We start from the raw sequence: 107,143 nt of genomic DNA, 5'->3' as shown, positions 1-107,143 counted from the left end.
GAATCTTTAAGGAGATCTTTCTTGGTGCTCAGCAGAAATTTATTCCGATGGTCAAAAAGGACAGTAGGAGGAGCGGTAATAAGCCGTGGATAACGAAGGAGGTGAAGGAAAGTGTTCAATTAAAAGCGGAGGCTTTTAAAGTAGCTAAGAGTCGTGGGCGAGAAGAGGATTGGGAGAGGTTTAAATGTCAACAAAGATTGACAAAGAAGTTGATAAAGAAGGGTAGGAGAAACTATGAAGCTGGGCTAGCGCTTAATATAAAAAAGGATAGCAAGAGTTTTTATAAATATATAAAAAGGAAGAGGCTGGCTAGGGTGAACGTTGGTCCCTTAGAGGATGAGAAGGGGGACTTAGTGGTAGGGGATGGGGATATGGCTGAGGTCCTGAATAACTTTTTTGTTTCTGTCTTCACGGAGGAGGACGTGAATAATTTGCCGGGTGTTAGAGATGGAAAGGTGGTAGGACTGGAGAGTCTTAATGACATTACTGTTACTAGAGAGGTGGTGCGCAACAGACTGGAGGGGCTGATTGTGGACAAGTCCCCAGGATCGGATGGAATGCATCCGAGGGTTCTGAAAGAAATGGCAGAGGTGATAGTGGATGCCTTGGTGGTTATTTTCCAAACGTCGCTGGATTCCGGGGAAGTGCCGGAAGATTGGAAAGCGGCTAATGTTACGCCGTTGTTTAAGAAGGGTGCCAGGCAAAAGGCCGGTTAGTTTAACGTCTGTTGTAGGTAAAATGTTAGAATCCGTCATCAAGGAGGAAATAGCGAGGCATCGTGAGAGGAATTGCTTGATAGAGCAGACGCAGCACGGTTTCATTAAAGGGAAGTCGTGTCTGACAAATTTACTGGAGTTCTATGAGGATGTGTCTAGGGTGGTGGATAGAAGAGAGCCGGTGGATGTGGTCTTTCTTGATTTTCAGAAGGCGTTTGACAAGGTACCTCACAAGAGGTTATTGCAGAAGGTCAGGGGACATGGAGTTGGGGGTAGGGTGTTAGCGTGGATAGAGGACTGGTTGTCAAATAGGAGGCAGAGAGTGGGGGTCAATGGGTGCTGTTCGGATTGGCGGATGGTGACTAGTGGAGTGCCCCAGGGGTCGGTGCTGGGGCCTCAGCTATTTACCATTTATATAGATGATCTGGAGGAGGGAACCGAGTGTAGGGTGTCGAAATTTGCGGATGACACCAAGATTGGTGGAACGGCAAATTGTGCGGAGGGTTTGGAGAGTCTGCAGAAGGATCTAGATAGGCTGGGCGAATGGGCCAGGAAATGGCAAATGGAATTTAATGTTGGCAAGTGCGAGGTGGTCCACTTTGGTAGGAATAATGGTAGGAAGGACTATTACTTACGTGGCGAAAAACTGCAGCAGGCGACGGTGCAGAGGGACCTCGGGGTCCTTGTGCATGAGTCGCAAAAACCCAGCTTGCAGGTGCAGCAGGTGGTCAGGAAGGCGAATGGGATGCTGGCCTTCATAGTGAAGGGGATTGAATATAAAAGTAGGGAGGTCTTGCTGCAGCTGTATAGGGCATTGGTGAGGCCGCAGCTGGAGTACTGTGTGCAGTTTTGGGTGCCGTACTTATGCAAGGATATTTTGGCCTTGGAGGGAGTGCAGAGGAGGTTTACTAGGCTGATACCGGAATTGAGGGGGTTGAGCTGTGAGGAGAGGCTGAATAAACTAGGCTTGTACTCGTTAGAGTTTAGAAGAATGAGGGGAGATCTCATTGAGACGTATAAGATGATGAATGGGATGGATAGGATAGAGGTGAAGAGACTCTTCCCGCGCAGAAAGGATAGTAGGACTAGGGGGCACAGCCTCAAGATAAAGGGTGCCTCAAGATAAACGGTTTAGAACGGAGTTGAGGAGGAACTTCTTCACTCAAAGGGTGGTGAATCTCTGGAATTCTCTGCCCGTTGAAGTGGTGGAGGCTACCTCGCTAAATATTTTTAAGATGTGGGTTGATGGGTTTTTGATAAGAGAGGGGATTAAGGGTTATGGGGAGAGGGCGGGAATGTGGAACTGAGCCACGACAGATCAGCCATGATCTTATTGAATGGCGGGGCAGGCTCGAAGGGCTATATGGCCTGCTCCTGCTCCTATTTCTTATGTTCTTATGTTCTTGGTGGATTAGATGAAGAGGGATGCGAGAGGTGATGGCCTAGTGATATTATTGCTATTAATCCTCAAACTCATTCTGGAGACCTGGGTTCGAATCCCGCCACAGCAGGTGGTGGAATTTGAATTCAGTAAAAAATATCTGGAATCAAGAATCAAATGATGACCATGAAACCATTGTCGGAAAAAACCATTCTGCTCACCGATGCCATTTAGGGAAGGAAATCTGCTGTCCTTACCTGGTCTGGCCTACATGTGACTCCAGAGCCACAACAATGTGGTTGACTCTCAACAGCCCTTGGGCAACTAGGGATGGGCAATAAATGCTGGCCAGCCAACGATGTACGTGTCCCATGAATGAATTAACAAAAGAATGGAGCATCAAATGGCACAGTAATTACACACTGCAGTCGTGCACTCAAGACTGAGTAGCTGTTATTACCATCAAAGTGTGATCATCCACTTAGATACTAATGCTTTTCTTTGTTTGGTGGAACATTTAGATTTGCAGCTTATTAGTCAATCAGTTCCTACATTACTTTCAATTCTCCTTGCCAAAAAACACCAAGATAGTGGTGACTGAAATCGCTTGGAAGGCCAGTATATTGTACTGAGTGCAACGGACCAGACCAGGCTTGTCCAACCTGTTGCCCCAGGCCACTGAAAGGCTCACTAGGCCTTCCAATCCGGCCTGTAGACCTCATGTTTAAAATCCAGGAAGTAAATTTGAAGATAAAAGCAAATCACTGCAGATGCTGGAATCCGAAACAAAAACAGAAAATGCTGGAAAATGTCTATAGGTCTGACAGCACTGCTGGAGATCTCCCCACAGATGCTATCAGGCCTGCTGAATAAATTTTACAAGTTGCTGCTCCTCCAATCACAGGCCATTTCTCTCTTGTCTTGGCTGTTGATTGGATCTCTAGTGAGCAAAAGGTGAGAGAGAACCACTCTCTGATTGGAGGAGCTGCTTCTTAAAGTCTAAGATCTGCGACAGCCGTGGTGTTTCTGATAGGAGGGAGGGGGTTTCTGAGAGCAGGGATAGAGCAATTACTAGGGCGGGAAAGAGTGACTACCATGTTGGGGAGGGCAAATACTGAGTGAGGAGAGAAAGTGACTACTGAGCAGGGAGAGTGACTACCAAGTGAGGGGGAGCCTGCTGCTGGTGGAGTGGGAGCAGGAGACTGGCTGTGGATGGGTTAAGTGAAAGTATGTGTGAGTGAGTGAGTGAGTGAGTGAATGAATGAGTGTGAGTGAGTGAGATCGAGTATGTGTGACTGAGTGTGTGTGTAAGAAAGAAGAGTGTTTGTGTGAGAGTGTATGAGAGAGTGTGCGTGTGAGTGAGTGAGACCAAGCAAGTGTGAGAGTGAGTGTGTGCGTGAGAGAGAGAAGAGTGTGTGTGTGACAGAATGAGTGTAGGAGAGAACATGCATGTGGGAGAGATGAGTGTGCATGTCAGAGATAAGTGCGTGTGTGAGAAAGTGATGAATGTGTGTTTGTGAGAGAGAGATGTCTGTGTGTGTGTGTGTGTGTGTGTGTGAGTGAGAGAGATGTGTGTGAGAAATAAGTGTGCATCAGATCAGTGTGTGTGTGAGTCTGTGTGTGTGAGAGAGAGCGGGATTTTCCAGCTGTGTTTGCCCCAAGGCTGGAAAATCCTGCCCAACGTCAATGGACTTTTGCATGGTCCGCCCCCGCCCGCCACAAGGCATGGTAGCGCAGTGGTTAGCACTGCTGCCTCACAGCGCCAGGGACCCAGGTTTGATTCCCAGCTTGGGTCACTGTCAGGAGTTTGCACTTCTCCCTGTGTCTGCATGGGTTTCCTCCCACAATCTGAAAGACATACTGGTTAGGTGCATTGGCCGTGTTAAATACTCCCTCAGTGTACCCGAACAAGCACTGGAATGTGGCAACAAGGGGAATTTCACTTAATTCCGTGGTGGGCAGGATGGAAAAACTCAGCCGTGTGTGTGTGTGTGTGTGTGTGTGATTATATCTTACTTACAGCCTCACCCTCCCCCCACACACCAGCACGCTTACATCAATTCACACATTGGGTGTGAGTGAGGGTGAATGAGTCAGCACCTGAGACTGGGAATGAGACAGACAAACACAATTTAACCCCCTCACACTCAAATGGTCATCTTTACTCATTACTCATTCTTTAAAATGATCAATTTATTGCATTGACAATGTTCTATTTTTGTGCAGTATGCTGTTTCTTTTTCTCAACATTTTACCATTGCGCCAAACCTTATCTTTCCAAAATTTGCGCATCAGCCCCTTGAGTGAGAAAAAAGTTGAAATGTGGCCCCTGGCACAAAATGGTTAAACAAGCTTGGTGCAAGGGTAACGTGGAAGCTTCCAGAATTAGTTAGCTGTTTTCAGCTGGGGGACGTCAGAGAGTTGACAAACGTAAAGAAGGTAAAACTGCTAGGTTTCCACTGATGGGTCGATTGGAAACCAAGGGCACATGTTTAACATGATTGGAAAAAGAAACAGAGGCAAAGAGGAGAATTATTTTCTGTGCAGCGAGTTGTTATGACTTGGAATACATTAGCTGAAAGGGTGATGGATACGGATCCAATCAACCTTCTAGAGAGAATTGGATGACTGTTTGGAAATTAAAGATTTTTATAGCATAGGAAAAGAGAAAAGTGGGAGCAATTGAGTTGTTCTTTCAAAGAGATGAAACTATCTCCTACCTCGTGTTAAGTTAATCTTTCTCTGCACCCTAGCTATGGCTGTAACACTACATTCTGCACCCCTTCCTTTCCTTTTCTATGAATGGTATACTTTGTATAGCATGTAAGAAACAATACTTTTCCCTGTATGTTAATACACGTGACAATAATAAATCAAATCAAGAATAGCCAAACAGACTCCTGGGCTGTAAGATTTTAGTGTTCTACAAACAGTTGGGAGGTCCCAATGAGTTCGATGGCCTTTGACAAGCAAGGGCGAAATCAAAAAGGAATTCTGCTCGTAATCGATGTCTGGGGTACTCTGTTGACTTTTTAAAAAATCTATTAATTCCGCGATGCAGGTTGCCTCTGGCAACATTGGCACTTATCCTCCATTCCTAATTGTGCTTCAGAATGTGATGGTGAACAGCCTTTCAGTTCATGATTTGAGCGTACACCCACAGTGCTGATATGTAGGGAGTTCCAGAGTTAACAAAAGGGACAACATTAAAAGTTCTAAGTCAGGATGGTGAGTGCCTTGGCGGGAACTTGCAGGTAGCATGGTGGCCCCATGCATCTACTCTTGGTGGTAGAGGTAGTGGGTTTGGAATATGCTGATGAAGAAACATAGGCAAATTATTGCAGGGCATCTTGTAAATGGTACACACTACAACCACAACTGGTGGTGGAGGGAGTGAATGATTAAGGTGGTGGATGTGATTAAAAAAAAATTGAAAGTTTCTCTATTAGATTCACAAGTAGGCTTACGTTAATGCTGCAACAATAGAGTGGCTCAGCTGCAGTGACGGAATTGGTCACTACTGTCAAATTGTGAGCAGAATTTTCAGAATTAATAAAAGGGTTTCTTTTTTTTCAGCTTTGTAGTTAGCATCAACCAGGCAGGGGAAAACCACAAGGCAGAGCTGCGTTTTTGTATTAAATACGCGTTAACACAGCACAGTGGATGTAAAGGATATTGTGGATAAGAATAAACCGTTTCCACTAGTTGAAAGCTCTAGAACCAGGGGCCATAATCTAAAAATTAGGGTCAAGCTGTTGAGGAGAGATGTTAGAAAACTCTTCCACACAGAGAGTGGGGGAGATTTGGAACTCTCTTCCTCAAACAGCAGTGGAATTTTGATTTGATTCGATTCATTACTGTCACATGCATTAACATACAATGAAAAGTATTATTTCTTGTGCACTGTACAGACAAAACATACCGATCATAGAGAAGGAAAGGAGAGAGTGCAGAATGTAGTGTTACAGCTGTAGCTAGGATGTAGAGAAAGATCAACTTAATGCAAGATAAGCCCTTTCAAAAGCTGCAGGGAAGAAGCTGTTCTTGAGTTGGTTGGCATGTGACCTCTGACTTTTGTATCATTTTCCTGAAGGAAGAAGGTGGAAGAGAGAATGTGGTGCATGGAGTTCTTGAATATGCTAGCTGCTTTTACAAGGCAGTGGGAAGTGTAGACAGAGTCAATGAATGGGAGGCTGGATACTGGTTCAATTGTTAAGTTTAAGTGTAAGATAATTCTTTATGGAGCATGGGTATCAAGAGATATGAGCCAAGGACAGGTAGATGGAGTTAGGCCACAGATCGACCATGATCTTATTGATTGGCAGAGCAGGCTTGTGGGGCTGAATGGACTACTCCTGTTCCTATGTTCCTATCGTGTATGCACTCTACCAAGAGCTCTCTTTGCTTGTTCTTCTTGAACCTTAGTGAGATAACTGTGTAGCTGGACAGACCATTTCAGAAAGCAATTATGAGTCAACGACATTGCGGTGGAGACACATGTAGGCCAGACCAAGGGCGGTAGATTTCTTGCTCTAAAGTGAACCAGTCCGGTTTTTACAACAATTCCAGAGCTTCACAGTAGTCAATCCTGAGTTTATTATCCCAGATTTATGAAATTCAAATTCACAAACTGCCGTGCTGGGATTTGAACTCACAGGGCAGGATTTTCTGGCTGTGCTCGCCCCAAAACCGGAAAATCCTGCCTGAGGTGAATGTGACCTTTTCATGGTCCTGTCCCGCCCACTACGATTCCCAAGGCCAACAGGGTGGGAAAATTCCACTGAGACTGTCCAAATTGTTTTGAGCTGAGTATCCGCAGCCCAATGAGATTTGGAATTCCAAAGGCTCTTTGAGTGAATCTTCTCATCTCAACTGTTCCCTGATCCCGAGACTATATCCCCCATTCGAGATGCTCCGTCCAGGGGAAATGTTGACCCTATGTCAATACTCAGAATCTGATTTGTTGAGGTTCACCTCTCATTGTCCTCAACTCCCATTCAAATCAATCTCCCTCCATGGGATTTGATGAGGAATGGTCTGTAGAAACTGAATCAATGCTTCAGGTGTCTGCTTCCTCAGATGTTTTCTGACTTGCTGAGTATTTCCAGCTTTATTCAGTTTGTACATCACATTGATACTAATCTTGAATTGTGACTGTAGCTTTAAATAAGAACATAGGGTCGTCTTGAGGTGGATGTTAATCTCACTCCTGACATTAAACAATGCTGAGTGAGTGTATAGAGTGAGGAGTGTATTGGAATTGAGGAGTTTTTTTCTTAATTCATTCATGGGGACATGGACGTCGCTGGCTGGGCCATTATTCATTGCTCATTCCTAATTTTGTTTTTGTTTATTCATTCCAATCAAAGTCCAATTCAAAGTCTCAGCTAGTGAGACATTCCCGATCCAAACTGACAAGACAGGCTTCCCACTTCCTGTCCTGGGCTCGATCTACATGATTCAAGCTGATTGGAGCAAGCATTGCACCTCCTCCAAGGTTTGATCTTATTTGCATCTTAGCCAAAAGGCCAAGATGCTGCTTTTAAAAATTGCTTCAAATGAAGCCTCGGTGTAACCTCATGACTTTAACCAAGTGCAGAATGCCAAAACTACACTTGATCTTAGCCAAAAGGCAGGGAAGCGATTCCTAGTTTTTTTAATCCAATTCAATCAAATCAAGTCCAATTCAGAGTCTCAACAAGTTGGGACATTCCCGATCCAAGCTGACAAGACAGGGCTCTCACCTCCTGTCCTGGGCTTGATCTACATGATCCAAGCTGCTTGGAGCGGGCATTGCACCTTCTCCAAGGCTTGATCTCATTTGCATCTTAGCCAAAAGGCCGAGATGCTGCTTTTAAAAATTGCTTCAAACGAAGCCTCGGTGTAACCTCATGACTTCAACCAAATGCAGGATGCCAAAACTACATGTGATCTTGGCCAAAAGGCAGAGAAATTATTCCTAATTGCCCTTCAACTGAGTGGCTTGCTAAGCCATTTCAGAGGACAGTTGAGAGTCAACCACATCGCTGTGGCTGTAGTGTCACATGTAGACACAGTAAGACAGTGGGCCAGACTGGATAAGGATGACTATGAATCCAGAAACTCAGTACGTTAGTGAACCAGATGGATTTTTCCGACAATCGGCAATAGTTTTGTGGTCATCAGTATATTCTTAATTCCAGAATTGTTTATTAAATTCAAATCAGTGATGGCACAGTAGTTTACACTGCTGCCTCACAGCACCAGGGACCCAGGTTTGATTCCAGGCTTGGGTCAATGTCTGTGTGGAGTTTGCACATTCTTCCTCTGAATGCTCCGGTTTCTTCCCACAAGTCAAAGATGTGCAAGTTAGGTGAATTAGCCATGCCAAATTCTCCCTCAGTGTACCCGAACAGGAACCAGAGTGTGGCAACTGGAGGATTTTCACAGTAACTTCATTACAATGTGAATGTAAGCCAACTTGTGACTAAAAAATAAACTTTAACTTTAAATTCCACCTTCTGCTTTGACAGGATTCAAATCTGGATCCCCAGAACATTAGCTGAGTTTCTGGATTCACAGTCTAGCGAAAACACCACTAGACCATCACTTTTCCCCTCCCCCCACATAGGTTTACAGGGAGTGAGTTTATAAAGTGAGGAGTTTGAGGGAGTAAGTTTATAGAGTGAAGAATTTGAGGGAGTGAGTTTACAGAGAATATAGAGAGTGAGGAGTTTATAGGGTGAGTTTATAGAGTGAGGAGTTTATAGAGAGTGAGGAGTTTATAGAGAGTGGCGTATATAGAGAGTCAGAAGTTTATAAGGAGAGAGGAGTTTATAGGGGTGAGTTATAAAGAGAGAGTTTATAGAATGAGGAGTTTGAGGGAGTTAGTTTATAAAAAATGACGAGTTTATAGAGACAGTATATAGTGAGTGAGGGGTTTATAAAGAGAGTATATAGAGAGTGAGGAGTTTATAGGGATGAGTTTATAGAGAGTGAGGGTGTTTACAGAGTGAGGAGTTTATAGGGATGAGTTTATAGAGAGTGAGGGTGTTTACAGAGAGTGAGGAGTTTATAGGGATGAGTTTATAGAGAGTGAGGGCATTTACAGAGAGTGAGGAGTTTATAGGGATGAGTTTACAGAGAGTGAGAGTGTTTACTGAGAGTGAGGAGTTTATAGGGATGAGTTTATAGAGAGTGAGGGCATTTACAGAGAGTGAGGAGTTTATAGGGATGAGTTTATAGAAAGTGAGGGTGTTTACAGAGTGAGGAGTTTATAGGGATGAGTTTATAGAGAGTGAGGGTGTTTACAGAGAGTGAGGAGTTTATAGGGATGAGTTTATAGAGAGTGAGGGTATTTACAGAGAGTGAGGAGTTTATAGGGATGAGTTTACAGAGAGTGAGAGTGTTTACTGAGAGTGAGGAGTTTATAGGGATGAGTTTATAGAGAGTGAGGGCATTTATAGAGAGTGAGGAGTTTATAGGGATGAGTTTACAGAGAGTGAGGGTGTTTACAGAGATGAGGAGTTTATAGAGAGTGAGGATGTTTACAGAGAGTGAGGAGTTTACAGGGATGAGTTTATAGAGAGTGAGGGTATTTACAGAGAGTGAGGAGTTTATAGGGATGAGTTTACAGAGAGTGAGAGTGTTTACTGAGAGTGAGGAGTTTATAGGGATGAGTTTATAGAGAGTGAGGGCATTTATAGAGAGTGAGGAGTTTATAGGGATGAGTTTACAGAGAGTGAGAGTGTTTACAGAGATGAGGAGTTTATAGGGATGAGTTTACAGAGAGTGAGGGTGTTTACAGAGATGAGGAGTTTATAGGGATGAGTTTATAGAGAGTGAGGGTGTTTACAGAGATGAGGAGTTTATAGAGAGTGAGGGTGTTTTTGCAGCCCTTGGCAGACAGTCGGCCGACATTAAGGAATCGTTGCCTTTAAGAGGCCGGCACCTTGCCTTTAAGTGAAGATGGCGGCGGTGGCGGAGGGCGGCCCGGAACCCGGAGCGGCTGGAGGAGCCTGCAGCCGGCCCCGGGGCTAGGCCAGGCCCAGGAGCAGCCCGGCCCGGGGGGGGGCAAGGCCAGGCCCAGGAACAGGTCAGCCCGGCCCGGCCTGGGGGCTCCGGCCTCGGCAGCATGTTCAGCAAATACTTCCTGATGGGGCTCCGCAGCTTCGTGTGGCTGGCGGTGAAGGTGTGGAGTGTGTGTGTGCAGGCGGCCCGGAGACAAGTCAGAGCGGTGAGTGAGAGGGGGGAGAAAGAGTGAGGCTGGGGGAGGAGGGAGAGGGGTGAGGCTGGGGGAGGAGGGAGAGGGGTGAGGCTGGGGGAGGAGGGAGAGGGGTGAGGCTGGGGGAGGAGGGAGAGGGGTGAGGCTGGGGGAGGAGGGAGAGGGGTGAGGCTGGGGGAGGGAGGGAGAGGGGTGAGACAGGGGGAGGCTGGGGGAGGGAGGGAGAGGGGTGAGGCTGGGGGAGGGAGGGAGAGGGGTGAGACAGGGGGAGGCTGGGGGAGGAGGGAGAGGGGTGAGGCTGGGGGAGGAGGGAGAGGGGTGAGGCTGGGGGAGGGAGGAATGAGAGAAGGGGAATGGGAAAGAGTGGGAGAGAGGGAGATGGAGAGTGCAATTCCTGTATTTGCCAGAACTGTCCTGTAAAATCCAGTCAGTTTGAAGTTTAAGGCAGTGTTTTGCTTTGACCAGCAGTGGAGAGATACGCTTTTAGTTTTTAAGGCTACCAGAGATCAGTGTAACTTGATGTGTTTTGCAGCGTGAGTTAACTCAGCCCATCTTGCCTTATCCATCCAGAATGACCCTGAAGTCTCTTCATTGTATTACTGAACTATCAGAGGGACTTTTCTTCCAGAGTCCATTTATTGTGTTGACTTCTCTTAAAGGTGAATTCCCTGGTGTCGCTCTAAAACTTCCCCTTTGTTGCTTTATCCCTGAAATCAATGTTCAGTCACTTTCCAAATTCAACTGTTTCAAATGCTTGTAAGACCATTCCTGGAATGTCTCCCTTCTGGAATGTCTCCTTTAGACTTAGACATAGACATAGAACCCTACTTCAGAAGGAGACCATTCAGCCCACTGAGTCTGCAGCAACCACAATCCTACCCAGACCCTATCCCCATAACGCCATGCATTTAGCCTAACTAATTACCTGGACACTAAGGGGCAACTTAGCATAGCCAATCCATCTAACCTGCATGTCTTTGGACTGTGGGAGAACACCGGAGCACCCGGAGGAAACCCATACAGACATGGGGAGAATGTGAAAATGCACAAACAGTGACTGAGAACAGAATTGAATCTTGGTCCCTGGTGCTAAGAGGCAGCAGTGCTAACCACTATACCACTGTGCTGCCTTAATTTATCTAATGTAGCTTTATAATTTGAACTTCTAAGACTGGGGATAGCTTGTAGCTCTTCTTAGTACTACCTCCATGTTTGAATGTTCTTGTGACCAGAATCAAGGCTGGTGCTTGGAGTCTAGTTTGGGCAAGACACTTTCTTTTAGCAATATCATTCTGCAGTCTATTGATGGGGCTTGTTTAAATCTGATTCTACTGAAACTTTTAAGTCTTTTCTGTAACTTGATTATTTGCGCACCATTATGGAGGCAGTACATATGTTGCATTAAGATGACAGTGGTTAGCCTTGCTACCTCATAGCACCAGGGACCTGAGTTCAATTCTGGCCTTGCGTGACTGTCCGCGTGGGTTTCCGCCGGGTGCTTTGGTTTCCTCCCATAGTCCAGGTGTGCCGGTTAGGTGAATTGGCCATGCTAAATCATCCCTTAGTGTTCCAAGTTTGAAGGATTAACAAGGTTAATATGTAGGGCTACTAGGATAGGGTTTGGGTGGAGAGTTGGTGCAGACCTGATGGACCGAATGGCCTCCATCAACTCTATAGGGATTCTATGACTTGCTGTATTAAATATGTATTATCCAAACTAATTGGATAGCTGGTCAGCTCATTCTGACAGTTGACAATGGTGTCATGGTCATCAGTCGATTCTTAATTCCAGATTTTTTTTATTATTGAGTTCAAGTTGTACCATCTGCCGTGGCGGGATTCAAACTCAGGTCCCCAGAACGTTAGCTGAGTTTTCGGATTAATAGTCTAGTGATGATATCATTAGACCATCGCCTCCCCTTAATTTGAAAACACCAATCCCCTGGGATATTCTGCTCAGAATTTCCTGACCTCTCATAGAATTAATTCCAAGATACAATGCACAAACAAATCTCCATAACGTTTTTGGTCCAAGAAATCCATGCCTGTGTTCATCCTCTCCCATCGTTGCTAATCTCAGCATAACCCCCTCATTCCTTTTCCCCCACATCTTCATTCAGCTTCCCCTGACATATATCTGTACTATTTGCTTCGATGTGTTGTAGCAAGTTCCACATTCTCACCACTCTCACGATAAAGATGTTTCTCAATTTCCTATCAGGTTTCTTGGTGACTCTTTTGTAGTGATAGTCTCTCCTTTTGCTCTTCTGTGTAAGTGTAAATATACTCTCCTTGCCGAGAAAAGCCTTTCATAAGTTTAAAGATTTCTATTGGGCTAATCCTCTGCTTTCTCCAAGATGTTTATGTTTCCTTGCATGTCTGCTACTGGCTTTCACCACAGAATCCCTGTAATGCAGAAAGAGGCCGTTTGGTCCGTCACGTCTACACCAACTCTGAGAGAGTATCTTACCCAGGCTATCTCCCCCTCTATATCTCTGTAATCCCACACATTTACCATGGCTAATCCATCTAACTGATACATCTTGGGACACTAAGAGACAATTTAGCACACCCGGTCCACCAAACCTGCACATCTTTGAAATGCGGAAGGAAACCAGAACAAACGCACCCAGATGTGGAGAAAACGTGCAAATTCTACACAAACACATCTTTATTTTTGTACCTTTGCCAGTGCCTCCAACACCCTTTTCAAATAAGGTGACCAGAACTGTACTCAGTATTGTCCTAATGTGGAGATGCTGGCGTTGGACTGGGGTAAAAACCTGGTGTTGTCAGACTTCTTACTCAGTATTGTCCCACAGCCCTGAAGTCACTAGTACCCCTTTTCTGTTCTGTAGCCATTTGGTTTATGCATATCTAAGATTTCCTGTGACTCCCATATTTTTGAGCTTAACTAATAGACATTTTTGTGGAGTTTTGGCCAAGGGCTTCTGGGTACAAGATTTAAGGGTGGCATAGCGGTTAACACTGCTGCCTCAAGCACCAGGGACCTGTGTTCAATTCTGGCCTTGGGTGATGTCTGTGGCGTTTGTCTGTTACCCACGCAGACACAGGGGTTGGGGGGGGGGGGGGGGGGCGGTGGTGGGTTCCTCTGGCTGCACCAGTTTTCTCCCACACTCCAAAGATGTGCAGGTTAAGTGGATTAGCCATGCTGAATTGTGTCCCAAAAAATCTGTAGCTTAGATGGATTAGTTATGGTAAATGTGTAAGGTAATGGGGGTGGGGGAGAGGGTCTGGATAAGATACCCTCAGAGTCGGTGCAGACTTGATGGGCCAATTGGCCACCTTCTACACTAGGGATTCTATGATTCTATGTCCTAGATATTACCACTTGGGATGTAACTTCCTCAAGGAGATTATTCAGACAGAAGCTTCCATTTGTGAGAACCTTTCAAGTTTCCACCTGACTTTTATTGTTTTACATGGGTATGTAATGAGACTAACCCAACTGTGACAAAGTAAAAAGTGGCTGAAGTTAAGCATATGTGAAAAAATATTGCTAACATCTAAAGCATGAAATATTCATGTCTCTTTGATCTGAGACCAGCCAGCAGTGAAGTTGTGATTGGAGTTTTTCATTTGTGATTAACAATAGGAGTTGGTTGAGGTGACAATCTTGAGTATCAACACTAAATTATATTTGGGTAGCACGGTGGTTAGCACTGCTGCCTCACAGCATCAGGACCCTGGTTCGATTCCCGATTTGGGTCATTCTGTGCGGAGTATGCACACTCTCTCCCCGTGTCTATGTGTGTTTCCTCAGGGTGCTCTGGTTTCTTCCCACACTCCGAAAGACGTCTTGGTTAGTTGCAGTGGCCATGCTAAATTCTCCCTCAGTGTATCCGAGTAGGTGCCAAAGTGTGGCGACAAGGGGAATTTCACAGTAGCTTCATTGCAGTGTTAATGTAAGACTACTTGTGACTAGTAAACTTAAACTTTCTGGTTTTCCTATAGTATGTCCACTCCAGAGTGAAAATATGCTCAGTGCCAACATAATTTGCAGAATGAAGTGTTATGGGTGATATAGTTGTGTATATGTGAATATTTGCCTTATGTGGGGTGGGAGGCTGAAAGCTTCGAGTGTGGAGTAGTATGGGGTTAAATTGGTTCTCCTGGACATTGCAGTAATAATGAGGTGGGGATGGGGAAATTGCAAAATAAACAAGTGGAAATGCATATTGCCCATAGGGGGTGTCCTCATGACATCACTTAGGAACTTGAAATAGGCAATGTAGCTCCAGGAGCCAGATCCATCAAGAGTTTGGAACATGCCTTCAGATTCCAAAGTCTTCTATCGTGCTTGGAGTTAACAAAAAAAGACAGACTTAGAGAGGAGATAGATTTGGAACTCTTGATGGGTCACTTGGTTACTGGAGTACACACTGTGGTCATGTGGATCAGAGAGCTACAATTCCCTGCTAGTATTGAACTATCTGATTAAGTTGACTGGGAGTGGCAGTGGGTAGCATGAAGTGGGACCGTGAGTCAGTTGCTGAAAGAATAGAGGAAAAATGGATAAGAAGAGTTAACATTTTAAACTGTGAACCATTTTTAAAAAGTGTTGCATAACAAGCTGGCTGACAAGTGAATTTCTGCAGGGGAATGAGGAGGAGCAGGCACATACTGTCATATAACTGATCTGTTTTTAAAAGGGGAAATCAAAAATTAATTTGACTTTTCCAGCAATTAATCAGTAACAAAGAGATAATGCTTTGGATGAAAGCTGCAGTATAATTTTATGATTAGGCTGTAACATCTGGATTAAAAGCAAAATCTTTAACACCAAAATTATGCAGGGTGGACAATGTAAAATTTTGACAATTCTTTTCCTTTTTTTCCATTTGAATTGCTGGATATCGCTGAGGGGTTTTTTAAGCAAAAATGACTGAACCAGAATACGCTATATTTGTCCCCTGGATCAAACAACACTAAGAATTCAGGGTGTAGTAAATAATAAAAGACTGACACAGTTTCTTAAGGGAACGATTGTTCCTGTGATGATTTTTTTTTTTGTGTGTGCCCCCCCCCCCCCCCAATCCCCTCTAGAGAAAAGGGAAAGAAAGCTTGGCTCTTTGTGGAATGATTCCTGAACCAACTGCTGTAACAGCCACTCACTCTAATTGCTGTGTTTTGAGCTAAATTTAGCTTGCACTACCATCATGCCTTTAAAATGCTGCAAGGCACACTCATTTCCCAGAGCTGCCTTTTCATGCAGGTAGCTCCAAGATGAGGGGTGCTAGCTGGGAAATTGAATGCTTTCCGTTTGAGATACTCAGGTTAGGAAAACACTCGAGGTTTTGCAATAAAATCCTATGGGCATTTCCATGGAACTAGCAGCACAGAAACAAGTTGCTCACTTCAACTAGTCGGTGTTGTTGATGCTCCCTGTGGCGAGTCCTAATCCTGTGTGGCTCCCCAGTTTCCCTGCCCTGCTCCTCCAACCATCTAACCCATACTTTGATTTTTGACACGTTGTCTGTCTCGCTAGCTAATTGTTGAGTGCTTTCCAAATGGAAAATCAAGCTTCTCCCTCCTTGGTGATGTTCCAAGGGACTTGGCTGTCCTCGTACAAGAATATAGAAAGTACACCTGCAGATGAAACAAGCAATTAGGCAAACTATGTTTGCCTTTATTGTAAGGGGAATTAGAGTGCACCAATAGACAAGGTGCTGCAATTATACAGGGCTTTGTTGAGACAACATCTGGAGTTGTTTTGCTCTCCTTTATTGAAGGAAGGAGATACTTGCATTGGAAGCCATACTGTGATGGCTCACTGGATTGGTGCATGGGATCAGAGGCTTGTCCTATGAGTTCAGTAAATTGAGGCCATATTGAGTTTGAGAGATGATTTCATTGCAACATGCAGTATTCTGAAGGGGCTTGACAGGTTAGACACTGAAAGGTTGTTTCTCTTGACTTGAATCTAGACCAAGGTGGCTCAGGATAAGAAGCCGATCGTTTAAGACTTGAAATCAGGAGAAATGTGTTCAGAGGGTTATGAATCTTGGAATTCTCTATCCCAGAGATTGGCAGATGCTCTATCATTGAATATATTTCAGGCCGAGAGAGAGAGATTTTGTCTGGGGGAGGAGAAAGGCAATGAGAAAAGTTCTGCTCCTGTTTCTTATGGTCTTATAATTCAAAGGATGTTGAATGGAAGCGCGGACTCAGAGCAGGATTTTACGACCTCACTCGGGCAAGATTATAAAACCCAGCCGAGATCAATGGAGAATTCTGTTCTGTGAGTCTGACCTACCCCCATTCCAGGGTAGGCAAGGCAGTAAAATTCCAGCCAAAGGGTTTACTGCTTGTGTTATGCTCCTGACTGCCCCCCTGCTGGAAGGTGTACGTGAAGATTGGAGAGAGTAGTCCCGTGCTGACACCCGGGACCTAACAGCCAGGTATTGGGTTGCAGCAGAGTATTACAAAGGAAGAATAGTAGCTCAGATGAAATGCTAGAAGGTGCCTTCCAGCTCTGCGTATGTATCCCAGTGGGAGACAGCACTTTCAAGAGGCTGACAATATTAGAAGAGCAGCAAAAGTGAAATAGAAGAATCGTGTTATGGCTAATGTTTAAAAATAATCCTACATTCTGCTTAGCTGCTCTTTAGAGGCTCCTCAAAGTCTTTTGCAAGGCTCTCTCAGGAGTGTGTAGCATTGGTTGAACTGTTCATGGAATCATAGAATCTCTACAGTGCAGAAGGAGGCCATTTGACTCATCAAGCCTATACCAACTCTCCAACAGAGCATCTTACTCAGGCCCTATCCCCGTAACCCCGCATATTTACTCCATTAATCCCACCTAATCGACACATTTTGGCACACCGAGAGAGAATTTAGCATGGCCAATCAACTTAACCTGCACATCTGTGGGAGGAAACCGACGTAGACGTGGGGAAGGCATGCAGACTCCGCACAGACAGTAACCCAAGCCGGGATTCAAACCCTTAACTGGTGCTGTGAGGCAGCAACGCTAAGCACTGTGCTGCCATAAGATGTGCAGTCAGAAGGTACCGTGGAACTTCATTTTATCTTCTAAAAGCTATGCAAAGTGCTACAGTATAGCATTTAGTGATAAACGTCAGTCTCCCTGACCTGCCTGACTCCACAGCATGTGTAACATTTACAGCTCTATTCCTTGCTGACCTACAAGATGATCTGGGGTATCGGATGTGCAATCCCACACTTGTCCTGCAGTGCGGGAGCTGTGAGATTGGAATCAGGGCATGGTGGTTTAGATCTATCTCTGTTCAGGTTCAACTCGTATCTGGAAGCAGATTCTGAATGATTGTGGAGCCGTTCGGATTTGGAAAGTGAAGTGTAACTGGGTCATTTGACTAGAATCCATCAACAAAAAGTAAATATTGTTTGAATTTAAAGTGGTGGTTGTAGTAATGGGCAGGGCAACAGCTGCAAAGCAGCAACCAACCACTTTGGTTATTTATTTTGTTTATCAGTGTCACAATTAGGCTTACATTAATACTGCAGTAAGGTTACTATGCACTCCAGTGCCTGTTTTGGGTACACTGAGGGGGAATTTAGCATGACCAATGCGCCTAAGCAGCACGTCTGTCAGTCTGTGGGGAGGGAAGTGGAGCACCTGGAGGAAACCCACACAGACACAGGGAGAATGCACGGACAGTGACCCAAACTGGGAATCAAACCTGGGTCCCTGGCGCTGTGAGGCAACAGTGCTTGCATTAAAGGGATTGAACGTAAACTACACGTGGAGTGCTGTTGAGAAAGTGTGATGCATTGAGAAGTGGTTTTCAAGTTTGATGCTGAGTCTCACGGACCATGATTGGTCTCCAGTCTGTTGAGTTCTGCTGATCGAGACATGGTTACTAGAATTGACCTTGGCCACCAAAGCTGTGGATGGAGTTGGGGTAGGGGGGTCAGGGGATGGCGGGGGGGGGTGGTGATAAGGGGGGGATGGCAGTGGTTGTGAAGTTCCCATTATGATCACTATTCAGCAACCTTTGTGTGTTTGAAGAAGGGCTTGAATGCAATTTTATAAGTTTCTACGAGATTCCCCTCTCATTCTTCTAATACAATCCTAACTGACTTAATGGCATTGACCTTAATGAGGCTGCCTCCAATCCCAGTCTGTCTCCTGAAGTGGGCACTTTTCCTTCCTGTTGGGAAATGTTGTTGCATTGAGGTCTTCCACAAACTTTCTCGCTGGGATTTCCTCGTGGATTTAGCTATCTTGAACATTGAAGTGGGTGTGTGCAAGGATAAGAGCCAGCACAAGTGTGTAATTGTAAGACCAAAGGGGTGCTGCTTCACCTAGCATCCACAACACCTTATCTTTGCTCCGGAGGGAACCTTGCCTAACATTTCATTTGTTGTTTTATAGATCATCCAATACCAGACGGTCCGCTATGACATTCTGCCCCTATCTCCTCTTTCCCGCGTCAGAATAAGTAAGTACTAATCCTGTGATCTAAAAATGATGCCTTTTATACAATGTAATCCTTTTTAGTGCTTGCATAGATTGTGAAGTCCAGTGACAATTTTTAAATTCTCTGCATTTTCAGAGGTTCCTGCATTTTGACAGGAGAATCACAAGCTGACCATGGGTTTGTCAATTCATTTATAGGCAAAAGAGAGAGTGCTGCTTCTACTGTCAGCTGGAAACGTTGCCCTTATATTACTTATCTATCGACAGCCTGCAGAGGAAGATTGTACACAAGCATTCCGCATTTAATCATTTGGTAATGCAGAAAAAGTATTGTTGAAGAGAAGAGACATTTTTTGTTTAAGCTTTCTGTCTTGCACTCACCAGGACAATTCACAAGAATACCAAATGTAAAAGGAACAACAATTTATACTGTGTGAGAAAAGAGTGCCGATTGGTTGGCAAGTGGACTCTCCACTCGATCGCTAGTTAACAAGCCCTACTCAGGCAACTTGTGTGATAGCCCCCAGTCTAGTAGCACAGTTGTTAGCACTGCTATCTCAGTGCCAGGAACCTGGGTTCGATTCCTGGCTTGGATCACTGTCTGTCAATGTGGAGTTTGCACATTCTCCCCGTGTCTGCATGGGTTTCCTCCAGGTGCTCTGGTTTCCTCCCACAGCCTGGTTAAATGCTTTGGATGTGCTGAATTCTCCAGTGTACCCAAACAGGTGTTAGAATGTGGTGACTAGAGGATTTTCATAGTAGCTTCATTGCAGTGCTAACGTAAGTCTACTTGTGACACTAATAAATTGCTGACAGGCCTTCAGAAGGAGAATCTGGTTAATCACACTAGCTGTTTGGCGGGGCTGTGCAGTCTCATATATACCTCTACAGGTCAATTTAACATTAAATGATCAAATTATGTTTTGCTGAAATCTGGGTGCATATCTGAAACTCTAGTTAGACACAGTATTTGTATTTTTCAACACTTTTTTTCACATTGCTTCAGCTCTCCCTTACCCAGAAATAATGAGTCTATATTGCCCTTGCCACAGAGAATAAGGTCATCCAACTTAGTACAAGCCTGGGGGCCTTGCTGTTGTGCACATATCACAGCAGATGAGGTTTTTTTTTGCAGAGCTATCAGGTTAACCCTGGGTGCTGAGAAATGCCTTTTGAAATTGTCAAACTGCTCAACCTTCTGACTATTGATGATTGAAAAAAAAATTGCAGTGTTCCTCCACCGATCGGCAAATATAAAAACTGCATTAGTGCACTGACTCAGTTGGCGAGGAATGTGGTGAACATGTACGGTTTTGTCTAACTTTCCATCCTGGGTTGTCAATTACAGTACTATAATCCATTATCCTCTCCAGTCCTGTGATTGTGATAGGAGGATTTTAGCTGAAACTGAATTACGTTTTTTTAAAAATAGGCTACTGCAAAATGTGTTTTTAATTTGCTAATCCTTTAGTAGGCAGATATTATGGTTTCCTTGGGCTGGCCAGCTTTTATAAATCACACTGAACAAAAGTTATTGCCTGTGTTTAGAATAGCTTTGTTCCTATAAGTCAACTACAAAAATATGTTTTTTAAAAGAACTTTTCAATCGTTTAGTTTTAATTTGTGTTCACCCTATTGACATTTTTCAAAGCGTGTCTCAGATCAGTTAAGTTGTAAATCTTTGTGGTTTATTCTCCACGGCTCCGAAGGAACTTTCCTTTCAGCCAGCAGCCTACCCTTTTTAGGTCCTGCTTATAACTTTCAATTGGCTAAGATTGCTGCAGTTGAAATTTGATATTTTTGTGTTACAACGTTAAGTGTTGGTCAGTAAAGGAAGATATTAGTTGCTTAGTAGTACAGGACTTGAATATTTCTGAAAACGAAATGTTGGCAATGCTTTTCATCTTGCGCACATCAGGACAAATGCAAAAATGCCAAATTTCAAATGATCACAACAAGAGGAAGGGTTGCTGATTGATTGGCAGGCTGACTCTGCCTGAGGTGTCACAATGGGAAAAGCAAGGGGTGATTCAAACAAAATGCAATGCGTGAACATATTCCTTTTGTTTACAAAGAATGGGTCTCTGTATAATAATGATGTCGCTTCTGCATGCGAACACATCAAATGGGAGCAAAAGCAGACCATTCGGTTCCACCTGGCTGATCTTTGTTTTGAGTTCCACATTCCCCATCTACCCATCCTTTGATAACCTTTGATTCCCTTGCCTTATAGGGATTAACCTATCTCCACCTTAAAAACACTCAGTGACCCTGCTTCCTTCACCTATTGGGGCAGAGTTCCAAAGTTACACAGTTCTCCTGAGAGAACAATTTCTCTTCATCTCTGTCCTATAAGGGTAACCCCTAATTTTTTCCCCCAGTACCCCTAATCCTGGACTCACCCACAAGAGGGAACACCCTTTTCACATGTACCTTCTCAATATCAATCAGGATCTTACTACTTTAACCAAGTCGCCTCTTGCTCTTCTAAACTCTATTGGAAACAAGCCCAGCCTTTCCTCTAAAGACAACCCACTCGTTCCGGGTGTAAATCTGGGAAACCTCCTCCAAACCGTATCCAGTGCATTTATATCCTTCCTTAACTAAGGAGACCAAAACTGCACAGAGTATTTGGAATGCGGTCTCGCCAATGCCCTTTATAACTGTCGCAGAACATTCTTATTGTGTTCAGTTCCTCTTGTTATAAAATGATAGCATTTCCGTTAACCAATCTGGTTACATGCTGCATCTGCAAACTAACTTTTTGAGACTCTCATACTATAGATCAGCCAGCTAATGTAAATAAGCCACATTACAAGCTTGACTGATTATCTTAAATTGGTTGTTAATGTGGCTATTATTGCACTTGGATGTTCAGCAAGTGCTGCCCAATTGCAGAATCACCATTTAACAGTAGATGTTTTGTCTTGAGTTTTACAAGTATGGGCTGGTTGCTTTCTCCATGACAACTCCCAGCCAATCAGCGTTGACTTGCCACCCAGTCGACACCCTTTTCTCCTGCGGTATATGAAATTTGGCACTCTTGTGTTTGTCCTGTTGAGAGCAAGATGAAAAACTTCAACAACGTCTCTCTCTCTCTCTCTCTTCAGAAAATATTAGTCTGTCCCAAAGGGAGAGTGTAGGCCTGGTGAATTAGGCTCTTGTCTGGTGCATTGATCAATAAATGTTTAGGGGTTAAATGACAAGTGATAGAGCTTCACAATGGCCTTTGATTAGGTTGAAGTTTAGAACAGTAAATAGGAGAAACTCTGGCTGCAAAGGAACTGAATTTTATTAGCTCAAATGCAATGCAGTGCATTCGAGGTGAGAAGCAGGGTTCGCGACGGATGCAAAACTCCACTCCCCTTAATCACTCGTGATGTGTTTTTAAGACTTGGTTTTGGGTTGGATCCTTTGCTGCAGAGCTGAGGGTAAGTGTGCTGCCTTCTGCTGGGAGAATGTATTCCAGGCTGCTGTGGAGTTTGGCAGTTTTACGTTAGGGAAGAGGAGCAGATGTTTGAGAAGAGATTTATATTCTTCGTGAATGCATAAAATTAATACTCTTAAAATTGATTATTTTGATTAAGTGGTGGATGGTGCAAAATCCACTACTAAAGGTTATATGCCACGACATTTCTAGACTGCTTTTTGTTATGCATTTTTTAGATGTTGCTGGTTTTGATTTGTTGAAGGATGGGTTGTCTCTGATCTGTTTGAAGTTCGGACGTGTCGTTACCCTTGGGTTTGCGATTTTATTGGTTAAAGGAACACCGTGATGCTGCATTAACATCAGCCCAAGCGTTAATAAACTTGCATCATCAAAACCATTTTTTTCTTTTCAGATCAAATGAAAAGGAAAATCCTAGTTTTAGATTTAGATGAAACGTTAATCCACTCGCATCACGATGGCGTATTAAAACCAACAGTGAGGCCAGGCACGCCACCAGACTTCATGCTAAAGGTGAGGCAAGTTACTACGAACCTGGGCAAAATTACATTGGCCTTTGCTTGAGTTCTGATTTGAAGAAGATGCAGCAATTGTGTGTGAATAATTCTCTGCCACAATCCTGCAATCCTAATATTCAGATATGTGTAATCTGATTTTAAATGTACATTTAGTGCTACACCTCTTTGGATGGTTTTCAGTAGAATATGGTATCCAGAATGCCACTTGTTTGAGGCTGTTATCGATGCAGCATAATTCAGAGTTGTCTTGGAGTGAATGATTTAATGGTGTGCCTACGTGATATTTGACATGATCCCTCTGTGCTGAGAAGGCTGCCTGTTAACCTTTTAGAAAGTCCAGGATTAGTTCCCCTTTCCCCACCCTTGTGGTGTCATTTGACACAAGCAGCCCTGTCTGTTGCTCCTGACAGCCAGATCAGGCGACAGTTCACGATTGGTTGGGACTTTGATGTGAATCAAGCAGAGTGGTGCAATTTTTTGGTGTCGCCTGCCCTAGATGGCAAGATGAGAGTTTGCAGTCCATATCTCTGGGGGTGTGGAATGGTGAAGGCATGCAGGTATCTCACACACACATGCACGTGCACAAATTTTGGTTTTGCATTGGGTTTAGTTCCCAAGCTGAAATGTTTCTTGGCCCTTTTTAGTTAGGGAACTCCTATGTAAAGTGCTTCATGTGAGTCTCCCTTTATTTTTAAATGTTGCAGGGCTACTTCCAGCAACAGTGAGACTGTAGCTAGGCTGGAATGGGCTATCAATGTAATGTGAGGTGTATTCAGAGCATCAGCAATGACAAACACTGTATATGCAGATAAAAGCAAATTACTGTGAATGCTGGAATCTGAAGCCAAAAGAGAAAATGCTGGAAAATCTCAGCAGGTCTGGCAGCATCTGTAAGGAGAGAAAAGAGTTGACGTTTCGAGTCCAGATGACCCTTTGTCAAAGCATATGCAGAATTAAACATGCATTCAAAAGTTGTTGCTGTCACTTTAAATTGCTTGGCTGGAAGTCTGTGCAAGAAACCATGCTTTAAAAACTGTACGGCTGGCTTGCTCGGGCTGCCCTGAAATATGGCTAACAGATCCGTTAAGCTATAAAAATGGTTGATGACACCAAGTAGAAGCAAAATACTGTGGATGCTGGAAATCTGATATGAAAATGGGGAATTGCTGGGGAGGGAGGACATGGGAAGGGGGTGGAGGCGGCCGAAAAGTAAATGTTCAACAACGCATTTGGATTTAAGTGTTTAAATAACAACAAATGTTTCCCGTCGCCATCCCAGTAGAAAGTCATTTTTCTCCCGGGAAAGTGCAATGAACTGAAATGATATTGTTGTTCCTTGGATTGGAATGATGGGTAATGGTGGGCATCTGATTTCAATTCACACAACGTGAAAAATATCCAAGCAGTAAAATTTAGATTCTGTACTTTCAGATTTGCGTTGCCGCAAGAAAATACTTTGAACCTCCAAGTTGACCCAACAATTTATATTTGCATGGCATCTTTAATCTAGGAAAGCCTTGTGTGGAATGTCAAGAGTGTGCAGAAAATGGCATGGAGCCAATGGATAGACTATGAGGGGTAGTCAGAAGCTTAGTCTGAGTTGGGTTTTATGCAGCAACTTGGAGTTGGACATGCAGAAGGAGGTTCAAGGAGGGAATTTCAGCACATAGGGAGGGACTAAAAGTGTAGTTGCTAATGGGAACTGAAAGTATACATAGCATCAAGAGACCGAGGATCAGAGTTTGAAGCAGGTGGTGTAGTGTTGGATGAAGTTACACAAATGATGTAGGGATTTAAATGCAATCAGGAAAATTTAAAAATTTGATGCATTGGGGAACAAGGGTCTGTTTGGTCAATAAGACTGAGTGCATTTTGGATGAGCTGCAGTCTAAAGAGATGGAAGTTAGTGACAAGAGTTGTTGGGGGGGGGAGTGTTTTGGGGATGAAAAACAAGACTTTGGTCTTAATATTTAGTAGGACGACGTTATCACTTGTCCAAAACAGCATGTTGGTCAAGTGGTCTGGTGATCCAGATGCAGTAAAGTGAGGTAGCCATCACCTGTTTGTATGAGCAGCAAACCACATTGGTTTTGGATGGTGCTGTTGAGAGGTGCCACATATTTGTAGAAGAGGAGGGAACCATGAATAGATCTTGGGTGAGGAATTCCTGAAGTGACAATGTAGGAATGGGCCAGAGAGGCCATTGCTAGAGATGATTTCGGTGTGGCTTAATGGATAAAAGTTTAACAAAGCATGGGGTGCTCCACACAACTGGGCAATAGAAGGAAAGCATTATAGAAGTAGTCAATTGATTAGCAAGCGCTCAGGATATCGTGAGAGAGGTGATTATATATTTTTTTAAAAATGCAATTTCTTTCTCTCCTGCACAATGATTGCAGTGCTGTTGGTTAACAGAGCTGTTATAAGTGGTCAGAGCAGTTGAGGTGAGAAGCTTCTTTCACATCAAACTGTGAGGTTGTGTGAACTTCCTTTTTAATCAGCCTCATGATAAACGGTGCTGCAAAATAGAAATGAATAGGTTTTTTGTTTTAAACTTGGGCAGGGACTCCTTTTATGGTGAGTGATGTTTTGTTGTGTGCTCTATGCAGGGAGGCACAGTGCTTAGCACTGGTGCATTAAGCGCCAGGGACCTGGGTTCAATTCCAACCTTGGGTCATTATCTGCATGGGGTTTGTATGTTCCCCCAGTGTCTGGGTGAGCTTCCTCCAGGTGCTCCAGTTTCCCCTCACACTCCAAAGATGTGCAGGTTGGGTGAATTGGCTGTGCTAAACTGTCCCTTAGTGTCCCAAGATGCCTAGGTTAGCAGGGTGTATGCATGGGGATGGATGCTGTGTCGGAGGATCAGTGCAGACTCAATGACCAAATGGCCTCCTGCACTGTAGGGATCATGTGCTTTATGGTTAGAATGTTAATCAAGGAAACATTTTCTCTCTCTTCAGGTACTTGTCGACAGGCATCCGATCAGATTTTTTGTACATAAAAGGCCTCATGTGGACTTCTTTCTAGAAGTGGTAAGTTAGCTACGAACGCAATGAATCTTAAAGTACAGTACTAAGCAACTTTAGAACAAAAATGCTCCAGTACCCATAGTGCACAGACCACAAATTCATTTAGTTCCCTGGATTTACTTAGATTGCTTCTGACAAAGGGAAGAGAGATGAAAAGTCTTCCTTTTCTTCCCCCACTGTGCCGTTCAATCTTTCTCTCTACTCCAAGCAACTGACATGCTGGGAGATAATTCTGTGGGTACTATGACACGTTAAGCAATGCTGGGATACTGGTCCACAGTACAGGCTCGTACAGAGATTTGGTTCTATGGGATTCAAAGCTTTGGGTGCGGTGCTTCATCCATCTGTCATTCATCAAGTGCGTCTGCAGGGGGCATCAGAGTCCAGTTTGAAACTACTTTAGTCTTTGTGCTGTATTGTTTCTCTTAGGGAAACTTTGAGACCCTGCTTGCAATTGCTATCCAATGATTTAAGTATGCCTCCTGTTCCTACCTTTAACAGCACCAGGGCCAGTTCTGGTAACTCCACTGCTTTCTTGATTGAGATCAACTCAGTCCAAACTCTGCTGAACTTGGGTCGTTTGTGGTTAATATGGCTCTGCACAATTTTGTGATGAGGTGAACTGCTGAGGGTTGGCCCATCAAGCAGTGAGATTATTAGTAATTTACAGCGTCTTTGTTCTGCAGCTTTACAGTTGCAAAACCAGAAATGATGTAGTGTGGGCTCTCCATCTGCCCTTATGTTTACAACTTACTGGCCTGATGAAGCTTCCTTGATGTTCCTTGGGATATTTTGCATTGATGCTGTGTAAATCCAGGTTGTTGTGATTTGATCTGATTGATTATTGTCACAGCAAAAAGTATTGGTTCTTGCATGCTACACAGACAAAGCATACCATTCATAGAGTACATAGGGGAGAAGGAAAGGTGAGGATGCAGGATATAGTGTTACAGTCAGCTAAGGTGTAGAGAAGGATCAACTTAATATATAGTAGGTCCATTCAAAGGTCTGATAACAGCAGGGAAGAAGCTGTTTTTGAGTTGATCGGTATGTGATCTGCCTTTCGTATCTCTTTCCTGATGGAAGAGTGTATGTCCGGGGTGTGGGGTCCTTGATAATGCTGGCTGCTTTTCCAAGACAGCAGAAGCATTGGATGTGGTCTTGATTATAATCTGAGTTGAGTTTGCAGCCAGAGAGTATAAACGCAGTGACTAGCTACACACGAAGACTGTAACTAGTGATCTGGTGTGTAGTGCACAGCTAAGTTGCTGTGCATCACAATGCTTTTCCTATAGTCCTCGTAGTTACACTTCCACTTCTTGATCAGCTAGTTGATTTTTGACGTGGAAGGTTTTTGGCTGCTAGCAGCGATGGAAGCAATGCCAAAGTAGGTTCAGGGTCTAAATCTACATCACTGTCAACATTTGTTGCCATTAAATAAGTAAATGAGGGTTTATTTTTTAATTTAAACTGCTAAATAAATTGTGCATTAATAAGCAGCTGCGGCTGTGTACTTTTGCCAGGCCAGCCAGTGGTACGAGTTAGTGATTTTCACCGCTAGTATGGAGATCTATGGTGCAGCTGTAGCAGACAAACTAGACAACAACAAGAAAATATTAAATCGACGATACTACAGACAGGTACGGAACAGCAGATGCTCCATAACCAGCGCAGAATGTAATGAGATGTCTGAAACAATGTCTCGTGAGTGAAGTTTGATATAATTTCTCTTCTCTCTGCTCTTGCGTGTTTTCTCTCGTTCTCTTTCATCTTGTCCTGTTCATGTTCTCTTCCTGTGTGTGCTCTCTCTTTACATTAGCCTTGGGTATTCTGCTTTTACACAAACTGGGGTTCATTTGTCCTTTCTTTTTATTTATATATACATACATATATTTTAAAGTTTATTGTAACTCTTATTTTGATAAATCCATTGAGAGGAACAAAATCATATTAAAATAAGTGTTGAGATTTTGCTTGTACGGTGCTAATGTTACAACAGTAATACAGACCATGATTAAGTGGTCTAATATTGTGGCTAGAAGAGTAGTTTGGAGGCTGAGAATCTGCAATGGATAACCACGACCTTACCCCCAAAAGCATGTCCGCCATCTACAATGCACAGGTCAAGAGTGTGATTAAAATATTATCTACATGAATGCAGCTCCAACAACACTCAGCTTGACATCATCCAAGACAAAGCAGCCCGATTGATTGGCACCCCTCTGCCACTTTAAATGTTCACTCCCTCCTCCACTGACACAATAGCAGCAATGTGCACCATTTACAAGATGCACTGCAGCAACTCGCCAAGACTCCTGCGATGGCACCTTCGAAACCCATTACCTCTACCACTTGCAAGGACAAAAGGGCAGCAGATGCACCACCAAGCCAATCGCCATTCCTTCACTGTCTGGTCAAAATCTGGGAATTTACTTCCTGACATCACTGTGGGTGTATCTACACCACATGGTCTGCAATGGTCCAAGAACACAGCTCGCCACCACCTTCTGGAGGGTAATTAGACGTGGGCAGTTAATATTGGCTTAGTCAACAACAGCCATATCTTGTGAAAGAATGAAAAATGTATATTAATTGTTGTAAGAAAACTTCTTGCTTGTGCTTTTATAAGCCATCTGTAATGCAAAGGGAGCAATGATAATGGAGGGATGGAATTTCTTCTATTGTATCACATATTTTCCCTGAAAGCCTTTGTAGCTTCTTCATGTTTAATAATAGCCCCAGGGTTCCACTGCTGCTAGAATCTGCCTACAGAACAATCCCATGTTCACAAGATGCTTTTAAGATACACGATGAATTCCCATGCATGTGGAGGTAAAGGCATAGATTCAATTCCATTGAATCTGTATGGAAAAGTGTCCATTTCCTATTTAATACTGGCTGTTAAAATGTGTGTTCTTGCGGAGTCATGGCTGCAAGGAGGAGAATGAAAATACTACCTGATCCCTTTCCCTTACTACTCCTCACTCCGTCCACCAAGCAGTAACTAACAGACCTGGGGTTTGCCTGGTTTAAATTTTATTTGAATCTGGGAGGCACAGCAGTGTAGCCATTTCCATTGAAGGAAGTATCCCATGGGTTAGAGTGGGGACACATTAACCTAAACCCTCTTGTCCATCCATGAACTGGAAGCCCGTTTGATTGCTGGGACAGGATCACCATTCTGTGTTGCTTACCAATGTACTGATGTGAATGGTGCTTGATTGGCTGGAGCTTGAAATGATGCCAATGAAACCCTAGCCCAGCAAGGTCCTCAATGTCTTCATGAGTGGCACAGTGGTTAGCACTGTTGCCCCTCAGCATCAGGGACCCAGGTTTGATTCCAGCCTTGGGTGTCTGTGTGGAGTTTGCATGTTCTCACTGTGTCTGTGTGGGTTTCCTCCCGCATACTAAAGGTGTTCAAGTTAGGTTGATTGGTCGTACTAAATTGACCCTTAGTGTCAGAAAGACTAGCGGGGTAAATGTGTGGGGTTACGGAGTTAGGGTCTGGGTGGGATTGTTGTCAATGCAGACTCGATGGACCAAATTGTTTCCTTCCGCACTGTAGGGATTCTACAAAAATCTTCTGAGAGGACCAGAGGGTGGGTATGGGTGGAAAAGCTGGGGATGAAAGGAGAATAGTAGAGTGTGAATTTTTACTCTGTTAATTTATGCTGAATGCAGTTTTGTGGTTTACTGTTGTTTTATTTTTTCCTCAGCACTGTACACTTGAATTGGGCAGCTATGTAAAAGATCTTGCAGCCATTCACAGTGATCTCTCCAGTATTGTAATATTAGATAATTCGCCCAGTGCATACAGGGGGCACCCAGGTAAGAACATAAGAAATAAGAGCAGGAATACACCATATGGCTCCTCATGCTTGATCAGCCATTCTATATGATCATGACCGATGTTCCATCTCAACTTACTTTCCCATTCACTCCCCATATCCCCTATTTACCTAAATTTAAACATACTCCATGATTGGTAACTTGGTTATAGTAAACTTTTTTCTTTTTGTGACTAATCCAGACTTATAGAAGAAGACCAGTTGACCTGTTGAGTCCATGCTAGCTAGCCTTCTGTAAGGCAAGCTAGTCAATCCAATTCGCCCTCTGTATCCCTGCAAGTTTGTTTCTCTCAGCTGTCCATCCAATTTCCTTTTGAAGTTGTTGATCAACTCCACTTCTACCAGCCTCGTAGTAAGAAGTTTCTCAACGCCAGGTTAAAATCCAACAAGTTTATTTAGAATCATGAGCTTTCAGAGTGCTGCTCCTCTCATTGGGTGAGTCACTGCACTCACCTGAGGAAGGAGCAGCGCTCCGAAAGCTCATGATTCCAAATAAACCTGTTGGATTTTAACCTGGCGTGGTGAAACTTCTTACTGTGCCCACCTCAGTCAAATGACGGCATCTCCACATCATGGCCACCTTCCTGGCTGGCAAGTTCCAGGTCACCACCATTTGCTGCATTTCTTTTTAAAAGAAATCTTCCTTGCATCCTCTCTCTCCATCTCTGGTCCAAAACCTTAAATCAGTTCTTGTACAATCCGTTAACAGGGAACAGCTTTTTTGACTTCCTCATCCGGCATATCTCTGTTACATCACTCCTTGATCTTCTATGCTCCAAGGAGAATGACCACAGCTTTCCCTTCTTATCCTTGTAACTCTAATCCCTCATCCTTGGAACCGGGTTGTTCAGTCTCCTCTGCACCCCTTCAAGGACACTCGCATCCTTTCCATCAGTTGCATTTCAGCTAAATACAATGATATATTTCAATGGGAAATTTATGGCTGCATTGTTATGTAATTTTTCTTTTGCATTATTTAAACTTTAAAAATTGCCCAGCAGTAAATTATGATCTGTATGCACAAGCTTTGGTTGAAACAGGACATGTAACACTGGAGGGGAAGTCTTGCTGAACATCTAATGTATGTTTTAATGTGCTTTTCCTGCCTACAGTTGTCCAGTGACAGCACGAAGAATATACTCTTGCTACACAAGTAGTCATTCACCCTTTCTCTTTGATACTCGAAGGCTATGTATTTTGCTGCCATTGTTAACTCTCTGCCAATGTGCCTGCACTCTGTACAGTTGATTGTAGATGTTTATTCTCTGGTCCAACACCAGAATGATACCTGGAGAACAGGTTGCCTAAATTTGACATGTGATCTAAATTAATAGAACTATAGAATCCTGACGGTGCATAAGGAGGCCATCAAGTCTTCTCCAACTCTGAGAGCATCTCAACCGAGGTGCACCCCATCTTCATAACCCTGTGTGTTTACCCGCTGATCCCCCTAACCTAGGCATTTTGGGACGCCAAGAGTCAGTGCGCCTAAACCTTCATCTTTGGACTGTGGGAGGAAACCCACACAACACAATGAGAATATGCAAACTCCACACAGCCATCAAAGGCTGGAATTGAACCCATGTGCTGTGAGGCAGCAGTGCCAACCACTGTGCCATGTGTTGCTCCAGATGCTGGAAATCTGAAACAAAAGCAGAAAATGCTGGGAAAATCCAGCCTGTCTGGCAGCATCTGTGGAAAGAGAAACTGAATTAACATTTGACTGTTCCGCTGAAGAGAAGTCATGCAGACTCAAAGTTTTACCTCTGTTTCTCTCTGCATAATGGTTAACACTGCTGCCTCAGCACCAGGGACTAGGTTTAATTCCTGGCTTGGGTCACTGTCTGTGTGGAGTCTGCACGTTCTCCCCGTGGGTTTCCCCCAGTGCTTCAGTTTCCTCCCACAATCCAAAGACGTGCTGATTTGGTGCATTGGCCGTGCTAAATTCTCCCTCAGTGTATCCGAACAGGTATCAAAGTGTGGCGACTAGAGGATTTTCACAGTAACTTCATTGCAGTGTTAACGTAAGCCTATTTATGACTAATAAATAACTTTAACAGATGCTGATCTTTTCCAGCACAATATAGGAGATTGAAGGGGTGAAGTAATTGGGTGTATTTCAAGGATTTGATGGGTTAAATGGAGAAAAATGGTTTCCATTATTGGAAGAATCAAGAGCGCAGGACACAATCTTAAAACGAGAGCTAAAGCATTGAAAACAGGGGGTGCTTTTTCCAGAAGTGTAGTAGGAATTTGGAACTTCCTTTGCGAAACACAAATAATATGAATGCTTGGTGAAATAGAACTTTCAAAATAGAGATAATTACAGACATGAAGCAAAGGCAAGAGACTGGCATTGAGGTGCAGACCATCTGTCGTCCCTAATTTGGATTTTAGTCTGGATTAAAACATAAATGGAGGGTGTGTTTACATCAGCAAACCTAAAATGAATTATTTATGAAACAAATTGGCCACTGGTGTCTACCATGACACAGTTGGTTATTTAACAGTCCCATTAATTGAATCTTATTCTCTCAATGGAAACAATATTTTCTGAGCAGTCTGTTCCTTTTGAACAGCAAAGGGAATCCTTTTGCAGTGTAAGGGGGGAGGCATTGATCTGCGAGGACAGATATTAATCCTCTCAATCCCTATATCCTAGATAGGGAAGGGAGACAAGGGAGTTCTTTGAAGTCTGTGACTTGACTATGAATTATTTTTTTTGAGACCAGTCCACAATTAAACTGGTTAAACTCAGATATTTCGCACTGGATTTCTTTTTGAGGTGCAGCCAAAAACGTGCAAGGCATCTGCCGATCAGTAAACCTGCTTCATTGATTGCAGTTGACCTCTACCTTACTTCAACTTTGTTTTGTACTGGTGGCACAGTGGTAAGCACTGCCGCCTCACAATGCCAGGACCCAGGTTCGTTTCCCAGCTTAGGTAAATTCCTGTGTGGAGTTTACACGTTCTTCTAGTGTCTGCGTGCTCTAGTTTCCTCCCACACTCCAGGAATGTGCAAGTCGGGTGGATTGGCAGTGGTAAATGTGTGGGTTACTGGGATAAGGGGGAGAGAAGGGCCTGGGTGGAATGCTCTTCTAGCAAGTCAGTGCAGATTCAATGGGCTGAATGGTCTCTTTCTGTGCTGTAGGGATTCTGTGGTACAAATTAGGCTTTGCTCACTTGTAATGGACCGGATTAAACAGAGAGCACTTTGACAGCAGAACTGTAGTTTTTTTTAAATTGGATAGTTACAATGTCTCTTTCGTTTTATAAAGAGCGCAATGTCAGACTTGATATAAATGATGATTGCTTATTTTAAAATAACTTTGGGTTGTAGGATTGGAGATCATAAATGTAAACAGGAGAAGCAATATTTAGATCCCATAGTGTAAAGATAGAGGGGACATTGGATGACTTTTTGTTGTGTGGGTTCCTTGGAAAGTTGTGTTAAAATTGTTTGCTTTTTGCCTCCCCACACAGATAATGCTATTCCGATAAAATCTTGGTTCAGCGATCCTGGGGATACAGCTTTATTAAACCTGTTACCTATGCTTGATGCATTAAGGTAAGTTGACTGAATTACTGTATTTAGCATGCTATGTGAATTTCTCATGCTGGTCAAACTTCATGGATGTTGCCTTTTAAGGATTATTTAACCAGTATGGCTTGCAAAGAGCATGTCTGATGAATTCTTGCCCTACCTGATTGGAAATATTGTGTGTCCACCTCAGTGTTCTTCCTTGAGTTATCCAAAAGTGTGTATCTTGCCCCAGTGGTTTAGTGGACATACTATACACTATCTGCTAACAGCTCACATTAACACTGTTCCTCTCTCCACAGAAGACCCTGAGTATTTTCCGGTATTGTTTTTTTTTCCACTTTCCAGCATTGTTTAGGATTTTTTTATTTATTGATGGGATGTGGGCATCACTGGCTGGCCAGCATTTATTGTAAAAAGTCTGACAACACCAGGTTTTAGTCTACATCATCAGCATTTATTGCCCATCACTAGTTACCCTTGAAGGTGGTGATGAGCTGCCTTCTTGAATCGCTGCAATCCACGTGCTGTGGGTTGATCCACAATGCTGTTAGGAAGAGAATTCCAGGATTTTGACCCAACAATTGCGAAGGAATGGTGATATATTTCCAAGTCAGGATGGTGAGTGGCTTGGAAGGGAACTTGCAGATGGTCTTGTTTCTGCTCAACACCGATCTCCTGCAATGATTCATCCACCTCCTGTGTTGAGGTTTAAAGTTTATTTATTAGTGTCGCAAGTAGGCTTACAACACTGCAATGAAGTTACTGTGGAAATCCCCTAGTTGCCACACTCCGGCACCTATTCAGGTACACTGAGGGAGAATTTAGCATGGCTAATGCACCCTAACCAGCACATCTTTGAGACTGTGGGAGGAACTGAAACATCTGGAGGAAACTCGTGCAGTCTCCGCACAGGCAGTGACTTGAGCCAGGAATCAAACCTGGGCCTCTGGCGCTAAGAAGTAGCAGTGCTAACCACTGTGCTGCCCCACAGGTTCTTGCTGCTGAATGTTAACCAGTGACCCAAACTGTAACCTTCTTCCACTGTGGTCAGATAACCTCATGGAACCTATTCAGACTTTCTCATGAAATAAGAGAAGAATAGCAAACGACAAGCAAAGCTGTCATCTATGGAAAAGCATCCCAGCAAGTGTTTGCCTTGTCTGATGAAGAAAGGAGAAAACAATGGGCAGGGTTAGCCAGAGGTGGAAGGTGCAGTTAGTAAACAAGGATAGAAAATGTCAGTTGTGCTCTAAATTGATTTTTCTTTTTCTTTAGGTTTACGTCGGATGTTCGGTCTGTCCTCAGTCGGAATCTCCACCAACATAGACTATGGTGACATTTGCATTAGGTTTTTCTGGTGTACCCTTGTTGACAGCTCATGCTATCTCCTCCTGAGCTTTGAACATTGTAAATTCTGCACTCCAAGGAGGGGCTTCTGAGTATGCATGAAGTGACATAAGCTCAGTGGATAGTCAAGACCTGTTTACTTCTGCGTGGACAGAAATGTATGTGAATGTTACACACGTTCAAATCAGTGCTGGAATGGTGCATCGTCCAATGCATTTTAATATATCTTTTTGTTTATAAAATGGTATTTTTGAGCTAAACTTCGCTCAGTTGTCTGAGTTGGGAGTTTTTCTTTTGAAGTGTTCTGCCTTTTAATGTTTGATTATGGGAAAAAAAAGACAGTCTCATGAGAATTAATTTATGGGTCGAAAGGTGACCAGGCTGCTTCCCATTGAAAGGGAGGTGAGCTTTTTTTTATCTGCTCCGTCCTTCCATATGATGCCAAGTTTTCACCCAGCTGTTTGACCAGGAGAAGCAATCCCAAGTCTGAGCCTGTCAATGGTGCTAAACCACAAATCTAGAACAAGGCTTTGTTTAGGCCTAGATTTTTATAAAGCTCCTCCCTAATGTGAATAGTTCTGTCAATTCAGCTTTTATCAAACAGTATTAATAATTGCATATCAAATGAAGAATAAAATCTGATTTCTAGTACAATAATGGATGATTTGTATCATGACTTCATTTGTGACCTGAAGTGTTGCAATTTGACTATAATTGCAACCATCGTCTTGCCTGAAATCAGCTTCTCCTCATCAGTGACTGGTAATTTCAGTTGAAATCCTGACCATCTCCACTAGGATTTCCACAATTACCTTGCATTTTATTTGATCCTCTCTCTCTCTCTCTCTCTCTCTCTGTCTCTCTGTCTCTCTCTGTCTCTCTCTCTCTCTCTCTCTCTCTCTGTCTCTCTCTCTCTCTCTCTCTGTCCCTCTTTCTTCACCCGCAATGCTCCCCTTTCTAGAAAGATATGGTCCCTGGAAGAGCAGGGAGTTTTAATTAAGTCGGGCAGCATGGTCGGTGCAGGCTTGGAAGGGCCTGTTCCTGTGCTGTAATTTTCTTTGTTCTAGACCTGTCTGTTGACTCTAAGTAAAAGGATCTATGTGCCATGGTACTGAACCATGCAGTTGAGAAAAGTCTCTCACAATGCTAGAATTAGTCTTACCTCTCTGGTCTGAGGAGGGAAAAGTGAGCGGCGTTTCTGCTCTTGACCCCTGTGACTGTGGGTTGCTGCTGAAAATTGTGTATTATATAAGATGGGGTGAATTTATAAAAGAGAAGTAAGCAGGGATGTGTCCGCTGCTGACACTGGGCTGGATTTTCCAGTGCTCCCCGCTGGCGGGATCTTCCAGACCTGCTGAAGGTGAACCTTCCTTCCTGCCCCAGTCTCGGCAGGTTTCCCTATGGCGGGATGGGGGAGCCATACAAAACGCCGCAGACGTTGGTAAGGCCAAAATATCCCACTTGTGGCCAATAACGAACCACCGCCACTTCTGGAAATAGCTGCGGAAAATCCTGCCCTGTGCCTCCGCTCATACGTAGGCTGAGATCTTCCAGTCCTGTCATTTTTGCTGGCCCACTGCATCCTCCAGAGTGGGTCTCACTACGACAGGGCTGGAGCAATGAAGTATGACCAGAGATGGGGTCTTTATTTAAATACAAATTTCCTGGGAGAATTGCTTTGCTAACGTCCATTCAAAATGAGATACTTGTGCGGCAGTCACTTTGTGCTACGTGAGTGTAATGGCATTGTTGATGTTCTCTCTGTAGGTCAAGTTTGACCTAGGACCTAGCAGTATGTTCTCCTGTTGTCCTGGTTTATGTCCTTTCCCAGCTAGCAGCAAAACAGATCGAACTAGTAATTCACCTCATTGCATCTGTGGGCCTTGGTAAAGTTGCTCCCCATTCATCTGCATAACAGTGACTTTCCAAGAGCTGTTGGGTGGGAAGCACTTTGGGCTGTCTGGATAGATGTGAGAGAGCAGAGTGTAAGTGCAAGGGCTCTGTACATTTCTTTGAACTGTGCCAGGATTTTGGAGAACTCCGCACTGTTGCATCCGAATAGTTTACCACATTCGCTTCTCAGCCTTTTGGCTAAGATCAAGTGTAGTATCCATATGCTGCTCTTGGTTGAAGTCATTAGGTTACTTTTCAGCTTCATTTGAAGCAATTTTTAAAAGCAGCATCTTGGCCTTTTGGCTAAGATGTAAATGAGATCAAGCCTTGGAGGAGGAGCTATGCTTACTCCAATCAGCTTGGATCATGTAGATCAAGTCCAAGACAGGAGGTGAGACCCCTGTCTTGTCAGCTTGGATTGGGAATGTCTCAACTTGTTGAGACTCTGAATTGGACTTGATTGGATTGAATTGGAATAAAAAAAACTAGGTGAAATGGGAATGGATATACGTTGCATGGAACTTTGAGTCAATTAGAGGACACCAAACAGCCAAAGATTAAAATAGCTAACATTTGCTTTGCAATCTGGCCATTTATAAATTGTGATATTTTACAGCTGCTTGGAGTTTAAGATTCCTGTGCTGCTGATGCACCCCACTTTGATGGTGTTAGACAAGATGATGCCAAGCAATTCGTTGTGTTCTGTTCTGGTAGTTTGGCCTCCACAAAGCTGAGATTACAAGGTCAATATGGAACTGTTGCTATGCAAAGGCTGATTTAAAGGGGTTTGTCTCTTCATTGGTCATTAGTTAGTGCTGCTGCTGCTTATGTGCCTTGATCTAATGGGGTAAGATTTTTTTGCCTGCAATGTCATGGAAGTGAGGTACTTGCAACAGGGGAGACTGCTGTCCAGGGCTTTTCTTGCACATTTTAATTTAAGGGGCATCGGTATAATGCAGATGAGAGGAGAGCTGGGTAATTAACTTAGTGATGTAAGTTCTTGACATCTAGATCCAGCGATTAGGTTGGTTATAGTTTTCTGATCCTTCCTTGGGTTAGTACCTTGGCTAAACTGTTCCCTTGAAGGCTTTGGTTCCATAGCCATCATTACGTGGAGTGGCTGTCAGAGCACCAACACAGTGAATCTGTGTTCATCAGCCTCATATGTATTTAACAGCATCATGATGGCTAATTTCATACAGACCTGGTTTTTTAGCCTGAGAATGGGGAGAACTTTACACTTCTTCCCCTCGCCAAAAAAAGGCATAATCAATAACATTTATGACTCAAATTTCTTGCACATGAAGTTTTTCGATGGAGGTTTGCCATATTAATTAGGATATTTAAATGAAGAGTGAGACTTTTTAGGGGAAATACATGTAAAGGAAGCAGATTTTCTGCCATGATATAGCTAAAAGTTATTATATTGTCTGCACTTTGTAGCCTCAATCTTAAATCTCCTGAAACACTCCAGGGCCTAGTGAAAACAGGCTTTGGATTAAGGGGTGAGGTGGGTATGTATTGATGCTGTTTACTGGAGCAGTGAGTGTTAACTCTCTGACTGGAGCTGGTGACTATCGGCATTGTTGACTGGAGCCGGTGATTGTCGGTGCTTTCTCAGTGCACCAGTTTGAGCGTAACTGATCTATAAATGACTTGGGGTGACTGAAAATTCTTGTCACCGTGTGTATTTGAATATTTATAATTTGAAGAGTAGAGCTGTAATGCTAAAGCTGTATATTCAAGCATCGCAGAACATCTTGCCCGGTTTACCGACAGCTGTTTTGGTTTACTTACTGAGCACTGTTTAACTATTTACATAATGGTGTAGGCCGGTAGTCCAAAACTATGTCAGAGGATGGCCGAGAGGAACTTCGTGGGATTGCCATCTCCCAGTATGGTGACCATTGGAAAAACCTGTCCAAATCAAGATTTTCACTTCCATCCATCTCTGTACTTCACCAATATGGAAGTCGTCGCTTGATTCTTGTTCTTTTTGTGATTGGATTTCTGTAGCTAGCCAGGCTGTTTTGTAGAGTGGACTTGCTCCAGTGTGAGCCACTGGCAACCCTGAAAAGATTCCATGAAATGTTGTGTAAGCAATTTTGGTTGCAAGTTGAAATTCATTTAAACGTGATGGCAATTCTTAGTGATCTTCCTAGTCTGCACCAATCTGAGTAATGTTCTTCTGGGTGATTTAGTAAGTGCATTGCTCATGGTGGTGTTTATACAAACTAGAAAGGCAACTAATTTGATTCTTAATTTACTTCTGGTTAACAGGTCTTCATTTGGACTGCTGAGATTAGCCTCCACAGTGCAGTTAGAGGGCGGGGGAGGTAAAGCAGGATCTTGACTGTTATCCAGTGACCATTCCGGACAAGTGCCGGATGTTGTGTGAGAATAGGAATACGGTTGGCACTGTTGCTCCTCTTGGCTTAGGTTGCAATTTGGCTGCTGGCACCTGTAAAGTCTAGCCCCAAAATGAATTGGCACCTTTGAGAGGGTGAGTGGTGGTGGATGGGGAGGGTGCAAATGCCAATGTCTTGCTAAGTATTGATGCCAACCAATCCAAAAATAGGGTATCATTAAAATTTGCTAGTTTCCGTTTCTCTTTGGGAAAATGGATGGACTCCTGGCAGGTGTACCACTGTGTATTTAAAAACACAAATTTAATTCAATTTAGTAACATAATTTGATCACCAGTCTGAACCTGTAGCTCTGCAGTTTCCATTGTCAGTCAATTAATGTTTTTATTGGGTTTATAGTTTTGATTCTTTTTTTTAACAGCTGCTTGCAGGATAAAGTTGTGAATGCAATTTAAACTTACTATTTTCTCAGTCTGACTTGTAGATTTGGATATATTGCAGTGACGTATGTACTAAGAAAAACAAAGAACAAATCCATTGACACAGATCCTTCCTGTTTCCTGGAACTTCCCGCTTGTATCAAGTGTTCAGTTGACGCGTGCACTAGGTTATCCCTGCTTGGAAAGCGAGTCCGAATATTTGCCCTTGTGTAAAGTGGTTTTTCCTAACTTGCGTGTTGGTACACAAGTTCTATTCCCTGCCTTAATATAAAGTTTTTCTATGCCCTCAACCCAAGGAATCCTGTGCTCTTTTCCTCTGCAATGAATCATTGAATCCTTACAGTGTAGAAGAGACCATTTGGCCCATCGAGTCTACACCAACGTTCTGGCAGAAACTTTTACCCAGGCCCCTGTAACCTTACATGTTTACTATGGCTAATCCATCCAACTTGCACATCTTGGGACATTTGGTCAGTTTAGTGTGGAAGAAAACCGGAGGAAAGCCACGCTGACACGGGCAGAGTGAGCAAACTCCAGTCACCCAAGGCCAGAATTGAACCTGGCTCCCTAGTGCTGAGAGGCAGCAGTGCTAACCAATGTACCACTGTGTTGAGTATTGGTGTAGCTTAAGTTTGTATCCTATTGACTAATGGAAAAGCAAAAGAAAGGATGATAGAATTAATAGCGTAATGTGAACCAGGATGTCAGGAAGATCAATAAGAATCTCCTTGTTGAGTGGCTGTTCACCAGTTGGCTGTAGACAGTTGTACACCATGCTGTCACAATTCACTAATTGCCTGTAAATTCCTTACTGTAGTCCATTTGAGCACTCAAGAAGTAAAATTGAACGTACTGGAAATGGACAATAGGTTGGGCAATTGGCCTTTGAAAATGAAAGTGGGTTGAGTCTTTAGGTTGGACCCTTTATCAAAAGAGGGTGACACAGTGGTTAGCACCACTGCCTCACGGATCAAGGGACCTGGGTTCGATTCCCAGCTTGAGTCACTGTCTGAGAAGTTTGCATGTCCCTGTGTGTCTACGTGGGTTTCTTCCGGGTGCTCCAGTTTCCTCCCACAGTTCAAAGATGTCCAGGTTAGGTGGATTGGCCATGCTAAATGGTCCTTTAGTGTCCTGGGATACGTTGGTTAGCGGGAATGACGAGGCGCATGTGTGGGGTTATGGGGTTAGGGCCTGGGCGGGATTGTTGTTGATGTTGACTCAATGGACTGAATGGACTCCTCCTGTGCTGTAGTGTTTCTATGATTCTATGAAATGAAGGGTGTTGGCCTGGATTGCAAACAGTTTGAGCTGCTGTGAAGTCCAAAACATTTTTGCTGCTTTTACTTCAGACCTTCTGTTATTACCTTTGTGTCTCTGGTGAGTCAGGATGGTCTTGTTTCCTTTGAAAACACTGAAATGAATTGGTCGCTGATGCACAAGTTCGACCCATCACAACTTGTCCAAAATTCGACCACTGTCATCCTGTGTCTCCCAACTCTCCTGTCCTTCAAATCTTCATTGCTGCCCCAAATCTTCACTGCTTCCCCATTCTCCTAATGTGATTTCAAAACCTTTATCTTCATTTGAACATCAAAAGGAATTTATTCCTTCCTGCCCCTTCAACGGGATACTGCTTGCATGTTTTCTGATAGGCCCCCTTTACATCATGCTCTCCTTCCGCCTGCTCCAGCTGCCTCTTTGCAATGTTCTTCCTAATGCTCTGTGCTTCGACACCCTCTCTGGCTTCTTTGCAGCCTTCCTCTTCTAACTTTTTCCCCTCCACTCTGCTTCGAATCCAGACTCCCTTTGACTTTCCGTACAGTTTTGGAAAGTTTTATATTGAATGCTGCTACAAAAGTGCAAGTTGCAGATGATTGCTCATACTGGAACGGTTTTGTTTCTGGTGAGGTTTAATGTGTGTGCAGCAGAATTGCCACACTGCAGCAGACTCGAAAACCGCACAGTGTGGGAATTCTGTCCAGTTATAACTTGACTAAACAACATTGCACTGTTCAACTTGCGCAAATTTGACAATCTTGATAGATCAGAGTAACGAGGTGCAAGTTTGTCACTAATAATTTAACATTAATGGGTGTATCAGCTAACATGCACTTTTCTTCCTGTATGGTATCAGTACCAATATGTTCAATCCTAATGGATAACCCACACATGTAAAAACCTCAGTTGTGGTCTGAAGTCCCCTCTCTTCGCATGAGGAGGAAGCTCTCCTGTAGTTCACACACTGTTTATATTGCGAATGACTTGAAGTTGGAGACATTTTTGTACCAATTTACATGCAGAGATTAGAGTGAAATATTTTTGTATGTTTAAAAATGACCTAATCATGTTGGTAGCTATTAAAGGTCATTGGCAGGACATTAATTCCCTTGTTATAACCTGATGACAGGGTGAGGCAGTGTGTGTTTTTTAATGATGTATTTTGAAATTTATTTACAAATGTCAAAACCCAAACATATTTGGACCTTCTGAAGAAGAATAAACTTGGAGGAAAAAAAATAACATTTTCCTGTCTTTGATTATCCTGCAGTGTGGTTTCATTGATCAATAAGGGAAGGCCAGTAGTGTATTGGTTTTGCCACTGAACTAGTAATCCAGAGACCCAGGATAATGCTCTGGGGACCTGGGTTCGAATCCCAATGTGGAAGATAATAAAATTTGAATTCAATAAAGATCTGGAATTAAGAAGTTGAATGATGACCGTGAAACTGGTTATCTGGTTCACTAATTGCCTTTAGGGAAGGAAATCTGGTGGTCTACATGTAATTCCAGATCCACAGCAGTATGGTCGACTCTTACATGTCTTCTGAAATGCCCTAGCAAGTTCAAGGGGTGGATGGTAAATGCTGACCCAACCAGTGGCAACCACATCCCACGAATGAATTTTAACACAATAATTTAGCAGATAACCAACGAGTTGGGTTGATTGGCCATGGTAAGTTGCCCCACAGGGGAACTGGCAGGGTAATTGTGTGGTGTCGAGGGGATAGAGCCTGGGTTGGATTGTGTGGTCGGTGCAGACTTGATGATGGGCCGAAAGGCCACCTCCTGCATTGTAGTTATTCTATGATTCTTTGATAACAGGTCTTTGTAATATGATTTGCAATTGGGTGAAACTTTGCTGGAGCCAGGCAGAGGCCACAGATTTATTCCAAATTGAGCGGGAAGTAATTCTCCTCTTTCCTCTGGATCTTTTGTCATAAAGCTATGGTCATTGGCCCTCCGAATAGGGCAAATGATTCTTTATTTCTAATGGTCACTTCTTAACTTGATCCTAACCAGTCCTAACTTATCAAACTGCTCTTTGTAGTGGCCATCCTGGTAACAATCTCTGTAGCTTTGTTCAAGGCATTTTGTTTCTTAAAATGCAGTGCTCAGAATTGTCCACAGTATTCAGCTGAGGCTCATAGTGATTTATTAAGTTCAAGCATGATCTGTTTGCTTTTATATTCTCTGCTTGTTTATGAACACAAATAACTCATTTGCTGTTTTAATCATCTGATCAATTTCTTATTCCACCTTGAAGATATTGTGTATGTGAATACTCAGGTTTTCCAGCTCATCCATTGTTTCAAAATCGTACCACTTAGTGTACTATCTTTCCGTATTAATCCTCCCGGTCCACTTGCCAATGATGTTTTTTTAAGTGTGATGGAACTAATCCCATAAATAATTTTAAGAGTTAGTGATTTCAAGAACTTAACAGGATTTTGGACACAAGGTAGAGAGAGTGATGTGAGACTAAGCATGACCCCTCTCTTAAGGAGTCAGAATAAGCATGATAGGCCACATGGCTGTGTCTGGTGTTCCTGGGATGTGCCGAGTTGACCTGCACAACAGCACCACAGTTCCCTGAACTCCTTCTGTACTGCAGCGATTCTATTTGGTCCATTCAGTCTGCACTGACCACAATCCCACCCAGGCCCTATTCCTATAACCCCACATATCTACCCTGCTAATCCCCTGACACGAGGGTCAATTTTGCATGGCCCATCAACCTAACCTGTGCATCTTTGGACAGTGGCAGGAAACAGCAGCACACGAAGGAAACCCATGCAGATATGGGGAGAACTCCACACAGACAATGACCTGAGGCAGGAATTGAACCTACGTCCTTGGTGCTGTGAGACAGCAGTGCTAACCACTGTGCCCCTTGGGTAAGGGAAGGGAAGGCTTATCGCCATCCATTGAGCTCTGCTGCCAATTGTGAGAGAATGCTGGGCAAATTTATGATGTTGTTCACCACTCCTGCTTTTGGACGCAACAGCGCCATGTCCCTTTGGCCGAGGACTGAAGAAGGTTGGGCTGGGATTGTGCCATGTGGCAGAAGCCAAAAGCTGTGGGTAATCGTATTGCCTTTTCCACCCTAGACAAATTGAGATCAATGCTGAGTAACTGAGTTAGCATCTGGTGTTTTTTTGTGTGAGAGAGAGTTCCGCACTTCTATCGCCCTCTTTTGTGGAAATCCCCTAACTTCCCTCCAAGATGATCTGTCCCTATTTTTAGACGCCCACCCACCAACTAATAGAGAATGTTTTCTTCTACCTATCCTATCAAATTCACTCAAAATCCTAAAAGCTTCAATCTTGTCACCCCTTAATCCTTTATGTCCCATGAAATTCAAACATGTTTATGTTAGCTCTCCTCAAAATTTAACCGTTGAAGTTCTAACATTCTGGTGAATCTGCTGCACTCCTACTGAGGGCAATATATGAGACCATGGACAAATTTGAAAACAAGGTTTAAAATTGAGGCACTATCAGACTGAAAACCAGGCCAGCGGGAACTGTAACCGGAGAGTGTGTCAGACACATTAAAACCTTCAGGTCTGACATCCCCTTCCAAGGGACAATTTCACAGCAGTTTGAGCCTTCACTGAATATAATACTGACCGGACTGGAGGAAGTATATTGCAGTTCTGTGGTTGGTTGGGATTGCAGAGAAGTGAAGTCCATCTCTCAGCTCTGTGCAATTACATCAGTGAAACTAGTTCAACGTTACTGCAGGGTTGTACATCCACAACAATCTATGTAATGGGGGCCTATTGATCTTCAGACACTGAGCTACAGGAATGCCAATTAAAAGTCAAAGCACCTTCATTAAAAATGTTTCTACAAGTACTACAAGAGGCCTTTTATTGAAATCCTTTATGACCAGTTGCTAAAATTGCCAATAGGAGTTTTCATGAGAGGAACCTGCACTAGCATTGAAAATATCCAAATAACCACAGTTCTGTTGAAATTATTGATGGTATTTAAAGTAAAATTAAATTATTCATTAGTCACAAGTAGGCTTACATTAACACTGTAATTAAGTTACTGTGAAAATCCCCTAGTTGCCACACTCCGGCATCTGTTTGGGTACACTGAGGGAGAATTTAACACACCTAACCTGTACATCTTTGGACTGTGGGAGGAAATCAGCACAGACACAGGGACAATATGCAAACTCCACACAGACAGTGACCCAAGCCAGGAATCGAACCCAGTCCCTGGTGCTGCGAGGCAGCAGTGCTAAGTACTGTGCCATATTGGTTTTTGGCAAGTGAGAGTGCTAAGTGTCACAGGATCAAGGCTAGTAATTGAAGTTAGATCAGCCATGGACATGTTGAAAGAACTAAATGGCCTACTCCTATCCCTGTGAACACCATTTTAGCATTTGCTTGTTTAACTAAGGTTCTGTCCAACAAGTGTGATATTTTGGAAATTTCCACCAAAGCTCTTGTTCTCTGAAGTTGCAATAACAAGGATGACCTCGCCTCTTTCTTTTGCAATGTGCTCGTAGGGGGTTGGTTAAAGATGTTGATTGAATTCTAGGTTGGCAATTCTCAAAGCTCAGTTTGCGCCTGTCATGGACTGTAAATTATGAAACCTTTGCCGATGAGACCTGCTGTGTTTTTGTCTGCTCTTCCCCCCACCTCCCCCTCTTGTGTACACTGCCTCTTGCTGAAATTGTTCACAAACCTCCCTGTTTACTCTCCTCTGCTAACATCTCAGCAGCCCGGTGCTTTTGGAGTTTGTTTGCCTGTTAGAAGTACCATCGTTTGCCCGGTGACGCCTGGCTCCAACAGGAGGTGAAATGTCAAGCTGTTCCCTGCATCGTAAACCACTGGGATCAAGAGGATGACATTTTGCCCAAAGCCTTTTTTTCTTTGTCTCCTGGAGCCAATTGTACGAAGCGCCGTAACGATGATGGAATTACAGCAGCGCATTCCCTTTCTCAGAACATGAGAAAGCTCCCAACAGACTGAAAGGAGTCAGGTGAGGATCTCCATGAAATAAGTATTTTACGCATTGTTCCAGACCCTTAATTTGCTATCACAATATTATGTTTTTAAAAAACATTTAGCACTTTGGACTTCATTGCGGGATTAACATCACAGTGGTGTTGGAGAGGTTAATTATGGGGGCCACAACCCTACAGGTTTTCTCTTTGACACTTGGACTTTCTGCTATAACTCTGCTGATTCTCTCCAATCTCACAGACTGCTGGAGGGTAAGGAACTGCTTTTAATGATTTTGTTTCATACCACAGTTAAATACAACAATAGCAGTCAAAGCTTTTGAATAACTAAATCCTCATTATAAAGGACCATCTGTTTCTTTTTTTTTAAATTTAATAAGCTTAAAGAATGCCCTATGTTGTTCCTTTTGGTTCCACTCATCATCCGAGTTTTAATTTGAACAGTGGCTGCTGGGAATATTCTTGCTCGAAGGAATTCCAGAGACTGGCAATGTGAGGTAGGCAACGACAAAAGTAAAAGCTAGTCATTAGCCTAATGATACTGCAGGAGAAGGAGCTATAGACATTAATCCAATTGAACTGTACTGTTTGAGTCTGGAGTGGTTGCGAATTCCAGCTCTTCCCATGATGTCACACTAAAAAGGTCTTTCAAGCCATCCCAGCTCATTCATTCAGGAAGAACCTATAACATGCTACAGCGACACAGTGGTTAGCACTGCTGCCTCTCAGCGCCAAGGACCTGGGTTTGATTCTGGCCTTGGGTGACTGTCCGTGTGGAGCCTACGCGTTCTCCCCATGTCTGCGGACCTTGTCAAAGGCCTTGCTAAAGTCCATGTAGACAACATTAACTGCACTGCCCTCATCCACCTTCTTGGTTACCTCTTCAAAAATCTCAATTTGTAAGACGTGACTTTCCACTCACAAAGCCGTGCTGACTGTCCCTAATCAGTCCTTGTAGCTCTAAATGCCTGCAGATCCTGTCTCTCAAAATACCTTCCAACAATTTACCCATCACAGATGTGAGGCTCACTGGCCTGTAGTTCCCAGGCTTTTCCCTGCAGCCCTTTTTAAACAAAGGCACAACATTTGCCACTCTCCAATTTTCAGGCACCTCACCCATGACTATCGATGATTCAAATATCTCAGCTAGGGGACCCGCAATTTCCTCCCTAGCCTCCCACAATGTCCTGGGATACACTTCATCAGGCCCTATTGATTTATCTACCTTGATGCGCTTTAAGACTTTCCAGCATTACCTCCTCTGTAATACGCACATTCCTCAAGACATCACTATTTATTTCCCCAAGTTCCCTAACATCCATGCTTTTCTCAATAGTAAATACTGATGAGAAATATTCATTTAGGATCTCACCCGTCTCTTGTGGGTCCGGACACAGATGACCTTGTTGATCCTTAAGAGGCCCTACTCTCTCCCTTGTTACTCTTTTGCCCTTTATGTATTTGTAGAAGCTCTTTGGATTCTCCTTTGCCTTATCTGACAAAACAATCTCGTGTCCCCTTTTTGCCCTCCTGATTACTCTCTTAACACTACTCCTACACCCGCTATACTCTCCAAGGGATTCACTTGATCCGAGCTGCCTATGCACGTCATGTGCCTCTTTCTTCTTCTTGACCAGGGTCTCAACACCCCAAGTCATCCAGGGTTCCCGACTTCTGCCAGCCTTGCCCTTCACTCTAAGAGGAAAGTGCTTACCCTGAACCCTGGTTAACACACTTTTGAAAGCCTGACACTTGCATTAGCATTGACACCTCCCGTGGAGGGACTGGGAGAGTTCATCTCAACTCAACCCAGCCTGACACGTTTCAGAAAGCACTGCATTTTGTTTTCCTGTTTCAAAATTATTTTTGCCAAGTAGCGAAGGGTCACATGATCAGCCTGGCTGGGGGAGCTGCCACTTGTCCATTGAAGCAGTTATGTGTAAGAACAGCAGGTGTGGGAACCTGGGCACTTTCATCCTCACTGAACTGTGAAATGGAACTAAGGAGCCAGAAAAGTGACACAATCCAGCCCGGTGCCTGAGGGGCAGGGGGGAAAGCTCACTGAATCGCTGTTTACATATACAGTCCGTGGTAAATCTGGGAAGGAGCCACTGTGCAAGTGTTTGGATATATCCACTTACATTGTGGGTTAATCATATTCCTATTTTTTCCCCCATCAAATTTGAATGTGACCTGATTTTAAGCTTTTATTTGTGACTTTGAGGGAATTATTAATGCTGAATAATTCTGTCAGAGCATCCAGTACTCTGAATTTGGGTGTGACGTTGTTGGATGTAAAGTGTGTGCCTCCAGTTTCACTCCAGAAGCAAATTTCCGCCTGTGTTACTCTGAATTTTTTCTCTGCTTCCGAGTCCAGTTGGCCTTCCTGATGGAGTTGGTGCCGAGTAGGGAGCGTTTACTGTAACCAGCCTGAGCACACTAGGAACTAGACCAGCTAACCTCGTGATTGTAACCTTTTGCTGGGCAACCAGCGGCCCGGGGGTCACATGCGGCCCACCTGGGCTCTGACTGTGGCCCCATGAAATATTCTGTTGACCATTGCCCACTTGGTGTTACCACATTTCACTGATCTCTGTGTGTAGTTCTTTCCCACATGCAGTGTTACGCATGCAGACCAGAGCCACTTTGACCCCACTGTCAAAAATTAATAATCACCAAAATAAAAATAGAAACTTTCATCACAGGTCACTTCCTACAGGCTTGGGTGATGTCAGGAGCCTGTGTCTGACTCCGCCCTGCTGCAGTCTGACTCCGCCCTGCTGCAGTCTGACTCCGCCCTGCTGCAGTCTGACTCCGCCCTGCTGCAGTCTGACTCCGCCCTGCTGCAGTCTGACTCCGCCCTGCTGCAGTCTGACTCCGCCCTGCTGCAGTCTGACTCCGCCCTGCTGCAGTCTGACTCCGCCCTGCTGCAGTCTGACTCCGCCCTGCTGCAGTCTGACTCCGCCCTGCTGCAGTCTGACTCCGCCCTGCTGCAGTCTGACTCCGCCCTGCTGCAGTCTGACTCCGCCCTGCTGCAGTCTGACTCCGCCCTGCTGCAGTCTGACTCCGCCCTGCTGCAGTCTGACTCCGCCCTGCTGCAGTCTGACTCCGCCCTGCTGCAGTCTGACTCCGCCCTGCTGCAGTCTGACTCCGCCCCTTTTCCCACACACTGACAGCAGCCCTTGCTTCTCATGAGCACCAAATATTTCCTGTTTGTTAATATTGCTATTTTAAGTAATGACTTCTCAAAGCTATTGGAAAATAAATATTAGAATGCGTTACAAACTCTCCTGATACAGAATAATAATTTCTATAGAATAGAAGGAACAAGGATTTGTAGATGATAGACATTTCACTCTCTCGAAAGCTATTGCTTTTGAAGTGTTGGAAATTGCGAAGTTAAGTTGCCAATATACCAAATTAATAACTGGGTCGCATGGGATTTACAAAATAAAGTAACTAAACTCCTGAGTTCATGTTCTATTTGTCTGCAGAGCGATGCAAAGGATCCCCACTCCTCTGTTGGTTTAAGTTTTCGCTGTCGAGGGCTGTGGGGTGAATGTGTCTATGATATTGTGGCAGCTTACTGGACCTGCGATTTGCCAAACTCATTTCTGGGGCATCTTCCAAGTAAGTCACCTGCCACTTCTCACCTTATCTGTGCCCTGTACTATAGAACTTTACCCCTTTCCTCTGTCATGGAGAGTAGGGCAGGTTCGGGGGAGGGTGGGGGGGGGCATTGGGATGGCCTCCTTTTGCTCCTAATTCTTGTGTTCTTCTGTATCACATTTGGAAGGGAGCATCAGGCTGCATTCGTTTATGGGACACAAGGTGAACCACTCCCTCTACGATATAGTGTCAGTCAATCTTTCAATGCTCAAAGTAAGATGCTTTAGGGAACTGCATTGCTTTCTGTCACTTAATAACATGAGGTGGAGATGCCGGCGTTGGACTGAGATGGGCACAGTAAGAAGTCTCATAAAACTAAGTTAAAGTCCAATGGGTTTATTTGGAATCATGAGCTTTTAGAGCTCTGCTGTTTCATCAGGTAACTCACCTGATGAAGGAGCAGCACTCCAAAAGCTCGTGATTCCAAATAAACCTGCTGGATTTTAACCTGCTGCTGTGAGACTTCTTACTATGCTTAATTACGGATATTTTTGCCAGTTGGTAGAGTCACAGCGTCATAGATGTTTACAGAATTAAAACAGGCCTTTTGGCCCAACTTGTCAATGCCACCTTTTTTTTTAAAACCCCAAAGCTAGTCCCAATTGCCTGCCTTTGGCTCATATCCCTCTAAACCCATCTTACTCATATAACTGTCTAAACGCTTTTTAAAAGACAAAATTGTACTCGCCTCTACTACTACCTCTGGCAGCTCGTTCCAGACACTCACCACTCTGTGATAAAATTGCCCCTCTGGACCCTTTTGCATCTATCCTTTCTCACCTTTAACCTATGCCCTCTAGTTTTAGGCTCTGCTACCTTTGGGAAAAGATATGACTATCTAGCTGATCTGTGCCCCTCATTATTTTGTAGACCTCTATAAGATCACCCCTCAGCCTCCTACGCTGCCGGGAAAAATGTCCCAGTCTATCCAGCCTCTCCTTATAACTCAAACCATTAAGTCCTGGTAGCAGCCTAGTAAATTCCTTCTGAACTTTTTCCTTTGAAACAAAATGGGCAAAAATGCAACCACTCAGAGACTAACCATTCTAATGACCATTCAAATAGTTCTTCAGAAAGTGATCAGCACTCTGAACTGTGGAGTTTCACCATTGGCTAAAAACCAAACAAATAAATATTTAAGAGAAAAAAAAATCATCGCCCAACGTGGGCTCAAAACCATGATCCTGGGATTAAATGTTCCATTATTGTTCCAACTGAGCTCCCTGCATAAAACCTTTCCAATGTGATCATTTGTTCAAATAAATTGTATTTATTTTTGATTTATTGGTAAGATATTGTTTTGTTGTTAAGGTTGAACCTCTCCCCATCTTGGTGGAAGAATTTGCCCTGACCAAACTGTTCCTGACACCTTCCTAGCCGGTAGCAGGAGTTACACTATTGTTTCTCCTCCCTGTAACCAATAATCCCAACTCTTTAAAGTGCTATCATAGCTTGCTATTTCCTTGACGCATCATATGCATTGTTAAAGCTTCTGTAATCCCTACAATCTCTTGGCCTTGCCTTTCCAAATTTATCTTTCCCTTTACCTGTACTCCTCACCATGGGAGAACTTGCCTGTGGAATTGGTAATTGTGTAGACCTGTAGCTATGGAGACACCTCTACCCCAGCAACCAGAGCAATAGTGGAAGCATCTATTACTCTAAATAGTCTACCCCTTTGATTTGATTTTATTTATTATTGTTACATGTATTGGGATACACTGAAAAGTATTGTTTCTTGCGCACTATACAGACAAAACATGTCATTCATAAAGAAGGAAACAAGAGAGTGCAGAATGTAGTGTTAGAGTCATAGCTAGGGTATAGAGAAATAGCAACTTAATATAAGGTAGATCCATTCACAGCTCTGATGACAGCAGGGAAGAAGCTATTCCTGAGTCGGTTGGTACGTGACCTCAGACTTCTGTATCTTTTTTCCGAAGGAAGAATGAGAAAGAGAATGTCCAGGGTGCATGGGGCCCATGATTATGCTGGCTGCTCTTCTGAGGCAGAGGGAAGTATAGACAGAGTCAATGGATGAGAGGCTAGTTTGATGGATTGAGCTTCATAGACAACTGTTTTTAGTTTCTTGTGATCTTGGTCAGAGCAGGAGTCATCCCAAGCTGTGATACAACCAGAAAGGATGCTTTCGATGGTGCATCTGCAAAGGTTGGCGAGAGTTGTAGTGGACATGCTGAACTTCATCTCCTATGCTCCTGTTTATCTGTCTCATGTTCTTGTACTTATCCAGCCATTGGACCTTGTGTCTTAATAAAAATTCCATTTCTCTCTTGAGGCTATTTTCTAAATGGGAAGAGAATTCAGAAATCAGAAGCACTAAGCAGCTTGGGAGTCCTGATTTGGGATTCTCTTAACTTAAAGGTTGACTTGGTAGTTAGGAAGGCAAATGTAATGTTAGCATTCATTTTGAGAGGACTAGAATACAAAAGCAAGGATGCACTGCTGAGACTGTATAAGGCTCTGGTCAGACCATATTTGGAGTTTTGTGAGCAATTTTGGGCCCCTTATCTAAGGAAGGATGTGCTGGTCCAGAGGAGGTTCAAGAGAATGATCCCAGGAATGAAAGGCTTGATGTATGAGGAGTATTTGAGGATTCTAGGCCTGTACTCAATGGAGTTTAGAAGAGAAGGGAGATCTCATTGAAACGTCCAGAAAACTGGAAGGCCTGGATAGAGTGGACGTGGGGAAGATGCTTTCATTAGTAGGAGAGACTAGGATCTGAGGGCACAGCCCCAGAGTAAACGGATGACCCTTTAGAACCAAAATGAAGAGGAATTTTTTCAGCCAGAAGGTGGTGAATCTGTGAAATTCATTGCGACAGAAGGCTGTGGAGGCCAGGTCATTGAGTGTATATAAGATAGAGACAGGTAGGTTCTTGATTGGTAAGCAGATCAAAGGTTATGATGAAAAGACAGGAGAATGGAGTTGAGAATCATATCAGCCATGATTGAATGGTGGAGCTCTGGTTTCTGGATGCTCTGGTTTCCTCCCACAGTCTGAAAGACGTGCTGGTTAGGCTCACTGGCTGTGCTGAATTCTCTCTCGGTGTACCCGAGCAGGCGCTGGAGTATGGCGACTAGGGGATTTTCACAGTATCTTCATTGCAGTGTTAATGTTAGCCTATTTGTGACACTAATAAATAAACTTTAATGATACAGTTATCACTCTTCCCTTTCTGTCTCACAGAGGAATGTTCCGGAATGTCATGACGTGCATGCACAGACTGGGCGCGATCCTCCGGCTGTTTAAGCCGGTGGGATTTTCTGGTCACACCGACAGCTCCCCCTGATGCAGGTTCCCCATTGGTGAGCGGTAGAATCAATTGGAAATTCCACTGAGAGCGGTAGCACCAGAAAACCCCACCGCCGGCCAATGGCACATCATTGAGAAAAACACCGTGGGGAGGCCAGTATATGGGAGATGAAGGCTTAAGGCAGGAAGATAAGAGCTCGTTGTCTTGTGAACCAGTCCCCGGCTGAATATGGGAGACTCCGTGAGTCCCCGTGTTGGGGGCCACCAGGCAAACTGGCTGAGTAATGGGGTTATTGAGTTCTGCATTTGCAACAAGCTGATTGCCTTATGTTTGGCTCCACTAGTTGATCTGGTGATTACCCGGGCACTCGTAATTGTTGCCAGTGTCACCTGCATTGTGGCCGCACTTGTCCTCATTGGTGGAATGAAATGTACCAAGTTTGTAAGTGACAGTGGGACAGAGAAAGACAAATTGAACATCTGCGCTGGAACCATCTTCTTCCTGGGAGGTAAATTTAATTGAGTGCAAAGTGGCTGACTTTTAAATGATGAAATAACAAATAGTGGCCTACTCGGTACAAAGGAGGTCTCGTGACGCAGTGGTTCGCATCCCTGCCTCTGAGCCAGAAACTCCGGGGTTCGAGCCCTACCCCAGGACATGATGTCCAAGGAAGGTGCATTCATAATGCGGTCAAACAAGTTGAGTGTCAACCTGAAAAATCCTTTTAACACACCAATGGCTGGCAGTGAGAGCAGGACAGACTCCTGCTCAGCCATCCTTGATGTGGAGTGGGTGGGCAGCACGGTGGCACAGTGGTTAGCACTGCTGCCTCACAGCGCCAGGGACCTGGGTTCGATTTCTGGCTTGGGTTACTGCCTGTGTGGAGTTTATACATTCTCCCTGTGTCTGTGTGGGTTTCCTCCAGATGCTCCGGTTTCCTCCCACAATCCAAAAGATGTGCTGGTTATGTGCATTGGCCATGCTAAATTCTCTCTGTGTACTGAACGGGCGCTGGACTGCGGCGACTAGGGGATTTTTACAGTAGCTTCATTGCAATGTTAATGTAAGCTGACTTGCATTAGTCAGCTAACGTACTATAAATAAATAAACTTAAACTTGAAGTTTAGTCCCTCAAGCTACAAGCCCCTGGCAACAGACAAGCGATTTGTTCCGGGAATTACTAGCTATGGAAAGCCTGCTTTAGTGCGTCACTAGGTGTGGGAAGAGAATTGGAATTGGAACTCATTATAAAACTAGCCTCGAAAGAATATCTGTGCTGTTTGAGTGGGTAAACTTGCCAACATTCTGGTATAGTTAGAGACAAAGAAACAATCACAGGAAGGGAGTCAATGGGTTGCAAATTGCTTATTAAAACAACTTGAAATTGACAGATCACATAAAAGATTATTTTAATGAGGTATTGGGAAAAATATCAAAAAGCTTGCCAGCAATGTGGCAGGTAGCTGACTGCATCAAAGACAGATCAAACCAAACTCAGTCAGAAAAACATTACACCATGACCTGGGAACTGCAAACAATGCTATAGTCCACTTCTGAATAAGTGCACTTGCCTATTTTAATAGAAGTGGCCACGTTTACACAGGGGCAGCACGGCGACACAGTGGTTAGCGTTGCTGCCTCACAGCGCCAGGGACCCGGGTTCAATTCCTGACTTGGGTCACTGTCTGTGTGGAGTTTGTACATTTTCCCCCTGTCAGTGGAGGTTTCCTCTGGGTGCTCCGGTTCCCTCCCACAGTCCAAAGATATGCAAGTTAGGTGAATTGGCCATGCTAAATTGACTCTGAGTGTCAGGGGGATTAGCAGGGTAAATATATCGGGTTACAGGGATAGGGCCTGGGTGGGATCGTTGTCGGTGCAGGCTCGATGGGCCACATGGCCTTCTGCACTGTAGCGATTCTATGATTCTAGAATGAATATTAAGTAATTATTGTGGGAGATTGTGAAGGATCTGGAGAGACCCTTTTCAAGATGTGTTTGTAATGCTCCAGAAAGCAGCATTTTTTGATCTGAGAAAGGCTGGAAAGTATTTTTGACAGTAGTTAGACAATATGCTGCTTTATTCCATATCTAACCCATGTTGTACCTTCCCTGGGGAATAAGACAGAGCAATGTTTCTAATTAGTGCTGTAAATGCAGGAGGGGTCAGCGAGGGTTCAGCGGAGAGGCAGGAAGGCCTTGAGATTGGGAGGGTGAAGGCTATGGAGAGAGGTGGTGAGCAAGGTGTAGTGGGTTGAGAGGAGTGGGTTGTTGGAGCTTTGGGAAAGAGAGCTTTGGGCCAAGGGGTGGCAAGGAGGTGGAAGGAGGAGAGTAAGGACTCAGGAGAGGGGCAATAGGTTACAGGCTGTGGAGGGAGGGGAGAGGATAAGAGTGCAGGAGAGGGGCAGTGAGCGAGGGGGGGGGAAAGGGCTCAGAAGAGGTGGTGAAGGCTCCAGAGGGGCAGCGAGCGAGGAGTGGCAAGGGCTTGGAAAGGGTGGTGAAGGCTCCAGAAGGGTAGCGATGGATAGCAAAGATTCGAGAGGGAGGTTCAAGCAAGAGTTGGGAGGGCTCAGTTGGAATAGCGGATGCAGGCATAAACCAGCACTGGCATCCCAGATGGGCACATACTGATGGGGCAGAAACTGTGGAGGAATCCTGGTGGATCCAGTGCAGACCATGTGCTTAATTACTCCTGGTTTCTGACCACTCAGCATCAGGAGTTAGACTATCAAGAACACAAGAGAACACTCAAAGAAGTGATGCCAAAATGTCTTCGTGAAGATGTAGACATGGAAATGAGAAGGGAAACTGTCTAAAATGAACACAGAAAGACTTCCATTTCTAGAAGCACCCCTCACTACCTCAGGACGTCCAAAAATGCTTTACAACCACTGAAGGAGGTTTGAAATGTAGTCAGTGCTGTAGTGAGAAATTGCTGGAGGTGCAGAATAGGTCCAAAAGCCAGAATGTCCCAGGAATGTGTTCTGACAAACAAGCTAACCCACCTCCCCAGATGCTGACTAACCTACACCAGGGACACCCTGTGTTCAATCACTGGTGGGCACTCGCTGCTCAGATTGGCAGCTGAATGGTTGAGCGTGTTGGAGAATATTTGATGCCCCGTAGAACCATGTGGCTGGGGGGTCGGGGTGGGGGGGGGTGAATGCCTTCAGCAGGTGAAGGAATTGAATTGAATGGGACAACTTGATTGGCAATATTGCCTGGAGGCCACAGGGGCCTTGGCCACCAGTCGGAGAGGTGGCGAGACCCCCATGTCACCCCCCTTTTGAATGGGCCCACTGAATTAGGTGCCAATTAGGCACCTAACTGGGCAGCAGTGTACCCTCCCCAGGATCAAGGACGCCAAGCTCACCATGGGCGGCGGGGGGAGGGAAAGGTATTAAACATTGTCCAGGTTGCCGCGAAGCCTGATACATAAAGAATATTTCTTTTGTTTCTTTTTAATGTATAGCTTTCATTTTCCTTTTTGAACAGGAGTGGCCGGTGGCATTGGTCTGATTTGGTATGCAGCCGAGACTGTCATTAAGTACAAGTTTGAGGTAAGTTTTGAAAAGAGTTAGGCTAGGAGCCATTCGGTACTTGAAAGCGTAGGGTGGCTATTATCAACACCCTAAGTGTGTCGGTGCAAAGGATTTCTTTCAAAGTGCTATCATTCATGTACAAAGGTGTGAATGTGTAAATTTGGGCTTGGGGAACAGGAAAGCTATTTACAGAAAGGGGTGTTTGACCAGCCTTGCATCCAGGTAGAAGGTAAAGATGCTAAGCATGCTCGGACTTGCAGGATGCAGTTATCTCCTTACCTGCAGCAAAATATTCAGTGATAAGCATTCGGGTTTACTACACCCTCGGGGGGGTAAATTCCCAATGTGGAGATGCTGGCTTTGGACTGGGGTAAACACAGTAAGAAGTCTCACAACACCAGGTTAACGTCCAACCAGTTTATTTGATAGTAAACTCACAAGCTTTCGGGGTTTGCCCCTTTCGTGAGGTGAGTGGAGAGTTCTGGCCTCAAACAGAACATATAAATTCCCAGCAGCAGATGAGATTAGAGTGGGAGAGAGATTGAACTGTGGCCCAAAAACCCCGAAAGCTGGTCCACTTTGTTCAGGATGGGTGAATTTAACCCTTCGTACCAGGTCAACTTGTATACAGGGGAAGATTGACCTGCACCGTCCCAATAACAGGCCTTGGCTGCCATTCCGGCCTGCATTTACACAGGGCTACTGTGAATTATTCTATTTCCTGACGTCTCCTTGCAGTTCCCTCCAAGCCTTTTTTCTTTATTCTTTCATGGGATGTGGGTGTGGCTGGCTGGGCCAGCGCTTATTGTCCATCCCTAATTTCCTTTGAGCTGAGTGTGATGCTAAGCCATTTCAGAGGGTATTTAAGAGTCAACCACATTGCTGTGAGTCTGGAGTCCAATGTAGGCCAGACCGGGTAAGGATGGTGGATTTTATTCCTTTCTGGGGCATTGGTGAACCAGATGGGATTTTGCAACAAAAGATATTGGTTTTATGGGACTCGCTTCATATTCTAGATTTATTAATGGAATCTAAGTGGGATTTGAACTCTCAACCCTCAGTGTCATCTTGGGCCTCACTAGCCCAGTGATATTATAACTACACCACAATCTCCTCATGAATGGGCAGTCTTATTCTATAAGTTAATTCCCACTAGCAACTAGAGGAAAATGGCCCACTCTCGTTTTGGGGTATTTAGGAGTACTCAGCTACTGCAGGGGGAGGGGAAAGATGGTTTGGTCAAGATCAGTTGCTGGGCTAGCTCAGGATAACTGGCATCCTGCACGGTGGCGCAGTGGTTAGCACTGCTGCCTCACAGTACCAAGGACCCTGGTACAATTCCCGGCTCGGGTCACTGTCTGTGTGGAGTTTGCACATTCTCTCCATGTCTGCTTGGGTTTCCTCCAGGTGCTCAGGTTTCCTCCTACAGTCCAAAGCTGTTCCGGTTAGGTGGACTGGCCATGCTAAATTGCCCTTTAGTGTCCAAAGATGTGTAAATTGGGGGGATTAGCAGGATAAATGGCTAGGGTTTCTGGAATTGGGCCTGGGTGGGGTGATCTGTCAGAAGTTGGTGCAAACTCGATGGGCTGAATGGCCTCCTTCTGCAATGTAGGGATTCAGTGGTAAATTCTGAGTGTTTCTGTTTGCTGATTTTTGTTCTGTACCCTCAAAACTTGCTGAAAGTCTGTGAGTATGACCAAAGGAAGTGAGGCGATGGAGGAGTTGTTGCCGACACTTTCTCTTCCCACCTTCCACAGGTTAGCTTCAGAGTCCCTGGAATTACGTACGAGCTGGCCTATTCCTATTGGCTGGCCTCCACTGGAGTGCTGTGCATGTGCCTGGCTGGAGCGTTACTCGTGTCAACACACTGCGCCAAAATTAACAGGGCCAGCGAGAGCAAGAAGAGGAACCCAGCCTTACTGTTCCTGACAGACCAGTACAGGCACGCCTTGCCAGCATCCTGCCCTGACATCGGAAAGACGTACGTTTAAGAAGAGGTTCAGCAAGCCGGAAGGTCACATCATCTCACTGCCTGCCCCACAATGTGGAATGTTTGCTAAATCCGACAACTGGTTAAGGAATAGTTCAGCGTTGCTTATTTAACAATCTATTATCGCATTGCAGTTTTGACTCTCCAGTCTGACAACAGACCAATTTTAGTAAATGTAATAAAGATAATAAAAACTGGTTTGACTAACCAAGCATCTGCCTGAGTACAGTGTTGTAACCTGGAAGAATATATAGGATTAAATAACTATTAATCATTCTACGTGTCGTTTGTCTTCTCATTTTTTTTCAGTCCTGGATAAAAACACAATTTAAATGCGTGCAGTGTTGCTCCTGGGCAGCCATGTTGAAATACGAGCCAGTCCTGAAAGGTATAATATCAGCACACTGATTCTCTGACCTTTGACTTCAACGCAGCATTCGGCTCAGAGTGGCAGCTGGTAGCCCGAGTAATATTCAAGTCGGCGGGGATTAGGGGAAATTATCCACCGATTGGAGGCATACCTGGCATGTTACAGCCATTGCTAGGATATAGAGAAAGATCAACTTAATGCAAGGTAAGTCAAAAGTCTGACAGCAGCAGGGAAGAAGCTGTTCTTGGGTCAGTTGATATGTAATCTTAAACTTTTGTACCTTTTGCCCGATGGAAGAAGGTGGAAGAGAGCATGTTCGGGGTGTGTGGGGTGCTTGGTTAGGAAGTTCAGGATCCAGTCACGGAGGGAGGTGCCGGGACCCAGGCCAAGGAGTTTGGAGATGAGTTTCATGGGAATCATAGTATTGAAGATTGAGCTGTAGTCAATAAATAGGAGTCTGACATAGGTGTCCTTGTTATCTAGGTGTTACAGGGTTGGGTGTAGGGTCAGGGAAATGGCATCTGCTGTGGACTTGTTGCGGCGGTAGGCAAACTGTCGCAGATCCAGGTAGTCCGGCAGGCTGGAATTGATTCGTGCTGTGACTAACCTTTCAAAGCACTTCATAATGATAGATGTCAGAGCCATCAGCCGATAGTTATTAAGGCACGCTGCTTGGCTTTTCTTAAGTACCAGGAAGATGGTCATCTTCTTGAAGCAGAAAGGGACCTCAGATTGTTGTAAAGAGGTTGAAGATGTCTGTGAATACTCCAGCTGATCCGCACAGGATCTGAGTTCTCCTCCGGGTACCCCAACTGGGCCAGTCGCTTTCCGTGGGTTGACCTTTGAGAAAGCTGCTCTGACATCTGCGATGGTGACCCCAGGTATAGGTTCATCCAGGGTGGAGGGTATGCTCTCGCTGACCTCTATCTGAGAAGTCATAGAATGCATTGAGCTCATCAGGGAGGAGCACGTTGGAGCCGAAGGTTTTACCTGCCTTCATCTAGTAGCCTGTTACGTCTTGCAGACCTTGTCATAAGCTAACTGAAATCAGCCAATTCCCAAATACCTCAGGAAGAATCAGCAGAATTTGAAACAGAAATTAGCTGAAGTATTTCATCACAACAGCTCTGTTATCACAGATAAACTAATGATTATTATCAAATCACAAGATTATTTAAGGAACTGAAAGAATTCTTATTCCGAGGGACCATCTTCAGTTGAGCAATTGGTTTTTAAAGTTTATTGTGGGACATGGGTGTCGCTGGCTAGGCCAGCATTTATTGTCCATCCCTGGTTGCTCTTGAGAAGGTGATGCTGAGCTGCCTTCTTGAGCGATTGATACAACTGAGAGGCTTGCGAGGCCATTCAGAGGGTAGGTGAGAGCATTGCTGTGGCTCTGGAGTCACATGTAGGCCAGACAAAGTAAGGATGACAGATTTCCTTCCCTAACGGACATTAGTAAACCAGATGGATTTTTCTGACAATCGACAATAGTTTCATGGTCATCAGTAGACTCTTAATTCCAGATTTTTTTTCTTGCATTCAAATTCCACTATCTGCTGTGATGGGATTCGAACTCTGGTCTCCAGAACATTAGCTGAGTTCCTGGATTAATGGTCTAGTGATAATACCACTAGGCCATTGCCTCCCCTAATTGGAACAGTCTGTTCAATCCAAATTAATTGATATGTGTGAAGAATAATATATTGTTCTTCACACGTATATTGTGAAGAATATAAGTAAGTTGAATAGATACACTTTGAAAAAGAGACCAAGTTATATTGTGGTTACCAATCAATCACTGAAAAAGCCTCACGCTCACAATGCTGGTTAGTGATCAACACAAAGCTTGCTGGTGGCCTGGTGGGTAAGTGCATGGTCTGTTTTCACTCAAAGATCTCAGGTTCACACTCGGCACTGAGCAATGTGTCTCAGCATGGGAAGGACTCAAGGTGACATAAGCTCCGCAAGGAGAGGAAATGTCAGCCAGTGAGCCCAATCTTAGTAGCCATCTTCTGACCCCTGCTGAAGAGTGTATATAGGTAGGCACTACTCAAAAAAAAAAAAGTGGGTGTCACAGTTGCAAGGACAATTATCTTCACAGTCTAAGTTTATCATTGACGTCCTTGTGGAACCATACACAAGGACGTGTGAACCTCATGGTCCGGTGAGGAAAGAGCAGGGTAAGTGGAATGGGTGGTATGGTGGCAAACTGGTTAGCTTTGCTGCCAGGGACCCAGGTTCAATTCCTGCCTTGGGTGATTGCCTGGGTGCAATTTGCACGTTGTTCATGTGGGTTTCCTTTGGGTACTCCGGTTTCCTCCCACAGTCTGAAGATGTGTAGATTAGGTGGATTGGCCATGCTAAATTGCTCCTTAGTGTCCAAAGATGTGTAGGTTAGGTGGATTAGCCACGGTAAATGGACAGGGTTATGGGGACAGAGCAGAAGGGAAGGCCTGAGTGAGATGCTCTTTTGAAGAGTCAGTACAGACTCGATAGGCCAAGTGGCCTCTTTCTGCACCAGAGAATACTATGGAATGTATCATTCCTTATTCTAAAACTTCAGTAAAAGCACATTTCAATAACACATCTTATTTTGGCCATCATACCCTCAAGATGGACATTGATGGATGAGAAGAAATGTGAAGCAAAACAAGGCACATAAATCCTGAACTTTAATCACAATATTTAAAATCTATCTTGGCTGTTACATGTACATCTTTGAAAAATATTGAAATAATCACATTCAAAATCTATCTGTACAGAAGATGTGAAGTACACAAACTCAAAATAATATTTAATTTTCCAATCCACAGGTAATTTACCGTTTTAGTGCGATCTGATGCTTGAAGTAGCTTATTTCTCCTTACCAAATTCACAGGGGCATGGGTGAACCAGTTTGTTGTACAGCTAAAAGGAGGTACTTTCTTGTCTAAATTGTGTGTTAAGAGGGATGGTCAAAATATTTTGTCCCATAGCCTTTGGTTGATGGACATTATTCAATGTTCTTTTGGTTACTTTTCATCAGAGTCCTAATCCCACTCTTCCTGGAAGGCTTTTCTCAAGGAACCTGCAAAAACTTTGTACCCAGGCTATTGGGATTAAGATCTGTACTTTTGACTTATTGGACTCTTGACTTCAACTGTTCAACGTGGGGCGCCTATTGCTTTCCAACTAAGGAAAAAAGTATCTTTGCAGGCCCATCGGTTGTATTAAAAGTGCTAGCTACATCATCAAAACAGAGCTCTACCACTTTGTTACTGCTAGTCTCTGAAAATCCTTTCTTTCAATCACTATTACTGGCAGTGAATGGGGAAGGCGATGGCCTAATGATACTAGCACTAAACTATTAATCCAGAAACTCAGTTGATATTCTGGGGACCCTGGTTCAAATCCCACCAAGGCAGATGGTGGAATTTGAATTCAATAAAAAAAATCTGGAATTAAGAATCTACTGATGACTGTGAAACCATTGCTGATTGTTGGAAAAACCCATCTGGTTCACTAACATACTTTAGGGAAGGAAATTTGCAGTCCTTACCTGGTTTGGCCTATATGTGACTCCAGAGACACAGCAAAGAGGTTGACTGTCAACTGCCCTCAGGCAACTAGAGATGGGCAATAAATGCTCGTGTACCACGAATGTGTAAAAATAAGCAGTTATAGTTGGGCCAGGAATAAGAGGCTGTCAGGCATGGGAGAAGCGCAATTCGCCAGGGAAACCTAGCATTCCCTGCAAGTGTTAGATTGTGAAACCCAGCCCAATTCCCTAGGGAATGCTGAACAGCACCTCAATATAGGAACAGATCTGTCCCATATTTCATCCGGTAGATTCTATCAATCTACATTCCCTGCGCAGTTCTTTGAGTGACTTCTCAAACCATAGGCAAACTCAGTAGAGATTTTCATGAAAGCATGTCATGAGGGGCATGCACAAAGGAAATAACCAGGAACATGTTCTAATTTAATCTCACAACACCAGTGAGTCCAACACGTTTATTTGGATGCACGAGTTTTCAGAGAGTTGTTCCTTCGTCAGGTGAGTGACTCACCTGATGTAGGAGCGGCACTCCAAAAGTTTGTGATTCCAAATAAACCTGTTGGACTTTAACCTGGTGTTGTGAGACTTCTTACTGTGCCCACCCTAGCCCAACGCTGGCATCTCCTCACTTGGTCATGTTGGTTGAGGAATAAACATTGGCCATGACACTAAGGCCTGAACTTTCTGCATCCCAGTGAGCCCCAACAGGCTTATTGCTATGAGTGCTCATCAACAGCAGGCAGGACTTATGTGTTCGCTTGGAAGAAAATCTCACCTTGGGAGAGATACTAGTCAATCAGATTGGCCAACTGCATCCAGGCCCTCCTGGCACAGCGCAGCAGTGGCCGGAAGAGGTACTACAATACTGTGCCTGTGTCCAGGGCATGGTGGCCAGCTGTGAGGTAAGGGTTCCAGATAAGGGAACACCTGGGGGATTGTCGGGGGACTAAATTAACCTGTTAGTCACTTGGCCTGGCAACAATAGCTGAAATTCTCCAGTGATGCAGGGCCTGTTGTGCAGGGGATAGACAATAGTCATTCACCTTACAGCCCTACAGAAATGTGTAGCTTCAAGCTAGCAGAGGAACTCAAGGATTGGTTTCACAATCTAACACTTCCAGGGAATGCTAGATTTCCTGACGAGCAGCTTTGACAGAGGGTCATCTGGACTTGAAACATCAGCTCTTTTCTCTCCTCACAGATGCTGCCAGACCTGCTGAGTTTTTCCAGCGTTTTCTCTTTTGGTTAGATTTCCTGAGATGTGCTCCATGCAAGGCTGCTCTCCACTGGGAAGCACAGGATTGCAGAATTCAGCCCAACACCTCGCAACAGGGCAGCTACAAGCAGGAAAACAACATGGGATGCGATTTTACCACCCATTAACGACACACTCCCACTACAGTAACGTCGGAGAGTTAGGCGGTGAGCCAAATCTCTGTTCACTGCAACGGGATGGGAAAATCCTGTCGGAAAATTCCAGTCCAGATCTGTCAATGTCTACCCCTCCACTCTTGATGCTTTTGGTTTATGCTGGGATAAGGTATGTCAATCACCTTCTCTTCCAAAATGTCAATCATCATACGATCCAACAAGTTTCCTCAGGTTTTTGGCTGTGAAGTCAAACACTGTCTTTCACATACACATGCACGTTACAATCAGGGTATGGGTAGGGGGTTCAGAAGCATGAATTCTGGCTGATTTTTCACTCAATATCACAAGAACACCAGAGGTCTCCCTTTTTGCTATTGATTCATGGGGATGTGGGGAGTTTTTATTGTCCATCCCTAATTGTCTTTGCGAAGGTGATAGTGAGCTGCCTTCTTGAAACACTACTGTCCATGTGGTGCAGGTACACCCACAGTGCTGTTAGAGAGGGGGGGGTTCCAGGATGTTGACTCTGAAGGAACGGCGGCGATATGTTCCAAGTCAGGATGGTGTGTGGCATGCAGGTGGTGGTGTTCCCATGTATCTGCTGCCCTTGTCCTTCTATCTGGCAGTGGTCATGGGTTTGGAAGGAGCTGCTTAAGGAGCTTTGGTGAATTCCCACAGTGCATCCTGTAGATGGTACTCACTGCTACCATTGTGCATCAGAGGTGGAGAGAGCCCTCCAAATTCTTGGGGTGCAAATCAAGCAGACTACTTTGTGTTGGATGGTGTCAAGCTTATTGAGTGTTGTTGGAGCTGCACTCATCCAGGAGAGTATTCCATCACACTCCTAACTTGCACCATTTTGATGGTGGACAGGCTTTATGGGTTTGGAGGTGGGTTAGTCTCCACAGGATTCCTAGCCTCTGACCTGCTCTGGTTGCCACATATTTATATGGTTAGTCCAGTTCAGTTTCTGGTCAATGGTAACCCCCAGAATGTTGATAATGGAGGATTCAGCAATGATAGTGCCATTGAATATCAAGGGATGATGGTTAATTTCAGTCTTGTTGTACATGATCTTTGTCTGCAACTTGTGTGGCACGAATATCCAAATTTGGTGTACCAGAACCACCACTCCTGATTTACCTTATCTTCTCTTTCTTGCCTTGAGAAGTCCAAATATTCCCATGGTGTCGAAGCCAAGTCCACCTGTCTGAAACCATTCTGTCACCTACACCAACCCATCTTCTTCCAGTGACTCAAAAAAACATTGCAATCTTTATCTCCCTGGCTCGATCCTACCTCCTCAAGTCTGAAGGTTTTAAAATAATGGGATTGGCATCATAATAATTACCACTATCCGATTACATTATTGCCCTCTGCATCCTTCTGTCAGTCTTGACTTCATTTCAAAGCTTTAGCTTTGCATCTTGCCTTTGCATTCCAGGAGAAAAGATTGCAAGAGTGGCACAGTAGCACTGTGGTTAGCATTGCTGCTTCACAGCTCTAGGGACCTGGGTTCGATTCCCAGCTTGAGTCACTGTCTGTGTGGAGTTTGCACATTCTCCTCGTGTCTGTGTGGGTTTCGTCCGGGTGCTCCGGTTTCCTCCCATACTCCAAAGATGTGCGGGTTAGGTTGATTGGCCATGCTAAATTGACCCTAGTGTCCTGAGATGCGTAGGTTAGAGGGGTTAGTGGGTAAATATGTAGGGATATGAGGGTAGTTCCTGGGTGGGATTGAGGTCAGCGCAGACTCAATGTGTCGAATGGCCTCTTTCTGTGCTGTAGGATTTCTATGAAAACTTTTACAAACAGTGCAGATTACTGCACAGTCAAATCTTTGCCCTTGAGAGTTAGGGGCACCAAGGTTCAAGCTACCCTTTCTAGCCCAGGGGCAGTAGTTTTCATGATATTTCCGCCTCATTACTCTACTTAAAATTCCATTGGGCAATTAGCATGTTCATTCGCAGCAATTGACTTGGGGCGCTGTGCAGATTCGAAGTATGGAACTCTCACACTTTCCAAAGGTACATTTTATTCTTTTGGTCACATAATATGGAGCTTTTCATCACAACCGCATGTAAAGGATTTATTAAAACAATTTATTCCTCTAAATAGAAATTTGTGACTGCACTTGATGATTGCAATTAACTAAACTACATCAGTGCTTCCTCTTTGTGATTCAGTGGACACAAAACAACAATTCAAAAGCATTAACAATTAAAACCAGCTGCAATATGTAGCCTTTCACCTTTTCTTAAGGGTGTAATATGTCCTTTGACGGACAGGAGAAGCCGTTGGATTAAACTCAGGTACACAGTTCTAGAGGAGATCGTTTAGACTCGGGAGTCCATCGCATACATTTTGCCAGTTGCTGTTCTTCCATATTGATAGAAGGATAGGTTGTACCGTGCAGTTCTCAAATCTATTGAATGAAACAGAAAGAAACATCAGATCTCTAAGAGTGTTGTGGGCCAATTTTCCTCTCAAACTCCCTTTGTGTCCACAAGAGCAGCTCAGAGGCTGGAAATCCTATGGAACACAACTCAACTCCTGACTCCCCACAGTCTGCCATAGAGTCATAGAATCCCACAGTGCAGAAGGAGGCCATTCAGCCCATCGTGTCTGTACCGATTACAATCCCAGCCAGGCCCTATCCCCGTAATCGCATGCATTCATCCTAGCTAGTCCCCTGACACTAAGGGGGAATTTAGCATGGCCAATCCACCTAATTTGCACATCTTTTGACTGTAAGAGGAAACCAGAGCACCCAGAGAAAACCCACGCAGACACAGGGAGAATCATGTGCAAACTCCACACAGCCAGTGACCCAAGCTGGGAATCGAACCCAGGTCCCTGGACTTCAGCATTCAAGAAGGCCACTGCCCTCTCAATGGAAATTAGGGATGGGTGATACGGGCAGTGTTGGCCTTGCCAATGATGCCCATATCTCCCAAAAGAATGCATCAAAAAAGAATGTTGCCAGGGACAAGCAGGGACAAAAGACTGAGCAGAAGACTGACTATTGAACCACATTCCTGGAGTTCCCACCAGACGTCTTGTCAAATTTCAATGATTCATCTTTACCAAGGATGATTGCACTGTCACAATGTGTAACTGTCTTTGAGGATATGTACAATATAAACCCCATCACTTGTGACACAGTGATTCTAGGCACAAGAAATGATGCACATCTTTCGCGTGAGGTATTGCTATGACATATGGAGGGGAGAAATTTAGAACATATAGCTATAAGGAATCAGAGCTGGATTAGGCCATTCTGCCCCTCCAGCCATACTGTGCGATCATATCTCAACTCTATGTTCCCACATTATCCCCACATCCCTAATTCCCTCAGTACTCATGAACCTCTGTTTTGGAATACGCTCAACAATTGAGTTCCCCACAGCTGTTTGTGGTTGAGAATTCCAAAGATACACCAGAAATTTCTTCTCATCTCAGTCCAAAGTGACCAAGCCCTTTCGATCTTAAATTGTAGAATGCTCCAATAAGATTTGCATCAATGGTGGGTTGTCAGTGCTTCTAGTTTCTTGACACGGGCAATGTCACAAAATTAAAATACTGCAAAACAAGAAGAGTTCCTTTTGACTGCTGCAGAGGGAAAAATAGGCCATACAGCTCAGTAAAGTGGCAGGTCCGCTCGCTGTCCGCACTGAGTTTGCTGATCACAGCTGGTTTGGGAGATTCCCTCAGCACCATGGCCTTGAGTTGGGAAAAACAATCAGGATTCTTGTTCCTGATTGCTATCCAATGACTTCTACTGGAAACAGGGTGTGTGTGTGTGTGTGTGTGTGTGTGTGTGTGTGTGTGTGTGTGTGTGTGTAATCATAGAATCTCTACAGTGCAGAAGGAAGCCATTTGCCCCATCGAGTCTGCACCAACTACAATCCCACACAGGCCCTATTCCTGTAACCCCATGTATTTACCCTGCTAATCTCCTGACACCAAGGGAGAATTTAGCATGGCCAATCAACCTAACCCTCACATCTTTGGACTGTGGGTGGAAACCAGAGCGCACAAAGGAAACCCGTGCAGATTCCGCACAGACAGTGACCCAAGCCTGAATTGAATCCGTGTCCCTGGTGTTGTGAGGCAACTGTGCCACCATACTGCTTCCCCGCACCCCGCTGTGTTTGAATGTGTGTGTGTGTGTGATAAATAGCCCATTGACAATCACTGTCCAGGTTTATACATGGGGACGATATCAAAGAGGTGGTACAGCTTCATGAGTTAGACTCCCTGCCTTGTGGAGAGAAAGAGAGATAACCATTGTGGAAGCAATAATTTTCCATTCAACTTACCTCTGAAAAGATAAAGACAACAGGTTAACATGATAGAAGCCAGGAAGCAGCCTGTCGACCCAGCCATTCCCAGCCAGCAAGACCAGCCAAATTCATACTGAATTCCTAAGAACACGTTCTGCAGTACCAGTGTCGCTCTTTCCACATACACGTCCACAGCGTACCACACAGAACCAATCATACCCGGGATTCCTGCAGACAAACAGACACGGCATCAATACATTGCTTTGATCAAGGGCTTCCCAAAGACAGATTTTCCAGGAAAACCAACCTGCCATCTTCCGCTTCCCTAATCCAGTGCTAACATCATCTTCCCATTCCCAATGTTCTGTCTTCTCAGTGATAACTATGTTAGGGGTGATTCTCCCAGCCCACTGTACTGCTCAAATAACACAGCAATCCGGGGGACATCAGTGGGGGTCTCTAGCAGGATTCGCAACTGGAGTCTGGCTGATTGCCAGTCTCCCAGGCCATTTTTTTAAAATCTAATTGGCCCCACGGTGGAAATCAGCACGAGGCTGATTATAATATGGAAATGTACATCTCCGTGTTATTAGTGAGCCCAGAATGGGACCCTCCCGTAGGCTGATGATTGGTGGGGTGGGGGGGGGCATTGTGGGGGTGTTGGAAAGCCAGGGATTGGTGGGTGGGGAGGGGGGAGGTTGGGTAGCAATCAGAAAGCCAGCAATCAGGAGGCTGGCAATGGAGTGTGCCAGTGCACATGCGCCAATCTCCCCCCTGACAGATCACCACATGCACTGTGGCCCCCTCGGCACACTAATTCTGGCCTCGACAGCGGATTGAGGCTTCATCCCCCACTTACCGGCGTGAATCCCCCTACAGCACACCGTGGTGCACAGAGTGCAAGTCCTACTGCTGGTGATTGTATTCAGTATACAGACTATACCTACACACCAATGTGAAGAAACTTGAAAATATGACTTCCATTGGGTTCCATGACCATTCACTTCTGTTTACTGAATGCAGACACCAGCAATAAGACTTTCAGGTCTGCATTACTCAGGTACATACCTGGTCAGGCATATGGTAATAGGAGTTAATATTATGGGCCTCATTCTAAAGTCTCATACTTTGGACATCCAGGGTTTAGGCTACCTAACCCTACCCCCTTTGATCCAACTTGTTCCATCTTGGCCCTCTACGTTTTTTCAAAAGACTAAAGGAAAATCTCTGTCATCACACTGCTTCAATTGACATATAAAAATGCTCCCATGTCTTTTTTAACTAAAGTTCCAGCTTCCGTCTCTTTCTCCTCAGTGTGTTGTTGCTTGCTGAATTATGGCCCCATAACCCTAAGCTAAGAAACCATTCCAACCCTCATCAGGAAAGCCTACATTTTCTGACAGGCATTGGTTGAATGCACCAATCATAGATGCGAGGTTTCAGTGCTATTACACCATGAGGGCAATTGAGGTCTTCACAGCAGAACACAGCTCTGTGCTTGAACAGTGCTCACAGATTGGCAACTCCCAGCAACACAAGGAGCCAATGCTGCCCGAGTCTACCCCTTACTACCGGGAATACAGATTCTCACTGGTGCATGGGTATAGTCTGTACACTGAATGCAGGCATCAGCAGTAAGACTTGCTGGTCTGCATTGGTCAAGTTCATATCAGGTCATGCACAAGCCAGCCTCGGGAACACTCCACAATTCCTCTATTGAACACCCTTTAAGAAACACATTAGCAACTGAGTCAGCCTTACCTCCTATTCCAAAAATGAAGCCCGCCATGTAACAGATCCTTAATTTGATCTGAGGTTCTTCTCTTAGAATCTTCACACAGTCCAATCCAAAAATTAATATAATAAGTGCAAAGCCTGCCAGAATGTCTGCTGTAATCATTAGCGCTCGAGTGAGCACTATCTTAACTGGAAGAAAAGGAGCAGAGAAAAGAAAGGAACTAATTTATTATACATGTCACAACCATCTTAAGATGGAGTCAGCTGTAGAGTTATTGGGCAGGACTTTACAGCCTCGCTTGAGCGAGACTGGAAATTCCCACCAGAGGTCAACAAAAATTTCCATTGTCAGATTTGTGCCCACTCTGATTCTGTGGTGGGCAAGTTCCAGCCATAGAGACATAGAGAGATACAACATGGAAACAGGACCTTCAGCCCAACCTGTCCATGCTGATCAGGTTTCCTAAACTGAACTAATTCCGTTTGCCCATGTTTTGTCCATATCCCTCTAAACCTATCCATGTACCTATCCAAATGTCTTTTAAATGTTGGAAGTGCACCCGCCTCTCCCACCTCCTCTGGAAACTCATTCCATACACAAACTGTCCGTGAATACCCCCACCAGCTGGTCTGTGCAGGGTCGAAGTGCCCATCTGGGCCAGGCCCTTGGTCCTCTTATAAAATAATCAGAGTATTAGTGGAGGGTAAGGCTGGAATGTTACCACTCTTCACACCAGTGGGATTCTCCCAACCTGCTGCAGAGATTTGGCCAGGAGCCAAATTCTCCGATCTTGGTGCAGCAGGAGCATAGCGTGAACAGCAGATAGACCACACCCTACATTTCAATTAAAGTGCAAAGCAATCTGAAATGAGTCCTGTATCCTGGCAAGCAGGGATGTGTTATTGCAATCATGCAGGGTCTTGATGAGGCCACACCTAGAATATTGTTTTGGTCCCCTTTTCCGAGGAAGGATGTTCTTGCTCTCGAGGGAGTGCAGCGAAGGTTTACCAGGCTGATACCAGGGATGGCGGGGCTGATGTATGTGGAGAGATTGACTAGGTTAGGGTTGTTTTCGCTGGAGTTCAGACGAATGAGGGGGGAATCTCATAGAGACTTATAAAACAGGACTAGACAGGATAGATGCAGGGCAGATGTTCCTGATGGTGGGGGAGTCCTGAACCAGAAGTCATAGTTTGAGGATACAGGGTAGGCCATTTAGGATGGAGATGGGGAGGCATTTCTTCACCCAAAGAGTGGCGAGCCTGTAGAATTCATTACCACAGGAAGTAGTTGATGCCAAAACATTGAATGTATTCAAGAGGCAGCTGGATATAGCACTTAGGGCAAATGGGATCAAAGGTTATGGGGAGAAAACAGGATAAGGCTATTGAGTTGGACGATCAGCCTTGATCGTGATAAATGGTGGAGTGACCTCAAAGGGATGAATGGTCTCCTCCTGCTCCTATCTTCTTCGTTTCTGTGACACAAAACCTTCCCTTTATTTTCATTCTTGTAGGCACTGGCCAACATTTATTACCCATCCTCAATTGGCCTAAAAAGGAGGCGGTGGGCTCTCGTGAAGGCGATTGTTCTGGTTTGCTTCGGCTGAATGGCTTGCTAGGCCACTTCTGAAGGCAGATGAGAATCAGTCTTATTGGTGTGGGATTGGAGCCACCAATTGCCAAGTTTCAATCCCTAAAGGATATTAATGATACCTCTAGTTAAAGAAATGTGACTTGTCAGCCTTGGCAAACCTTCATCTCCAAGTCAGAAAGTTTTGTATTTTAAGTTCAACTCCCGAAACCCAATCACATAACCAATGTTGACACTTCAGTGAGGCACTGGGGGTGTGCTACACTGATAGAAGAGGTGTTAAACCTCTCATGTAGACACATAGGATCTCATGATACTTCTCAAAGAGAAGGGGAGTGCTCCAAATATCTGAGCAATATTTCTCATAAAGCTGCTGCAATAAAAAAGAACAATTATCTGGTCATTTATCCCTATTGCTGTTTGTGGGATCTTACTGTGCACAAATGGGCTGCCGTCTTTTCCACATTAGAACAGTGACCTCATTTGAAAAGGCACATCCTGAGACCCATGGAAAATGTCATTTGAATACAAGTTGATATAAGAATACTTGATATAAGAACATAAGAACTAGGAGCAGGAGTAGGCCATCTAGCCCTTTGAGCCTGCCCCGCCATTCAATAAGATCATGGCTGATCTGTCGTGGCTCAGTTCCACTTTCCCGCTTTCTCCCCATAACCCTTAATTCCCTTGTCTATCAGAAACCTATCTACCCGTGATTTAAATATATTCAGCGAGGTAGCCTCCACCACTTCAACAGGCAAAGAATTCCAGAGATTCACCACCCTTTGAGTGAAGAAGTTCCTCCTCAACTCCAATCTAAACTGTCCCCCCCTTATCTTGAGGCTGTGCCCTCTCGTCCTGCTATCCTTTCTAAGTGGGAAGAATCTCTCTACCTCTACCTTATCTATCCCCTTCATTATCTTATACGTCTTTATAAGATTCCCCCTCAGCCTTCTAAACTCCAACGAGTACAGACCCAGTCTATTCAGTCTCTCTTCATAGGCTATATCTGTCCTAACTAATTCTTTTATTACCCTGAACCTTCTTAAACAGTTGCCTCAATGGATTTAAAAATATTACTTCAGGTTTGCCTTTGTTGTATGGTGCTGTAAAAAAACTCTTTGTTATTTATTTATGGTGAAATATTTCACCTCTAGCAGCCAAGACTAAAGAGAATTCCAAACTCTTTGGGCACATAAGTAGCAAAACGAATGGTAAATGTACAGTTAGGATCAATTAGGGACCAAAACAAGGATTTATACATACACAGCTAAGGAATTAAATGAATTTTGCATCCGTCTTTGGCCAAGGAAGAAGATACTACGCGGATCATGGTGAACGAGGGGGTAATTCAGACACTCAAAGTGTTTAAAATTGACAAGGCAAAGGTATTGGATAGACTACAACAAAAACGGAAAATGCTGGAAAATCTCAGCAGGTCCGGCAGCATCTTGGAGAAACAACAGCACTAAGTTGATCTTTCTTTACATTATGACTGTAACACTTCATTCTGCACTCTCTCCTTTCTTTCTCTATGAACGGGATGCTTTGTCTGTATGGCACACAAGAAACAATACTTCTTGCTGTATACTAGAAACAATACTGTATGCTGTATAATGTGGTAATAATAAATCGAATCAAATCAAAGGAATCAGGATGACCCTTCATCAGAGCTGAAGACAAGGAAAATTGGACAAAATTTATGCATGAGGGTGGGGGGATGGGGAGGCTATAATTGATAGGAACGGCATAAATAAAAAGACAAAGGTAATGTAAATGGTGACGATAAAGGCTGAGAATGGTATTATGCGTATCCATTTTGTCCGGTTTTCCTTCAGTTCTGACAAGGGTTATCTGGACTCAAAACGTTGGCTCTATTCTCTCTCCATGGATGCTGTCAGTTCTGTTGAGATTTCCCAGCATTTCCTGTTCTTGTTTCAGATTCTAGCATCTGCAGTATTTTGTTTTTATCTCAGTATTGGATAGGCTGCTGCGCTTAAAGACCATAACCAGATCCATCAGAACCGGATGAGATGCTTCCAAGGATACCCAAAAGGAAAAATCAGCATGAACTGGGAAATAAGAATACTGGTCTGAACTGTTCTTCCCTTCTGGGTACTGAGGAAATGAAAGGCATTGGCCATAATTTTTTAGTCTTTCTTAGATACAGGGGTGGTGCCAGAGGATTGAAGAATTGCAAATACTACACCCTTGTTCAAAAAAGTTGTAAGGATAAAGTCCAGCGACTACAGGCTAGTCAGTTTAAATTCAGTGGTGGGGGAGCTTCTCGAAACAGTAATCTGGGATAAAATTAATAGACACATAGAAAATGTGAGTTAATTAAGCAAATGCAGCCTGGCTTTCTTCAGGGAAATTTGTGCTCAACTAACTTGATGGATTTTTTTGATGAGGTAACAGAGGAGGGTTGATGAGGGTAATATTGTTGATGTGGTGCACTTGGACTTCAAAAGTACATTTGATACAATCCCACACAATGGACTTATAAACAAAATTATAACTCATGGAATAAAAGGACCATCAGGAACAGGGATACGAAACTGGTTGTGTGTTCTTTGTTTGTTCAATGATCAATGGCCGGACCAAGATTTTTAGTGGAGTTCCTCAGGGGTCAGTGTTGCATTTTGCATTTCCTGATATATTTTAGTGATGTAGATCTGGGTGTACAGGAAACGATTTCAAAATTTACAGACAACATAGAACCTGGATGCATTGTGAACTGTGAGGAGGACATTGTAGAACTTCAAAAATATGTAAGCAAGTTGGCAAAATGGGCGGACAGGTACCAGAAGAAGATAAGCATAGAGAAATGTGAAATTGTTCATTTTGTTAGGAAGAGTATGGAGAGAGAGTATAAAACACAGAGTACAACTCTAAAGAAGTGATGAGGCTTTGTGCATAAATGCAGAAGGTGATGGGCAGGTTGAGAGAATGATTAATAGAGCAAGCAGCATACAATGTCTATGACAGGGGAAGTGTAGGTCTGGTAGTGTCATCGCTAGACTATTAATCCAGAATTTAAGCTAATATTATGGTGACCTGGATTCGAATCCTGCCACGGCAGATGGTGGAATTTGAATTCAATAAAAATATCTGGAAATAGGAATCTATTGATGATCATGAAACCATTGTCGATTGTCGGAAAAACCCATCTGGTTCACTAATGTACATTAGGGAAGGAAATTTGCCGTCCTTACCTGGTTAGCAATGTGGTTGATTTTCAATTACCTTCAGGTAAGTAGGGATGGGCCATAAATGCTGGCCAGCTCGTGATGCCCATTCCCGTGAATGAGTGAAAAAAATTAACAGGAGCATAGAGTACAAGAGCAAGGAAGTCATGTTGAACTTGTACAAAATACTAATTTGTACTCAGCTGGAGTACTGTATCCAGTTCTGGCTGCTACACTTCAGGAAAGACATGAAGGCATCAGAGAGAGTGTAGAAATGAGTCAGGTGAATGGTTCCAGGGATGAGAAATTTTGATTATGAAGATAGATTGGAGAAGTTAGCACTGTTTTCCCGGGAGAAAAGAACTACAAGGAAATATAAGATAGGTATTCAAAATCATGAGGGTTGTGCTCAGCATACATAGAGAGAAATTCATAGAAATCCTACAGTACAGAAAGAGGCCCATTGAGTGTGCACTGACCACAATCCCACCCAGGCCCTACCCCCATATCTGTACATATTTTACCTACTAATCCTCTAACTTATGCATCTGTGGTCAATTTAGCATGGCCAGTCAACCTAACCCACACATCTTTGGACTGTGGGAGGAAACTGGACCACCTGGAGGAAACCCACACAGACACAAGGAGAACATACAAACTCCACACAGACAGTGAGCCAAGCCAGGAATCAAACCCAGGTCCCTGGAGCTATGAAGCAGCAGTGCTAACCACTGTGCTACAGTGCCACCTAATCAGGATGGGATAGAGAATGAGAGGACAGAAATTTAAAGTAGTTGGCAAAGTGAGCAAAACAATGTGAGGAAAAGAAATGTATGCAGAGTGTGGTTAGGATCTGGAGTGCTCTGCCTGAGCGTGTGGTGGAGGTTGTTTCAACTGAAGCATTGGAAAGGGAATTAGACTGTTAGCTGAAAAGGAAAATTGTGCAGTTTATGGGGAGAGGGCAGGAGATTGGAACTCTTTGCTCATTTGGAGAACTGGGACAGAAATGATGGGCCGAATGGCTTCCTTCTGTGCTGTAACAATCCTGTGATTCTGTGAATTCCGTCTGTTTCTCAGTGTTCAGCATTGAAAAAAATATGAATCTCTGTTTTTCCTGATTTGGTTTGGAATTTCCTCTGTCACATATTAAAGTTTGAGAGGTGGATTTTGGGTTGAATAATTGACCTTTCACCTCAGAAACAGTCAGATCCACGAGCCAAATAAAAGATATGGGTGTTGATCTGACTCACGTTCACTCTGAGTCTCCATCAACAGATCCACCTGCTCCCATATTCGTCCTTATTTCCTGCTTCAGGAACCAACCCATTCAATCATTCTTCATGCAACCGAGACACTCCTGATGTTATTCCGAAGCTTTTTCCTCATTTTGAACCTGAGCCCTTCAAGATTTAGCCAGAAGTGATGCTCTGGATTTAATTTTTCCACACTGTTTAATATCGTTTACATATTCCCATTTTGTTGTCCTTGTAACTAAACTCAATGGCTCTGTCCCCCGGCCAACAACCAGTCATAGCCTAACTATCCCCCTTTTCCCCGAATTTGAGGTAGGCCTGACTTAGGCCTCTTGTGATTACACCCATCCTGACTCCACCCTGCCCTCCCCCACTTGCATGAAGTTACAATCAAAGAAATTTAATATTAACGGGTTTAGTGAAAGCAGTCCAATACCAAAGAGAATGGAACCCCTTTTACGAACACCTCAAACCAATTTATATACTAACTCTGATAGATTGGAAATCAGGATCTGTGAGCTAGAGATTATGCTGCTCCCCCTTATCCCAGTGCTTGAATTGTATGTCACAAAAATAGGTGGGTGCGCTGAAGGGTCAGACATCGCAGGCCCTCAATGTCTTTTTTTTCCACCTTTATTAATTCATGTATTTACACCAGAGAGAAAGAATATGTATTTCTGTAACATTTTTCAGGGCAGCTGAACACAGCCAGTGAATTCCATTCGAAATTTAGCCACAGTTATAACACAGGCCAATCCGCACACAGCAATGTTCCCACAATAGCGCATGAGTTAAATGACTAGTTAATCTCTTAATTTATTAAAAAATCCCTACAGTGCAGAAGGAGGCCACTCAGCCCATCAAGTCTGCACCAACACAATCCCAGTCAGGCCCTATTCCTGTAACCCCACGTATGTACCCTGTTAATCCACTGACACTAGGGTCAATTTTAGCTTGGCCAATCCACTTATCCTGCACATGTTTGGAGGAAACCAGAGAACTTGGAGGAAACCCACACAGACACAGGAGAATGTGCAAACTCCATACAAACAGTGATCCAAGGCCGGGAGTCAAACCCGGATCCCTGGCGCTGTGAGGCAGCAATGCCAACCACTGTGCTACGTGCTGCCCAATTGATGGCAGTGGTTGAGGGATCGGTATTGGTCAGGACACTGGGAAAATACTCTACTCTTCATGAAGCCTCTTACATTCAACTGATCAGGTGGACATCACTCCACTTCAACACCTCATCAGAAATGCAGCATCCCTGACAATGCAGCACTCCCTCAGTGCCACCTAGAAGAGTCACCTTGGATTATCCACTCAGATCCCGGAGAGGACATTGAATCTACAACTGCTTGACTCAGAATGGCGAATTCCATGAATGAAGCCTCATTCTATATTGATGCATGCGTTTATTTTAAATGGGTAAAGCCTTTCTGGGCTGGGGAGTTTTAGATATGAAGAGAGATTGGGTCAACTCCTTTAACTCAGTTGGCTGGACTGCTGGTTTGTGCTGTGGAGTGACGCCAATAGCACAGGTTCAATTCCCATACTGGCTAAGGTTGTTCATGAAGACCCCACTTTCTCAACCTTACCTGAGATGTGCTAACCCTCAGGTCAAATCACCAAAAGTCAGCTCTCTCCCTCTCAGAAACATGGAGAACAATCTATGGTCCCCTGGGATTTTGGCGACTTTCACCTGCCTTTATAAGATTATGACAGGTTTAGTTAAGTTTAACAAAGAAAGGCTGTTTCCATTAACCAATTGTACAAGGACATGGGAACAGAGATTTAACATTTTGTGCAAGAGATGGAGAAGAATATGAGAAAGAACTTTATTATGCAGTGAGTGACAATGACCTCAAACTCTCTATCTCTGAGGATGGTGGAATCAGAGACAATCAATGATTTCTAAAGGAAACTGGATGGAAACTTTGGGGGAAATAAACTTGGAGGACTGCAGGGACAGAGCAGGGGAAGAGGACTGGCCACATTGCTTTACAGGGAGCTGGCATGGACTTGATGGATTGAATGGCCAACCTTCTGTGTCATAATGACTATGATAAGGAATACCTACTGCACTGGGAATTATTTTCACAATCTGAAGGACTCTCGCAACAGGGGGACTTTTCTCCATTTTTCACAAACAGTATTGGCCAGAATTCTCTGGCCATTCAAAGCCCCGTCGCCGCTGCCAACGAGAACGGGGAAAGTGGCACTCAGTCAAATCTCCATTCAGTGAGGCGGGACTGGAGAATCCCAGCACCGGGACTGGAGAATCCTAGCCACGAGATCGGAGAATCCAGCCCTATAAATCGACAAAGATTAATTCTAATTAAGCCGTTATCGTGCCGGAGGGTTGTCAGTGTTCCCAAATGCACTTTTCATTATTGGACCCACCACTTCCCACCATTCTGGAAAATGAATGACCACTTCAGTACACTCCGGAGCTACTTACGTGGATGTTCTGCTAAGATGGAGTCATACTGATCACATGTCCTGATCCCATCCACGGAGTTTGTGACGCATTCCCACCACAAACCCCTGCATTTCTGACTGACCTGGGAATGGGAGCCAGAAAAAGAATTAGGATCATTTGTGTCTGTCAAAACCAGTCAGTGTATCCTGTTTCTTTCCTATCTACCCCTACACAATGTCAGTATGGACATGTCTATAGTGTTCTTCATTACAAAATATTCTGGACACAATGAATTTTGAGTACAGAAACAGACCTTTCAGCCTGTGTTGATGCCCAACAGAAGCCTCCTGTCATTCTATTTACTACATCCCTTTTCTCCTTTTTTTATGGGATGTGGACATCACTGGGAAGGTCAGCATTTGTTCCTGTCCCTATTTACCCTTGAATTAAATGAGTTGTTAGGTCACTTTAGATGGCCGTTAAGAGTTAACCACATTGCTGTGGCTCTGGAGTCACACTTAGGCCAGACCGGGTAAGAATGGTAGATTTCCTTCCCTAAAGGACATCAGAGAACAAGATGGGTTTTTTTTCTTACAAAGATCAGTGATTGTTTTATGAACGCAGCTTTCAATTCAGGATTTCTTAATTCCATCACCTGCCTTGGTAGGGATTTGAACCTGCATTGCCAGAAAATTAGCCTGAGCCCTTGAATAACTAACCTAGTGACATTCACCTTACCGCTGTCTTCCCCAAAAACATTCAACCTTCTTAATCACCATCAGGTACTTAATCTAACTTCCCCTATCTGGCCATCTCACTGGCCAAGTCACCATAGCCATATTTATAATGGGCATCTCATGGGGCAACGCAATTCGAATATATTGATAATTTTTTTAAATTCATTTATGGGACATGGGCATCACATCCCTAATTGCCCTTGAACAGGGTGGCTTGCTTGGCCATGTCAGAGGGCAGTTGAGAGGCAACCACATTGCTGTGGCTCTGGAATCACATGTCGGCCAGACCGGGTAACCAACCATGGAAAGGTCCATTGACCGAGGGCACAGATTTTCTGACTTTGGAGCAGGTGTGGCTGGAAAATCCCACCTTAATGGACATCTTGTGGGGCAGCACAATTGGACCATGTCTACAATGGTCTTTCCATGGGCCAGGATAGTCTGCTCCATGATGTAACACCTAGTTCATTTACTTAAATAAAATAGCACATTATGCACCAACGGTAATTCCTTACAGTTGTGTGAAATTCTCACAAGGTTGAAATTCTATCTAGGTATTTGCGATGATTCATTTCCTGCTTCTTTTGGTGTTGTCCATTATTCAATACTGACCAATGTATAAGGAAAGCTTGTGTGACATTAACCTTTACTGTGTCCTGGTTGAGTTTATTAGTCCAGGCAATTAGTCCAGGCACTCTGGGCATGACTGAGAGGCTTTCCAGCTTCAATGGATTTCAATGCTTCAAGGATTGGCCAAGTCGGGTTCAAATAGACACTACCTCAATCTTTGCGCTTTGATTTGACAAGAATGCAGCAGCTTTTGGGTGGAGGGTAATATAACTGGGTTGTGTAAGATGATTAGAGGAGTTGGCAGTGTAGGTAGAGGGGTGGTGAGGTGGGGGTAGGGGTCTAAACCACAGACAACCATAAAAATAGAGCAAAGTCACATGGGGTGATGACAAGAAGCACTCGTGGAGACTAAGGGCAGTGGAAATCTGGAACATTCTCCCCGGAGAGATGATGTTGAGATGCATGGGGGAGAGGGGGTATGTTATTGAACATTTCAAAACCAGCAGAGATTTCTGTTCAATAAGGACATTGAGGCCAATGAATGAATTAAGTCTCAGATCAGCCATGACCTTATTCAGTGGCAGAACAAGCTTAAGGTTCTGAGTGGTCCAATTCTGTTCCTTATGCTCTAACCTCTTGGATAATGCCACAGTCCATCCACCTCAAAATGAGATGAAGAAAAACATGTGGAAAATGCAAATGAGTGTTTAAAGTCAGGGTTACCCGACTCCAGGCTGAAAATCTGGTTAGAAAGTGTTAAACATACAAAGGGTGCCAATCTGATTGACAATTTGCCTTGAATGTCACAAGATGCTTTCTAAAAATGCCTACATAAATCTCACTCACATCAAGAGTGTTTGAAGTTTACTAGCATCACAAGTAGGCTTACACTAACACTGCAATGAAGTTACTGTGAAAATCCCCCAGTTACCACACTCCAATGCCTGTCCAGGTACACTGAGGGAATTAAGCATGGTCAATGCACCTAACCAGCACGTCTTTTGGATTGTGGGAGGAAACCAGAGCACCTGGAGGAAACCCATCTGTACCTTTAAGACTTGATTAGCTGAAAAGACTCACAATCCAATCATTATTCATGTAAATTGAGCTTGTGTCTTTATATGCCCTGTTTGTCATCAGAAATCCCATCCACCCGATGAAGAAATAGTCAAGTTTCAAAAGCTAGTGGTGCTTCCTACAAATAAACCTGCTGGACTTTAACCTGGTGTTGTGAGACTTCTTACTGTGTTTACCCCAGTCCAACACCGGCATCGCCACATCATTGTCATTGGCTGGCCAGCCGTTATTACCCATCCCTAGTTGCCCTTGTTCAGAGGGCAGTTGAGAGTCAACCACATTGCTGCGTCTCTACAGTCACACGTAGGCCAGATTGGGTAAGGATGGCAGATTTCCTTCTCTAAAGGACATTAGTGAAGCAGATGGATTTTTCCAACAATGGTTTCATGGTCATCAGTAGATTCTTAATTCTAGATATTTTATATCAAATTCAAATTCCATCATTGGCCATGGCAGGATTTGAACCCAGGTCTGCATAACATTAGCTGATTGTGGATTAATACTCTGGTGATAACACACTAGGCCATCTCTTATCTCTTCCTCGGGGAGAGGCTTTGAATTTGCATTGCAGAGGCACTATCTCAGCAATGGTGCTGGTGGCCTTTCCTCTCTGCTGCATCACTCCACTGGTTTCACGTGGTAAGGATAGCACCTTCTCCGTCTCAGTTCCCTCCCCTCCTCCTTCTATCCTTGAAGTTAGTCCACATTGGTGTGTGGTTCCACTGGGACTGAGCCCACCCCTCCAAGTATCCATTCTTTACTGCCTGGATTACACTGTGAGCATTCAGAAGACTGATCAACTGGAGGAGGAAGAATCAAACAAGAAATCCTTCAAAAAGGAATCACTGGACAGCATTAGGAACAGGAACCCTGCCTGGTTTGTTCTCCAAAGGTTCTCAGGCCTAACTGAGGGAGCAATTACGTTACTGGACTAGCAATCCATAGGCGTGAACTAGGAATCTCACCATAGTACCTAGGGACATTTGAATTCAATCCATTATGAACCTGGAATTAAAAACTTTAACTCTAATACAGTCTGCCCCGTGCCCAGTACAATTCCTGTCTCCCCTGCCACGGGAATTGTAGTGGGCGCAGGGCGAACCATGTAAATGCTGACTTCAGGCAGGATTTTCCGGTCATGGGCGAGGTTGAAAAATCCCACTCTAAATCTCAGAAATGATGATCATGAAATTATTAACCTCTTGCAAAAAAACCATCTTTAGTTCATTAGTGTCCTTCAGGGTCAGAAATCTGCCATCAGTAACTGGTCTGACCCTCACATGATGCCAGGCCCATAGCGTTGCATTGACTCTTTGCTGCTCTCTGAAATGGCCTAATAAGCCGCTCAATTGGATCAAATGCCCTATGGAAAAGTTAATGAGACCTGGAACTCCTTTCCTATCAGCACTAGGGATGTGCCTACATCACACGGACTGCAACAGTTCAAGAAGTTGGCTCACCACCAAAGGCAAGGAAGGATGGGTAATAAATGCTGACCTCACCAAGGATGCTCAGATCTGCAAATTAATCTTTTAAAAAGGGATCAACTGACATGGAATTAGCCTTTTGGGAATCCAAATGATTACTGTTAGAAACCTGGGGGAATCACTGAGGGAACTTTGTTCTTTGCTGGAATTCTCCCCCATCCCTCCTGAAGTCACACACAATCTTCAACTGCGAGGCTCGATGGGGGACGAGGCCTTCACCAATGTCTGTTTTCAATAAGCTGTGAGGAGCAGCCTGGGGCAAGGGTAGAAATCCTTCACCAAACCATCTCAAGAAGCAGGCTTCCACTCACCCGCCTAGCAATACCGCTCGGACTAAGGAGAACTTATCATGTAAACGATGGTGAACACTCAAATTGTGAGGGCCTGGGGAAGGGTGAAGGGGGTGGGGAGGTGGGGGTGGAATAGAGGGGGGCATTCAACTGCTGATTGGCTTGTAGGAGCCCCAATTTCCAATTTGTTTGAAGAGGATTATAGAATCATAGAATCCCTACAGTGCAGAAGGAGGCCATTCGGCCCAACGAGTCTGCACCGACCACAATCCCATACAGGCCCGATTCCCGCCCCCCACATATTTACCCTGCTAATCCCCCTGACACTAGGGTCAATTTATCATGGCCAATCAATCCAACCCGCACATCTTTGGATTATGGAAGGAAACTGGAGCGACTCAGAGGAAACCCACACAGACATGAGGAGAACATACAAACTCCATACAAATAGTGACCCAAGCCGGGAATCAAACCTGAGTCCCCAGCACTGTGAGGCAGCAGTGCTAACATTGTGCCACTGTGGGCACGGGGCAGACCATTCAAATGTTCGTTGATCTCGGGCAGGATTTTTTGGGGCAAGCATGGCTGGAAAATCCCCCTCTAAATCTCAGGAACGATGATTATGAAATTATTAAACTCTCACAAAAACCCATTTTCCTCATTGGTGTCTTTCAAAGTTAGAACTCTGCCATCATTAGCTGGTCTGGCCTGTACATGATGCCAGGCCCATAGCAGTGCATTGATTCTTCGTATGGAGTATGTGAAAGCCTTTATCCAGACATTTTGTGGCCTTAATTGTGACCCTCAAAGACACTGGTGGGAATTGCACTGAAGGAATAAAGTTCAATTCTTTTCAATTTAGATCATCCATCACCTCTTAGTTCCTGGCTGCTGTTGGGCCTATTTTTGCTGACTCTTCTCCCCCCCCCTCCGTTATTTGCTCCCCCTCCCATCCCAGTCCCCACTCCTTCCTTCCTCCATCAAACAGACACTCCCATCTGATCAACTCCTTGTAAACATGGGCCAGACTTCTTCCTCACAAACCAGCACAGTGGAACCCAGGTCCTTTATCTGACGTCCACAGCTTTCAGATGACATCAAAATGAGACCTGAACTTTAAAAACTGTTCAAGCCTAGAGACTGTGGCCGTGGGGCGTAGCAATGGGCACATTGTCATTATGCCCCTGGGGCTTTGAGACCCTAAACATCTCTGCCCTCCATGAACATCAACTCTCGGGACTTTAACAAGACGTGCCGTCACAACACCCTCGCCCAAGATGTATTAAAGGAGTTAGGACTGGCATTGTGCCAGCATGTTGCCCATTAGTCGAACACTTTAGCATACTTTTATGGCAAAGGGCAAATATTACGCAATAAGAACAACTTGCGCCATCATCAGAACATATGTTAGGAACGAATAAAGGCCGTTCAGTGCCCCTGGCATGTGCCAGCTCCTTAAACAGTAAATAGACCATTCAAGGAGGGTCAATAGTGTTCTTCCAGCATTCCAAATGCAAAAACATTCGAGGGATAAATATTGAAATTCTGTTCGGCTCCTCTCATTTTATGAGTTTACAATGTTAAGATTATTCTTTTTAACTCACAAAGGCTTTTTCCCCTGTCCCCCAACATCACTCTCCCCTGGGGTAATCCTCCCTTTCTGAGGAGCAAGGCCCCAGTTTGCAGTTTGTGGAGATAAATGGGCAGAACTGAGTCAAATCCTCGAAAGATCAGTAAAACTCTGTAATGCTCTAAATGATGAAATTTCATTTATCCAATCGTGTCACAGACCCAATGAGCCCAGAATAAGGGAGACAGAATTTTGCAACATGCCTCCAACACCATTCCTCCCTCCCCACCCCACCCCAACTCCTCCAGTAGCTCCCCCCCCCTCCGACCCCCCAGCAGCACTGGGACAGGGCCCAAATCCCACATTACAAGTTACACAAATCGATCCGTTCATTGCTCGGAAACCATGCCTCTGCCTTAGAAATCTCCGTGGAATTGTAGCAATAGTGTCCACGATAGAATAGTGTGGTGATTGTCACGACTGCTTCCCCCACCCCCGCCTCCACCCTGCTCCACGGACACACACACTAAACAGGGGTGTGGGTTTGATTCGTAAACATGGATGAGAAGGAGCAGCCACAGATGTGTCACAAGGAAGAACCCTCTCTTCCACAAAACAGATATAAAAGGGTGCACACCACCGATCCATCCTAACGCACCCATCCTGACCTAATTCAAAACAGCACATCTCACCTACAGAAAGAATTTGCTTTTATAAAGGGGTCCCAAAACTCTAACCTGTCATTTTAGTGCAGTAGGGAGAGGGGGGCAAACAATTTGTACTGTCAGCCTGGTTTATGTGGCTCAAGTCTGTGGAGCAGGACACAAACCTACAACTCTCCTACAACCCTACAGTTTCCCCCTTCTACAGTGCTGTAGAGAATAGGCCGGCTCTTGAACGCAAGCATTAAAAGAAAAGTAAGCCAATATCTCCGCTTAACAGGGGTAGAACTACAATCTTGGTGGGCAAGGGGAAGGGGGTTTCCCAAAGCCAACCAGTGCTCACTTACCTCCAAACTATCATCAGCATTCACCATCCAACAATCCGTCCAGGTCGCCACAATCAAGAAAAAAGTTGACACAAAGGCCAGAGTGAAGGACATAATTTGGAGAACGAAAATCATCTTCACCTTAGGTTTTGGCACTTGTGGGAAAAGAGTGTTCAACGTCAGAACTTAGCAACAAAGGTGAATCGATTCACACACACAAGAGAACAAGCTCCCTTCATTCATTTAAGGCAGATTAGGATATTCTTCAGGGGAAAAAAATAATAACAACTTGAAAGGAAAGGTTTGCTCAAACATTACCTCCACCTGAGACACTCAGGAATCATTGTAAATAATCGGTCACTTTCACAAGCAACAAAACTAATTATTCTGACCCCTCTGTGCTCAGAGGCTCGTAAAAATTAAATGTGCGACCGGAACTTTTCATATGACAGCTGGTCAGAGCTGGAAAAATCCAGGCAGTCCCTCAACTATTTCCCTTTCATTTGAATATTTATGCACTGTTTAGTAGGGTTTTAGCTTTCACTCATTGTGGCAGCTTTTTCGCCGCTAAGCCTATAAACATTTCAACTTGTCACCTCACTCCGACACTATTCTGCTACTTTCCTTCTCCCTTCTCCCCAATCCCTCCCCCTCCTCTACCCACTCACTAGATTGTAGCCCCAGGGTTGAGAACCAGCCCCTTGTACCTACCAAATGGTCACTTCAACTACATTGTCAGTGGGAAGTTGCCTCAGATTCTGCCCTATTGTCCCCAGAGACACACAGGGTGAAATCTAGTTTTCTTCCCCTCTTGGGCTTTTGGTGGGAGGGGGACATCTAATCATAGAATCATACAGTGCAGAAGGAGGCCATTCGGCCCATTGAGTCTGCACCAACCACAATCCCACCCAGGCTACATCCTTATAACCCCATGTATTTACCCCAGCTCGTCCCCCTGACTCTAACGGGCAACTTAGCATGGCCAATCCACCTAACCCACACATCTTTGGACTGTGGGAGGGAACCGGAGCACTCGGAGGAAACCCGCACAGACAGAGGGAGGATGTGCAAACTCCACGCAGACAGTGACCCAAACCAAAAATCAAACCCGGGTCTCTGGGGCTGTGGGGCAGCAGTGCTAACCACTGTGCCACCGTGCCTCCCATTATGTCATCATGCTGCCCACTGTGCCACCATACCACCCACAGGTGGGAGTGTGGTGAGTGGGCATCTCTTCTCAGCCTACAACAGGAAGGCCCATCGACAGCCTTCCCCTCCCCAGAACCGCCAATTAAGGCCTTAAAGGCCTCATCCTGCTATCACCAGCAGTTGAACGCAGGGATCCCCTTGTGGGATGTACAATAGGCAAACCTATGTAGGATTGCCTATGGGCTGCTGGGGGCTGGATAGTTCCATTGTTTAAAGGCACTCATAAGAACATAAGAAATAGGAGCAGGAGTAGGCCATCTAGCCCTTCGAGCCTGCCCCTCAGTACCAGATTGAGGGACTGAGCATCAGGAAGGAAGGGGAAAGCAGAAGAAAACCAACCCTTTTCCCCATCTGCCAACATCCCCCTCACAGGTGACCCCCATCCCACAATCCTGCCCCCACCATCACTCACTTGTGGCTTTGGATTCCGCAAAGATGCGAAGCCTCGGGTGGGTGTAGTACCAACAACAGGCACCACCTCCCCAGTGACATTACCATTCAATAGGGCCACTGACCTTTATTTGGCCAGTTGGGTCATTGATCCCAAGGGAAAGCTCACCACTGGCCTGTCTGCCGCCTGAGTGGAACAAAATGCAGCAGGCCTTCCCGAAGCAAGGCGGCCTGAGCATCTCACTGGCTGTCCAGCCAAGCCCACACTTCATCCACAAGATTGTTCCATATTGTCTTCATTATGAGTGACCATCCACGATCAGAGACATGAACCCCCATCATACCTTTGTTCAATTGGCACAGACTATGATTTAACCCTGGGTCCTGCCTGCACCATAATACAGTTCAAAACGGCGCACTTTTTCATTGAGAGAACTTCTTAAAGTTCTAATATATTGAATGAAACTTTTGAAATGGAAATTTTCTGGAAACCTTTTTTTTGGTACCTTTCACTACTTTGCCTAAAGTTGAATAGAAACAATGTTCAGGGGTGCAAGGAAAAGGCAGGGGAATGGCACTAAGTCATATTGCTCATTTGGAGAGCTGGGGCAGACGTGATGGGCCAAATGGCCTCCTTCTGCACTTTAACAATTCTGCGACTCTGAGATGTGCTATTCTGTATCGTTCTCTCTGGGTCAGGATTTAAACATTGGCATTTCCTCTACAGAACAATCTCTCCAGAAGTTTGATCCAAAGCTGTGTCAATTTGCTGATTGATAGTTACACCTGAGTATTCTCCCCACCTCATTGAGACGCAACTGAACTTAGAATGGTTATGAATCAGTATCAACAATTGGAGTCTGAGGATTGCTAAAGCAAACTGTACATCATTTCTTTAAGTGTAAAACATTCAGGTTCTACTTATTAAACTATTATTCGCATGCATCATACACACACTGACCGGGATTTTCAATGTTTCAGGATGACTCAGGAGCCTTTAAAAATGGCAGATAGGTCTGGATTCTGGGATTCCCTGCTCATTTCCATGCTCTGTGAATTTGGGATGTAAAGAGTGTGGGCTGATTCCTTACAAAAGCCTACAGCTGCATTCCCGACCTGGCCAGCTCCATTGTGGAGAAAGGCATGTCCTACTCCCCCTGCAATCAGGCCAGGTTTTAAAAAGGTCACACTGCAAAGCCCCTCAGAGGACTCATGGACTTCAGTCTGCACAAGGAAACCTTTTAAATGATAAGTTCAAAAAGGTCCTTCTCATGCTTCCATGCCAAGCTCTCACCCTCATCCATCTCCCATGACCCCTCATGGTCCCTATGCCAAGATATTCCAACCCCTAGGGCCCATTTTTCCTCCAATGCCACCGATGATACTTGTACTATGGCCCTTCTTCTACCCAATGTCCAGCTATGTACTTGTATGCCCTTTGGCTCACTATGTACTTTATAGAACAAATGAACCCACTGGTGATAGTAAAAAAATATATAAAACAATCATTCACATCACTCTATTATGTTAAAGAAAGCATTTTCACTTAGAGGGCCATAAAATTGCCAATCATCTAGAGTTTTAAAATATAACAAAAAACACAAACACTGGAAACCACTTCACCTTGTGTATATGTTGTGAAATTGACAGCAGAGATCAGCGAGCCTGAGCTGTCAATCAAACAATGCTTACTCAGAGGTGCAGCCTACTGTCACTTTAGAGTTCTACTACATATCAGTTGAATAATGTTTCTGCTCCCCCTACCCCACCCTGAACAACAGAAACATCAAAACTTAATGCCAAACTGTTACAGCCATTCACACCAGTGGGATTTTCACATTGCATTGCAGTGAATGGAGATTTGCTGGGTACTAAATTCTCCAACTTCACTGCAGTGGGAACGAGGTGTGGATGGATAGTAAGATCGCACCCAATGTCTTTTTTAAAATGCATTCAAATGGGTAATTTGATTGAATAGGGTCATTCAATTTGAGCAACCATGGGGCCAAATTTGACATTCTGCCCATCATTGGAGTCATAGGGGGTGAGGGACAGACCTTGGAAAGGTCCGTTGACCTCAGGTGGAATTTTCTGGCTTTGGGGCGACGGTGGTGGAAAATCCTGCCCCATGACTGTCACAAAAGCCCTCAGCACAGAGGCACGGTGACATAGAACAAAGAGGAACAAAGAACAAAGAACAACCCAGCATGGGAAACAGGCCCTTCGGCCCAACGAGCCCGCGCCGCCGCATCACCCTACACCTATTCTACCCTGCGTGTCTACGAATGGAACCCCTAACTTAGCCAGATTCAGGGGAGAATAGTGTCAATTTAGTAAACTAATCAGCCTAAGAGCACATCTTTGGGGTGTGGGAGGAAACCGGAGCGCCCGGAGGAAACCCACGCAACCACAGGGAGAATGCGCAAACTCCCACAGACACAGGCCCAAATCTATGCATGTGCACAGCTAGCAGTGCTAGTCACCGAGCTGTTGCGGCGCCCTTCTACCGGTCCAGGATCAAGCACACACACCGACACGAAGTACTAGGCCACTCCTGGAACCTCCAAGAGCAGCCCATGCACGGCCCACCGTGTGCATGCCCCTCGTTTGACAACGAGGTGGACCTCCACCTCCGGAATAAAAAGACAAAAACGTTAACTTACATAGTGGTTAGCAATGCTGCCTCACAGCGCCAGGGAGCTGGGTTCAATTCCTGTCTTGGGTCACTGACTGTGTGGAGTCTGCACATTCTCCCCATGTCTGTGTGGGTTTTCTCTGGGTGCTCCGGTTTCCTCCACAGTTCAAAAGAGTCACTGGTTAGGTGTATTGACCATACTAAATTCTCCCTCAGTGAACCAGAACAGGCGCCAGAGTGTGGCAACTAGGGGATTTTCACAATAACTTAATTGCTGTGTTAATGTAAGCCTACCTATGACACTAATAAATAATAAATAAATTTTAAACGTGAAAGATTGAAGCACAGGATATGAAAGAAGGACTTTGAACTCATAACTGGTAACGTGATTAAGGTAGCCATGTTTTTGCCTACTCTTTTTTCAAAAAAAAGCAGAAGCTATTTAGATATAGAAGAACTAAGAGCAACACCATCTTAAAAAACCATTGAACCACCTACCATGCAACCAAAGTGAAACAGCAAGACCTTAAAAGTGAGGGAAAATTCCTCCTCAACTTGTCCCAAATTCAAGTTTGCCTTGGAACTGATTTCCTATCAATTTAATTGCAAGAAACCTTGCAGCTTACTGAGAATTTTCTGCCTTATAATACCTCTATTCCAGCTACAGCATCAATTCACCTAAGGAACTACAGGCCTGCTATGGGAAAGACTGGAATAATACCAGACGGTAATAGTACTGTTTTTTTCTCCAACTGTCCTAATCTTTGTGTCTACAATAGTATGCAAGAAAACATTATGTTTTAACCTCTGGGGAAAATATGTGTTAATAAATAATCCTCTTTGTTTTAAATTCTCCAAACGCTTGCTGCCAGAAATGATTTAAATTGCGCTTAAACTGCTCCGAAGGTAGGAAACCACATCAATTTCACCATAAAAATACTTTGATCACAGACAATAAGGAAACACAAACTCTGGGGGATATTTTCCTGTCCTTCCTGCCGGGAATCATAGTGGATGGGAAGGGGTGGGGGGAGCCATGCAAAGGTCCATGACTTCAGGCGGGATTTCCCAGTTTTGGGGTGTGCACGGCCAGAAAATCCTACCTTCTGTATGTTGAGGCACCCCCTCAACTTTGTCCCCCTCCCCCCCCACCCCCTCTATGAACTCCTTTACCTAAACCAATGCAATTGGAGAAGATTTATATCTGTGTGTTGGGGACTTGATCAGTGGATGGATGATGGTCATTTACACTCAATTCCTGCAGAATGATAGGGAGTGGGATAGCTTGATCTTGAGTTTGGACATAGCTCTGCACAACATTGAGGGCCGAAGGACCTGTACTGATCTATGTTCTACTTCTGACCCATTTAGCATTCATGTCAAGAGGGCTAGAATACAAGAGCAGGGATGTACTTCTGAGGCTGTATAAAGCTCTGGTCAGGTCTCATTTGGAATATTGTGAGCAGTTTTGGGCTCCATATCTAAGGAAGGATGTGCTGACCTTGGAAAGGATCCAGGGGAGTTTCACAAGAATGATCCCTGGAATGAAGAGCTTGTCGTATGAGGAACGGTTGAGGACTCTGGGTTTGTACTCATTGGAGTTTAGAAGGATGAGGGGGGATATTATTGAAACTTACAGGATACTGCGAGGCCTGGATAGAGTGGACGTGGAGAGGATGTTTCCACTAGTAGGAAAAACTAGAACCAGAGGGCACAATCTCAGGCTAAAGAGACGATCCTCTAAAACAGGGATGAGGAGGAATTTCTTCAGCCAGAGAGTGGTGAATCTGTGGAACTCTTTGCCGCAGAAGGCTGTGGAGGCCAGGTCACTGAGTGTCTTCAAGATAGAGATAGATAGGTTCTTGATTAATAAAGGGATCAGGAGTTATGGGGAAAAGGCAGGAGAACGGGGATGAGAAAAATATTAGCCATGATTGAATGGCAGAGCAGACCCAATGGGCAGAGTGGCCTAATTCTACCCCTATGTCTTTTGGTCTTATTTATTTGCTTTGTGTCTAGGTTATGTGTCTCTCTGGGGGAAACTACAAAGACACCTCTTTGCACTAATCTAATATCAAATTCTAGTGCTGTGGCAAGGAGGTACTTCATTGGCAGAGATTCTAATTCCGGTAAGATGCAAAACTGGTGCCCCCTTTTAGGTGCACATACAAGATCCCTATGAGAGGAAGAGTTGGTAGAACCCCTGGTTTATATTTTTCCCTCAACTAACATTAATTAGATCAAATAGAAATAAGAAATAGGAGCAGGAGTCAGCCATTCAGTCCCTCGAGTGAACTCTGCTGGTAACTGAGATCATGGCTGATCTAATTGTGGCCTGAAATTTACTTTGATCCCTCCTGCCCCCTGCCGTTTCCCCCCCAACCCCCCCCGGCCCCCCCTCCACCCCCACAACCCCTTCAATAAATTCTTCCTCATCTTCACTTGAAATAGAAGACCCCTTATTTTGAAACTGTGCTCCCTAGTTTTGGAGTCCCCCCCCAGTGGGAAAACATCCATTCAGCATCTACCTTGTTTCCATGGCGTCAGCTCTCATTCTTCTCAACTTGAAGGAGGCCTGACCTTCTTGACCTTTCCTCATAAGACAAACCCCATCATCCCAGGAATCAGCCTAGTAAATCTCATCCCAACTATCTCTGTTCCGTGCACCTCCTTGTGTAAGGTGATCAAAACTGCTCACAACACTCTAGGTATGGGTTCCACTAATGTCCTGTATAGTTGTCACAAGAATTCCCTACATTTATATTCTATCTCCCCTGCAATAAAAGCCAACTTTAGAATCATAGAATCCCTGCAATGCAGGAAGAGGCCATTCAGCCCATTGAGTCTGCACCGACAACAATCCCACCCAGGTCCTACCATGGGCTGCATGGTGGCACGGTTGTTAGCACTGCTGCCTCACAGCACCAGGGACCTGGGTTCAATTCCCATCATGGGTCACTGCCTGTGTGGAGTTTGCATATTCTCACCATGTCTACATGGGTTTCCTCCAGGTGCTCTGGTTTCCTCCCACAATCCAAAGATGTGTGGGTTGGGTGGATTGGCCATGCTAAATTGCCGTTAGTGTCAGGGGAACTAGCTTGGGTAAATGCATGGGGTTATGGCCTGGATGGAATTGTGGTTGGTGCACATTTGATGGGCTGAATGGTCTCCTTCTACAATGTAGGATTCTATGATTCTATATTTACCCCAGTCATCCCTCTAACCTACACAAGCCGGGACACTAAGGGGCAATTTAGTTTGGCCAATCAACCTATCCTGTACATCTTTGGATTGTGGGAGGAGATTGGAGAACATGGAGAAAACCCACAGAGACACAGGGAGAATGTGCATACTCCACACAGACAACGACTCAAGGAATCAAACCCAAGTCCCTGGAGATGTGACGCAGCAGTACTCACTACTGTCCCGCTCCTTCTGTTTGCCTTTCTGATTAGCTGCTGCACCTGCAGGCTATTTGTGATTCATGGACAAGGACACCCAGGTCCCTCTACTCACCAACCCTCTTGCCCTCTGCATTGCACAATTTAGTTTGTTTATATGACAGCCATGGAGAAATGATTCATGACTGTGAGACATGTAGGGCCATGTCTGAATGGGGGGCAGAGAGCTTGTCAACTTGATTGATCAACAGTGCCAATGATGCCCAGGTCATCAATGGGCAGGGCTGAGCGAGTGAGCCCAAGATGACGGCGCAATGGATCCTGGGGCAGACCGGAGTATTGTGTATGGGGGGGCGGTTTGGGCAGGGGGGGGCACTGGGTTTTGGTGAGCATGCAGTAAGGAAGGGGGCTATGTTAGGCAGGACTGCCCACCCCATACGCAAAGAAGCTTGAAGACAGTATCCCTCCCTCTTTCCCGTTTAAAAAGACTTGCCCACTAGTGCCCGAATGCCCAGGCCAACCGTGCTATGGCAAAAGCAGCATATTAGGACCAATTGGCTCAAGGGGATCAGGAACTATGGGGAAAAGGCAGGAAAATAGGGATGAGAAAAGTATCAGCCATGATTGAATGGTGGGGTGGACCCAATATTTACATATGACGACCAGGCTGGCTGCCAGCTTTGGCTCATGCCCACCTATCCATGTTGTAGGGGTGGGGGTGGGAGGATGGTGGAGTTGGCTGGCACCCACCTTATTTTACATGCCCCTTCCCCACCCACCCTGCTAAAAACAGGCCATGATGGCGGGGGCCACATACACTAGCCCCTGTGCTGAATAGACACAATTGCTTCCTTTCTTTCCCATTCTACCTTCAAATAAATACCGAGACACGTTTAGCTCACCTTTATTAAAAGAAAACACATCAGCATCCATTACAACAGCTGAATTAACAACATTCAGTACGCATGAAAATACAATCTTATATAATCAGAGAATATATGTACAACTGAGTTCTAATACCAGACCCATACATAAGCAACCATGGGGATGGAGTGGGTCTGAGCTACAACACGGTGTCCTGCACATTGCCCTAGAGTCTAAGCACTTCCTCAGTAAAGGCACGGAGCTTTACAATCATTTGTGTTTTGTTTATATAAAAAACAGAATGCTCATGTGAAGAACTCAAAGACATTTGTGATGTTTCAGAATCACAATGCGCTGCTACAAATACTGCTCCCCCTTGAGAGGTGTCGTTTTCTTAAAATTTGACCTGGAGTTTAAAGCAGAAATACATTGTCAGTAACAGGGATACATTCACAGCTTCAGCCTTGTAAATTAGTCCTAAACATTCAGCACACAGGCTAAATCTCCCTCTGCTACCTCACAGAAGATGTGCCCTCGCTCCTGGTTTCATTATTGAAGCTTGCACTCTCTCCATCTGCACTACAAGGATCCTTTCTATCATCTTATACTCCAATTTACATTTCCATCCCTCTACCTTCTAAACTCCAAAGCAAAACAAGTTTCTGCATGGACGGAGGGTGAACAGCAAGCGGACTGGGATTAGACTAGATAGTTCATGTAAAACACTAACACCAACACAAACCTGATGGGGCCAAATGGCCTGTTTCCATCCTGTCACCTGGCAGTGCAGGAGACCATTGCTCAGTGGTTAGCACTGCTGCCTCACAGTGCCAAGGACCTGTGTTCAATTCCAGCTTGGAGGGCCGGGGTGGGGGGGGGTGGTCACTGTCTGTGTGAAGATGCATGTTCTCCCCGTATCTGTATGGGTTTCCTCTAGGTGCTCCGGTTTCCTCCCACAGTCTGTAAGTCATGTTGGTTAGGTGCACTGACCCGAACATGTGCTGGAGTGTGGTGACAAGGGGGTTTTCACACTAACTTCATTACAGTGTTAGTGTAAGCCTTATGTCTTATAAATGAGCTTTAACTTCACTTTAGCCCTTCATGTCTGCACCAACATTCTCAAAGAGTGTCTTACCTAAGCCCAACTCTTGCCCTATCCCCATAACCTCTGACATTTATCGTGGCTAATCCACCGAACCTACACATCCTTGGGCAGTAAGGGGTCATTTAGCAAGGCCAATCCATCAAACCTGCACACCTTTGGACACTAAAGGCGGAATTTTCCCATGCCGCCCACCACAGGAACCATAGCAGGAGAGGTGGACCGAGCCACTGTCCATTGACCTCAGGAGGGATTTCCCTTGGGGTGAGTGTGGCTGGAAAATCCCACCCTAAGAAGTGATTTACTATGGCCAATCCATCAAACCAGTACTTCTTGGGACACCAAAGGAGAATTTAGCATGGCCAATCCACCTAACCTGCACATCTTGGGACACTAAAGAGCAATTTAGCACGGCCAATCCACCAGATCAGCACGTCTTTTGACTGTGGGAGGAAACCACAGCACCCAGAGGAAACCCATGCAGATGTGGGGAGAACGTGCAAACTCCACACAGACGGTGACCCGAGACCAGAATTGAACCCAGGTCTCTGGCGATGTGAGGTAACAGTGCTAAACACTGAGCCACCATGCTGATCCAGCTAATCCAGCATCAACTGTCATTTGAGAAAGATACCTCAATAGCTGGCTCTAATTTTTAGATTATGCTGTCACACTCCTAAACAAGAGGAAGTAGGTTCATGACACTCGCCTATCTGTTCCCCTCAGGGACTACATTTATTTTACTTTTATTTCCAGATTTCTTGAGCTCAATTCAATTTTCCAAGCCATCACGATGGGATTCACTAGCCTTAGTTAACCCTACAATCGCAGAAAGCACGAGCTCTCATTGGGTATAATTTGGATAAATTTGGTAAACTCAACAGCTCTGTGTCCAGAGAGTAGAAAAATCCAGCAGGACACCTTCTCCACACAGGAATCCAACAAGGCCAGCCAGAAAGTACAGGGGCGCTGACACTGGGTAAGGACAGGGTTAGCATCAGTTACACAAAGTGTTTTTGTAACATGGTGGCAATCGTTGTCCAAGCCTCAAGTGGCTGGTTCAGTGAGTTGCCCAGGCAACAACTAGCACACTTGGAGCTGAACCCAAAGGTGAGGCAGCACCCATAGGAGAACTTTGAGGCATATCAGTTAAAAAAAGGAGTAAGATGTATGGATGAGTTGATACGCTTCTTTTATCCATTCAATGTCTTGCCGGTGTCAGTGGTAAGGTCGGCATTTATTGCCCTTGCCTAGATCTTGCACAGTTGATGGTAAGTTGCTTTAACCCCTGCAGTCCGTGTACGTACACCCACAGTGCTGTTAGGAAGGGAGTTCCAGAATTTTGACCCAGCAACAGTGAAAAAACAGTGATATATTTCCAAGGGTGGTGTGTGGCTTGGAGGGTGTTGGTGTTACCTTTTATAAAGTTTATTTTGTTAGTGTCACAAGTAGGCCTACATTAACACTGCAATGATGTTACTGTGAAAATCCACTAGTCGCTTGTTCGGGTACACTGAGGGAGAATTTAGCATGGCCATTGCATCTAACCAGCATGTCTTTCGGACTGTGGGAGGAAACCGGAGCAGCCAGAGGAAACCCACGCAGACACGGGGAGGATGTGCAGATTCCAGACAGACAATGACCCAAGCCAGGAACTGAACCCAGGTCCCTGGTGCTGTGAGGCACGATGTGGAGATGCCGGCGTTGGACTGGGGTAAGCACAGTAAGAAGTCTCACGACATCCGGTTAAAGTCCAACAGGTTCATTTGGCAGCACTAACTTTTGGAGGCTCAGGCTCCTTCATCAGGTGAGTGAGGCATCAGTGCTAAGCACGGTGTCACCGTGCTGCCCTTGTTTTTCTGGGAGATAGTGGTTGAAGTTTGAACGCTACTGTTGAATGAGCCTTGGAAAGTTACTGACTCACCTGAGGAAGGAGCAGCGCTCTGAAAGCTCGTGATTCCAAATAAAACTGTTGGACTTTAACCTGGTGTTGTGAGACTTCTTACTGTGCCCACCCCATCCAATGCAAGCAAATACATGAATAGGATGGGAATAGAGGGATATGGTCCCCGGAAGTGTAGGGGGTTTCAGTTCAGTCGGGCAGCATGGTCGGTGCAGGCTTGGAGGGCCGAAGGGCCTGTTCCTGTGCTGTAATTTTCTTTGTTCTTTATCTCCACATCATTGCAGACACGCATCTGGCATCATTTCTAGTTTCACTGCAGTGGGTTTTGTTTAAGTATCAAAATAGCAAGAATGATAATTTGAACTTATTCAGCCATTTCATTAGGTGGTTAGTGTTAAAATTTCAATCATTTTGATTATTGCTAACTCTGGCTGACTGTGTCCATCACATGACTTTCCACCTCCAAGTAACCACACACTTGTCATCCCCCCAGCCAAAGCCCTCCCCCCCCGCATCGTTCCACCACCTTCTCCCCTGCCCCCCTCATGCCACAGACCCCCCCCCCTTGTTCGTCCATCTCCAGCCCCCCACTTTCACTGCCAGCATCGGTCACTGGAACTGTCAATCAGCAGAGCGCCCCATTTTCCAAAGCCAATTAGAAAATGAAGAGACGCTGCTTATTTAACAGTCCGTCATCTCCAATATTTTTATAATTAATAAATGGAAAACCTTGAAGAAAATTTTAAAAATGCATGACATTTTTAACTGGCACTATGAGGTCCCTCTTAATTTTCTGGGAACAATATTCTGCCGATTAATCCTCCATTGCCGTAGCCTGCTGGGACACTGCTGGACAAGGCCCAGTTTTAAGCCAAGCTCTGGGGTGTGAGGTTTGTGTTTGATGCGAGTTGTATTTCAGACGTACTCTTTGACAGTGGATGGTTGAGAGGATCTGTAGTACATCTGGCCCCTCCTCTCTTCGTTTGGACAGGAACAGCAGAGGAAGGACCCTCCCAGGATGGTGAGGCTCGCGGCTGCCCAACCCACAAACAGGGCCGAACCAAATTCATACCTGCAACAAGGAAGAGGTCAAAGTTCACAGTGTGCCATCCATCAGCCAAAGCAAGCACTTAGACCTCACTAATCTTCTGTTTTACTTTAAGAAAAGATTTACATCTGCTAAAATAAAAACTTTATTAAAAAATTAGATGGCTGGGTCCTCCAATAGCATTTATTTCTGAGGATAAATTTTTAAAGTTAACAGTATTTTTTTCACTGACTGTTACCTCTTCCCCTCCACCCCCCCACACACCCACCATTTTTCTCTCTCCGTGCTCTTAATTACAAACTCAGACTAAGTTTCCCCTCTGCACCCTCTCCAAAAGCCTATTCTTTACACATGAGTCCAGACATGGATTTCCAGACTGCAGGCCATTGCACTGTGGGCCATCTCTCAGCCAGCAGCCACACACACATTCAAGGAGGAATCAGTAACAGATGTGGCAATCCCATTCCCCCAGTGGAGGAGTGCTGAGATCGATTGTTTGGGCCCAAGCGACTAGCTGGGTCAAGAGTAACCAACTTGGCACAACCTCGGGTTGCCAACCCTCCAGGCTTGTGTCCTGGAGTCTCCCGGGGCTAAAGAAATGAGGTCCTTTGAGCTACCAGAGAAAAGGTGGCCAGGTGACACAGTGGTTAGCACTGCTGCTTCGCAACACCAGGGACCCAGGATCAATTCCGGCCTTGGGTGACTGTCGGTGTGGAGTTCATACGTTCTCTCTGTGCCTCTGTGGGTTTCCTCCCACACTCCAAAGGTGTGCAGGTTAGGTGGTTTGGTTGTGCCAAATTGCCCTTTAGTGTCCAAAGATGTGTGGGTTAAATTAAGGTAAATGCATGGGGTTAAAGGAATAGGATAGAGGTTTGGGTTAGGGAAAGTTGCAGACTTGATGGGCTGAATGGCCTTCTTTTGCACTGCAGGTATTCTATGGAATTAATAAATGCTCCTCATCTTTGAAGAGTTACATCCATTATTTATAAATATATTAGTGATAGGGAGTTTTCTTGACTGGACAGGACAGTTGGAGGAACGAGGACACAAAGTAAAACCACTAGGAATAAATCTAACGAAAGTTGACAACCCTAACCCTTGCCCGGCTAAAATCACAGAATCCCTACAGTGCAGAAGGAGGCCATTGAGTCCATCAAACCTGCACCGACAACAATCCCACCCAAGCCTTATCCCATAACCCCATGTATTTACCCTACTAACCTTCCTGACACCAACCGGTAATTTTGCATGGCCAATCCACTTAACCTGCATATCTTTGGGGTGTGGGAGGAAACTGGAGCACCCGGAGGAAACACATGCAGAGGGAATGTGCAAACTCCACAGACAGTGACCCGAGGCTGGAATTGAACCGGGTCCCTTGCGCTGTGAGGCAACAGCGCTAACCACCATGACGCCCAAAGTTTGTTACATTAACATCACATTTCCCCTCCTGCTTCTGTACCTGGGCGAAACCCACGCCAGTGTCAAAAATAAAAACTGAAATATCCCATCTGAGCAACCCACTGGCCCCCAGTGCTGACCAGCTGCTCTGTACCTTGCATTGACTGGTGTTAAAGGGTCAAAGAACTCGTTTGAAACTTTAGTTGCATACCAGGATACTGCCACCAGAGTGCATAGACCTGTGGAATAGACAATAGGCAGGAGTCAGTTTTGAGTCAGGCATTGAGTCAACGGCAAACATGTGACCAATTAGCACATTTCAGCCTACCCTGGATGAAAACATGTCAATACAGCAGCATTGGACAGCTGAACTGAGACAACTCATTTATCTTCTGACCAGAGACACACACCTGGGTTGCTCAGATGCACTGCACAGATCATAAAGGTTTATTTATTTATTATTGCCACAAGTAGGCTTACATTAACACTGCAATGATATCACTGTGAAAACCCCAGGTCGCCACACTCTGGCATCTGTTCATGTACACTGAGGGAGGATTTAACATGTCTTTCGGACTGTGGGAGGAAACCAGAACACCCTGAGGAAACCCACACAGACATGGGGGGAACATGCAGACACTGGACCAAGCCGGTAATCGAACTCGGGTCCCTGGAGCTGTGAGGCAGCAGTGCTAACCACTGTGCCACCATGCCAGCACCTCCCAGGTCCCAGGTTAAAGATCCCAGCTTCAGTCCCTGATGAGCTTGACATTCCCAGCTAAACTGGTACAGGCGATGGAGTTGCCCTCCCCTGTCCTCTGGTTAGAAAGGGGGAGTATTCTGACCTCCCAACTCCTGGCCTTGCTGGCAAATCCACATGGATAAACCTCGGTAAGATCCAGATCAACCATAGCTCCCAGGGATGAACAGTCTGGCAACACTAATAACCAAGGCTCCTTCATGGAGTAATGTCAACTGGGGGCTGTATTGGAGGGTAATCTCCCCCGTCAACTAGAGGCTGTACAGTAGGGTCACCCCCCACCCCTATTCCAGCATCAACTGAGGGCTGTACTGGAGGGTCACCACCTCCCCAACCCGCCAAATAACTGATGGCTGTACCCGCTCCCCCCCCCCCCCCCCCACCCCCCCGCTAACTGGGGGCTGTAGTGGAGGGTCACCCCCCCCCCCCTCCACTCCACCACCTGGGGGCTGTACTGGGGGGTCACCCCTGTACTCTGCCAACTGAGGGTTTGTACTGGAGGGACTCTCACCCCCCCCCCCCACACACACACACACACACACACAAACTGGGGACTGTACTCGTCAGCCTTGATCTTTTTGGTCAAGTCCTGGAGAGGGCTTGAACTGACAGCTTTGCAACTCAGGGGCAAGCGTACAACCCACTGAGTCACGGCTACAATGAATGGCCTTTAAATATTAAGGGTGAGCATCAATAATGTCTATTGGATTTGATTTATTGTCACATGTGACATGGGATATTGAGGCCCTGATCAAGAAGAAGAAAGAGACACATGACATGCTTAGCAACTGGGATCAAGTGAATCCCATGAAGACTACAGAGGATATAGGAGTAGAGTTAAGAGAAAAATCAGAAGGACAAAAAGGGGACACGAGATTGTTTTGGCAGATAAGGCAAAGGAGAATGCAAAGAGCTTCTACAAATCATAAAGGGCAAAAGAGTAACAAGGGAGAGAGTCGGGCCTCTTAAGGATCAACAAGGTCATCTGTGTCCGGACCCACAAGAGACGGGTGAGATCCTAAATGAATATTTCTCATCAGTATTTACTGTTGAAAAAAGAATGGATGTTAGGGAACTTGGGGATATAAATATTGATGTCTTGAGGAGTGTACATATTACAGAGAAGGAGGTGCTGGAAGTCTTAAAGCGCATCAGGGTAGATAAATCCCTGGGACCTGATGAAGTGTATCCCAGGACATTGTGGGAGGCTAGGGAGAAAATTGTGGGTCCCCTAGCCGAGATATTTGAATCATTGATAGTCATGGGTGAGGTACCTGAAGATTGGAGAGTGCAAATGTTGTGCCTTTGTTTAAAAAGGGCTGCAGGGAAAAGCCTGGGAACTACAGGCCAGTGAGCCTCACATCTGTGATGGGTAAATTGATGGAAAGTATTTTGAGAGACAGGATCTACAGGGATTTAGAGATGCAAGGACTGATTAGGGACGAGCAGCACGGCTTTGTGAGTGGAAAATCATGCCTCACGAATTTGATTGAGTTTTTTGAAGGGGTAACCAAGAAGGTAGATGAGGGCAGTACAGTTGATGTTGTTTACAAGTACTTTAGCAAGGCCTTTGACAAGGTACCGCATGGTAGGTTGTTACATAAGGTTAAGTCTCACGGGATCCAGGGTGAGGTGTCTAAATGGACACAAAATTGGCTTCTTGACAGAAGCCAGAAAGTGGTTGTAGAGAGTTGTTTTTCAAACTGGAGGCCTGTGACCAGTGGAATGCCTCAGGGATCAGTGCTGGGTCCACTGTTATTTGTCATTTATGTTAATGATTTGGATAAGAATATAGGAGGCATGTATAATATATAGTAAGTTTGCAGATGACACTAAGATTGCTGGCATTGTGGAAAGTGCAGAAAGTTATCTCCGATTGCAACAGGATCTTAATCAATCGGGCCATGGGCTGACGAATGGCAGATGGAGTTTAATTTAGATAAATGCAAAGTGATGGATTCTGGTAGATTGAACCAGAACAGGGCTTACTCAGCTAATGGTAAGGCACTGGGGAGAGGTACAGAACAAAGACATCTAGGGATACATGTTCATAACTCCTTGAAAGTAGAATCACAGGTGAACAGAGTGGTGAAGAAGGCATTTGGCATGCTTGGTTTCATTGGTCAGAATACTGAATACAGGAGTTGGGACGTCTTCTTGAAGTTGTACAAAACATTGGTACGGCCACACTTGGAATACTGTGTGCATCTTTGGTCACCCTATTATAGAAATGATATTACTAAACTAGAAAGAGTGCAGACAAGGTATACTAGGATGCGACTGGGACTTGATGGTTTGAGTTATAAGGAGAAGCTGGATAGACTGGGACTGTTTCCTCTGGGGCGTAGAAGGCTGAGGGGTGATCCGATAGAGATCTATAAAATGAGGAGCACAGATCAGCTACGTAGTCAATATCTTTTCCCAATGTAGGGGAGTCTAAAACTAGAGGGCATAGATTTGAGGTGAGAGGGGAGAGATACAAAAGTGTCCAGGGGGCAATTTATTCGCACACAGGACGATGAGTGTCTGGAACAAGATGCCAGAGGTAGTAGTAAAGGCGGGTACAATTTTGTCTTTTAAAAAGCATTTAGGTAGTTACATGGATAAGATGGGTGTAGAGAGATATGGGCCAAATGTGGGCAATTGGGATTAGCTTAGGGGTTTAAAAAATGGCATGGACAAGTTGGCCAAAGGGCCTGTTTCCATGCTGTAAACCTCTATGACTCTATGTATTAGTATACAATGAAAAGTATTGTTTCTTGCGCTCTATACAGACAAAGCATACCGTTCGTACAGAAGGATCGGAGAGGGTGCAAAATGTAGTGTTACAGTCATAGCTAGGGTGTAGAGAAAGATCAACTGAAAGTTATGTAAGGCTGCAAACCAATGATTTACAGTAATGAACCCAAGTCTCACAGTACAGGACATCAGCAAGTTTAAAAGAGTAAGGAAAGTGTTGAGTTAATTCAGTTATTGTTAGTGACCGTAATTTTAAAAGCTTTCAGATTGTAGGAGGGATGAAAGACTGAAGCAAGTCCAGAGGTCCACAGTTTTGTGGTTCTGTGTTGGAGTTGGGGACAACGCGATAAGTCTTAATTTTACACACAAGCGGGAAAGCAGGGAGAGGAAAGAGAGGCTGCTTTGAATAATAGAGTCCCATCGAATGCAGATAAACAAATCAGCGCAATGACAATGTAAATCAGCTTAGACCATTCAGAGTTGTTCAAATTCACGAGTCCAGCAATCTTTACACAGTTAGAAACACACCCAGGGCATCAGCACACTCAGGGAAAACTGACAACTTAGTCAATGCTTCTGGTGCAGCAAGTCCCTTTTTAATAACGCGATATAGATACAAAAAGTAAACTTTAAACTCACCAGCCATGAGAAAAAGCACCCCTCCTGAGACGGCAACCCTGCTTTTGGTGAGGGGGTTATTGTCTCCGACTTTAGTGCACTTCATTCCCACGACACTAACAATGATGCCAATAAAGCCAAGGACAACGGAGACAATCATCAGGGCCCGGGACGCCTGGATATGGGCTGCAAATGGGAAAAGGCACAGAGGGGGAAATCAGTAACAATGTAGCATTCAGCTCTTATCCAGACACATCAGGAATTCATTTAAATTCACCACACAATGTCCACCAGTTCAATAGGTGCTGGAAATAACCTTTCGTAAAACCATCAAACTCCCATCACACATTTCTTAAAAAATGTAACTCTCTCACATTTTATTTCAATTTTACAATTAGGAATTTTGTTCCAACGGTAGGAGGCTCCCTTCTGAACACTTGAAGATCAGAACTACTAAAAAGAAAGTGTGGAATACTGTTGATTTGAAAAGATTTAGACCTATATTTTGTTTGATCATTCGGGGTGATGTGCTTTTCTGAACTTCAATTTGCAAACCCACCTTTAGTGTATCTCAGAGTCAAATTTCAATGGGTGAAGATTGGGGGGGGGGGGCGTGGGGACAGGTACATGTGACAACCGGCAAATGTTCTGAAAATACTCAGCAGGTCAGGTGGCGTTTGAGCAGAGAGTGAACTGAACTTTCAAAACAAAAATCATTTACCTGAAACATTAACTGTGTTTCTCCCTTCACAGATGCTGCTAGTCCTGCTTTTTTTTTACCCCCAGTTTTCCAGCATAGGAACATACAGCACAGAAAAGGCCCTTTGGCCCATCGCCTCTGTGCCAGTCAAAAATCTGCGGGTGTATTTTTTTGCTTACTTTTCCTCCACCCACCTCTAACCAAAAACACTCCCCCAACACCCTTCCATGTTTCAGAATGTCGCCTCTCCAGCTTGCAATCTAAATTGGATTTTAAGATTATTGGGAATCCATTCTGTAGCTGTTGTGTCGAGTTGCCAACTGTGGATGGGGTTTTATTATAAAGCTTTATCACATCCAACCGCCCCATCTCCTTTCACTGGGAGTCAGACCTCACATTCTCTTCATTAACAGATTGGGCAAGTTCTCAACCAGCCCTTCTTAAAAAAAATCCCTCTCCAATACTTTCAACAATTAAATGAAAGACTCCAAAAAAGTGCAAATGCCACGCTTTATAATTAAAACGCCTTATAAATACAAATACAATGCTTTATATATAATCCCCCTATGATTTCTCGTTGCTCCCAGCGAGGGATCAAACTTTCTAAAAAGCTTCAGGAAAGTTTGCAACTCTTGTCCAGGGAATGAAACAAAACAAAAGGTCTGTTTCTAATCGGTTTAGCAAAGGCATCGCCCTCTCCTCTCTCCCTAAGCAAACTTTGCAACGGTGAGACAAATAAACATATGCCAAAACTTTTGCAACGAACTCTTCCCATTTAACTTTTTTTTTAATTCGATTTTTTGGTTTGATTTATTATTGTCACATGTATCAATACAGTGAAAAGTATTGTTTCTTGCCCGCTATACATTTTCACAGTAACTTCATTACAGTGTTAATATAAGCCTACTTGTGACACTAATAAATAAACTGTACAGGCAAAGTATACCGTTCATAGAGAAGGAGAGAGTGCAGAATGTAGTGTTACAGTCATAGCTAGGGTTATAGAGAAAGATCAGCTTAATAGCAGGTGGGTAAAGTTACTCAAGAAATCATAAGCAAAACAGAAAAGGCACTTTGTCGTTTGATTGTTCAACTTCACAGTTCACTCCACAGACCCCCCCACCACCCGCCCCCTCCCCTGTCAATTTCCATTTTAAGTCTGGAAGCCCCCCCACTTGTCAATTTCATTGATTGAATTTCATTGTGGGTATCAAAGCAAAAACAGATTACACAGTCAGCGGGTCAGTACCGTCTACAATGCAAGCCGTGTCAACCTTTATCCTTCTGCTCCTGTAACTCACCGTCCAACAGCAACAAGGAGTCATACACTTTGCACTGAACTTGCCCGGTGCTTTGGGAGGCGCAGGACATCCAGAGACCCTCGTACAGCCCCACGGCAGTGATTATCGCATCCCCGGCATAGGAAGATTGTTTCCACTGGGGTAGAGCTGTGGTGGAAATAATCCCGACCCATCCACCCAGCGCCAAGAAATAGCCAAGCAGCTGAAACCCCGAATTGGCCATGGCGGATTGCTCCTATTATGAATTCCCTTACTGACCCCCGAAGTTACAAACTCCAGTCCAAGGGGTAAGTCTCCAGACTTTACAGCCTCTCATCAACGTGGTCAAACCGGAGGGGTGGGGGGGGAGGGGTAGAACTTCAATTGAAAGAGGTGGGGGGGTGATGCCCCAGTGATTGATAAGGGATTTTGTGTTGTGGTTAACAGCCGGCAGTTTGAAACACACCAGAGACGCCTCATAAATCTCTGAAGCAACACAAAAAAAAGCCTTTTGACGCGTCGAGGGCATGGAGGAGCCAGCCAAAGGGGATTGGCTCCCTCTGCATTTCAGTAACTCCCTCTTGTAACCGGTGAAATGAAGTGAACTTGGTTATCAACAAGGGAACTACCCCCCACCCCGCCTCCACAAAACATACACACTCCAGGACCAGCCTCTCACCTCTCACTGCCCCACAGATCTTCACCCATCTGCATATGCCTGCAATCTGAATTTTTCATCCTATTTTCAATCAAATATTTCATAGCTTTCCTCCAGTTTCTGCTCTCCTATTTCTTCAACTCTTTGTGTATTGAATGTTTAAATATTATTTTATATTATGAATATTAAATATTATGTATTTAAATTGAGATTGATTCAATTTGATTTATTATTGTCACATGTATTGGGATACAGTGAAAAGCATTGCTTCTTGCATGCTATACAGACAAAGCGTACTATTCTTAGAGAAGGAACAAAGGTGCAGAATGTAGTGTTACAGTCATAGCTAGGGTGTAGAGAAAGTTTATTTATTGGTCACAAGTAGGCTTACATTAACACTGAGGTGGAGATCCTGGCATTGGACTGGGGTGGGCACATTAAAAAGTCTCACAACACCAGATTAATTTGAAATTACGAGCTTTTGGAGCACTGGTCCTTCACCAGATGAGTGAAAGAGTGGCACTCTGAAGCTGTGATTCCAAATAAACCTGTCGGACTTTAACCTGGTGTTGTGAGACTTCTTACTGTAAATTAATACTGCAATGAAGTTACTGTGAAAATCCCCTTGTGTCCAAACTTCAGCGCTTATTCAGGTACACTGAGGGAGAATTTAGATAGGCCAATCCACCTGACCAGTACATTTTTCAGATTGTGGGAGGACATGCAAACCCCACACAGACAGTGACCCAAGCCAGGAATTGAATCCCACTCCCCAGCACTATGAGGCAGCAGTGCTAACCACTGTGCCACCTTATATCTTATATTAAGATAAACAGAATATAAGGTAGGCTATTCAAAAGTCTTATGGCAGCAGGGAAGAAGCTGTTCTTGAGTCGGTTGCTAGATGACCTCAGACTTTTGTATATTTGTCCCGACAGAAGAAGGTGGAAGAGAGTATGTCCAGGGTGCGTGGGGTTCTTGATTTTACTGGCTGCTTTTCCAAGGCAGCAAGAAGTGTGGAATGAGTCAATGGGTGGGAGGCTTGTAAGTACAGCTAGGCTTTTTCCTAACTCATTCATGGGATACAGGCATTGTTGGCTGGATCAACATTTATTGCCAATCTCTAATTACCCTTGAACCAAATAGTTTGTTAGGCAATTCAAGGGGCACTTAAGAGTCAACCACATTGCTGTGAGTCTGGAGTCACGTGTAGTTCTCTAAAGAGAACCAGATCGGTTATCAGGACAATTGACAATAGTTTTATGGTCATCAGTGGACTAGATTTTTATTGAATTCACATACCACCATCTGCTATGGTGGGATTCTTCAATGCTCAGAGCATCACCCTAAATCTCTGGATTACTAGTCTAGTGATAATACCACTAGCCCTCCTAAATTTTGATTGTGAAGACACACAATTCTCACCCACCTCCAGCCAAAAACACCCTCCCCCCTCTTATACTACACACCCCTCACCCCTCCCCCATCAAGTTAAAGTGGCAGTCTAACTTGGATTCTAAGATCAGATCTTATGGTTGGACATTTCCCTGGAGGTTTCATTTTAAGAGTCATCACATTGGGTGACATGGTGGCACAGTGGCTAGCATTGCTGTCTCACTGCACCCAGGGAACCAATCTCAATTCCCAGCTTGGGTCACTCTCTGTGTGGAGTCTGTACCCCATGTCTGCGTGGGTTTCTTCCAGGTGCTCTGGTTTCCTCCCACAATCCAATAGACATGCTGGTTAGGTGCACTGGCCATGCTAAATTGTCCCTCAGTGTACCCAAACAGGCGTTGGAGTGTGGCTACTAGGGGATTTTCACAGTAACTTCATTGCAGTTTTAATGTAAGCCTACTTGTGACACGGGTAAAATAAACTTTTTTATCCAGCCGCTTCATCCCTAGGGAATCTAATGCTCTTATTGCTCAACATCCACATCAGTATGGTCAGTGATGAGGATGGTGAGCAAGGCTGGTGAAACTCCTAGGGGGTCACCTAGGGTGACAAGAGTTGGCAGGCGGGCATGGCAAAAAACTGAGCTGAAACTACACAGAGATTTAATTGAG

The 107,143-nt window shown here is 44.6% G+C and overlaps 4 protein-coding genes and 1 non-coding gene across 5 annotated transcripts; 3 read left to right on the top strand and 2 right to left on the bottom strand.

The window, feature by feature from the left end:
- Window positions 1-10,045: 10,045 nt before the first annotated feature.
- Window positions 10,046-41,660, top strand: LOC145360076 (CTD nuclear envelope phosphatase 1-like). Its single transcript, XM_080215016.1, has 8 exons — window positions 10,046-10,312; window positions 18,681-18,747; window positions 22,568-22,686; window positions 25,652-25,723; window positions 27,244-27,360; window positions 29,437-29,548; window positions 33,052-33,136; window positions 34,388-41,660. The coding sequence occupies exons 1-8, from the start codon at window positions 10,211-10,213 to the stop codon at window positions 34,446-34,448; spliced, it is 735 nt and encodes a 244-aa protein (XP_080071142.1). The 5' UTR covers window positions 10,046-10,210; the 3' UTR covers window positions 34,449-41,660.
- On the top strand, window positions 36,531-36,729 carry LOC145360341 (U2 spliceosomal RNA). Its single transcript, XR_013889703.1, has one exon. It is a non-coding gene; the product is annotated as a U2 spliceosomal RNA (small nuclear RNA).
- A 3,918-nt stretch (window positions 41,661-45,578) lies between the features above and the next one.
- On the top strand, window positions 45,579-58,119 carry LOC145360244 (claudin-16-like). Its single transcript, XM_080215322.1, has 5 exons — window positions 45,579-45,671; window positions 48,914-49,049; window positions 52,706-52,870; window positions 55,855-55,919; window positions 57,659-58,119. The coding sequence occupies exons 1-5, from the start codon at window positions 45,579-45,581 to the stop codon at window positions 57,890-57,892; spliced, it is 693 nt and encodes a 230-aa protein (XP_080071448.1). The 3' UTR covers window positions 57,893-58,119.
- Window positions 58,120-64,367: 6,248 nt separating this feature from the next.
- Window positions 64,368-84,773, bottom strand: LOC145360256 (claudin-16-like). The gene is made up of 6 exons (XM_080215339.1): window positions 84,688-84,773; window positions 84,391-84,524; window positions 77,690-77,792; window positions 69,218-69,382; window positions 67,493-67,684; window positions 64,368-65,595 (listed from the first exon to the last, which is right to left on the bottom strand). Exons 2-6 carry the CDS (start codon window positions 84,502-84,504, stop codon window positions 65,507-65,509), a joined length of 663 nt encoding a protein of 220 aa, XP_080071465.1. The 5' UTR covers window positions 84,505-84,524; window positions 84,688-84,773; the 3' UTR covers window positions 64,368-65,506.
- An 8,119-nt stretch (window positions 84,774-92,892) lies between these two features.
- LOC145360060 (claudin-19-like) lies at window positions 92,893-104,944 on the bottom strand. Its single transcript, XM_080214983.1, has 5 exons — window positions 104,441-104,944; window positions 102,461-102,625; window positions 98,477-98,561; window positions 96,799-96,945; window positions 92,893-93,274 (listed from the first exon to the last, which is right to left on the bottom strand). The coding sequence occupies exons 1-5, from the start codon at window positions 104,661-104,663 to the stop codon at window positions 93,226-93,228; spliced, it is 669 nt and encodes a 222-aa protein (XP_080071109.1). The 5' UTR covers window positions 104,664-104,944; the 3' UTR covers window positions 92,893-93,225.
- Between the last annotated feature and the right edge of the window lie 2,199 nt (window positions 104,945-107,143).

Source organism: Carcharhinus amblyrhynchos, chromosome 30, assembly GCF_965287045.1.
Source record: "Carcharhinus amblyrhynchos chromosome 30, sCarAmb.v2.hapA, whole genome shotgun sequence".
In the NCBI taxonomy this organism is placed as follows: Eukaryota; Metazoa; Chordata; class Chondrichthyes; order Carcharhiniformes; family Carcharhinidae; genus Carcharhinus; species Carcharhinus amblyrhynchos.
The sequence above is the reverse complement of the archived record's forward strand: the minus strand, read 5'-3'. Positions and strand labels throughout refer to the sequence as shown.

Coding starts and splice junctions, on each gene's coding strand:
- LOC145360076 (XM_080215016.1), top strand. CDS start 10,211: ATGTTCAGCAAATACTTCCTGATGGGGCTCCGCAGCTTCGTGTGGCTG. Junction 22,687..25,651: donor CACCAGACTTCATGCTAAAG/GTGAGGCAAGTT, acceptor CTCTCTCTTCAG/GTACTTGTCGACAGGCATCC. Junction 33,137..34,387: donor CCTATGCTTGATGCATTAAG/GTAAGTTGACTG, acceptor CTTTTTCTTTAG/GTTTACGTCGGATGTTCGGT.
- LOC145360244 (XM_080215322.1), top strand. CDS start 45,579: ATGGGGGCCACAACCCTACAGGTTTTCTCTTTGACACTTGGACTTTCT. Junction 49,050..52,705: donor ATTTCTGGGGCATCTTCCAA/GTAAGTCACCTG, acceptor TGGCTCCACTAG/TTGATCTGGTGATTACCCGG. Junction 55,920..57,658: donor TCATTAAGTACAAGTTTGAG/GTAAGTTTTGAA, acceptor CACCTTCCACAG/GTTAGCTTCAGAGTCCCTGG.
- LOC145360256 (XM_080215339.1), bottom strand. CDS start 84,504: ATGATTTTCGTTCTCCAAATTATGTCCTTCACTCTGGCCTTTGTGTCA. Junction 77,793..84,390: donor ATGCTGATGATAGTTTGGAG/GTAAGTGAGCAC, acceptor TCCCATTCCCAG/GTCAGTCAGAAATGCAGGGG. Junction 67,685..69,217: donor CTTCATTTTTGGAATAGGAG/GTAAGGCTGACT, acceptor GTTTGTCTGCAG/GAATCCCGGGTATGATTGGT.
- LOC145360060 (XM_080214983.1), bottom strand. CDS start 104,663: ATGGCCAATTCGGGGTTTCAGCTGCTTGGCTATTTCTTGGCGCTGGGT. Junction 96,946..98,476: donor TTAACACCAGTCAATGCAAG/GTACAGAGCAGC, acceptor TCCTTGTTGCAG/GTATGAATTTGGTTCGGCCC. Junction 93,275..96,798: donor CAACCATCCACTGTCAAAGA/GTACGTCTGAAA, acceptor TTTAAACTCCAG/GTCAAATTTTAAGAAAACGA.